Source organism: Drosophila teissieri, chromosome 3R (genome assembly GCF_016746235.2).
Source record: "Drosophila teissieri strain GT53w chromosome 3R, Prin_Dtei_1.1, whole genome shotgun sequence".
NCBI classification, from domain to species: Eukaryota; Metazoa; Arthropoda; class Insecta; order Diptera; family Drosophilidae; genus Drosophila; species Drosophila teissieri.
Genome location: NC_053032.1, coordinates 19,916,595 through 20,032,186, shown reverse-complemented (window position 1 = coordinate 20,032,186; position 115,592 = coordinate 19,916,595). Strand labels below are relative to the sequence as shown.

Here is a 115,592-nt window from a genome sequence, read left to right as displayed (position 1 = left end):
GGAGGGGAGACAGCGAGGACATCGCTCCGTCGTCGCCGGCAAGGACAAATATTTAATAGCTGCTCGTAAAGGTTGCCCCTGGCTGGATGCAACATTATGGCCAGCATATTTTTACAATATTCAATTTAATTTTGTCAATGTGAAATCGAGCAGCCGAGGCAACAGCGCAGCAGGTGAAATAGACTGGGATCTCCGCTTTTTTCCCCAGATGGGATTTTGTTTACTTTGTATGCGGATCAGCGATAGGGATTTGAATGCATCTCGGTGCGGATTGCCTGGAGGATAGAAATAGCCGGATGGTGGGGTCAGTGATTGGATGGATTTCGGCCAGGAGATGGTGAAAATCTTGCTGGCTTTCATTCTTCACCATTTATTCCACTTCCGGAAATCAGCTTCAGCTTTGATGAAGTAAATTGAAGAATGCCATTAAAATTGGCCATACCCCTAATCATTTGATACATAATGTTTCATCAAGATGTCTTACTCTTTGTGGCGCACTTGTTTTAGGTGCAGACAAAACAATAACGACGGCTGAAATAATAAGCACATCTTGTGCTACATAATGAGAGCAATAGAGTGCAAGCCGGAGCAATAATAAATATGGAATATGGCACAATAAACAAGCGCATAAACAAGCCGGATCGGACCAATCAGATGGGTAATTGAAGGAGGTCATGTATGAGCCTCCTGCCGGCCAACTTCAGTCCCCCGCTGATAAATAAAACATGGATGCGGATATGTGAGCAGGAGCAGGATGTCTCACCCCCACCACAGTCAAAAACAACAATGAATGAAACAACAAAAAAGCATTGCGCCCGAGGACATGTGGCCATGCCGGAATACTCGGATACGGGAATACAAGGATACTTGGATACAGGGATACTTGGATACTTGGGTTTGCTGGTCTGAGCCGGGCACATGTTGGCCATGTTCACCAATTATACGGGTTATTATTTTGCCTGCATCCAGTACCCAGTACCAGGACGAGGGTGGAACATTTTTCGGGCCCGGAGCTAAAGATTTTCAATTTTTGCTAATCTCAAATGAATATACAAGACCGTGGCCGGCGGCGGCGAGTGGCAAGCCAAGCGATTGTTGGCCCGAATCGTACAAGATTTGTGGAAGGACACACAGACACACACATGGCCCAGTACATTCGTACGTTCCGGCATTCCAATAATTTCAATATTCCGGCAGTCGAACACATCCATGGACAGTTGCCGTAAAATGACAAAACAATTTATGCCACATGCATGGCGAAAATCGAATTTAATTAGAAAATTGTTGTGGCCAAGCTTGGCGAGGACTGCAGTTGAAGGCGAGCAGGATATGCACGTATCACAGGATGTGTTGCGGTATTGGCCGCACATACACATTTCCAATTTATACACACCCCTCGCACACCTCGCACCCAAATTGTAGACCCCCCCCTCTGATCGAATCGGAAAAATGAAAAATATAAAATATCTTCAATTTATTTTGACAACAAGGACGAGGAGAAATAAAACAAAAATATTGCAGTAAAATGAAATTAGAGCGACGCATCAAAGGCATATGCCAAAAAATATATATAATTTTAATGGATTTAGTGGCCAAAGAAAAATGTCAAAAATGCAATGAAACTATTTCGAATATCGAGCATATATCCGCACAACAAAAAAAATTGCCCACCGAAAAAACTATTTCTGTGTTGTCACGTACACGTGGGGAGCTCGAAAAGATTTTCAACCCAAACAATTTTCCTACGTGACCATGCCGAAGAATGGCTCTATCTTTGCTTCGGTGTGTGTGAGTGTGTGTGTGTGTGTGAGAAGGACGTGCTGTGCGCCTGTGTGTTGGTTTGTTGCAATGAGTGGTCAGCATCGCGCTCAATTGCACGAAATGAAAAAGCCACAAATTGAAAGGAAATAATGCAGAGCGATTAGCGAAAAGTAATCATAAGCAGCGCTGTGAGAAATACGTTCCTGAATTTACAATTCTCCCCCTCAGGCGAGTTGGCCAAAAGGAGTGGGATATGCTGGTTGGCAAAATAATTGCCAGCACGATCTTAATTTCAGCTTCCTGTTTAACGTGGGTGCATGTTTTTGAGATGTGTGTATAAAACACGCAGTTGTACTGAATTAGGTTTTAGTTTCCAATACTACATATGTAGTAATACAAGGTAAAAGTCCTTAGAAATCTGCCATAACCTTTCTCTAAATGCTCAACGCTTTGGCATTAATCTAAATCAAGGCTTAGCCCCATATTTATAGTTGAAAAGGCATAAACCCAGGGCGGAGCAGTAAAACGCAGCAAAAATAAGTCATGTCAGCTGGGCATCCCACTGCAGATGAACCCCTTCGCTGGGGGGGGAGTGGGGGTGGGCAATGCCAGTTTGTTAATATTGCTAAGCTCTCACGGCAGCGGAAATTGCTTTGTGCCTTTCACTCCAAATGCTGCAATAAACATCGAAAGCCGTCCGAATGCCAAACGGAGTCGAGCGAGCCAGCCAGAAGCCATGGTTATATGGTGGCTGTCAGCTCTTGGCTCCCAGCTCACGGCCACCAGGACTCCCAGTTCTGTCCAGTTGGCGTCGCCGAAGGACCCAGGAGGGTCAGGGAGCAGCAAGGACCAAACAGGAGTGGCCGCACGCTGAGCCACTGACTTTGGGCCAGAACAATGGGAAACAACACGGCGGAAGCGCACAATAAATTGCTTATTTATGGCTCAGCTTTTGGCCATAAGAAACACGCTGTTTTTATTGTTTTTAATCAACTCGAAAAGATTTGGCAAAGCTTATAAAATAGACGCAGTGCACACGGCGATGGATGAGCTTCCGGTACTAGTTGCTGTTGTTGTGCTGATTTTTTTCCCTTTCGGAACAGGAAATAATTTTAGTATTCCTCCTTTTGGAGCCCCCCCCTCAAACCCTTTGTATTGGCCACTAATGCCTGGTCCTTGTCGTCGTGTATTTAAATTTATGACTGTTTTAAAGTTGCGAGGACAGCTGGAAGCCTCGCAGGCTCTGCCCTTGCTTTGCGTTCCCTTTGCCAACTTTGTGGCTTTGTTAGTCCTGCAAACTGTGTCTACAACAAAAACATCTGAGGTACGCGCGTCAAAGGCAGCCATTGTCCTGCGGTGCTGGCATGTGTGCGTGAGAGTTTGTTTACACATTTATGCATTTTATTCAGTTAGTTATTTATCTGCGGAGCCTGGGACAAAGTTGTGCCGCACTCGGCAAACAAAGGGGCGCCCAGCTAGATGGGCGTGGCCGCAGGACCTGCTAGCTAATCGCCTTTTTGTAGGATGCACCTCCGCTCCGCCCATTGCAAAGTGCTAGGTGCACTGGAAAAAAATGATATACATTTTGGTTATACAAAAAGATATTAATTGGTATCAAAAATCATCAAAAGAGTGTTTTTTTTTTGGTTTCTATGCATTAGATGGTGTATTATCCTGTGGAACATATTTAAAATTTAAAAATATGCAATTATTTGATATTTTCTTTCCTGTGTAACTAGTTTTGCTGGCGAGAGCAACCTCACAAATGATTAATTAAAGCACCGCAGGGCGCCTTCTTTTCCCTCAGCCTGTCAGCCATGCAAATGGCAGCCGAAATGAAGTGACTGCAGCAGACACGGATAGCAAAAAGGGGTGGACCAGGAAGAGGCGTATTTATTTACTTTGCATTGCGGAGTGCAAACAATTTACGAAATAATTTAACGCTTAATAAAAGGGCAAATCTAATAAACCTTTGAGCTTCTAGGAGCAGCAGCAGCCACTTGAGTTACCCAAAAGTGTGCGCACAGCGATGTAATTGCATTTTGCTTGGCTTCCGCAATTGTTTTGGCTGCAAATGTTGGTTAATTTAACTTTCGTGAATTATGCATCCTTGGTGTGCATTGTTCTTGGCCCATGCCTGTTGGTGGCTGCAAAATTTCATTTCTGGCCAACCGGAGAGCAATACAATAGTGCATTGGCCGTGACTAATTTAGTGCTAATTTTGCACGCATTATGCGCAATTAGATTATTAATGGAAACATTTGTTCGACAATTATCAGCAAGCACGCGAAAATTTTAATTAAAATGCTTCACATTTTTTTTCACCCTCCCCGGAAATTACATTTTGGTGCATTGATTAGCTCATTAGGTTGCTGATTAAAATCGCTGCCAATAAAACAAACGAAATGATTTTAATTACCCAGCGATAAGTGATATTAAAAATTGAAAAGCGCCATAAAATGCGGCCAGCAGCCACACGTTTTAATTAAATAGCTCGTTTTCATCACGAAAAAGAAGGCCATTAAAATCACAAAAGAAACTTTCGGCAGTGCCATTAATCGCGCCAACACGGTAAGGGCGTCAGATGGCCATTATCAAAAGTCGGCCCACTCATTAGCAGCCAGAAAAATACACATTCGAACTTCGAAGGTCCTGCGAGCTGTTGCACTGCTCAGTAAGCATCTGTGTGTGTGTGTGGATGCAGCAAATTCCGGCACACAGGTGACCGGCAGCTGCCAGCAGTTACATAAGATTCGCTTAATTAAACAGACAAACCGTGGGCCAAGAGCGCCAGCTGCATTAACAGCCCGCGGCGGAAGCAAATCCATTCCAGAACTGGCATCTCTAAAAGTAGGAGACGAAAGCGTTGCCTACTTTGGGGCGCCACCAGTTCATGTGCAGAATGGTCACAAGGAGACTACGAATTACTCTTACTTTTGAGTACTGCACTTTGATAAATATTTGGTAATGTTTATAATACGAGTATTAACTACGGTAGTTTTATTCAAGTTGGTATATTTATTAATTTATAGAACAGAAAGGGTATATGACTTACTTTTGTTTACTGCACTTTGATAAATATTTGGTAATGATTATAATACGAGTATTGACTACGGAAGCTTTCTTCAAATTGTTATATTTATTAATTTATAGAAAAGAGAGAGTATATGCCATAGCGCAGTGCATAGAAATCACGGCCCACACTGAGTGTCCACTTTCGGGCAGCTTCAACAATGCGAAAATCCTGTGCTGTTCTTTTCCCGCTGCAACTGTACGTTTTTGTCTAATGGTTTCCGGTGCACGCACACTGCCGCACTCGCACACGCACACACATTCATGCCCATTCACACGCATTCACGCACGAATGCTCAGCGCCGCGAATCTTTGTTTTCTGCAACAACTGCGCGCACATCCGTTTTAGTTTCTGGTCCGCACTCCTTTTTGTATCTGTATCTGTAGCTGTATCTGTATGTGGATCGGTGTATCTGTGCACTTGCCGCGATTTTTGCTTTCGCCCCTGGCTTTTTCTGTGGCTGTTGCTGGCCTTCGTGCCGCTGACGGCCTTTCACAATTTCCCAAAAACTTATCCGCGCTGGCGTCGCAGTTTTTCTTGCACCATCGCATTGTTCGGAGAAGCACACATAATGGACAGCCAGCGAGACGTGGCTGCACTTGCAACTAAGAGCCTTTGCACGCTTTTCCCAGCGCCCGCAGCTCATTGGGCTTTGAGCTGCCTTTGTTTTCCGATTTTCCCGCTTTTCCGCTCCCAAAGTGGCAGCACTCGCTTTTGCTTTGCCAGCTCCATGTAGTTCTACAGTTGACCGATGTCATGGGAAATGCGTGTGTTTGGGTGAACAAGTGCCTCTTTTTTTTGTTGACAGCCATTTGGTTTGCCGAGTAAACTTTTGTCTCTCGCCGGGCATTCGAAATTGTCACAACTTCGTTTTCGAAAAAAACTACATTTCAAATGAATGCTTTATTTCAAAGCTAGCACATTTTTTCAAAATATTTAGTACATTTGAACTATTTCAAGTAGTCGGTTATTGATTGCAGATGCACTGAAGCGACAGCTGTAATTTATTAATAATTATTTGTAAATTAATTGAGCAAAATATAAGTTTTTTGAACAAAGTTCAAATTTATAGCCTTTTGAAGACTTAAAGGGAATCTTTCACAGAACTTCGAGCAACACACCAGTTCATTCAACTGCGCCATTTAATCAATTTTATTGCCAGGAAAAAAAGGACTCATCCAGCCCTGGGTAACTCACTTTTCAGTTTTTTTTTTGTATTTTTGCTATTATTACATTTGCTTTTGTTGTTTAAAAATGCAAATTTATACATAACCCAGGCAGGGCAAGTGGTGCCCCGTAGACATTTGCTTGATTTATGCGCCAGCTGATGACGCTTCAATGGAGCAGCAAGCGAGTCCATAATCAATTAGCAAGTGCCACGGGTTTGGGAGACCGCTGAATGTCCTGGTAACTGGTCCTGGTTCCTGGTTCCTGGATTGCTGTTTCCCTTGCGGTCAGGATGATGATGATGTGACGAGAATGAGTATGACTCGCACTCTGGCCTTTTGTCTTTGAAGCGAGTCACCGGCGCAGACACATTAACTATAAATCCACGTTAATTTAGCTCGGGCAGATTTGTATCCACGGATTGGGCCATAAAGAGCCACCTCACGCCCGCTCAGCTGGCACGTGCAGTTGCATAAGTTTATCAAATGCGGCCAAAAGCAGTCGGCAAGTCGCTGGGTGCAAAGGGCGTCGAGTGCTCAACGCTAGAGATAAACTGCGCACGGGGCACAAATAATGTCTGGAGATGAAATTAAGCCGCAAAAGTAAATCACGCAGCGCGATGCGCACGAAATGTAAATAAGCCATGGCAGTGGAGATTTTCGGCTGAGTGTACTGGAAATAAAACTAAGCACACAATAAATAGCTTAGTTATATTTATAAGCGTAGGTAGCTTTGAAATAACCACAAAAAGAGAAAGCTTCATGATTTGAAACATTTAAATCTTTTTAATTCCTATTTCTAAATCAACTTGTAATTTTTTTCTCAGTGCCAGCTGACGCCTCTGACGTTGCTGATGGGCCGTGCTCAATAATTTAGAGGAGCTGCAAAACCACCAGCGGCCCACCTTGCAGGGTGTTTGGGTATCTGGGTATCTGGGTGCTTGGGCCTGTTTTGGGAGACCGCCGCCTCTGAAATATTTATGAGCCCGGCAACAGACACAACACCAACAGCAACACCAACACCACCAATAGGGAAAAACAACAACGGTGGCAGGACTGAGTGGCTCCGGAACTTTAGTGATTATTACTGACGTGGTTACGTGACTGTTTTGGAAAGTGTCGAAAATGCGGCACGCGGGACTTTCCCCTGGCCAGCTGCACACATTATTAACAAGTTTTGTGTCTCGACTCTGATTTCTGCTGCCTGGCCGTTCGTTTTAAGAAACGGGAGTCATAAAAATAAATCCACTGGCAAAATATTTATGAACCCGCGAACCGCTTGCCGCTTGCCGGTTGTCCAAAATTTAATGCGAAATTGCTGTAAAGTGCCATCAGCGCTATCAGCGCGGCATTTAACACTAATTCATAATAAGATGTCGTTGACAGTTAACCCTGGTTTGCGACCAGGCCGAGCTGACAATGAAAATTGTGCGCGTTATCCTGTCCTCGTCCTTGCCGCTGTCTTCTGGCGCTGTCCTGCCGAAAAAGTGATGAAGGCAGCTGCTCGCCTAAAAGTTTGTAACCCGGCAGCAGCAGAGGCCCCAGAATTTTTCTATATTTTTTTTATGGCTCCTCTCACCTCTTTGTGTGCTGCGGTTCGTTTTGGCTTTCAGTTTTCAGTTTTTCGGTTTTCGGTTTTCGGTTATGTCCTTTGGCTTTTTGTCGCGTCCCTGGACGTTTGTTTTATGCTGTCTGTCTATGTCTATGTGCTGCCGCCTCATTTTAAGAGTCCTTGGGGCTGTGGCTTGTGCTGCGGAAAGCTGTCATAAGCAGATAAGCTGCCGCAATAAGCCTGAGCCGGGATATATTTGCTCTGATTTACGAGACTCGCTTTTGCATATGGTAATCACACGGGTAACCAGAAGCAGTCACAAATGGAATGGAGGGAAAGTCGTTCAATGAACCTTCAAATGTGGTGAAAGTGGAGTCACTTTTGCGTGGTATCCTACTACTGTTTGTCTTGCTGAATGGTATCCTTTTTGATGCTCTGTGAAGGGAAAATCATTTTCTCTCCTTACTAGAAAAGCCAAGTTTTATAACATTATATTCCTTCATATGCGTTTTAAAGTATGATTATGATTTTATTTAATAAACTTCTTCCTTTTCATTCCATGAAAGCAAGTTACTCTACACATTGTAGCTAAAATGAAACGCACAATGGAATGTTCGTATGAAGCCATCTCATTGTCCAATTGTTACACCATATTTACCACAACTTTGCGACTCAGATCGGCAGTCCTAATGCACCGACAATGTTACAGATCCACCATTATCTTTTCATTTCTCGCTTGACTTTTGGCCATTGCCGCTGAAACTGTGAAAAGCTGCGAAAAGCGACTAAGCCAAGAGTCTGCCGGTTTCCTTGGCATTGTCCTCGCAGTTGATGTTGCCGTTTTTGTTGTTCCTGTCAGCGTTAGCGCAAAAATTAAATTTAGATTTAATAGCCTGCAACGCGGGGTGAGGGGCTGCAAGGGGAGGTGGGGGGGATGCCAGGACCCGTCGGGTTGTGTTCGCATTTTGGAGCGGTGTTTGGAGCTGCACTCGATGCGCCAAAAGGTGGAGCCAAGCATGAAATTTAATCAACAAAGTGCAGCAAGTTTTTATTATTTTTTACTCGCTTTTTGTTTTAGCTTTTGTTTTGTTTTTAGTGCCCCGTGCGCTGCGAAATTGTGTTTGCCGCTGATGTTGCCTTTTTGTGTGGCGCTGTTGCGACCTTAAATATATGTGTCGCCGACGTGCTTTGTTCTAATACGGGTTTTGTTTAAGCATATTGTGCATATCCCGACTGCGCTGGCAGCCAATTTATTTATTAAAGTCCCGCCCGATTCCGCACCGACACTTCTGGTTGCCGTGGCGCCGCGGCATTCGAGCATTCGAGCACATTTCACATTTCACCATCTCCATTTACATTTGCCGGAAAGTGGAATGGGTGGAGAAGAACCTGATTCCGGAATCCTGATCCCTGCTCCTTGCTGCCAATTAAATTGGATTAAAAATTCCATTTTCGCGCGCCATATGGGTGCGAATGTTTGCGCCAATCGCCATTGAATAACCCGAAGCTCTTCGACGAGCGCGGTCTAATCAAAAAAAAAAAAGGGTAACTGCATGGCATTTTCGCGTCCATAAACAAATCCTGCGAAACGGGGTTGCCTCCAAGGAGCACGCGCTTGCCAGCTGCGGGCTTTCGGATCTGGCAAGCAGAAAAATGACTGACGACGCCCAGGATGCTGGCAACTATTTCCAGGAGCCCACAAGCTCCTGCAGTCCTGGCAGGACGACTCGAGGGTCGGTGTGTCGGTGTGTGCAGCGCCGAGTTTTGTTGGTTTTTAATTAACTTTTGGCTGCAGGATACAACATATTGTGGAAATTAACGTTCACACATACCCTTGCCCGCAAACACAAACATGTGCATGTGCCAGTGTGCCAGTGTGTGTGCGAGTGTGTGTGTGTGTGTGTTACTTGCCTTGACACGCCCAAGCGCCCACAAATGGCTAAAAGTCATTTATACACACGCACTGTACACATAAAAAAATCAAGTCACTGGCATTAATTGTGCTCAGTTTTTAATAAATCAATCAAAAAAAATGGTTACATTATTTACGCATAGAACAGCGTTTGTTAGTTAAAATATATGTTGTGATTATTGAATATAATTAAATTCCATAATTGATGTTCGTTGTAGAAAAAGTAGTTGAAAATAATGAAGTCCCTTTGATTGATTAAGTTTCATTCCATGGTAATTTTTTGTAAAATATTGTCATGAGATTTTCATATCTATTAACAATATTATATTAATTAATTAAGGAATTAATTACATCATAGAATCAGATTGTTATTTTTTAGAATATCCATATAAAATGCATCGTCCTGTTTGCCATATTTTTCAAAAGTGTAGGTATATGTGTACTACAAGTAAAGTTGGAAGTGAGTTTTGTTATTTTGGCCAGTTTTTGCCTAAGAAAAACAAAAGTATAAATTGAGTTTTGTGCACTGCAGTTCATGGTTCATTGGGCGAGTCAAGTGATTGGAAATCAAAACTATTAACCCATGGCATGTGAAGGTTCCGCAGTAAATCGAATTCAATTACCATGGACGATGGCTGGGAAAACAAATGTCATTACCTCGAAATTAATTGCAAATTCCTACAGTTACACATGCTGGCAATCAAAAGTTTTAAATTATTTTCGCCGCACAAATATGTCAAAGTTTTCTTCAATTTTTTCGTACATTCTCCTTTTTTTTGTTTTGTTTTTTTTTTGTTTTTGTTGTTTGCTGGCAATGGCAGTTGCTGTGCGTTGTTGGCTGTTAACTTTTGATGTTTTAATACACTGCAATTAGGGAGTCCGAGCCGTGGCAGTGAACAAATTGTAACAGAAACTGCAATAATTTTTAACAACATGCAATGTTGCAACGCGCTGCTACAAAAGCGCCAAAGGGCGGCGATGATGAACGGCGGCCGGTTCACGGGGCGTATGAGCAATGGCCGGGCATTAAGGCGCGTCCATGGGGCGTGTACGCGTCCTTCGGCTGGACAGAGAATGAAGAGAAGAAAAACAACCGCAGAGTGCCACAAATTTCGCACTGATTTCCTGCGGTCTTTGCTGACGGAAATGTTTTAGTTTTTCAAATTGTTTTCACTCGCTGACCGCGTTGCATTTGCTTCTCTGCATGATTCTTCTCATGTTTGCGTTATTTTGGCCATTTTGTTAATTTTCTTCTATTTTTTATTTGCCACAACAAAATATTTTTATTAGTTATTGTTATTGTTTCGCCGGCCCTTGTTTGCCATTTACTTTTTGTGTTGCTGCTGTTATGCTCGCGAGTTTCATGTTTGTATTATAGTTGCCGTCGTTGTGCAACAAAAGTTAATTAATTGAGTTTTACAAACTTTTGGCTATAACATAAATTTAAATTGTACAACATAGTCGGAGCTCTGATTTCGCACGGGTATGCGTGACTTGGCAATCGCCAAGGGCTTGCCACATCTGTGCAGGGTATTAACAACGACGACTTCATTTTGGTGTCCTGCCATCTGGCGAATTTATGCCCTGCGTTTATAAAATTGCAATTTCCGTACTCAAACTGTAGTGCAACTGCAGTCATTTACAGGATACTTGATGGGCGCTCATTCTCATTTGCGCAAAAGTTTTTGGGGGCCAAGGAGTTATCGCACTTGCGGTGGATATTTTATGAGGCGTTTGGCTCTTATAAGCACTTGACCACAGCACCGACAGAAAGCTGAGCAAATACGCAAACAAATTTGCGTTAACCGCATAATCATTGCGTCTTTCTGTGGCACTTGTGACATTGCTCATACGCCCCATCTGCCCGTCACCGGAAATCCTTATTTATAGCTTTCAATAAGTCGCCGCAGGCATGTCGCAGGCAAAGAATGGGGTTTGCTCGAAATGCAAAAACCATTAAAGGCATTACGCGGCTGCCATTTTTTTTCTCAGCCCCGCCAACAGCCGACTCCTTTCAATATTTCGCTGTTGTTTTTATTTACTAGGCTGCTCTATGATTTTTTTTCGTCCCTTTGCGCTTGCGGCAAATTAAAAACGATAAATTTGCACCGCGCATACGAGTGCATCTCCCCGAGCTGCGACTTCCGGCTGCCATAGACAAATCCACGCGCATCAAGATCCGGCATACGGATCCCGAGGTCCTGCACTGAGAAAAAACTACAGTCTTTTCAGATGCTACCAAGCATTATGTGAATTCAAATTGTATTCAAAGAGTGCTTTTCTGTGTTTACTTGAAGACGAACAATTACCATAAATGGTCAAACATAATGAAAGAAATTCCTGGCTTAAATAAAACTTTTTTATAGACCTTATCCTATAAACTCGCCAATTAGCATTATGCTGGTAATATTAGGGTTAAGTTTTTACGAGTGTGAGCCTGGCATGTGAGGTTGGCTGGAGGTTTCACAAACAAATGGCCAAATAAAAGCGAAGCCCCAGCGGCGGAAATTGCTTTGCATTGTCATGGCTGTCGGTGTTACACGGCCTCGAGTTTCGAGTTTCGAGGTCCTGCTCCTGTTTTCGGGGTCCTGGAAAGCCTGCGCGACAAATTTTTAAGTCATGACTGCACAATAACAATAAAACAAACGATGGCCGCCGCCGGACAAAGTATTCTTAAGCCCGCCGTTCGTTCGTTCGTTCGTTCGACCAAAATGGTTAGTGGTCAGCGAATGCGGGACATAAATTCGCGCGACTTTTGGGCCGACAAGTGCCACATAAATTCTAAATGCATCCGCCCGGGCCCAAGGAATTTCCGGGAAGTTCGAGGCCTTGCTCTGCGGAATTCCAATCGTACAAATACGACTGGCAAATTATTTTTGGGAGCGACTTCAGCCCGGCAAATTACACATCTTTATCCAATTTATATTCATATTTCCTTAATTGCCCGATTGCGGCTGGCAATAGATTTTTATGCCGGCCATAAGCAAGGCTTATCGCCCTGAGAGACCGAAAGTCGAGGCGTACGAGTATTTCCGCCGTTTGCATTGCCATTTCCATGTATTGTATTTGTAATTCCCTTATTGCATGGCACTGTGCAAATATTGATATATAAAAACATGGCTCATGGCATAGATTTAGCTAAAACCCCGGCCAGGCCGCAAAAAACCGAAGCCAAATGCGTTGCCAACATGGCAATAACAACATGAACAGTGGGCCGCAAAACAAAAAAAAACCAAAAAAAAAAAAGACATCAGGCCAAACAAGGCAATTACAAAGTGCCAAAATGGCACAAGCCATAACAGTCTAAGCTCGCTCCCCTCCCCGTCAACCCAACCCCAACCCCAAACCCAAAAACAAATAGCCAAAGCCATTTCAATGTATTTAGCCTGGGTCGGTCCACATATGCATACCCATACCCATACTCATACCCATCGCCATCGACATCGACCCATGGCCCATGAACCCAGGGAGCCATGGAAGCTGCTGCTGCGGCTTTTGCAACTGACTCTGGCAAACTGTCATCAATTTGGCGACTCGCCGTCGCTGCAACTGTGTGCGTGTGTGCAGAGAAAAAAAATATTTAAAAATCCATTTATGAAAGATGTAGCTGAAAGATAACTGAATATATTTCTTGTTACAATCAGGATATAAACAAATAGGAATCTATCTTAATAACAGGATTCCGCTTGCATAGTGATGCACTTCATTTCAGTCAAAACTATAAACTTATTATACATTTTACTTAGTTTTCCGCTTTAATTGTTATAACTATTGTTAAGTGAGCCGTGCTGATTTGGCTGATTTTCGCAGTGTGTTGGCCAATGGCCATATTGACAATATGTATTGAAACTCACTCAAGCTATTAATGCTGAAAGCTTTTACGGCCACTTCAGGCAGTCGGGCAGCCAGTGGCAACCATGGATCGCCCAAGGGGCATGAAGGGGGGCGTTGATCAGGGATGCCACCACCCCCCACCCCCCCCGAGGACGACCACAGGCAGGCACCAGCTGGTGTCAAACTCAAAAGTGGTTTGTTCTCCTCTTTTTCTCGGCTACTTTTTCTATTATTTTGTCCAGCACACTCGACTGCTCGACTAGAAAAAAAACATTAGCCAAAATATAAACATGAACTTTACATTTGAAATATGAGCGTGTCGTGCATTTTGCGAGTGAGTGCTGGCTGTGAGATGTCGACAATCGCTTGAATTTTAAAGGACAATTTGTCCAGCCGTGTTTAAGTCAGCACAGGACGAGAGGACAGGACACGGCGGACTGGCGGAGATAAGGCACGCAGCGAAAGGAACTGTCTACACAGGACGCACAGCTGGCGAAGTAAGCGGAAAAACTGCGTTTAGCGGCAGACACGAGATTATGGGTCGACAGTCGGGAATGGTAAGGGAGTGGGTGCGGGGTAGGGTGCTGGGGGGGGAGGGGCTTTTGCAATTGCAAAGTTAACGTGTCAATGGCAACCATTGAGGCGTTTCCACCCCGCTCCGCCCTACAACCAAACAGTTCCAGATCCCAGATCCCCACTTCAGCGCAGATAAAGGCACGAAAAGAAAGGCGGCAGCAGCGTCTGGGAAAACTTCTTGAGAAAGTTTCACTTTAACTTGAACAATTGACTTTTTTCGCCAGGACCTTCGTGGGTGTGGGTGTGTGTGGAGTGTTGTTCCTGGACCCACGCCCGAAACACTTGACTTGCGGCCAAAGACAACCGGTTGCTCCAACATCCCCGGAAAACTCCTTTCCACTTTGGCACGCTGAAAAAAAAGCACACACACTTACTTCGCTTACTTGCTGACTGCAAACGATTCAATAACAAGGAAATAGAATTCTACTTAGCAGCTAGCAGGATTTTGTTGCAGTGCACACATCTCAGCCATCTATCTACTCTTTTGCTGCCCCGACAATTGGAACGTGGCTGAATCTTGGTATTGAAATGTTTGCAGCCAAGTTATTGTTATTGTTATGCGAATTGCTGCCACCGATGGTGGTTTTTTGGTAGTGGGTTAGGGCCATGGTGGTGCTGCTGGCAGTTCGACGTCTTTGCCACTGAAGTGAAGCGATTGTTGCCCCGTGCTCATGAAACTGTAAGCGAAAAGTTTGCTTTACTTTTGTGTCACGCTCTGTTGCTTCCCGCGCCCCCAAGAACGAGAACGAGAACGAGAACTCAAATTGAAAATGTTCTCATAATTTCTGGCCGTAAAAGATTTCAATCGTGAATCGCAAAACTTTGGGGCCGCCAATTCGAGTTTACTTTTTACTGATTTCTCAATTGATTTTAATACACACTTACACAGCGGCGTAAAAAGTTGTTGAAATCCTGTGTCGATTCAATCGTGCAACTAATTGAAATTTTTGCTAATGAAATTGTTTGGCAAAATGCGTATTAATTCCTGGTTTATTCATTTCAAGCGCCTCTTTCATTTGCATAACGTAAGCAAAGTCGTAAATGGCCAAAGCAAATTCTGACATTTCCACTTAATCTACCGGAATCATGTCGGTCATGCGGTCAGAAGAGGTGACAGCGCAAAAACAAAGGCGAGACCCTAATAAAGTCGTGTCGCCGGCAGTCAAGCTGTGATTTCAATCCAAATCTGGGTAGCCCAAACCCAAGCTTATCACACTTAGAGAACAAAATTGTTCTGCGTGTGCCGAATCTCACTGCAAAACCGGCTAATGAAGAGCCCTCAAAGTGCGTGGCATGGCAGTGTCACGGCATTTGGCGCTAAACTCCTGGAAAATGCTCTGATTAGCCACCATTTGGGTTGGCACTCCAAGTTGGCTGACAATGTGTGCAGGCGTGCGACATTCTGGCCCAAAACAGCCAACTGCCAACAGCCAACAGCCAACAGCCGACTGCCAACCGCTGATGAGCTCGGCTTTCGAACAATAACACAGTGAGATTTTCGGGGATTTATGATGTTTTCCGTCTGTCGAGCCTTTTGTTTCCCCGCACTTTATCCTGTCTTGCGATTTGTTTGCCCACAGACGTTGTTGTTGTTTCTTTTGGCATGCAGACAATCAAACGACCGCCGTTACTCATACGCCATGCTGTCCGCTCGTTAGCCGGTTACTCCGATTGCCTACTGCCTACTGCCAATTGCCATTGCCATTGTTGTTGCACAGGTCCCGACCACCCGCCCGCCTGTAACAATATTTATTCATGTTAATTAAATTGTGTGAATATCACAATTTTCCATATGACTGCGCACATTTATTGTCTTTCAATTTGCGGCTGTGGTTTCAGTTGCGCTCTAAGCGTTGCCGTTCGAATACCTCGTTATTATGTGGGAATTGGTGGTTCGGAATAAGGGAATAAAGGAACTTGTAATCATAAAATGAATAATAAATATGGATAACAAAGAAGTTTAAGAATATAGAGCGAAATAATTCGATATTCATTTGCATTAGGATTGAGGTTTTGTAACTGCAGATACTTTACAGGGTAATAAAGGGCTTCCCCTTTTGATAGTTAACACTTGCTCGGTTTTGATTTGGCTTACCCATGAGCACGGGCTTTCATTAGAGCTGGTTCCGCCCGGACAGGGACAGGGACAGGGACTCCGGCCGTAGTCGCCGCCGTAACCGTATGATTTCCCTCGCCCGACTTTTATTACTGTAATCCGGCGAGCGGCGAACCTGCAACGCATGCAGAAATAAGCAATAATAATCTGTGTTCAATTTCCACTCGCCTTGGCCGCAAATTGCACGCAAGTGACGACTGCGGACCGGAAACGAAGTGGAATTCTCGAACTGGAGACTGGAGACCCGTCGCCACCACGTTTCCGCAGCTGACAAAATAATTTGAAAGCAATTTCGAGCCCCGGAGGAAGCCAAAAAAAGGAAAGAAAAATATCCAAAAAAATTGTCAAATTCGCACTTTGCCGGCAAGTGAATTTTTTTGTTGGGGCGCACTGCAATAATATTTCAATATGTAATTTGGCAAATTCAAATTTTTGGCCAGCAACTGCAACTGCAGAAGTCTCTGGCCCTCCGACAGCGATAATTTCCCACAAGAATGCAGCATTAACACGAGACACAGATGGCCAAAGGGCCAGCCAAGGAGTGGATTAGATCGGAGTGCTCAGGGAGGAGATCTGGATGGGGATGGGGATTGGGTTTGGGATTGGGATTGGGATTGGAAAGGGTTATTCCGGGCAATATAGCCGGGCTCGTACTGTGTGTGTTTGTCATATTTGCATGCGCAACTAAAAAGGTTTCTGGCTGCTGGCAAATTGATCCCAGCTCACTGGCTTATGAAGGACACGGCCAGTACTATTGTCTGGCTTGCCTTCGAAGGATGCGAATGCGGATGCGGATACGGTTGCGGATGCGAATGCGAGTGCGGAGTGGGGCTGTGCGGATAATAAACGTTGCCGGAGCAAAAGAAGCTGAAGCTGTAGAGCAGCCAGGCGAGCAACGCAAAAAGCCAACTCTCAAAGGACCTGTGACAGGATAATGCATGCTTGCATTTTAGATGACAATAATGCATTTTTGTTTTAAGGGTAATTTTGCAGAATGTTTTGCTGGCGGCATCCCATCGCTGTGGGATTTCATTATGCGCAAAAATATAAAGAAGTTTTGTTTATTCTCTGCGATTTGCAAATGTCTCTTCAACTTTCGGTTAAGTACCGCCATCAAACGGTGGGCCCAACTCGTCCTTGCACGACAATTTAAAAATGTATTAAACTCGGCGAGAGTGAAGAGTACTTGAAACTTTTGGAGCCAATTAAATCTGTGAACATCGTCTTTACGCCGCTTACATATTTTATGGCCCAATAATTTTTCAATTAGAGCCAAAAACATCTTGTCTCCTCCTCAAAGCCATAAACGAAGTATTGGGGACCCAAATCAACAGACATTTCTGAGTTGCTGCTTTTAAGTATCTGCAAATTATGCTTTTCAAAGGGTAACAAAAATCAGTCTATGAGATCCCCACTTCATAAATCCTAAAGAATATTAATCTATAAACTTCAAAGTCATTATTCTAAACATTTATAGATCTACGGACAATATTATTAATAATTTTGGTAGTTAGTTATCAATTGGTAATTTTAAAAACTAAGTTAGCATTGGATAATATATTCTAGACTGCTAAGTTCCCAAAAACATCTCGCCCTTTAAGAGCTCATGAAATATTCAAGACCAACTTGCGGTCGTACGTCATGCCGGCAGACTTTAGTTAAAGCCACTTTAAAGCCTTCCACTTGGCAGTTAATCGATTGGCGTTAGGTCTGTGTTGTGCTTCTGTGGGGGATTAAGTGAAAAAGTCTATAAAAATACGCCGGAGTGGGCCGTGTCTGTTGTGCGTTTCCGCCGGACACGGTGACGGTGCTCGGTGCTCGGCAGCTGCCGTGTCTGGGAGGCTAATCCTCGACAGAAGCACGTCCTCGTGCTCAACGGAAATCGCCGTTCAAAAATTACGGGGGTTGGCCCGCTCACATGCCGCCAAATGTGGCACGGCGGCAGCAGCTTTGTTTACTTTTCATTTCCTTCAAGCAGATGCCACATGCTCCTCATTCCGGTCGTTCGATGGGTAAATAAACGCCGAACTCTGGGATTTCCTCATCTCTGGGGGTCGCATTTTTTCGTCACTGGCGGACTAATTTGCAAGACAATTAGAAGGTCTCTGGGTCCGAAGCAGACGACGGTCGCTAATGAAAGCGCGCGATAAGAAAACTTAACAAATGTCAAATGGCCAAAAGGAGCCAAAGGAGCGATGGAGATTGCAAGTCGGAGGTTTAAGCGCCGCCGGGCCACGCTGTCTGCGCTGAAAAGTAAAGTAAATGTTTACTTGGGAAATCTGAAATTTGCATAATTTGCCAAAGAAGCAGGCAGCAGGGAGCAGGAGACTGTCTGCCACCGATAAAGTCGCAGTAATATTCATGGCTTTCTCGCCGGGATGGATGACAAAGTTTTTTGGGGGCCAACGATGCCAACGTTCGATAGCGTCACATGTGCCCCTCTGACCAGTGGGAGATAGTGTCCGGAATGTGTCAAACTGGACGCCGGTTTGACCATCGGGCTGCCAGGATGTCGTCGATGTCGGCGATGTCGGCGATGCCGGCTAGCAGGTGTCAGGTGCGCTGCCGAGTCCTGTCAGCTGATGCCTCCTCGTGCCAGGCTCAACAGGATGCCACGTGCTCACACTCCCTGCATTTTGTTGCTGGCTTGTATCGCCGTTCTGCAGCCGAGAGCGAGCCGAGGAAAATTGCGATACAAGGAGCAGGCACTTTCGCTCTCGGTGAGCGACGCTTCGTGACTTGTATCGCATTTTCGCCGCCAGCCTGTTGTTGTATTGCATCCCGTCCGCAAAACAACTCGTAAACAAAGCGCAGAGGCGTCGTTTTACCTGGGGGTTTTCACCGGAAATGATCGCTTTCTAACATTTCGAACATTTACTCGCCAATTTTCCGCCATTTTGTCTTGTCTGAGGAAAACTAAAGCTCGAGAGCGACTATATACTCTTGTTCAATGGCGCCTCCCCTTTGGATACATAAGCCTTTGTGACTTTTACATGACCAGCGTTCAGACTCCGCCTCTGTGTCGTACATGCACTGCCACTGGACTGCGGGTGCATTGGTATTGGTGAGAATCCTTGCAGCATGCGGAGAGTTGAGAGAGCTGACGAAAACGTGGTGCTGCTCCTCGGTGGTGGATGCAGCCGAAGGACTTCGACGAATTCGAGAAGTGCGCTACAGTTAGTAAAATATGAAACTTGGTAATAAGTTATAAACTTAAAAAAATAGTGATTGGTGAAACATAAAATCCCTTAATTGCTGAAGATTCCAAATAAGTTTTTGTTTTAACTTCAAAGGGGCATGTAAAAACCAATGAAAAATCATTTTTAAACTACTTTATATTATTTTAATAGCATCTCGACTACTTAAGCTAGCAGAAAATCCTGCTTAAAGTTCTCGTTTTAAGCTCTAAATAATTAATGAAATCCCAGAGTGTGTCCATATGACAAAGTGCAGCTCATCAGGCAACTTAACCGTCTGCCACTCAGGACGCAAAACTCGGGCGCGCTGAAGAGCCATCATAACAGAGATACTCGTGAGCCACTTGGCCAGGAGCAAGGCAGCAGGACGAAGGAGCTGACGCTGAGCCGGCCTCGTTCCGCAGATGGCCATGCTCGCACCTTTGCGTCCTGGTGGTGGATGTCCTTGCTCTCTCTCTCTCTCTCTCTCACTCTCTGCTGCAATCTAGCTCTCTCTATGAATATGTGCAAATTAGCATATCAAATGCCATAAATGGCGCTAAGGCAGATAGCCGAGTGTTAGTGGCTGTGTGTGTGTGTGTGAGCCACTCTCCATTGTTACCCATACGCCGCGTTGCACGAGCGAATGAGCGCACGAAGGGCGGTGCAAAAAGGACGAGGGGTGGGTGCACCTGCAACACTGTGTGTGTGTGTGCGTGTGATTTAGTTGCATGCGATAATGTCAACCACAGAGCAGAGCCGTTCGCCTTTATTCCGTTGCTTGGGTTGGCTCGCCTTGCGTGCACTGTATTGGTGGCACACGTGTGTCTGTGTCTGTGTGTGTGTGTATGTGTGATGGGTCGCCTTCTTCTTCTTTATTTTTTTTGGTGGTGGTGCAGCGCTGCCACTTGAAAGGCAACTGAAACTGCTGGACGCCGACTTTGGCTACTTGGCGACTGGGCTCTTCAGTGTCAATTCGTCGACACGAGGCGCTGCTTTTCGCTCAGAACTAATCGTTAATGTCCTGGAAAGGATATCCTTCCTGACATCCCGGTTTTCTCGACTGCCACGTGCTCGTCCGCCTCTCCGTTTTTCCCCATACTCGTCCTGATTAGTTTTCCTGCTCCCCCTGCGAGTCGCGAGTTTTGTTGTGCGGAAGTATACAAAAATTCGATACAAGCCATCGAAAAGTGGGCCATTCGGGCGGAGTCCTGCCAGGACCTGCACTAGTGTGAGTGAGCACCGCACTTCGGCGGGAGAGATAGAGAGAGTGTGAGTAGAAGGACCTCTGCAGGCCGCTCTCTTTGTTGTGCTACGTGTTTTGGCCTACGTGTTCTGACCTTGCTTACAATTTTTTTTTGGAGTAGCCGCCAAGGAAAACAGCGGCTTAAATGAGTGCGCATGTGTACAAGAAAACAGATCCTTAAGTCAAATAAATATCTTTAGTCATTCTGAGGTGCGGAACATTCTGTTTCTTTACTTCTGTAAAATTAGTAATAGTTAAAATTTTTTTTTAATTTTTCCTTATACAAGGGAATATATTGTGAAGTTCCAGAAAATGCTTTATAATTAAAAACATGGTTTTTTTAATTTTTCCTTTTACAAGAGAATTCTTTGTGAAGTTCCAGAAAATTTGAAACGAAATGTATTAAAAAGGGATTATTCTAAAAATCCCTCTTTACTGAAATGTATTTTAATTACTCCAACGTTAACCTCACTATTTCCAAATTCTAATGTTAGTTCAATGGAATTTGAAAAGAATTTCAAATTTTCCATGCCATTCTAATGCATTTATAATCAGCCAAGGATTACACATTTAAATACCAGATTTAAATCACAACCCTTCCCTCAAAAGCCCTCGCACATAATTTATGTAAAAACTTTATAATCCAAGAGAGGTTTTTTGTTGCAATGGCGCTTCATTAATTTATGAATATCAAATTGCATTTTGACATTTGCCAACAAAAACTATTTAAAACTTGTCCCGCTCTGTGCCTGGCGCACAATGGCCTGGGTCCCTGTCCCAGGACCTTTTTCAGGACCCCCATCCTGGCCATTTCTTCGCTTCCCTCCCCTCCCCGCCATTGGCGATTCGGTTTGATTGAAGCGCCCGCATGTACAGAACATTTTAAATATTTACAAAGATATTTCAAAAAACGCTTTTGGCATGTTTTGTTTTTGTACCCAGTTCTCTTTATAATTGTTGTTGCTGTTCTGCTGCTTGTTGTTGGTCTGTTTGCGTGTGTGTGTGTTTGTGTGTGTGTGTGTCCAGAGGTCCTCGGAGTTTCCCCCCGCTCGGTTGGTCGAGTGTTTTGCTCACTTTTCGGTCCTGGGAAAAAAGGAAAACCGAACTCCAAACGTGGCATGAGGGCGGCTCTTGAGTTGGTGTGTGTCGTGTGCGGTGGTGTGTGTGTGAATGTGTGTTTGTGGGCGGGGCACTTGAGGGCGCGTGTGTCCTTTTAGGAAAGTGTCAAAAACCGTTGGTCAAAAAAGCGTATGGCAATTATTCAACACAATTGAATATGAAGTGTGGCGATGGCAAGGGCGGGCAGAAAAAAGTTGCAGCGCTGGGCAAATAATGAAAAATACACCCACATCAGTGTTTTTCGGCTGTCTGCACTCGGGCACACACCCAACCACCCAACCACCCACCCACCCACTCACACATTTGCACCCTTTTCATGTCCTGCTGCTCCTGCCGCCGCTGCTGTTGCTGTTGTTGTTGCGCAGTTGCTGCCGCATGGCAATTTTTCGGTGATAAAATATTTAAATTTAATTAAGGCCACCGACGAGCAGCACGATTGCCGGGGCCAGCGGCCAAAAGGGAAGATGAAGTGGTGCCGGTCCTGGCCGGACCTTTGACCCTGCATTCCCGTTCCCAGGAATCGAGGAGTGGGGGGCTCTGAACTTGGGGGTCCAGGTCCTTTTTGCGCCTTTTGCATTTGCGTATGGTGCGTTTTGCAGGCTTACGGCTCTGCTGCCCGGCAAGAAATTCATTAAAAATTTTTGCTTTGATGCTACCAAATTCTTTTTGTAAGTTTCTTTGTACTTTCAGCTTTGTATATCTCACGGACAACGCACAGGGCCACAAAACATACTTTCAAAGGACTCCGGCGGTCGGTCTGTGTCCTTGCCAGTGATTATGCGACCGGACTAAACCCCTTTCGGTTGTTTTTGTAATTAAGCTCCGAGAGCCACAATAGTTGCATATGCACGCGCATCTCCCCAGTTACTCGTATTGTGCACACAAATTGAACACGATTACAGCTGAGAATTGTTGGCCAAAATGCAAACTTTCCATATGCTGGCAACTTAGTCGCCGGCAAGAAAAGTCCGAAAGTTGCTGTCTTGCTTGTCTAAGCACTGAAACTAAACTATTCCAGCACTGCCACCAAACTTTTGATCTTGAGTTGTGCAAATATTTTTCATTATGCGGGCCAAGTATTTATGGAATTATGGAAATTTGTTCTCAAGATATTTGCTTTCGTTTCCCGCAAAACGGGAAGTTAAAACCTGTCAGATTCAAAAGCGGATTTTGGGAAATAATCTTGGTCGTTTTGAAGGCGGTTTGTTGTTATTTATTTTGAATAAATATATATGAATATTTGAAAAGATTTTAAGCACGATTACTGCTGTGATTTACGAATTCGAACCCCTGTTTTAGATCCTTATAAACTGCTTCGAAACTGTTCACATCATTGATTGATTGCCCAGCCTCCGGAATGATCCCAGTATGCATTTCAGATCTGCAATCTTAGGAGTCCTCTGTCAAGTACCCCTATTGACTCCTGATTGATACTGCACGTATGTTGTAAAATGGGGATTTATGGCCAGCAGCCAGTCTGACAATTAACCATGGCCAATGGCCAATGGCCAACTGGCTGAGGCGAATGCACAGGTCCCAGCTCAGAAATTTTTGGCCACAGGCAGTTGCTACAATGGCTGGACACGTGCACCTGTTTTGTCACATCTAATATTCCATTGTTTGGTCTGTGGCAAGGACTCGTTGCTGGCCAAAATGCGTTTTGGAACATTCCAAGAAGCGAAGCCAACGGAGTCAACAATGCTCTATGGACAGAGCCATGCAAATTGGCCAGGAAAAGGGAATGGAATGGAATGAGAGCTGGCCAGAAGGAAAAGATGGGAAAAGGGCACAGGCCCGGCCAATTTTTCTTGCATTTGCCTTCGAGTTTTTCGGTTTTTGCCGTGTTATTGTTACCCCTGCCCGTCCTGTTTGTCCAAGTTGCCATTTCAAGCGTGTTGCAATGAAAAGCAAACTTTCCATCGCACACGCACAGTTCGGGGTTAGGCATTCGGTCTCCTGTTTTCGGTCTCTGGGCTGTTGGGCTGCTGGACTCAACAGGCGAACACGGGGCGTATACGAAATTAAAATGCACTCAGCTGAAAAATTGGTTTTCTCGTTCTTGACAAACTTTGAGTGATTTCTGAAAGCCTCCAACGGCTGCCAGCCCATTGAGGGCGAATCGGTAGACGAGGCGCCGAAACCCCGCCCACAAAAAGATACTTTTGGAAAAGCCAGCGCCTCCTTACCTTGTTGTTTCGAAAGATGTTTTAATAAGGCGTACATTTTAATCAAGCGTGCCGAAAATAACTCATAAATTATGAAAAGCCAAAGTAAGCAGTTGCCGAGGAAAACGCAAAAGGAATGATAACAAGCAGGCCGAAAATTGCTCGACTCATTAAAAATATATATGATTTGGTATTTAAAGCCCTCTTCTGAACTTCCAAACTTCGCTGGCTGTTGGCCACTAAATGGCTGATTGATAATTTAATTGTTAGAAAGTACGCCTTAGTTTTTGTTTTGTTAAAATATCTTATGGTCCTTCAATGTAGTCTCTAATTTTGGTTTTAAATTTTCAGCTAAATATATTTGGTATTTAAAGCCCTCTTCTGAACCTCTAAACTTCGCTGGCTGTTTGCCACTAAATGGCTGATTGTTAATTTAATTGTTTAAAAGTTTTCATTGGTTTTTTTGTTAAAATATCTAATGGCTCTTAAGTGTAGTCTTTAATTTCGATTTTACATTTTCAGCTAAAAATACAGCCAAAATAGCGAACCTGTCGACCGGAGTACCGACCAGTCCCGCCGCGGGACTGGGATTGGTGGGCATCCTGCCCTGCTCCCTCCATTGGCAGCCGCCGGGCAAGGCGTCCAAGCTGCTGAGCTACTCCACCGGTGCGCGGGCCACCAGTCAGCCCTATGCGATGCCCGCCTCCGGGAACAGCGGCTGCTGCAGCCAGGACTGCCGTGGATACCAACAGGACTACGAGCACTTGCCCGTGCCGCGATTGCTGCATCAACAGCCGCCGCCACCGCTCAATCGAAATGCGCAGCAGAAGCAGGAGCAGCAACAGGGCAGCTGCAGCACCACCTTGCAGCAGACAACAACAACTACAACCAACTGTTTGTACGGCAGCTGTCTGATGCCAGCAACTGCAACAACGAGCAGCTACACAGAGAAGCCGCTGCTGACTATGCAACATTGTCATTCGCATTGCAACATGCAACAGTGCAACAACACCGGCGGCGGCAACAAGGCACCTGCACTTTACAATAACATACCTGCCCAGTCGATGATCTTTGTGCCCTTGATGTTGCCCATGCAACAGCAACATCCCCAGCAGCAGCAGCAACAGCATCATTTGCATGTGCAACCTCCTTTGCCGCCGCCGGAGGATTGCAAGCCTTTGTTGCAGGCCAAGTGCGTGCCACCGCCGCCACAGCCACCGCCTATGCTCACCCACTTCCAATCGCTGTTGCAACCACCACCACTACCACCTTCACCGATGATGCCTCCACAACGCTTTGCGTGCCCCCCGCCCAGCAGGACTCCGGCCACGCCCCCCCTGCCGGCCACCTACAGAGTTCAGAGCCTCAAGTCCGCGGCTGCAGCGGCTGTCAGTGCTTACCAGCGGGTAAGTGCAACTTTAAAATATCTTAATACTAAATTTACTTGTTACGGTTAATTATTCATGCAATACTCAAATATTTTACACATTAATAAGAAAGGTTTCCAATTGACAACTCACAAGATTGACCCCAAGATTGGTGAAAAAGCCTGTGAGGTGTCCGACATTTAAACAAAGTGGCTGGCTGTAAAGGTAGAATATTTATAGTACATCAGCGGCACTTAGTCAATGGATGCAAATCCTCCTGGGCTACTAAAATGTTGCAATTTGCGAAGCACAACACAGGCAGGGACAATGCCACGTATACTTAATATTTATGGGTGTGCTGCTGCTGCTGCTGCTGCCAAACTTCAATTTACATAAACATAAAAGACAAGCAACATCGGAGGAGCTTCATTTAACCCCTTTCTCCGTAGAATCTGCATGCATGTTGCTGCTGCAGATTTAGCGCAGCGACAGGACACAAAAAATCAAAGCTACAAGGGGGGGGGAAAGGGGGTGCAAATGCAAATCGCAACGAGCGGAAGTGAAAGCGCAGATATGGAAAGGAATATAGGGGGGTTAAGGCGGACTTACGGCGAGCACGAAAAACTAATGCATAACCTAGTAAGATCATCAACACGAAATTTTACAGCAAACTCATGTCCAAGGATGCGGAAATAAACTAGTTGTTTTTGTTACCAGGTTCGCTACCTCTGCCACTTCCTCGCCACCTTGCCCCTTCTTTAAGTTCCCCCCACCCCCCGCCTCAGTGTTGTCCTGCGCTCAATGACTTTTGCATTTAATATGAGTAAGGAAGCGCAGGACAACAAGAGAAACAGGCAGCAGATAAATACACAATAAAAACTTCGAGTGACTTTATGCATTGTATTATATAAGATATACAATTATGTATACGAATTTGTAAAACTAACTTTCAATATGTTCTTTTATCAATGGTCTGCCTGTCACTTAAGTTTATCTGTTGCTATACATTTTTTCTCTCTGTGCAGCGGTGGGCTAAAAGCTGAGCTGGACTTGAGCATTGGGCTTCGGCCCTTTACGGCGGGCTGAGTCCTGGCCAGCGACATGCAAAACGTGCTGTTTAAATTACGTTCCTGCCGGCAGATTTCTGATTTCGGATTTCGGATTTCGGATTTCAGGTGGGGCCGCCGCCTGCAAGGACAAGCGCAGATAGTGTCTGCTGTCCGTCCACTCGGCTCCTGAGCTTCTCACAGCTCCAGAGCTCCTGCCCTTCCAATTCTTGGCCGTGTCCGACGATTCGTTTATTTGATAGCCTTGCTGTTGATGCTCCTGCATAGCGGATAAGTTTGTCCTGATTAAGAATCTGCAACAGAAATAAAAGGAAAAGCGCGGCGTCAAAGGTTCGCTGGTGGTCACCTGGCCATGTCCTTTTATACCATTGAAAAATGCATCGATTCGCTGCGAGCAGTTTGCTATTCAAATGCTGCTTCGAGTGAAATTTATTTTACAGGCGAATTAAACATGAGAAAAATGCACATCATAGTCCTGCATCCTTAATGCTGTTCATTCACATGTGCTTAAGTAGTTTTATTTAGAAGCAGCACACTTGCACACTCGCACACTGAGTACTCTGGACTCTATCTGCACATTTGAATGTTAAATCTTTTATGAAATGCCATTTTTTTCGACAGTCCGTCCGTTTGTCTGTCTGTCCGCTTGCCCATATCTAATACATCCAGAAAATGCTCATGTGAGAGTGCTTTTCTATATCTATGTGTCCGTCGGTTTGTTGTGGTCTTTCTGCAACTTAACAATACCTTTTGCTCACATTTTCCAGCTTTTCCCCCGCCTTCCATCCGCCGGCACACGCTTTCGTTTGTTTTTGCATTTCCTTCCCCTGCTGCTGGAAAACTGGGCGCGCTATCATGCACAAAGAAAGCATTTTATGTGCTGCCTTTAATGTTTGCACTAGCCCACTGTTATAATGTACTCGCACCCAGACTTGTATGGCTGCATATAGTACATGTGCGACTGCATGGAAGACCATAAATGGGCACTTGAAAAAACATCTATCCACTCCTCAAAAAGAAGGTGTAATTTATATCGCAAAGAAACTTAGCTTTTGTTAATATTCCTTCTTATTAACATGAAACCTGAAACCTATAAAAGTGTATATGAAGATTATATCATATAACTATGTTTTTTGTGCACTTCACCCGCAATAATTTTGGTTTCCCTGCATTAGAAAGTTTTCCAGGATCTGTGGTGCATTCAGAATCACTTGAAGCCTGGGAATCGTCTGCTTGTCCTCCATCCCCGCCCACTTGACCCCGCCTCCCCCCCTGGCATTTTGTTGGAAAAACAGTTGGTTTCCATCTAATAATTGTTCTACTCATATTCCATATGCACTTGCGGAGTATTTCAAAGCGGATTTGGTTGTCGGGTTTTACTTGTCTTTATTTTCCTTTTCTTTCTTTTTTTTCCTGTGCTGATTTGCTATGCTGTGAGCTATTCCATGTTGTTTATTTGGGCTGCAGAAATTTCTTAGTTAATTCAGCTAGCTGGAAATGTTAGGGGGGAAGTGTTGCTAAGTACTTATATCATAAATAGAAAGGCGGCCCAAAAAACAATTAATGCTAAATGAATGGTAATGAAGCAGAGAGTTTTTATCGTGGCGGGCTAGTGCGCAATTTGCTAAGAGGATTTGGGTAAGCCCACAATTATGCTCCGGATATTAGGCTGCGGTTGTTCCTCCTTTCACAACTCCAGTAAATTAAGTAGTATATGTATATAACGCTTTAATCCATTGTATGGTGTGCCATGTACACTTTAAGAAGCCAGTGGTAAAAAAGTGTTAATTGAGAAAGAGTCACAGCTTCATGCATTTGGATATTCCCCCACAAGAGTGCAGTATTGCAAAAAAGCAAAGGATATGATGTAGAGGGGCACTCCAAAAAGGGAATCCTTCAGCCAACAGGCAGGAACAGAAGCTGCACCAGGAGCAGGAGCAGGAGCAGTGGTGACTTAATGGCCTCGAAGGGTCGCGAGTGATGCGTAAGTGAATCCATATTTCATATGCCGCGTTAACGGGCCAGCAAAAAGCAGACACACAAAGTGAGGAACATATTTCGAGGAGTGCCAGAGAGAGAGAATGCGTTCACTTTATTGGAAGAAATCCAAGGAAAAAGTTGAAGATACCAACCAACGAGGCTGTCATTATTTTGCTCTCAGCAGTGGCAAAATGAAACTGAAACAAAACGAAATAAAAGCACCGGAATAAGGCCAGCGGAGGAAAGACAGGCAGTGTCCTTCTGGCTGTTGCTTAAGTATAAGAAATTTGATAGCTGCGCCAAAGGATGCGATATCAAAGGCTTGCCTTGTGGCCAACGAGTGACAAACGGCGAAGGAAAGTCGAAGGAAACAGTTGACAGCCAAACAGCCAAACAGGCAAACTGGCAAATTGGACAAGCGCTAGACAGGACGAAAAGAAAGGACCCTGCGGAAACCCACAAAAAACGCACCCAAAAGCGCAAATCCGAATCAGAACTTGGCCTTAAGGCCAGTTGTAGTTTCAACTCGCTGCCATACAGCCGAGTTGCGGCATTAACAGAATGTGGTGACTTTCTCGCCTTTCACAGAGCCTGTAAATGCGCTCCATTGCTCTCCAGAGGATGTGGCATCCACAAGGAATGGGAACTCTATGCCGATCTCACCATGAGAATCTTGGCTCCACTGTTAATTCAATCTGCTGGCTGACTGGCCGCGAGATGGCGCCCCAAAGTGCCAGCCACTGCTGTTGCGTGGCCCGAATCTCACCGCATTTGATTGTGTGGGTGTCCGCCGCCTCGTCCTTCGTCCTTGGTCCTTCGTCCTTTCTCTTGTGCGCGCCTGTGTGTGCGAGTGTGTCGCGCACTGGCTTGCCAGAAGGCGATTAACCCATTATGAGCAGGGAACTAAAACCATAAATAAAACAAAAACTATAGTTTTCAATGCAAATTATAAGGCTTATACTTTTTATTTGAAAACAAAAAGGGAGGAATAAAAATCACTTCATATAGATGGAATAATAAATAAAGCCAACCGAATTCTGTCGGAAAAAATGCCGTTTGTGATTCAACGCATTGAAAAAGTCGCATGAAAGCTGAAAAATCGGTGAAAAGCTGAATGGCTGTGGCCAAAAAAGGAAAATGGGTTAATCATCGCGAAGCAGATAAAAAGGACGCGGGCGTCAGGAGCAGCATCTGCCTTCTTGTTGTTGCTGCTGCCACTTGAAAGCTTTTACCACAATGCTTGTGTATCAGTGCGTGTGTCCGTGTATCCCTTTGTGTGTGTTTGTGTGTGTCTGTGAGTGTGCTCATCAAGTGCTTCTTTGTTTCTCGCTGTGTGCGCGAGGGCGCCAAATTTCAAAAGCAGCCGTGCAAAAGCTTTTTTCGCTGCCAAACGGTTTATTTTGCACGACACTCGACATGGCACGCATCCTTTGAAAGTGTAAACGCCGTCAGCAGCTTCACTTTCAATGGCAGCCCATGCGGCGTATACTTGATACTTACTGGCTGCTACAGTTGAGACTCGCGCTCTCAAACACCGTCTCTTAAACCCTGTCCAGTCCTAATTTAATTTAGCGTAAATTCAGTTTTTCCCTCAGCCACTTCGGCTTTTTGTTTTGCTGCCTTGCTGTTGTGTGGCTCGAAAAGGTCAAACCGCCAGGAACAGGGCGAATTAAATGCAATTGACAGTTGCAATTTCCAGCTGGCTGTCAGGCCAAATCCCAGAGAAACTGCATTCGAAACAAGGGAGTGGTGCGGCGCTAAGTCCAAACTCGCAGTAACACAATAAAATGCAACCTCAACTGACACAAAGAAAATGTTTTACCAAATGTGAGCCAAGAAGTCACTCGTGCAGCGACGTGGGCGGGTTCAGGTCCAAGGGGGCGTGCCTGAAAACACACAAAAAATAAAAAAAAAACGAATAGACATCACGTAAGCGGAAAAACCAATGCCAGGCCAAGCCAAACCGCCGCGGCTGTCAAATTAGAGGCATTGAGGCAGGCACCTCGGAAACTTTGTAGGAATTTCCCATCAACTGGTCGTACATAGCTTTTCTTTCCAAATCCCACCTATGTATGTGTTGACATTTACGTTGGACAAATGAGGTGATAGCCAGAGCATTTTCCACATGAGACATGCATAACTCGCATTGCAAGTGAGAAAATCACTGAAATGTATTCACAGCTTATTGAATCAATCATTTTGGTTAGCTAAGCAATTTGCACCAAAGGCGTTGATTCAACTGCTGAAATGCAGCATAGTCCATGACCACTGTGATTCCACTGCTGGCACTGGCTCACATGTAATCATAATTGAAATACCCCGGCATTGTTCAAATTAAAGTTTTTGGCCAGCACTCGGCTGGAATCGTAATTTAGTAGTCGACAGAAACAATAATGACCGTCGAAGTTGTTATCGCAAATTTGCCTGCAGTAATGAATAGGCTGGCATGTCCTTACACCGATCGAAACGATGTCCTTAATCAGGATTGAGCAATCTCAATTGTACTTTATTTCTCCTGGGGGAAAACGAACATTTCAGGTCACTTGAATTTAAGAAATTATGACCGAGTATTTTGTTGCCAAACGGTAAAACTAATATTTGTTTTGACGCTCGTGAAGTGATTAATTGTTGAAATATTAACAATATTTTCAAATCCATTAGATATCATACACATTATTATCTTGCAGAATTCAGCTCAGCTTGATATATTTTTGTTTCCAGTGCATGGAAAGTGAAACAACTATCGATATCTGTCTCAGCTCAGTGTTTGTAAAATGCTTTCCGAACTTCTGGCCAAGCTTAGAATAAAATTTATTTAATGGCAAATATTTGCCGGGAAATTACCTGAGTTGAAATGCATGCGAGCGTAGGTAAATTAGAATGCAGACACAGGCTGGGACCTTAAATTTCGCCTAATGACTGAATGCATGTGAGTTGTTTGTTTCATTTCGATGCATTTTGTTGGTCAATTAATTTGCATGTCGTTGGTGGCCGTAACTAAGGATAACAGGGCACTGAAAATGTTCAAGCGAACACGTCGACCACTCCCAGGTGGTATTTCTTCATTAAATTAGTGTATGTGTGGTGACTTTGACAAAACGGCTGTCTGTCTGTCTTTCAGTTAACTCATACCCTGCCTTTTTTCTGTTTTTACCTCTCGGAGTATCCTTGCAGATGGTTCGTTTGGGTTGGAAGTCCAGGAATGTGGACAGGACGATGGCCTTGTTTTGTTTGTCTTTTGCAACGTGTTCGGGCATCTTTATTTTCAATAACAAATAAAAATGCCCAAGTAGAACGTAAAATAAATTGCAGCCACGAGCCTGTTTGCCGTTTGCCGTTTGCTGTTTGGGGCCTCAGTTTTGCAGACTGTCCTGGATTCCAGTCCATTATGTGTTTCCTCGCATTTCCTTTGCTTTTCGGCATTTAATTGGCCGTATAATTGATTGGAGTTGTTGCTGCCGCTGTTTGTTGTTGTGCCCACTTCCCGGCATTCGCATTCGATCCCCTCATCTAACTCATTATTTGTGTGTGTGCGAACTGTGTGTGTGTGTGTGTGCGGTGTGTTTGCAGCAAAACATTTCAAAATACCAGCCCAAGTGGCAAAAGTTTTCTTTGGCCAACTATTGAATTGGCCCGTGGCACGAGCCTTTGATAGACTTCACAGCCCCTTGCCCCATTTTGCTGACTGGGCTTACTGCCTCTATAAATTTGTATTGTGTGCCGGCTTGTTCTTGTTCTTGTTCTCTGCGGTGCGTAATTAATTATATTTGCTTCAGCCTCAAAATGTCAGTCGGTCTCTAATTATTATTATGCCAATAGGGGGAGAATGGCCATTGGCCCCCCAAAAGCGATGCCAAGTCTGCATATCTTTTTCGGCCCGGCTCTCACAGGTTGTTTGACATTAATTGATTTATTTGCCTTTTACATAAATTAGGCGCTGAATATCTGGACTCGTTGGCAGGGGTGAGTGCTGCTCAATGGGATCCGATTTCACTCGGCTTAAGCATTAAAGTATTATTTAATAAAACAACACATAATTGGGAAATATATCTAGTAATATATGTATAAGGTATAATATCAAATTAAAATGATGGAATTTAGAGTTGCAATTTTTTAGCAGGTATAAGTAGAGTATTAGTTGAATATTAATTAGATAGGCAATCAGCATTGTAAGCCCACCTAATAAGGAAACACACTGTAAAGCAGAATGTGGCCAACACAATTGTTGTATCAAACTTTTGGCATTATGCCAGTTAGCTTCGTGTAGCTGCCGTTTTGGAGCAGACCAAAGTCCGTCGCTTTTTGGCGTTCGATGAGCTGGAAAACGCGATCGTGGCTGGTGGAAAAAGGGGGAAAACTTTTTTGACAGCGCAACATGCAAAAACAAATTACCAAACAGTCAAACTGTCAATTACGGGGCAATTAGTTGGCTTCGATTAAATGGCAGTCGCCGTTGTAGCTGTAGTTGTAGTTGTAGTTGCTGTCGTCGCTTAAGCCGTTTTGGCCCCGTTTACAATGGCAGCACGTCGTCCGCACTACCAACTTGGTAACTCCCCCAGCTGGGAAGCAGTGTGCAAATATTTGTGGCTGAAAATTAATGTCCGACAAGCCAGCGGCATGGACAGGACAACTTTCTGTGATAATTGGCCCACTGCACTGGGCCCGCTTAAGTGGCCAACCAGTTGGCCAGCAGTTTGATTTATTCCCGCTCCCTGGGCTGAGACACTGGGCACTCTGGGCACTCGGGCACTCGATAGCCAGGTGCACGGATCGGATGCATCCCCGGTGGCCACTCAAACGGCAAATACACAACATTTACAACTGCGCCGGCCAAGGATGCGGCCAGTTGCACAATGCACTTTCGGGCCTGGCAACTGATAAGAAGATAAATGAGTCCGTTCGGTCGCCAGGAGTTAAGTCCTGCACTCAGAGAAGGATATGCCGTGACTTATCGAATTTCGCAAGCAATAAACTTTTTGAAGGTCCTGCTAAATGTGAAGGATGTGAGAAGGACTTGGCTTGCATTAATGAGTCGTTTCATTACTTTCCATGGAAAATTATGATTGTTGCAAGATGTACCCACAAAACCCTAAACGCATTGTCTTTTACAGCTAACGAATTTATTTATTAAATTTTCTAAATTTGAATGCCAGTCCATTGTGAATTTAATTACGAGCCTAATGAGGTATGACATTCCACATTTGTACCATTGATTCTTATATTTTGATGAAAAATCAGATTATTTCCTTAATTATTAGCTAAAATAATAACCTTTTTGCTCAGCAGATAAATAATATATTTGTTAAATTACAAACTAAAGTTTTGCTGAGAGTGCAGGGCAAATAAATTCATTCAGTTGGCAATAAGAAATGGCATTTGAAAGTTTTATGATCGCATAAAACAGCGGAGGGCTGTCGCCCCTTTAAGCAGGACATTCCTGCTGCAGCACAGGATATGCAAAGTGGAGCCGAGACGGTGTCCTTCCAAAAAGCTGCCACTCCTCTATCTTTGTTTGTTGGCTCAGACTGCCGTAGGCTGGCTGGCATATGCGAACTGCAAATTATGAGCGATAGCATGGCCCCTGCGACTGAACGGAGTCTTGGGCTATATGGCTATATGGCTATATACCCCGATACGGCTTTGGATCTGGCTAGTCTGCCGTGCGACGGCACATTTGGCATTTGGCTCATACGACGTGTGGTCGCAATATGCATTGTTGCGTGTCCTTCCGGAAACAGCTGTCAGTACACTGGAATATGCAACTATTTTGCGACTGAACTATATATAGTATATTATATTCCTTATATGAATTTCTGTTTAAAAAAGTTACTGTTAGTGATTGAGATCCATTTAATGGTAGCAAATAATTGGTTAACCAACTCGGTTAACATTTTTTCTCTGTACTATGTACTATGAAAGTGCATGCTGCGAGTATCTACGGCACTGCACTCTTGCCGATTGATGCCTTTGGCATGCTTTTGTGTTTGGCTCCAGCTGCAGTTTCATCTGCATCCTCAGTTCCATCCTCATTCTCATCCCCATCCGCATCCTTATCCCCATCCCCATCCGCATCTCCAGCTCTTGCCAATGCCGCAGCCTGAGTGATGTGGGGCCTAATTTATGGCCCGGTTTGCCTGCTGGCCCGTTCTGCATACCGAAATGGCAAACGGCCACTGTCAAAGCAGGAAAGCAACAGAAACTGCAGCGGCGAGTGCAGAAAATTGCATGGCATTAGATCGACGATTGCCCCCGCAACTGGGCTCCTATAAATTGCATTTCATACCTCGGCGCGCTCCTAATTATGCAACCCAACTCGATCCAATCCAATCCGATCCGTTCCGTTCCGTTCCGCTGCGGTTCCCGGAGAGCCAGCTGTTGGCCTCATAAATATGCATTACAGCATATACTTTCACCTGTCGCTGGACGCGACATCAATCAACGTCCATTAGGCCGAAGAAGTGCAGCAGGAAGCGGAAGTGTGGCACACATACACACGTACACATGTACACACGTACGCAGGTGCCACTTAAAGACACGCATAGGGGAAATCAAAACAGGAAAAAGGGGATGTTTTGTTGGTAGTACTCACTTACCAAAGAAGAAAACAATTAAAAGAATTTATACCTTTATATTAGAGATTTAAAACAGTTTATAATCAATCAAAACAGGAAAGCGAGGAAGTTTTGTTGGTAGTACTTACAAAATACAAAACAATTAACATAAATGTATTCCTTTATTTTAGAGATATGAAACTGTTGATAATGAGTATATCAATTCATAGATGGAAAAATTTAAGTTATTTCTATTAAATATCCTTCGATTTTAAAGCCTCTTCAGCTCATTTTCATATACTTTCGCTGAAATCAAACGTAGCATATTTAACTTGTCTGCTGGTCATCAACTAACAAACAATCTGGCTCCGTTTCCTTGTCAACTGAGTCTCTGCTTCCAGCCTCCGAGTGAAAAGCGCTCACACACACACACACACGCACATATCGTCGTCCTGTCAGCGGCAACAACAAATGATAAAATGTTTGCGTCCAGCCAGCGACTTTCTCTTACTTTCATCTCCATACGGAGAATGAGGGTGTGGAAAGCGAAATAATTTAATTTCGCCTGCCATGTTCGCCGCAGGCCGTCGCCCGCTGAATTTGTTTTATTAAAAACTGTGCACTATACTGGCTGGCAAATGAAAGAAATGAAATCAAATACTCAAAAATGAGCAAATAAGGCGAAGCGAAGGCGAAACGAAGGCGGTGACAACGCAACGCAATGGAAAACCAAAAAATACAGCAACAGAAGCAAAAATGTACAATGTACAAAATATGTACACCCGATGGGGCTGGGCAATGTTGTAATTTCTTGGGGTAAGTCGCGAAACGCTTTGTTTTGCAGATTTCCTTTGACGGTTTGACGGTTATTTAATTTGCTCTTCCCCCCCAAAGAAATTGGGCCACGAAATCTACGTAATCCCCAGTGCCAGTGCCAGTGCCAGTGCCATGACAAAATGTTAATGCTAATGCTATAAATGCTCGGCCATCATTTGTCTTCATTCATCTTTGCCAATTGTCCAACCATCCGAGTTTCGAACGCCACTCGAAATCATTAATTTCAAATATTATCCCCGACTGGCGAAAACCCCACCGCAGTGAATGGTAAATTGTAATGCGAGCGGCATATTCATAAATATACAATAACTTCGGTGCCATTTAGCGGCAAATAATTTGCAAGAGCCACGCCCACATTTTGCTACACAGGGAAAAAAAACCTGGCTAGCTGTGGAATAGAACCAAGCACTTTGAATTATATAAATTCTTTCAGAGAAATGAGTTCTTTAAACTAAATGTATGAAATAGATGTTATTATGCATAGCTTACTAGCAATCAATGAAAGCAATATGTATGCTTAGTAATTCTGTACTTTTTCTTATAGTGCCTGGTCCTTTTTTCATATTTATCGTCGCCTCTGCCAGTTCTTTATTAAGCAAACTAATCATGACCCTTTGTGGCCGACACGTGGCTGATAAAAGCGGACCCGGGGACAGCAAATAATGTGCGCTCTGATGGTCGGAATGGGCCCAGGATGCCCAGGACTATGGGATCCTTGGCAACAGCTTCTACATTCTGCCTCGGCATTCCCATAACGCCGAGCATATTCAAGGTTCGCCCAGGCAAATCCTTTAAGTGTCATTCGGTGGCCCTTGAATTCGGTTGCAACGTTTGCTCTAGTTTTTCCTCTCGCTTTTTTCTCTCTTTTTCCCAGCATTTTTGGCCGAGTTGTTTGCACACTTTTTATGCGTTTGGATTTGCACATTTGGACACTAGTTAATTATGTTCTTAGTCCCTTTTATGTCACAATTTTCATTTGGCAACATCAAATAAACTAAATGTCCGGCAGGGGCACGGCCGGAAAATGCCGCCTGTTTTTGGGGTGGGGAAAACTGTCTACCGCAATTGTCGTGGCAAGGTAAACAAATATGCGTGTATGGCTGGCTGGCTAACTACATTGCCCATTGGCTGCAGTCCTGATCCCGGGGTTCCTGGGGTTCCTCGTATTCCTCGGGTGCCAAGTGGGGTGGTTTGGGATGGCTTTGGGGTGGAACAAATGTGCCTATTTGTAGCTGGTGTGGGGTCCTTTGGTGCGGTCGTCTGCTATAAAATTCTGTGCGGAATGGACATTCGGACTTTTAATATGCTCGAGTAATGTCTGCATTAACAGAATTCATTTGCAGGACATGGCCAGCAGCCAGGACAACCCCATCCATGTGTGCTTGTGTGTGTGCTTGTGTATGCGTGTGTGTGCCTCTGTGTGTGTGTGCGTCCGCATGTTGTGTTGGTGTGGAGAAAACAAATTTATGTCGTGCTACTTGCTGAAATTGGATTTCTGGCCGCTGCTCCCCTTGGTTGTTATTGTTGTCGTCACATCGTTGCTTTTTAGTCACCGAAATGAGAGGGAAAACCCAAGGAGAAATACCAAAAACTTAACCCACAGGAGGACAATGGTTGGGGGGGTGGTGAAGTTTGTTTTCATTCCTGGTTTTAGTACGTGTAATCCTTTTTCATGATTTGCACGCCACTTCAGAGGACATTTGTCGGCCTTGGCATTAGTCTCAGGTTAGTCGTTTGTCCTCAGCACAGCACAGCACAGCTCTCTCTCTCTCTCACAGTCGTAATCAAGTTGAATGCCTCAATTAGGTTGCTGTCTCCAACTCGAAATTGGAATGACCTGGCACGTGTTTTTATTTTCATTTTCATCTTTATCTATTTATTGTCTAATTTTAATGGTCCATCGCTTCGCTCTCCGTTGCAGAATGGCAAATTGCCCAGGAACCTGCCCGCCCTGCGTGCCATGGAAATGGCGTTGCGTACCAACTCCTTTGCCACGCCCCCGCCTCCTCACCACCCACCCCTCCCTCACGCAGCCAGGAGCGAAGGAGGCGGCCAGGACATGGAGGACTCTGACGAGGAAATGGAGTACATGCCGCCGCTGCACAGTGAGTACAGTTGCACTGCCACAAACTTAAAACAAAAATTTTATGATTTGCTAAAATAAGTATGATTATAATATGGTACTATATAAATCCTTTTTTTCCTGATATTTGTTATCATTGACTGGATATCTCATAAGAAATTTGACACTTATATTGACATAAAAGATAAAACCTGAAAGCCAGCCATGTCTCAATCATTTTTCGCGGTGTAAGAGCACCTTTCCCCGTCCAGTGGCAAATTCAATTAAAAATTTTTGAAACTGCTCCACCTGCACGTGCGTGACGAGCTTCTGACGTCCGGCAATGATGGTCGGGAGCAGCCGCACCTGGCCATCCTGGCTATCCCGGCTATCCAGCCATCCAGGCATCCAGCCATCCAACCATTCATTCGTCCTTTGGTCCAGTGGTTCAGTGGTCCAGTGGCTCAGTGGTTCAGTGCTCCGTTGTCGTTGGAGGCACTGTCAGGCGTTTCAATTTACTTTTATGTCTCGCAGCCTTATCGCGGCGCAAATTGAAATGAAATCTTGACACAATCAGCATGCCCCTGCCACCGGCAGCTCGGATTCCCACATACAATTAAGTTAAACGCTGACCATCAATTATGGGACGGGCAGCTAAGGCAGCTGGGTGCCGGTGTGTCCCGCAATGGGCAAAAGTTTGCTGCCCAAATATATATCTCTGTATATTTATCCCAGGGTGGTAAATAGACAAGCAGCACAGGAACAACACCCAGGGGAAGGCCAAGTCAGAGCGACAAAAAATTGTCAACTTATGAGAAAGTCGCTGCCCTTTTGCGCCCCACTTTCCGGTATGTTCCGCTATGGATAATATCAAAAACTTTGCTCGGCAAACAAAAGCCTCGGCTGCCTTAGCACTGGCAAATGGTCTCGAAATCTCCTCCAAACTCGCCTGTTTATTTATATTAATATTTTTATCATTTTATGACGACTCTACCAATGTGAAAGACGCCATCCTGACCACCTTGAGCCGGGATTGTGGCCGAAACTTTTGTGCAACTTAAACTCACTTTATTTGCTCGTTGTGCTGAGCAACCGTATTAATCCGCTGCCAGAGCTCCATTTACATTTCATTTGTGCGGCACGCCCGTAAATATGATAGAATAATGAATATATAAATCAAACGAAACTTTTTCTCCGTTACGCCTTGTGTAGTTAGTTGGTGTTTAGTATTTTGTGTAATAAATCAATAGTGGCATTTTTGTGTGCAAGATTATTCGGTTTTGGAGCGGGCTAAAGTTAACTCTTTTCTTTGATGGGATGAAAAAAGGATTAATGTGTATTTTGGGTATAAGAGTAAAATATTACAATTACCTAGGGATTTCATTCAGAAAGCATGCAAATGGCTTAATCTACTTGTAAGCACTTTTCATACTGTTCTAGTCACGAATCCGTAGCTAAAGTTTAACCTACTATTAGAACCGTATACATATAGTTAAACAAATGCATTATATTTACATCGCGATCAAATTAAGAGGGCTCAAATTCAAGGGGAAATTAACATCAGCTGGCTTTCGTCTTCTCCTATTTTTGCCTCCTTTAAAAAGCCCGCGGCAGCAGCTGTAAGTGCTTCGCTTTGCAGCTGTTCTAATTTTTAGTGTAAATAACCCCGGTAGCAGCAACAGCAACAGCAGCAGCCTTGTTTTTGTCCCCTGCTTGAGTTTTCCCAGCCACCCACCCCATCGCCGTCGCCATCCGCCCACCCATTTTCCACTTTCCACGCTTTCCCTCTTCGGCACACTTGTCAATATGAAAATGTTGCCGCTGCTGCTGGGCCGCTGATGTTGCCGGTGGCGCTGCCGTTGCTGTTGCCGTTGCTGCTGCATTTTTTCGCTCACCTGAATGTTTGTTCAGTCAGAAAGTTTTGATTTATTTACGGCGCAAGTTTTACATTTTACACGACACTCGCCTCCAATTACACGCCGCTGCCACTGGCACAGCCAGCAACCCTTCCAGCTGAACTCATTTGCACCTCAGCCACCCTCGGCTGCAGCCCTAAAAAAAGTGAAAAAGTACTAAATAAAAGAGTAAAACTCAAATGCTTTCCTTCAGATTTTAATCGCTCACGTGAGTCCTGCGAGTGTGTGTATGTGTGTGCGGGTGTGTGTGCGAGTGTGAGCGCGCAGTTGCTGTTTGTGTTCTTACATATTTAGTCGCAGGATAATATGTCGCCAAGCTGCTATCGCTGTTGCTGTTGCTGTATTAGTTTCTGATTTTCCTGCTCATGTTGCCGCTGCCGCTAACTTTCCATCATTGTCGTCACGGCGAACTCGGTCATTTGCATATTGCAGCAGCTAGGGTTCCAGTCAGACCTGAAACAGGTCTATGCTAATCAAGCATTCACTGGCATATATATAATAAAATAAATTATACTTGATATTGTATCATATAAAAGTTGATTCCTCAAATTGTATTTAAATAAAGTGTAATCAATTTATTTATTTACTACAATATAAAGGTTATTTATACCACTTAAGTTATGCGTGCGACAAGTTCCTTACTTTTTGGTCGCTTTCCCCTAGCTTAACCCCTTCTTTCACGGGGGTTTTTCGCTGGTGTTGCATGCAACGCAGGCGATATCTGTTACACCATCGACGTCATTTCGTCCTCGTTTGTGCTTGTGTGTTTGTGCCTGGCCCATGAATATGCAACGCAGAGTTTCCTCGTTGCAAGATTGGAATGGGTATCTGTATCCGTTTCCGCTTTGCGGGAAATCGATCAAGGGCCGCTTTGAGATACCCAAAGGTAGATTGTCACTTTGGAGGCTAAACTCGAAACTACAGGACAACATACTTAAATCGAACCAAGGCTGTATAGCTATAGTCTGATAAAATATTTATTATTTTTAGTATCTATAAGTTAACTACTACTGCCCGCTTAATATAGAAATACAGGACTTTCCGTTTGCCTTATGAACTTAAGAAGTTCTCCCGTATTCATGGTCCTAAGTGACCTTGAAGTAGGTGGCAAGGAATATTTCTGCGGCAGACTCTTTGCCTTTCGCCTGGCCAAAAACCAGAGCCATTTGCTACTTAGACTACTAGATCTTGGCCACTTTTCCCTCCACATGGCCGCAAAAGGCCGCCCAGAGTTTTGGGCCCAGCGTCTTTGGAGGTCTGCGTCTAATACGCTCTCGGCGAGGAGTAACAGTTGCTAAAATGTTTTCCATTGTTTTCACGCTCAACAAAAGGCAGACAATTAGTTTTCTTAAACGACAAATCAAGTAGAAATTAAGTGGTGGCGGGCAAGGGCAAAAGCAAAAGCAAAAGCAGCCGCAACGAGCTGAGTGCTGCGGGTGGTTGGGTGATGGGTGGTGGGTGGTGGGTGGTTTAGTGGGTGGTTCAGTGGGTGGTTTGCCGGGTGGCTGGAGAGTGATAACAAAACAAAAGTGGATTATTGGCTCTCGAGCGCATAAACAATGGCATGTGGGCCTGTGTGTTTCTGGCCCTTTGTTTGTTTGCCCAGTGTAAAGCGTTTAAGAACACTCCACTCACGACTGTGCGGCTTTTGCATAATGACTAAAAAGGCGCTAATGTAATCGGCACTCGAAACGGCTGTTAGAACTACTAGACCTTATTAAGAAATATGATAAGGCGGATTAACAGCGTGGCTACGTATAACACACATGCATGCCATAATATACAGGAAAAGTAGGGAAATTTTCCAGAGAGTTAGCACCGAGAAAGTTGTGGAAAACCTTTAGTGAATGCAGCAACCTTTTCGAGATTCCACATGCGCATGCCTGGGAGTACGATTTTCCCAACAGGACTTCGGCCGCCGCTCGGCAGTTTTCCTTTTGGCCAGCACGAATGGGAAACCTTCGGCAAGGATGAAAGATTTTCGGAGCGGCAGCGACGCCGGCAGAATAACGGTAAACGACCGGAGCGGTACGATGTGTTGACTATTTGTGAGGCGGACGAAGGCGCTTCGCTTTCAGTTTGAATTGTGTCCTCGTTAAGAAAGGATATTCGTTACATTGTTGTTAAGTTGTTATTATAATTTCACAAACAAACCAACCAACCAACCAACCAAAAGCAAACCGAAAGCCAACTGCTCGCTAAAGAGAATTCAAAATAAAAACCGAAAAGTAAGAAAAAGCGAGAAAAAAGGAAAATCCCAGCAATCGACGAAGTGATACAAACGAAAGCCGAACAAATGAAAAACTAACTAAGAATTCAACTAAATATAAATCTGCAAAAATAAATATTAAAGCTTGGAACATAAAAGAAAATATTTATAAATTAGTTATATGTTTATTTAGTTACTGGTTTTTCAGTTTTATTTTACACACTGAGTGCTGGCTGTTTTAGTGTTTGAAAAAGATATTCGATTTGGTGTTACTGGTTTTTCAAAAGACTTTTGTTGCATAAACTTTCCAAGTGTTTCGAACTGCAAGAAGTGTGAATCGAAATTTATTAAGTGCGATTTAGAGTAAGGATTTTTTTTATAGCGTTTCAAATTTTGTTAGACTTTGGATAGGATTTTTCTAGAAAATCGATGCAAGTTGTGAATTTTTGAAAACGCCTAACCCGTTTCGAGTTCCTTGGCTCCGTTGTCAACCAGGCGAGCATCGATTTTGGCCATATTTACATAGCCAGGCAGAACGCTTTTTGCGTGCATGTATTTTTGTTGTGCCTGTTGTGTTTTTGGCCATATCCACATTATGTACAACTACAGGCGTCTGGCACTTCGGCTTGTGGGCCACATAAACCGACAACGAGCAGCCAATAAATGCTGCCTGCCGACTGGGTTTCTATATAAAAAGGACACTGCAGCTGTGTGTGATTCATACTCTCATTCTCCGGCAAACACACTCGCACACACACACACACAGAAAAAAAGAGGGAATGCTGAGTGCCGTATGTATTTTGTATTTTTGGTGTGGCCCTTGCACTCGTCCTGGTTTTTTCTTCGTTTTATCCTTGCGGCCGCGAGTGCTTCCGTGTGTCCTGGGCCCCCCAAATAAACATAAAAATATAAGTTTATATTTATATTTATACATAGCATTTGTCCGTCCGTTCGTCCGTCCGCCTGTCCTCGTCGTGCGCGAGATATAAAAACCGGAAGCGTCTGATCCTGACACTTGCCAACACTTGGGGCGTACAGGGTGTCAGGACTCGCTTTGTTTGGGCTGCTGGGAATGCCATCTTTCGGGGTCCTGTCGTAAAAGCCCGGCACGGCTCCTTGTGCGTGTTTTTTGGCACTTGTATTCCGCTGCTTTTATTATTATTGTTATAATTTTTTTTCCTTTTTTTTTTGGCCTGGAAGCTGACTGAGCTGCTGGCTGAGCTGTCTGTTTCTGCGTTTCTGCTTTTGGCACTTAGACATTGCGTTACGCGCATAACTTTTTATTTTTTGTTGGCTCATGTTTCGCTTTGAATGCGTATGCCGCAGCACACAAATCGTAAAATATTAAATTTAATTTTTCAAATGATGTGTGAATGGCTTAGTCTTGATATATATGCTAATGGCTGTGCGCGGTGCCAATAAAAACGAGGAAAGTCGTCAGTTTTATTTACTTTTCTTATGGTTCGAAGGACTTTGATCACACTAGCAGCCAGGCGTAGTTAATTATCCTTGTTTGTTCGTTTGTACTCATGATTTACGGCTTGCGGAATAATTTCCATTTTTCGTTTCGCAAATATTTCGTCAAGCTAAAGAATTGTGTGCTTTAATATTTCCATAGAAAATTATAACCAAGGGAATCCACTTGCCTTGAGTGCTGGGGATTCTGCCTGGAAACATAATTCAAAAAACCAAATGAACTTTTCGAAAACAAAATTCATTGGTCTGTGATAAGTGAAGGTCTAGCGAAGAGGAAATTTTTTATAAAAACTAAAACCAACCACAAACAACACGAAGCGGAACAAACGTCAAGGAAAACCACAAAAACGGCAGCATTTCCCAAATTAGCAAAATTGTAGAAATTATTTAATGCATCAAATCGTTTGATCAAACAACAAGCAGCAGCATCGCCAGCAGCAGCAGCAACAACAACGGTGCGGTTTCACACAAAAAAGGCGGCCATTAAAATAAAAACAAAAAAAAACCCGAACCTAGCCAAATTATAACACAATTTATTTATATCATCAACTGCAAGGCGCCAGGCACTTCATTAAGCATTAAAGCGAGCTGCGTGTAACCGCAGAACGTGCAAATTTCGCACCGCAAAAGTACCAGCACCACTGAGCACCAGCCGGAAAATGTTGGCCATGCCCACGCTGATGATGCCAGCCACCGCCCAGATGACGCTCAGCGCCGCCCACGGAAAACCCTACGAGACAAAGCTGCTGGCCATCCACCAGACGCACCTCCAGCAGCAGCAGCAGCAGCAGCAACAGGCCTCCGCCCCCCCGCAGCAGCAGCAGCAGGTGCAGCAGTCGCAGCAGCAGCCACCCAACGGCAAGCAGCAGTCGCAGCAGATGACCATTGTCACCACCCAGCAGCAGCAGCAGCATCCCCAGTCGCAGTCGCCGCATCAGCAGCAGCAGTCGCATCAGCAGCAGCAGTCGCAACAGCAGGCCGCCGCAGCAGCCGCCGCTGCAGCCGCAGCAGCCCACCATCAGCAGCAGCAGGCGGTGGCAGCCGCTGTCTGTGCCGCCCAGCAGCAGGCAGTGGTGGTGCAACAGCAGCAGCAGCAGCAGTACCAGATCCACTCGCAGCAGCAGTCGCCGCAGCAGCAGCAGGTGCTCTGCATCTCGCCCAAGCAGGGTAAGCTTAAGAATCTACTGATGAGTTACTATATAAGGACTTTCGAATGGCCATCATTATGTTCCAAGGCTTGATGGCCACATTAATATTCGAGTTTTCCTTTGCGTAATTGTCATAATCGATATGTTGATGGGCGAGCTAATAAATTCGTAACCCAAACTGGGTAGCTCCCTTGACGATTCGCTGATGGATGAGCGTTACCCATTGAGGTGTGGGCTCGGCCCATTTGTTTACGAGTCCTCCAACACTTTGGGCACTTATCGATTGGCTTTTATTGCCTGCCTACGCCTATGGCTATACTCCAGTCCCAGTCGCAGTCCCAGTCGCAGACCCAGTTCCAGTTCGGAGTCGCAGGTCCATACAAATTTCACGAGTTTTACGAGCAGCTTGAGCAGCAGTTCAAGTAATGCTTTTTATGGTCTCGTCGTAAAAGTCGGCCAAGCCTCTAATAGCTGTCTAATGATATTTGGCCCCCACAACGTTGGCCGCGTGCTTGTCAAAGTTTACGTTTTCACTTTGCCTCTAAACATATAAAGAATATAGAATAGAATAGCCCACACACATCAGCTATCACCTATCAGTATCACAATTATAGAAGCAAAGGTGTCGCCTGCCTTTGTTGCCCTGCTAAATCAAATAGAAATCAATTTGAAATTATTGACAATTTCCACACTGGCATTGGCTCAGTCAATCGACTCGACTCGTTTCGACTCGTTTCGATTCGATTCGATTTTGATTTGGACTCCCTGATTCTTCGATTTTGTCATAGTTGGCATTCTGACTAAACGAAAGGCAAACACACTCGTGGCAAAAGCAAACAGACGGCGTGGGTGGCAATGTAAATACCAGGAATGGGCACCAGGATGGGCACCAGGATGGTTACCAGGAATGGGGCGTGGCACTTGTCTGTCTGCTGCTGCTCTTGTTTTGTTTTGTTTCTTCGCTTTTTTGTGTGCGACCCACGGTCGGAGTGAAAAGTGCAAGACAAGACGAGCCAGTGAAGTGCGGCGGACAACGCGGCGTATTCGTAACATTTAAACGCACGTCCACACTTGACCAGCTTTTCCTAGACAGGGAATTGAAAATCGAACTGGAGAACCGTGGAGCTGTAGTAGAACTGTGGAAGGAAAGAAAAGTTTCTTTCGCAAGTTTGCTGGCGTTGCTTTGCGGCAAATTTGTTTTTAAATTTGCCGAGTGTCTGCCGAAATTTTCAATTGAATCCGTTTGTAGAAGATGCAGAAACAAATTGCCAAAAGCGAACGACACAAGAATGTGCAACTCGAAAGTTGTAAGCAAACAGACAAAGGCAGCCGTTGCATTTGGCTTATAAAGTGGCTACACTTTTTGTCCGAGTGTCGCAACCGGCAAATGTCGTCCTTTGTTAAGGACGCTAAGGACGTTGACTGATGCGTTGGCACAGCTGCCAAGTAGCCTGGCCATTGTTGTGCTCCCAGTTCTCCTTTTTTCTCCTTTTTTTTTTGTATTTTTCCTTTTGGCTCGGGTGGTCCAACTTTAAACAGGTGATCGATTTTTCACTTTGTCGCTGTGGCGCTTTACGCGCTGGGCGAGCGAAAATTTAATAAAATGTGGCGGGTCGGAATTTAATCCGCTTGCAGGCGGCTTGCGACACCTATCGTATATTAAATATGGCATATTTAAATTATGAAATAAAGTGAAATAAAATTGAGCGCGCCGAGCTGTGCAGATTATGGCTGAATTTGAAGCCCATTTAGCTGCACTGTAGCTGCGCTGCCATAATGCAAATTATTTATATTATTTTATCTACCAATTTTTTTGTTTCCTAGCTCTCGCTCTTCAACGATTTGCATATTCATGTTTCTGGCTGCAGCGATAGTTTTTGCACTCTGCTCGAATGTAATTGAATAAATAAGCATATTAAATGTTTACCGACAGACAACATACATTTTTTATAATTACAGCTTAAACTGGGTGGCCCTTTTTGCCGGGCAAAACCCTGAATATATTGGAAAACACTATAAATTCCGTTGGAGTGGCCATTAAGAGCCCCATAATTGGACTGATGAATTCAGAGACGTAGTTCGGCATAACAATTGGCGAGTGGGAAAAGCTGCCTTAAAAGTGGAGTATAAATTCAGTTCGGCGTCTGCTGCTGAGTTAATGCATTTTCCGCTTCCATTGGCACTCACAAAGACCGATTCGTGTGCGAGTGTCGAATGTCGAATGTCCTTTGGCTGCACCTGCTGCTAACGCTGCTCCCTAATGATAATGATAATGATGATGATGATGATTACGATTATTATTGGCAGGCAGTGCATTGCATGCCGAGTGCATTTTGTCAACCTGCTCAGTGCTCAGTACTCAGTGCTCACTGCTCGCTAACTCATCGCCCATTATCGTCATTATTGTGGCCGTTAAGTACGTTTGCCGCCATTATCATTCCACCATGTCCTGCCGTGTCCTTGCTCCCTTGCAGTTATTATTATGCTTTAAATATGCCAGCTGCGTGCTACTCCTAGCAATAGCTTGGGCATTTTTTCTGCCACAACGCCGTTGCAGCTGCTCAATGGTTTTTAAAATTGAAAACTATATATCAATTGTGCCTAGGCCAAGGGGATAGTTTGTCGTCTGGTCCGGAGGCATTGGCATCGCCATCGCCATCGCCATCTCGTCCTTTGTCTGGCTGCCTTTTTTTTGCCACCCAGCTTCAGCGAGCTGCTCTGCTTTCTCCTTATGGGCTTTCATTTATTTGCTATTAACCTGTCATTGTTCATTTTTATTATTGTGTGGTTTTTATGCTCGCTTTTTGCGCTTTGTCCTCGCCATTGGTTGTTGTTGCAATCGTGTCTCGCGGCATTTTCTTGCACGTGTATGTGTGTGCAATAAATTGTTATTATCGCCGAGTTGCAGCATGTCGTCGTGGTCCTTTTGGAAGGACTTCGCCTTGTCCTCCGCAGACCATGCCGAAAGATTTATAACTTTTATTATTATTGAAGCTTATTTGCCGCTTTATCTGCTGCGCCCCCCACTTTGGCTCACAGCTCAGCCATAGTTTACGACTGGAAAATCAATCATACGCCATGTTTGCCATGTTTGACGCCCAGCCAAGTCAGCCGACCATCACCTGCCAGCTTGCCGAAGGAAATGGAGTCCCCAGTGAGACCCCTTTTGTTTTTTGTTTTTTGCTTTCCCCGGGTTGTCAACGTCGTTTTGTATTAATTTTTCACCGCCACCCGACACTCATTGATGTTGGCTGTCATTAATGTCTTTGCCCTGCCGTCCATTCGCTGTCCACTTTGGCAGCGACTTTGTCTGGCTGCCAGCAAGGTGCTGGAATGCAGCAAAGAACACCCAATACCCAAGGGATGCACTCGCAGAAATTGCACTTCACTTCACGATGATCGATTCGAGTGAATGAAAAGTTGGTCAGATGGTTTGCTGCAGCTGAAAAGCTAGCACATTCATTTAATTAGTTTTGACTTTTTATGTTAGAAAATGGTGATGCATATAGTATAGCACTTCTCCACGTGTGACAGGATATAGACTACAACATATGGCATCCCATATATGCTGCATTTCTTTACAGGCACCCTCTTAATTCAGTGGGCGGTGCCAGTGGGCAATGGATTAGTATGCCAAGTGACGTCCAGCGGCTGATGCCTTGTTATTAAGTGGACGCTGCAGTTCCACTGCCACTTGGTAGCTGCTGCTGGCTGGACAGAGGGAAAACTTTTTACAAACGTCACTCCTGTCCAGAGCTGGCTGGCATTCCGCCTGATTTTCCGCCCGTTTTCCTCGTCCTTTCTTGGGCTCCTTTGCTTTTGTTTTCTTGCTAAATGCCAGCAAACAACAAAAGCAGCATAAGGCAGTTTGGACAGCCGGGATGAGCATACAACTACGTAGCTAATACTTTAGCAGCCGGATTAGGTTCAATTGGAGCGGGCAGCGGGATGACGAGGAGAAGGGCGTAAAAAAAGAGACATCCAGGCTGGGAAAAAAATCTCAAGCCCACACAAACACACACACACCAACACACACACCAACACTCACATGCAACAAGGACTGAAAGAGAAAAGGAGGAAGGAATAAAAACTGTTGTAGCAGGCATTAAAGTTTAAACGTTGGTAAATTCCTACAGCTTCCGCTTTGTTGGACTTCATGACAGTCACAGCGGGGACAATGGACCGCTTGACTGGACAACGCCAGGTGGAGGGTGTTTGGGGGGAGGGGGGTGTGACAGAGGAGGTCCTGCGGTCTGGTCAGGTGCGTTGTGTGCGTGATGGGTGCAAATTAAAGGACGATTACAAATATCGATCAAGTAGCCTTTGAAGGCGAGCCAAGGCAGTAAGTCGAAAAGCGTGTAACATCTCCGTCTTCTCTTGTGTGCTGAGAATGATTAAAAGCTTTACGTTCTTTAGGGATATCCCTATAAAGGGATAACATATAAAAGTGATTAAAAATGTATAATATAATACAGAATATCTTGATTCCTGTTGTTATGAAGCTTAGGTTTCTGACTGGAACATACATAAGTAGGTTTCTACTGCTTTCGATATTCACTTTATTATATTTCATTCCGATATCCAAACTTTTTAAAGTCCCCCGCACAATATCCCAGTATATAGCTTGCAGTTGAGTCTGCCAAAAAGCACACAAAACGTGAATACTTTCCCCAGGAGCGGCGTTGCAGATAAAAATGTTTGGCGGGCCATCATAACACGCACATGCACCAATACAAACACCAATACAAATACAAATACAAATACATATGGTGGCAGCATTGTGCTTGTTATCCTGCGGGCACAGCATCCACATGCGGATCCCAGTGCTCGTAATTTCGCAATCGTCAATCATGATCAATGTTTTATACACAGCATTTTAAATGTCAGTCAGACTCACATGCAAAATGTCTGCTGCTCTTCCTGTTGGAAAAATCGATGCCGTTCAGCCGTTCCGTCTGGCAGCGGCTTTAAAGTCCGCTTTTGGGCTTGGGCTTGGGTTTGGGAAGTGGGTTTGGGGCTGAGGTCAGCCGGGGGTCAGCTGGGCAGCCATTTTGCCGTACGGGTGGCTGGGCGCCTTTGCCTTTGTCTTTGGCGCCTGTTTGGAGGCTGTGGCAGCAGCCACAGCAACTGGACGCAGCAACAGAAACAGGCCATGTCCGTGGCACCGGGCACAATGCAGCCGGCAGTCAACGCATTTGACAATGTCAGCCGGGTGGCCATGGTTACCATTCAGTGTTGGCTTAAGGGGGCTTCCCTTGGGTATCCACACAGAGATTAGTGGTGTTGCTGCAGATGGAGGTGAAAGTTCAATGGGCGTTTGGGGAATAGGAATATGCATTTCCCCATTTTTTCTCTTCTTCTAGTTACCACAATTTAGAAACTTAAATTCATTTTGTTTAAGCTTTCTCGTGGCAACTTAGCCAGCACGTTTGTGACCCCCTTTGAAAACAAGCCCCCCATCACACTACACCCCTGTTTGCCTTCGGCTGCTGCTTGTGTTGTTGGCCATGCGATGGTGCTATCTTGGTCATTCTCCGGCCATGACCATCGTCAACAGGATCCTCCTCGAATGACTAACAGCAGCTGCGGTGCCTGCCGCCAACTGAGGCAGAGGCAGAAGCAGCAGCAGCAGCAGCGACCGCACAAAAAGCCACAAAGCCACATCCGTCTGTGCGCCGCTTGGGTCACTCGCTGCTCCTGGCTCCTGGCTCCTGGGTCGTGGCATGGCCTTTTGTTCTGCAGCTGCCGCGTGACCAGCCAAACAAGCAGCACCACCCCAGAACCACCCCAGAACCACCCTAGCACCACCACCAGCACCACCCACAGCTCCTCCATGCTCCCCTGACTTTGTGGCAACCGCGACACTTCCCCGTTCGCTGATTTGTATATTTCGTGGCAGCATAATTTATTGATTGAGTGTTTGGCCAGTCCACAGCCACCACCACCCTGTGCCCTCACAATCACCAAAACCACACACCACCCAACCACCCAGCCACCCATGACCCTGCACCACCTTGCACAGCCACCCACTTTCAATTCCGACTTTCAATTGTCATTGCGAATATTTCAGCTCGTTCTTTTTGCAGCGTTTTGTTTCGCTGGCCCTGTCGGTTTGATTTTGTCAGCTACGCTTTGTTGCGCTTTTCGCCAGCTCCGTCTGTCCCGCTTTTCCCGCTTTTCCTGATTTTCCACGCTTTTCCCCATCTTCATTCCCGTTAACTGTGTTTTTGCATCCAAACTAACACCGACCGCCGATCCACCGACTTCGCTGAAAATTTAAATTGGTTTGTTTTGTACTGCGGCGGCTTCTGCTGCACTGGCAGAAAAGGGCCAACACTTTAGCATTAATATAATCATAAGCATGTTGCATTTCATATTTATAACTGTCCGAATATTTATTGGTACATAGCTTCGTTTCTTGGAAACATGATGCATTCTGATGTATGGTTTTAATTATAAATTGCACATATTTGATGTTAAGGGAATACATTTAGTTCGTTTAATGGCATTTGCATAATTGACACAAAAGGACACTTTTCCCAGTGTCGCACTGCCAGTGTTCCCAGCAGCGCTGCCATAAAATTGCAAATTGCAATTCGCTGGCAGGTCTTGGTCTTTTTCCACTTTCCCAACCCTTCCCCCTCCACCCGGACTTTTCCGCCCGCCTTTCCCCTCACTCAAGATGTCTGGCAGACATCAGCGTCATGTTGCGCATCGTTGACAAAGTTACGAGAAACTGTGGTAAATTTTATTTGAATTTCCAATGCATCTGCTGCCGCTTTCCTGCTTTTCCCTGCTTTTCCCCAAAGCAGCAGCTGCTCGTTGCGGTTGGCAAGCGTTGATGAATGGAATGCAGTTAGCACCCGAAAAGCATGAAGCTTTCTTTTGATTATACTCCTTCGTCCCCATCACTGTTCTGTATTTTAGCCACCAATTAATCATGGCCCTGGGCAATCACTTTCTGCTTCATTAATGATCGCAGCCAGCCGCAAAAGATAAGCCCTGGCAGAGCAATTTTTAATCATAATGGGATCTCGGATCCGGGGATCTCATCCCCCACCCCACCCAGTGGCATGTCAAACTTGTTGAGGCCGCCTCGAGGAGCCAGCCCGCATCATTGGTGGAATTGGTGGAATCGGAGGCACAGGGCCAAGACAAAGACAACATGTCAAACAAGATGGGCTGAGGCACGCTTTAATGATAACAATAAAACAGCTCACACAACGCATCAATGTCACACATGCGGAGCGGGAAGTGCGGCAAGGCACCAGCACAACTTTCAACTTTTACAGCAGGGCAACAAAAATAAAAGTATGAGGGTGTTGCTTTTTTTGAAAAATTGCCAGAGCAGCAGCAGCAGCAGGAGCAGGAGCAGCTTCTGCGTTAAATCAAAAAATTATATAGTCATATAACCAACACATGGCCCGGAACAGGAGCAACATGCTCGGCACTCAGTAGGTGCGGGCCCACTGCGAGTGATAAAGGCGGCGATAAGGATGGCAAGGAAAAGCCACGGCTGGCAAAAATTAATTTATAATAGGCATCCTTAACGAGATGACAAGCCCGCCGAATGAGATAATGGCATCAAAGGGCGTGGCTCGTCGGGATTTGTGTGGGCATGTTTGGCAAATAACGAAATTACTTAACGCTGGAAAATAGGATGGCGCTCGTAAGCTGTTGCTAATAAATATTTCAAAATGTCTGTGTGCAAAATGGCAAAATGTGATTTCCAGGCAGTGCAAGAGTGAGAGAGAGGCGAACTTTCCTATTAAACGGGCAATTAATTATGCAAGTCGAGACGCGGGCAAGTGACGTTGGTCGAAAGGTTGGTCAGTGAACCCAGGAGCGCCTAATTTGGGTTTTATACCTGTCTCGTCTGACGCTATCTGCCCCGCATATCCTGTCATTAACTGTCGCTCATCGGCATTAGCCCGCTGGAGCTGCACAAACGCCATGAATCCTTGAATCCCTGAATCCTTGAATCCAAACTGATGGCTGATACGGGGCGCGCGCAATAAAGTGTATTTTATGGGCAAATTATGTTTATTAGTGTGTCAAAATGTCAACCTTATGCGCGACAAAACACATATTAAAAAGCACATATAAAAATGAAATATGAAGCCTCAGACACACAGGGTCATAAAAGTATGGCTTTTTCGGCAGCCCATTTCACAGAGTAAGGTAATTTCGGAGCCCCAGCTTAAAGAAAGGACCGCAAGCCACACACAACAAAGTGGCGGTCAAAGGGCAGCAAAGGCCGAAGGTCGAAAAAGGACGAGATGCAGGACGAGATGCAGGACGAGTTGCAGGACGAGTTGCAGGACGAGACTGCAGGACGAGATGCAGGACGAGTTGCAGGACGAGACTGCAGGCATTGTAGTGCGGCCTTGTGCGTTGTCTACATTGTGGCAGCAGATATAATTCGATTTGCAAGCTATTCCCAACCCGCACACGAGCACACGATTCGAATATGAAAATGAAAATCATCGTAAAATTTCTTGAAGTGAAAAACCTTGAGCGATCACTGAAAGCAAAGTGCAGCAACGTTAAGAAATTACTAGCGAAGCTAACTCAAGCACTTATATATTTTAATAAAGTTTCAACAATATTGGTAGAAGTGTGCTTCGGCTTTAATATTGCTATGATAATCGGGGAACTTTAATTTTTCCAAGTGTAAGCCAACGAACGGGGCAGCAACAAACAAATTACAACAATGGGCGTGCAACATTGTTGCATCAGAGAACGCGTCGCGATGCATGCCAAAAGTAATGCACAATGACAAACGCTCGTCCCAAACCACCACCATTACCACCACTATCACCGCTGCCACCACTACCACCACCACCACCACTGGCACCGTGGCACCACCGAATCCGGCTAAAAACCCCGGGGGCGAGTGCCACAAAGACTGGGCCAGCATATAAAAATAGTGGCTGGCAAGATGGAGGAGGAGCGAGTGCCTTTGCCTTTGCCTTTTGCGATTGCAGCCCACGCAGGATGGCCAACGCGCATGACGCGCTCCTCCAACCGCCGCAAACTCACTGGCTGTTCCGCTGACCCACCGCCCCACCAGAAGCCACCAGAAGCCACCAGGAACCACCGAGCACCACCCACTCCACCCAGCCGCCCACCAGCGGAAGCTGACGAAATGTTGCCGATGAGCATTGCTAACGATGTGGGCAAGAACAACACAACGCCTACGAGGACGAAGCGATGACGATGACGAGGACATAGCCAGGACGAAAGCAGGACGAAAGCAGGACGAAAGCAGGACGAAAGCAGGACGAAAGCAGGACGAAGTCGGCAGCAACAAAATTGCAGCTAGCCACTTTCTTCCTGGGCGGGAATTGCATTATCTGCGCGCGTGTGTGTGTCTGTGTGTGTGCCTGTGTTGCTGTGTTTGTTGCATTTTTATTTGCCGTCCATGTCTGTGTCTGTGTCTTTGTGTCTTTGTTGCTGTTTTCTATTTTCTATTTTCCAGCTTCGGCTGCCTTCATTTGCCGCCCACTTTTTGTTTTTGGCCCGCTCGTTGCTCGTCGTCGGCGGTTGGGCGTAAAACTTTTAAATTAGAAATTTTTGTTAGTTGCAGAAATCGAGGGTTGGGGAAGGGCAAAAGTGAAGTGTTGGGACGCCAGCACTCAATAGTTTTTTACACTTTGTTAGTCGGTTAGTTTTTGTTGCGCAGTTCTTGTTGTTCTTTTTATTTTGTATTTTTTTTTGTTGCCTTGTGTTTCTAGTTGTGCGCTGCATTGTGGTTTCCATTGGCACTCGACAGTTGCTATTAATTTTTAATTTTTTCTTTCGGCTTTGCGCTCCTATTTTTCACCCCCCCCCTGTAAGGTCAAAGTTTTAATGCAATTTCGGCGAGAGTGTTGAATAAGAAACAGCCTAAATGATTTGAAAACAATCCAAGGCTTATGGGTATATGATGATTTTAAAGGGAGAGATTGCGGATTTTATTTCGGATTTTATTTCGGATTTTATTCCTTTCTATTACCTCTTTTCTGCTCACAATAAAACCCATTAACATTGTGCGCCCACAAAAGTAGGCAATACTTTTCGTGGGCTTCCTTTGTGCGCCACCGCCGTCAACTTGTTATTGCCTATTTGGCCAGGTCTGGAGTTTAACAAAAGATGAGGTGATTGAAATTGCGCTTCACAAAGGAGAAAAAGCAAGAAAGCCAGAGATAATTTCAGCAATAGGCGTCACCTAATGGCATTCCGCAAATTGTTTGTTGAATTCACAGGCAAGGGCAAACGCCTGTCAAAACGACTGAGATTCAGGACTTACTTCCTCTCTCTCCCCCTCGTCCTGCAGGAATGGCATAAAAAAAAGGTTGTCATGCTGCCAAGAAGCGGCGAAGACGATGACAAAAAACAACAACTTAATACCCAGCTGATGCCTATTAAGCACAGCATTTGTGGCACCACCAACACCGAACACCCACCATTCACGAGCCACCACCCAATGCCACCCACTGTGCAGCGCTGCGTGTGTCTTGCCCTGATTTTGTGGCTGTGATATTTTCATTTGCTTGATTTGTTTTGGCATAATTCTGCCGTCTTTCCGACTTTTTTCCTTTTGGCCGGGCTATTGGTAAATTATTGGGAATCTCGTTGTGGTTGCGGAACTCGCATCGTTTGGGCATTGGCAAACCGCAAATCAGCAGTTTTCTGTTTTTCTGTTTTTTTTTTCTGTTGGCCTCCCCCATTTTTCCCCTCAGCCTCGCATATTAAGCATTCGCCATGGTGGCCCGGGCGCCACTAATTTGGGCATGCCAAGTGACGATGCACACGTAGCAGCAATAATTTCGGCTAATTGCTCTCTGAACAGCAATTTAAATGCGAAATGAATTCAGTGTGTCACTGTGTGTGTGCCACACGCCCACAAAAGAGGGCCCGAAAATAGTTTCATTTGAAGCTACTGCTGCAGTTGTAATAATATTACGCATACGCTGTGTGTGCGCCCACTGCAGGCTGCATATTAAAAACGAGTTTTGCCCTTCTGCCGTTTTTGGCCAGACTTGACCAGACTAGACCGACCACGACGAGCCAGTGGAATGCGGAATATGGATATCTCGTCTCGTCATACATACATGTCGAGTATGACTTTCATTGCAATTCATATCTGAGCGCAGACATCGCTCGGAAAATGGTAGAAATTAAATTCGCCTCTCGACTGACAAATGTCCCCCGAGTGGGCAAAACCAGAAAAGTACTTGACGATACGTAAAAGTCAAGTCAAATTGCAGGCAACTCCCTGCCCCTTTTCCATAAGTCAGCTTGTAATGTTGTTAAGCATCCAAAGATACTGTCAGTGTAGTGGCCACAGAATGCAAAGGGGAGCAGGGAGGGGGGGGAATGTCCTGTGGGGCACGACTCTGCTGGCTGTATCTGCAGCATTGTATCTTTAGTGCTGCCGCCGGAGTCGGCAACTTCAACTTGGTCCGGGTTTTTGCTGCTCCTGCTGGTCGTCGGTTTGGCTTGGTTTGACTGGGTTTGCCTGGGTTTCACTGGGTTGGGTTTGCCTTGGTTTGGGTGGCTGAAGAGCAGCTGATGTTGATGATGATACACACTCAAGTGCGCTTTGGGTACAGCAGTTGAGTAAATACACAAACAGGACTCACACACACACGTGGGCAAGGGAGAGGACTCACCCACACTCACACACACACGGGTACACACGGGCACACGCGTCGTATGCGCAATATGGCGACGTCTAAGTTGACTTTGGCGCTGTTGCCGCTTTTACTTATTTATGCCAATTTTTGGGCTGCTCGCACACGCAGCGTGCGATGTGCCTGCCGGATTGTGGCTCGTTTGTTATTGTTGATTTTCAGCTGGCTTTGCCTCTATTTAAGCATTTAAAGCAAGATGCTACGTGAGCTGAATGCCGTGCTTTGAACACCCCCAACCACCTACACTGCGAAAAGTCTGCACTAATTTGGGCATTAAGCAGTTAAAGAGATCACGTAAGATAGAAAGAAAAGCAAAGGCTGATACTTACTTAGTACATAAATAGCCCAGAAAAGTTAAATTTCACATTCAATACAGATTATTTATTTATAATTTGTTCGATTCGAAAGCTGTCTAACTTGTTCATTGTAAAATCCTCACCGCTGCGTTACAGTAATCCCCCTTATTAGCCAACTCCCAGCAACTGGGATATGTTTAAATTCCACCCCTTAACCCGCTGACATCCCCAGGGACATTAAAGACCTCTAAACCAAACCAAACGAAACCGAATGCGAATGCGAATCCAGTCAACCAACGAACCAAGCAGCCGGCACAAATTTAACCAACTGAAGCCACTTGGGAATCGCTCTGACATCGCTCGCGCATTGGTTTTATTTCATTAGTTCTGCGCCAATTTAAATATTTAACGAACATTGCGAGTTGATAGCATTTGCCGGCAGCTTTAAATTGACAAAAGCGAAACAGAGCGAGATCGAAAAAAGAAGTGGGCAAATGAACGCGACTGTGGCATAGATTAAATTTCCGCTCTTATGAATGCGCGTAGCTAATAGAAACGGTGGTGCAGCCGGGGTGGTGCTGGCTAGTTGGGTGGTTTGGATGCTGGTTGGGTGGGTGGTTGGGTGGCTGGTTGGTTTGCAGGCTGCGACAGCATGGTAGCTGCATATATTTTGAGTTAGGTCCCTGCTGATGCCGCACATCCGTGGTCTCCGGTCCCCGCTCGTCGTTCGTCAGTTTCAAATGTCCGAAAAAAGAAATCCAATTTGCCCGGCGCTGCTTCGCGTTGCCAATGCCCCATGGACATGCGTTAATAAAAAAAAAAAGAAAAGAGAGAAAAAAAAAGATGGAAAACGTCGGGCCAAAACAACACAGGCTGGAAAAAAAACGGGCCAACTGGCGACGACTGCCGGCTGGCCATCCAAACCGAAATCCAAAACTGGGGGCCACGGCCATGGGAACGTGTAGAAAATAAAAATTTCTATTTAAATGGCAAAAATCAACAAATGCAACGCAAAACAATCTAAAACACAAATCGAAATTAAATGACCGCACTTGCACACAAAAGCGGGCTTCACAGAAAGCGGCCAAGCACACAGGCACACACCAACACACAATCACACACACAGAGGTACATGTGCACAGTGAAAAAAGTGGGGGAACATGGCAAAAACAAGCCACTCGTGGCCAACACAAAAAAGAGCGAGAGTTTCGGAAAAAATGGAAAGCAAGTGACTGAAATAAAGTGCAGCAGCTGCGCAGCTTTCTACAAATAAAAAAAGGTAACAAGGTTTGCAAGAGGGAGCAGGGAGAGGGGTAGGGAAAGGGGAAGGGGGGGTGTCGGTCAGCTTGCCGGCCGCTTTTCCATGTATGTGTTAGCCAAATGCTAGACGCGGGTTGTGCAATTTCAACATTTCATTCAGCGACGATTTTTGAGTTTCCCGCTCGTCGTCTTGTGCGTTGCATATATTGTTTTTTACCATGGTAAATGCCTCAGCGGAGTTGGGATTTTAGTCAGAATTTAAGATATTATTAAATGAATCTGTGTACCTTTTTAATGAAATTCAAGTTCATGGCTATTATACATTAATTTACTTATAAGGCCACCCCTTGAAATGATCTTATTCGGCACCCATTTGAACGCCTTTCTGTGTCTTTTGGGCCAGATTAATTAACTGCAAACGTGCGAGACTAAATGAAGTCACTTGCCCGGCTTTTCCATAAAAAGGAGCCACATACACTTTACAATTAACACTCCAACGCCCAGCGAACCCCATTCTATTCCAGTCTAAACCATACATATGTACAAGTCATGTTGGGGAGTTGGGTAAAAGGGGAAAAAAAGGAGTATCACTGCCACTATTACGATACTATAGCCACGACAGCGATTCGGGCCAACGGACTAACGAGTGACACTACGAAATAGAGGGAAATGCCCCGTAAGTGTGGATATATCAACACCTACTGTTTACTCGCATATACAAGCCGCCCACAGCGCAAACAAAAATTGGAACTGGCCAAGTGTAATGAAAGCGGAAAAGGGACGAAAGACCGGTAACGGCGGAAAATAAAAACGGTAACCGCAATTTGACCCAGGTTTTTACTTGCTTTACATTTTCGTGGCGCCCGACAAATATGCAGATTGGCACACGGGGGGTGGGGGGGGGGGGGGGGATCCCCTCTCCTTGCCGCACCTGCGACGCGTTTACCTCTAACATGTGCTACCAACGACGACAGATACATTTTCCGGGTGCTGGGCGCTGGTTTGGTTTGTGTTTCCAACCCCCACAGCCCAACCCGTTCCACCCCCTTTGACAAACGCTTACAGCAGCGTTAAATGTTCACCGGGGGTTGCGGGGCATGGCAATAGACTACATCATGTTGTGCGTCTGTGTGCGTGGGTTATAACTAACTAACCCGGACCCAAATGCAAACACATGGGCTTCGAAGCAGCACGGATAGAAAATTATTTCGAATATTTATCAAAACAGTAGATGGAATTTTGAAATCAATGATATCAAACATAGATGATTTGGGTAATTATATCTCGTTGAAGTTGGCTCATTATGGTGGAATTAAAAGAGAAATTACTCGTTGAAACTGGCTCATTAATAGAGAAATGATGTATCAATACTTTTAAAGTAATATTAATCATGCTTACCTCCTGATTTTCTTACAATACTTCTTAAAATCTAAACAGATAAGCTGTTAACCTTTAGCTGTTCAGCAAGTGGCCACATTTCCTGCCAGTGTACCGCCTTTAAGCCAAGTTTGTTTTGTTTCGGCCAGCGCTGCTTTTGTTGTTTCTAGGCCGGAACACACGCAATTTCCATTTCGCAGTGGCTCTGCGTGTAGAGATTGCCAAGCTAAAAGGCAACATGTTCTTGGCACTCGGCACTCAGGAATCAGGACTCAGGACTTTGGACCTCGGACTTTGGACTCCGGACTCAACCTTGCTGCATTTCTTGGCCTGTCCTGCCTTTTTTCGATTCCCGGCTACGCAAATTCGTTGTCGTCTATGGGTTTTCCGAGTGCTACTGCTGCTGCGTTGTGTCAAACCCCATGAAGTTGGAAAATCGAAAAATACCCGCTGTAGGCAGAGTAGGCTACTGGCATTTAAATGCGAATTTTGCACGCGATCTGCAAACGGAATGTGGGAGCCTGCCACATTTAAATCAAATTATTGACATTTGCTTAAAGGCCGGGCGCTTGAGTCGCATACAAATGATTTAAGTTTCGGTCGGCACTTAAACTCAAGCACTCCGCACAGTCAGCACTAAAAAGGACTTGAGTTGGAGGTCCTCTGATAAGAGAGTCGGCAATTGCTGGGGTTGCTGATGATTCCGGTGGTTGGGTGGTTGACTAGAGTGTGTTGAGTGGGGTGGCACTGGGTTTTTGTGGCCCCGGGGGCAGCAACCCTTTTGCCGCATTTGCGTTTGCCTTTGCTTCTGTCATGTTTTGTTTTTAATAGTTACTGAATCTCATTAGAATTTAGATGAGTCTTAATGAGTCATTGTTTTACACGTTAGACGAGCGCAGAAGACGCCAACGCCGCCGCCGCCGGTGGCAACACAAACAACAATACGGCGGCAGTGCACTGCTCCCAAAAGTTGGCAAAGCCAGTCACGAAAACATGAAAAGGTGGCGAATTTCCGCGCAAATTTCACTCAGGACCCACGCGAAAACACAGACACAAAGACACAGGAAAAGCGAGTCACAACACAATGAAATTTTCATTTGATCTGCGCGACGCGACAACTTGATGAGGCAGCACCACCCAAGCTACCCACTCTCTTTTTTCCAAAGCAATGATGTTGCTACCTGAATTATGCAGAGAAAGAAATTTAGCTTATATTTTTATACTGTATTCCCTTTATCTAAGACATAAGTTATGCAACTTTGTTAGAAAAGCTCGTTTCGTTACTGAATGAATCTGCCAATATCATTCATTCATGTAACTCGTTTATTTTCTCTGTGCACTTACACAATACACCAGCGACTGGGACTCATTTAAGTGGCAACTTAAATGCCACGCACACTTGCGGAAATGATGCTGACTCCGAGAGCTCGGTTATCAAAGATTCGTGGCGAGAATGGGCACAAAATGGTGGCAAAGGATTGCGGCCTGGCAGCTTGTGGTAATCAGCATTAAAAATCAGCATTATCATCGGCAAGGCGGCAACGGCGTCTAATGGCGTCAAAAGAGAGAGACAGCGGGCTGGAAGTTCGCAATCCTTAAAGTGACTGGCGTTTCATTAGCGAGTCAAGTTGATTGGCTTTCGAGTTGGGAGCTCTCTGTTGCCAGTTTGCTGCACAAACAGGCGCTTGCAGCTGCAACGTCGCTGCAAGGACGTAATCAAGATGAAATTAAAGCGCAAAGTTTGCTTTAAGTCGACTCGTGCAGTGGCCGGCGCTAATTAGATTTTTTAGTTCCACTTAGCAGTTGGCCGGGGCCCACTGCCTGCTTTCCTGCGTTCTTTGCTCGCCATTTCATGCAAATGAATGAAATTAAAAGCACATTATACTTTATAATGCGCCCTGATTTGCCCCCCAAGCAAATTTCATTTAAAGATTTGCCGAGCCACCCCATACAATATATGGATGTATACTTGGCAGAACTTGGGCAGCCCCAAGATAACCGCAGTGCCAAATTGTGGGCATAAGTGACTCTCGAGAGCACATAAATGCGGCAGGGAGCGGCCGAGCCCATTGATTGGGTTTTAGGGGACGGCCTTGATCAAAGTCATAAGTCAGCGGCATACAAATCTCCATGTAAATATCTTTTCACAGTTGAGTTGTCCTTTTCGGACATCCCGGGATGGCACAGCACGTCTAAGCAACTGGATTATTAACATTTCAATATAATTTGTGGGCCTGCCTTCATATTCACAGGACGAAGGATGCGAATGGGAATGGCGATGGGAATGGGGAAGGGCAGCCCTAACTTTTCCTGCTGACGTCTGGGAAAATTAACGCGCCTCAGGACTTTGATCCTTTTTTTATATATGTACGTATACATGACAGAGGGAGCCCGCTGCGTGTTTGGGCCCCGTATTTGCTTACATATTCATCAATTTTTGGGTTAAGTTGTGGGCGGGTATCCAGGGTATCCGGGTATGCGGGCATCCGGGCTGGGTTCATATGTATCTGAATGTAAATGTGAATGTGAATGGATGCTGGGGCGGCCAGCACGTTTTGCGGTTGTTGGCGTCAAATTGTTTTGCTTGTTTGGGGCTTTCACTGTCACAGCGGGATGATATCAGTGCGCAGTCGGTCAGCTGGTGGTTTTTTGACCGCCGGCTAAACGCTTTTAGCTTTAATGCACTGCCCACTTAGTTTGGGGCCAGTTCATAATTGCCATTACGCATACGCCGCGTGGTCGCTTACAAAGTGAATTGCGAAATGAGATTGCCGGGCCGGTCAATAAAACATTAGGGGCCCACGGATCGATGCGACTGGGACACATACATCTCGGCAAGACAAGGCCGTGGGCAGCAACTCCTCGCTCCCTGGGGGCTGATCAACCAGCCATCCAGTCAGCCATCCAGCAAGGCAGCCCACCACATCCTGGTTGAGGCCGGAATCGTGTCCTCGATGGGGTTGCGTGTAATTAAGCGCTGCAGCTTATGTAAGACAAACAGGAAATAAGGTTTAGCACAAACGCATAAATAACAACGGCAAATCAGTAAAGCAAGGCAGCGGCAGCAGGCAGTGGGTAACATAAATAAAGGCATACAAACAATGAAAGCGGATAACATAAAATTTACAACAACTAAAGCCAACAAAACAGGAGCAGCCGAAGCAGGCGAGTCAAGTAAGAGTGGATAGTTATGCACTGGGAGAAATAAATATAAGAAATATGCACCAAATCATATATATATCATATATAGACTTTCTTCGAAACTTTACATATACATCGGCTTTCTGGGCAAAGAAGTTAAGCGTATTGAAGCTAATGAAACTGCGTAAGAGATTTTTATCAGTGTTCCAATGCCGCACACACACACATGGACGCTGGTATACGCCCCGAGTAGCTTCCGTCTTTAATCAAATGGCAAAAGGGAGGTGTGGCAGGAGGCACTGCTGACACACTTAGTCCAAAGGCGACTCCGATGTTAACGCTCTCGCCCAGAAAGTCAGGCAGGTTGATGGGTGAAGTGAGGCAGGGCAGTCAGGAGGAGAGGAGGCCAGGAGGGCAGGAGGCCAGGTGAACGGAAAGGGACAGGTGCGTCCTCGGCAAATATACAAAACACTTGTAACTGCCGTGCAGCTAGCAAGGATTTATGATTAATTTATGGGCACGTGTGTGAAAGACAACGGCAAAGACAACGACAACGACAACGACAACGGCAACGACAGTGGGCGACTGTAACGATGGCAAAAACTTAATTAACTCATTACATACGCACCGTTTTAATCAGCAAACGAGTGGAGCAAAGAAATGAAAAGCTGCCATCGCGCTTGACATGCTGACACCGAAGGCGGCTGACAGCTTGGGGGGCGTGGCAGATGGGGGCCAGAAGAACTGCCAATCGAGCCCCGTGGCTCAGTGCAAATTTAAAGCGGCCCTTTGACTGCAATTAGTGGCTGCCACGTTTGTCTGTCGCACACACATGCACACATAGCACACACAGCACACACAGCACACGGCGAACGTATCTCACGGATACGGGCGAGTGCCACGTTACGGGGCAAGTTGCGTGCCAGTGTTTTTGCGCCTTTTTGGCCAACCAGGCGAAAGCATTTCACCTTTGAGCCAGCCGTGTGCAAAGGGCCGGAACGATTGATTTACAATAACCCCAACTACTTCAGCCGAGTCAAGCCGCCTCAATGTACTAAGCCGCCACTGCGATTACAATGGGCTCATTAACGGTGGCGTATACGCAATTCGCAATTAAATAAAAAGTGGCCACGCACACACAAACGCAAGCACTGCGCGGAAAAGCTGTATGATTTTATGGCTTCTAGAAACAACTCATTCAGCATTAAGAGTTACTTTAACATCAACTACCATTGATCTTGGTAATTTCTCTCAGTGCTACCCCCGTTGCTATATGTGTACACGTGAACACGCAGAGATTTACTCGTTTGGCTTGTGTTTTTAAAAGGCCAACAGGCCGCAGTCAGAACGAATCAACTTATTCAGTGCCCGCCCAGCACCCAGTACCCAGTATATGCCGCGCCTTAACGTTTTCACCATCAGTTCCGCTGGCTCTGGGAAATTCCTTTTAATATTTATTTAACACAAAAGCTTTCCGCATTTCGCATTTTGCCTGCGCTGCGGCCGCGTCGACGACGTTGCCGTTAATTTTTCGCTTTGCTTTTCATTTTCGCAAAATTACCGGAAATGTTAATTTCTGCACGTGCAGCAGACAAGGCCGTTGGGTGGTGGGCGGTGGGCGGTGGGCGATGGGTGGGTCTGGGCCACGCCCAGCGGCGTTGTCAGCCTCGAATGTTGTCGTCGTCGCAGTAGCAGTAGCAGTCGTCAGTGGGCCCCAGCTGAATAGTGCTAATTATTTAGGGTAAGAATTCACAGTGTGTGTGTGTGTTCTTGTGTTTGTACAAATGGGAAGGGGCGTTGTTGGGCTGACCCCCGAAAAAACAGCCAGCGTTGCAGCGTTGGCCCTTAACCCATTACCACCCCACGTGCGTCGCCTTGCGCCAAGTCTTGGCTGCCAGTTGCGGAGCTGAGCGCTGAGCTGGGCTCAACCGAACTACTGAGCTGACACAAGAGCGCACGAAGGACAACGGCAACGAGCACCACCAGGACTCGCTAAGCCACCCAGAGTAGTGAACCCACTCTGCCTTTGGATGTGCCATTCGCCTACTTTCCTTCGCATTCGCGACTTTTTTCTGTGCCAAAGAGACAAAGCACACAAAAATAATAATAAATGATTGCGATTCGTGCTGGTGTGCGTGTGTTTGCTTTGCATGTGAGCTTCTTATTGTATAAGCGTACACTCTAAACTATCTGGTTCTACATTTGATAGCAAATATAATAAATATACACAGATATGAGTTATTTAATATAGTTTGGCATATTTATTCCTTGAATTAATCCATGCAGTTTTCTTTGAAATAAATATAATCTATAAGAGATCGTAAAAAGTTGTTCAATGCTCAAAGTTTCTTGTCTGCTAGATCCTTAAGCTCTCATAGTGTTTTGCGGTGCAGTGAAAGGTGGTTGGCTGGCGGATGGGTGGTTGTTGGGTGGGGTGGTGGCACCACCCACTGCACTTGTGTTTGTGCAGCCTGCATGACAGCGCATGGCTTTGAGTTTGTGCATGTGTACACGATGTTTGGCCTGCTGATGGGGCCAGAAGATTCGAGCGTGGAAAGTTTACTTAGATGAATGGGTTAATTAGTATTAATGGGTACGTTCTTCGGTGGGGAGGGGGGCTAGTGGGCGTGGCAGCATAAGAGCTACACAGTGGGCAAAAAGTTTTGCGCGACGCATCTGAAAAACTAATACAGCGTGGGTGGCCGTGGCAACTCGGCAACTTTTGTCATCACTTTCGCCCAGCCATTTGAACCCATCAATCTGCGCGGCTCCTTTGTGATTTCAATTAACTTATCTCTGCTTATGCAGCATAAAATTATACATGAGAAAGTTCTGCTTCTTAGAGATTTTTTTGCGTATGAATATGCATTAAAGTGAAGCGTCAGCGTTGGCAATAAATTGCGAAATAAAAGCGCATGACTTGAGTTTCCCTTTTGATTTGCGTTTTTATCTGGTGCATATTTTGTGCGATTCATGATGCGCCAGCGGCATCAACCCTTTTCCAAAAAGTCCCAGTGAAAATCTGTGAAAATCTGCGTAAAAAACCCGATACTCAACTTGACACACACTCCCACTCTCTTTTTTTGCAGAACAATTCCACATCTTTGTCGGCGACTTGAGCTCAGAAATTGAAACTCAGCAATTGCGCGAAGCATTCACACCATTCGGCGAAATCTCGTAAGTATTAAAATGCAAATTTTCCATTTGCCAGTTAACTTGGAATTGCCTTTTTCCCATTTTCCCAATTCTGCAGCTTTTATTTCGCCTTTTCCCCCTTTTTTCCCCTTTTTTTTCTGCGACAATTTCCCTGTCACACATTCTCTGATTATTGGCAGGCGCGTGTGGAGGCGGCTCACAATTCGCAACTCGCAAGTCGCTACTCCATAAAAAATTCATAACTGAATGGGAAAAAAAATGAATTTATGCAAATGCCACTTTGGCCGAACTCTTTTTCGCTGTCTGTAAGTGTCGCCTCGCAGAGCTGAGATGAGAGATGGGGAGTGAGGCAAAAAGTCGGGGCATTCAAATATTTAAGTTGCTATTTTTCGGCATGAAAAGGCAAAGTCACTAGCCACCCACAACCACTTACCACCCAGAAACCAACGACCCACCTCCTCTCCCGTGGCAACGACAGCATCAAAAACTTGGCTTAATTAACTTCTGTTTAATCGCAAAGTTTCGAGTCAAAATGTTAGTCCGTCTCCTGGGAGGACCTGCTCCTCCTCCTCCACCTCCTCTTCCACCCACAAAGGAGGCCCTGCGGCGGCTTATCAAAAATTACGCCAAAGTATTTGATTTTCGGATTTGCCGCTTGTTTGAACCGCGAAGCGAAGGACTCCGTCTATCAGCAATCTGCTCTGCTCATCCACCAGCCGATGGCCAATTTGAATTTTAATAATTACAAAATCATTCTAATGACTCTGGCCTTGATTGGGTTAAAGGGTTCTCTGACTCGCTAACGAGCTGGTCATGTCTTTCATCAAATGCTCTCGACACTTTCGTGTAGCATCAGTTAAATATGATATTTAGGGAAGGTGTCTAAAAGTAGGCCATAATATAATTCGAATTTCCGAGTAAGTCCGCTTTAAATAGAACAAACACAGCACATTTACCAGCTAACCTCAGTCGGGAATAGAAAAGCGATACCACTCCAATCACCACGCCTGTTGACAACCGTATCGATGGCTACGCATTTCAGTGCCATTGAACAATCGTTTGGCACCTTTGTGATAGCTATCGCTGACATCATTATCGTCGATACTCCCCCCGAAAACTCAACCCACATCGCCAGCTGATTATCTGCGCAGGATGTTGGAGGTTCCGAGAGGAGGATGGGAGAAGGGAGAGGAGCTGGGTTGGTATGGGACCGGCTTAAAGAACTTTATTTCTTATGGCTTATACTTGGGACCCGGACCCGGAGCCGGAGTCGATCTGCTAGCCAACATGTCAAAACGCTTAACGCACAAAGTCGCCGGGATTCGGTCGTGCGGCTCCCAAGGATCAAGATGTCCCCTCTCCGGCTGTCAAAACTTTTATGCGTGCCTGGCGTTGTTTGCCCTTTTTTTTGGCTTTGTTTTTCTGGGTTTTTTCTTTTTTTTTGGTTTGCGGAGCATTGTTGCCCGGCTTGGTGTTGCCTGGTTTTGGCATTATATTCTTTTTTTTCTTCTTTTTTTTTGGTCGGAGGTCCCAGCGCATTTTGTTTCGTTTTGTTAAATGCGCGGCGCGTGTGAATATTTAATAAGACCTGGCAACAAGCCCCCAGAAGCCGAAGCCCACAGCCCACAGCCAAGAGCCCAAAACAAAAGTCAAAGCCTGGCCAAAATGCCCGACGGGTTCGTTCGCTAGCTGAGCGTTTTACTTATAATAATCATAAAAAAAGTTGCCGGCCAGCGTCGCCAACTTTGCCGCCGCTGTGGTTTATGCTTCATAAATGAAAAGTAAACTGCCGGACCGGGGGTAATTGCCAAAGTTTCCTGGCAGCCCGCTTTAGTGCGGTGTCGAGGCCCCAATTGTCCAAATGAGAAGTCGTACAGCCGCTGGGGGAAATCAATTTGGGGCCCCCCCCTCGCCAAGTCGGAAGTTGGCCAATTGGCACAAGTGGCACCGGGTCACTACTGTAAGTGACCAAAACGAGCAGGTCCTTTTATCCCGCCACTGTAATGAGCGCAGTTCGATTTCGCAAAAGGGAAGCCTAAAGATTGGGGGAGCAAATCACGCTTCGGAAGGCAGAAATTCATCAAAAACTTTATCGTTATCTTAAAGCCCAGCGATGAGATGACCGTGCGTACTGGCTTCTTGGCAGCTCAAATCCAAAAGCTGCCCTTCGCAAACTGCAAGATAAATAAAAAGTTTCCAGCATGAGGTCAGATTTCTAATTTCCGAATTACAAGGAGCCACGCCCACTCCGACGCCAACGCCCACGCCCACGCCTGAGACGGCAAACACAGACTGAATATATTTGTATTTTGTACTCGAACGGAAATATTTGAACACGTCGGCCAGCCGGAGACACAGGCGGAGTCCTCGAGAGATGTCTTTATTAGGAATTTGCATAAATTTTAAAGTTTGCCATCACTTCCGTTCGACTCGAAAGCAGAGACAGGCTCCCCATGCACAGAAATATATATTTAAGACTTAGTGAACTCTGTTTTGGCACTTTAATGTTTACACTTCGTGTTATTTTCCCCCATTTTTTTCTTTGCAGCGACTGTCGCGTGGTGCGCGATCCACAAACCTTGAAGTCGAAGGGCTATGGCTTTGTGTCCTTCATCAAGAAATCGGTAAGAGCCGCCAGTGGCATTAGCATATTTAAGTGCATATTTATGCAGTCGTGCGCAGGCTCTTTATTTTGAATTCGACAATGCACGCGGACAAAAAAAAATATCAAAATATTACAAAAAAGAAATCTCATGTTGATTTTATATTATTTATAAAAACATGACTACTTATTTTCTGATTAAGCGATAATTTACCTACTATTTAGCATACATTTCTGAGCTTATATATACACTGAGCTTATATTACTTTGAAAAAATCGCATTTATTTGCGTGAGATTTCTCACCGTGTCCTCCTTGCTACGAATCTGCTTCTGACCGTGTCTCTGTCTTCATTATCGCCCCGCAGGAAGCCGAAAGCGCCATTACGGCCATGAATGGCCAGTGGCTTGGCTCCCGCTCCATTCGCACGAATTGGGCCACACGGAAACCGCCGGCGAGTAAAGGTAAGGAAATCATGAGTGTCACTCCACTCGGCAGGCCAACAAAGTTTCCGGTGTGCGTACACCCCGGACTTTCGACTACGGACTACGGACTTGGGACCCCGGACTCGAACTCGAACTCGAACCGAAACTCCGGCTCTCGAACTGAGAGCCAGACGACGCGTCGTTCTTATTACAGGAAATTATGGCAATGAATGCCAAAGGTAGGGCGACACAGGCACAATGCCAGGGCCAAATGTGATGCTGGGAAATGGCTGGGAAAATCGAGGGACGGCATTCAGGAAAACCGCTCGCTATTTATAAACGTCGCACCAAATTTTCTGCCAGATTATGTTTTCTTAATATTTTTGTCCCTGCTGAACCGCACGCGTTTAATTTCCGTAATGGCCTGTACCCAATTTGGTTTTAACTTTTTCAATTAGTCGACCCCGAAATAAGTATAGAAGCTACTAAGCAAGACAAAAAAAAAAAAAACCCCATTCAATTAGGCCCGGCAAATCAATTTTCATTTGGGCCCAGCGACACGCCCCCCAATTTATGGCCACGGATCGTTGTCAACCGCACAGGACTTGCCAGGACCTTAACCGTAACTATATATCCTTAGGCCGGGGCGTAATCATTATTAACAGCGGACAAACATGCGCGGGGTTGCCCCCCCTCCCTCGTTTCGACTTTCATAAATCAAAACTTAACGCATATTTGCATGTTTTAACATAATTTTTATTTGTTAGACATACATACGCCGTGAGTGGCGGCGAGTCGGAGGGAATCAGATAAATAAATTTTGCCAACACGAAACTATTATCATAAAAGACCTCCCACACACAAGGCAAACAGGGTTACACAACGAGAATTTCGGGGGAAAATAGTTGGAGTCAAGGTGGAATTTATCGTGCAGAGGCCCGAAAACTGTTGAAGGGTTCGGAAAATGTGAAGGAAGAGAAAAAGAGAACGGGCGGGACTTTCCCGAATATAATATTTTCCCTTTGCATTTATATTGTTGTCATAAAAAACGCCTATGAAAGCTTAAGCGTATTTTTATTGGTCTCATTGTTTATTTGACTCTGTCACGGTTTTGTCTGCCGCTCTCTATCTTTGTATCTGCTGCTCCTTGGGGGTGAAGTGGAGTAGAGCTAAATTACCGAGCGGTTGTTGGGTAGTTCCTGTAATACAAGTTATTATTAGCAATTTGACAGCGAAATAATTTTGATTTTTTGATCGCCTCGATGGGCTGAGTCGGCAGCAGAAGTGAGGAGCATACGCGATACACTTTTTTATGTTCCTTCTCACATATGCAAGGGTTGAAAGGAAAAAATGTTATATGGGTATAGGTTTTATGGTGCGCCTAGCGACTGCTGGCGAAACTTTACGATTTGTAGCACTCAACTCATTTCGCATTTGGCATTCGCATTACTCCATGTTTTACGCAGCCACTTTGCCCGATTCTTTTGGCAATCCCATCCAGTTGGCCCGGCATTTTTATGTTTTAAGCAGGCTGCACATTTCACGTCCGTCCGTTTGTCCGTCCGTTCGCGTTTAGTGGGCCACTCATGTGTCTGCCCCATTGTTGCTAAAGATTTACGATCCGGCGCAATTGCGCATTTTACAGTTGTGACAATTTTGGCGACGCTTTGCAATTTCGTCCTGGCTAAGAGTATTTCCCAAGCCCTTCCCCTTTCTCCCCTCTTCCACCCACACCGAGTTTACAACAAACGCATTTGCCGCGAACCTTTTTTATGGCCCTGCCCTGAGAAAAGAAAAAAAGGGAAAGTTGCCGCAAAGTTTTTACCTTTGTCAAACAAGACCCAAGACTCTATTCCGCTGCAAGCCCATAAATAAGGGCCGAAATACCTGCAAGCTCATTATGGTAATAACTTAATTAACCAGAAACAATATGCCGACGACAAAAGACGACTGCGCTGCCGTATGACAAATTTCTTTGCCGAAACTATTTGGCTTTTGACCCGGCTGTGTGGGCGGGGGGTGGTGGTAGTTTATTGGCCAACTGGCAGGGAAATATTTGCAAAAGTTGGAGTTACGTGAACTCGTTACCGGCAGTCGCCAGTTGACGCAATAAATCAACATTTTATGCAGAGTTGCGCACAATTAAGTAAAAGTTTAAATGCCTCAATGCGTTCGGGCAGCAGACCTAAATATAAGTATATTTGGTTAAAGTAGCAGAAGTAGCAGTAATACTTGCTATGAATTGTTGCAAATATCGATTAGGTATTTCTTTTCGTGGCAGCCAAAGTGCGTTCCAATTAGCATACAGCCACGCCCATGCCAGACGCCCCTTGGCAGCACCCTGCAAAAAAAAAATAAAAACGAGAATTTCCATGCATATTAATTACTTTTGAATGTGCTCAAGTGCTTGCCACGTCCTCCAGGCTCGTGTTGTTTTTGCCGCGTGTAAAAATGTGAATTATTTATGTTAATGATTCGGTGATTATTTCATGATTTAGTTTTACATGCCTATAATTGCTCATTAAAATTTCAAATAGCCGGCAGCAGAAATGGCAGCACCTGCCGGCTCGCCGTTGGCACTCGCATTTTGGCTATTTTGGTCCCATAATGGCCATTGCACTGACCAGACTCCAATTATTTGTGTCTGCCCCACGACGCCCACGGATTGAAAATGCGAAATTGGGAAATGGGGAAATGGGGAAATTGGGCAATGGGGGAAATGTGGGAAATGGGAATGCACATGGACTGTCGCAGACAAAAATGTGCGATAATTATGGCCATGCTGGGGCTGAAAGTGCTTTAATTTGCTGCTGACATGAAACTTGGCCAAGTTAACTCAGCGCCAAGGCACCGGTCACGTAGGGCGTGTATGCGAGTATGCGAGGCTCGTTGGTTGAAGTTTTTCAAAATTTAATTACACCCATTTAAAAGCGTAAAAAAGAAATTAGAGAAAACAAAAAGTGCAAATAATACGGGCCGAAATGCAGGCGCACACACACACACAGCCAAGTGCAAATTAGTGAAACATGACGCTCCAAAGTAGGCAGTGTTTCTTATGCGAGGGCACTGAGAACAATTGGTAATCAATTGTTAAACGCATAGTAAAATGTTGCTTATTCAAAGCTTAAATAACATAGTGCGCTAAAAAATCGCAATAAATATTTATAGTAAAATGTTAAAATAGCTACAAATGTTAAATTAGCTAAAATAGTCAATCACATAGAGAAATGTTTCTTATTCAAAGCATAAATAACATAATGCGCTAGACAATCTCCATAAATATTTAAAATAAAATGTTAAAATAGCTACACAGACAACGGGTAATTTCTTCCAGTGCTCTTGCTCTGATTTGCGTGTGTGTGCGTGGCCAAAGCGCATACGTTTTCGAAAGTATTTGCGAGCTTGTTAGTTTTCCGTGTTTTTCGGCTGCACCCTCGCCTTGTAGCTGTGATTGTTCTTGTAGCTGTTGTTGTTCGGTGGCGTGTGTGTGCAGCAATCCTGTTGCATGTCATTGAGCCATATTTTTGTGTTTTCTTCGGCATGTTCGCTGCGCAGTCGAAGGCAACACAAAAAACCAGTCACACACACAAATCCAGACATCCTGCAATGGCATTTTGAGTGGTCGAAATGGAGGGAGCTGGCCAGCAGTTGCCTGCCATTAACAGACCATGTTAAGTAGGCCTGGACCCCGAAGGTCCTTGCAACACAGCTCCGTGTCCAAATGCCAACCCTTCGATCTGTGCAAGTGTCATTAGGGCTATAGTCGCTATATAGTCACAATAGAATGCGTGGAAATCGCAGCGAAAAACTAAACAAAGACATAAACACGCAAGGCAGGCATTATTTTTAAAAGTGCAAATTTAGTTTTAACCTCAAAGGAAGTAATTAGTGTAGCTTTTGCATACAAATACGTGCATTCATGGCGCATACGGAACAACAATCAGGGCAACGACAACGACAACGACAACGACAACGACAATGTGGGGTTGTTTCAGACCATTACTATACATGTGTATATATGTATGTATATGGTGGCAGGGCGTACAGTGAGTGCAAAAAGCATGGCGACAATAAAACGGCATACGAAAAATGTATATCCACAAAATACGTATAATAAAAAATGCAATAACAACCGCAACAATTTTAAATATGCACCGGCAACAACAAGAAGGCAACGATAAATGGTGTTGCAGCACCGCCCCCTTCAGCCCACACTCACACATACACTAACACACACTCACTCACTCACACACACGCATTCAGCGAGTGGAGCACATGCATATAGGAACCGCACACACACAAGCATATTGACTAAGTGCATGCGGTTATTTTAATTACCAAAACGTTGCCGAGGCTGCTCGTTCGTTGCGTTGCTGCCGTTGTTGCGGGTAAATCCGTTAATTAATTTGCATATTAATCATGCAGCTGGCGAATAAAAAACCGACTCGTACCGAAAAAAAACAGCCTTCCATAAATTGTCGTTCGAGGTGGCAGCATTAAATCCATATCCATCATACGCAACACACGCCGAGTAACACTTGCAACGCCATTTCTCCCATTTCCCCGCAGAGAACATCAAGCCGTTGACCTTCGACGAGGTCTACAATCAGAGCAGTCCCTCCAATTGCACCGTTTACGTGGGCGGCGTCAACAGCGCCCTCACCGCCCTCAGCGAGGAGGTCCTGCAGAAGACCTTTGCCCCCTACGGCGCGATACAGGAGATCCGCGTCTTCAAGGACAAGGGATACGCTTTTGTGCGGTAAGCCAAGCCTTCTTAAATATGTAGTTAAAAACCAAGAAATGTCCTCTTTGAAGTGTTTCATCATTATCATGCTTATGCTTCATTCTATTATGTTGCAATATCTTATTAATTTCTCGCATTTCTTCAACAGCTTCTCCACCAAGGAGGCGGCCACCCACGCCATCGTGGGCGTGCACAACACAGAGATCAACGCGCAGCCGGTGAAGTGTTCGTGGGGCAAGGAGAGCGGCGACCCCAACAATGCGCAGCCCACCGCCCCCCAGGCGCTGAACAGTGCCGCCGCCGCTGCCGCCGGTTTCCCGTACGGTGTGGGCGCGGCCGCCGCCGCCGCCGCCTACGGACAGCAGCTGGCCGCCACGGGCTGCTGGTACTCGCCCACGCCCACCTATCCGGCCTCCTCGGCCACGGCCGCAGCGGTGACCCCGGCGGCGGCCAGTGCAGCCGCCGTGCAGAACCAGTTCCTGCAGGGCATCCAGGGCTATCACTTTGGCCAGTACGGCGGCTATCAGCAGGGATACATGGGGTGAGTGTGAGTCCAAGTGGCAGTTGGAGATTCGGATTGGGATTGGGATTAGGGGCGCAATGATGGGTGGCATCCATTGTCATATGGATTTGCGCGCAATAATTTTATTGGCCCGTAATGTTCCATGTAGAGAAACAAATAACCTGATATGATACGAAATAAATTTGAAAACTCGCATAAATTCAGGTTTATAGTGGCCATTGAAACTAATCGCGTGGTTAACAGGCCATCTTTCATTCCAAATAATTTGCTCAGCCAGAGATTTATCTGTGAAAGTACGCATATTTTCTCTGCGTGCGCGGATGCAAATCCAAAAGCTGCCCGTTCCAACTGTGTACTTTGTGCAATGATTGAACCGCCACCAGGGATCGGGCAAAAACAACAACAACAACAATAACAAGAACAGTAAGAGCCACGGAGACGACACCAACAACGACAACATGACGGATGGGTGAATTCATTTGCTAATTGCGAAAGTTTTTCATTTGCACCCTCCTCGGTCTGCGGCCGTATGAAATACATTTCCGCGCTCGCGTCCGTCGGGCTGTCAACATAACGTGCTATTTGCATCGCAGTCGCGTAAATTTTGTTTCCCCCCCTCCCCCAACTTGCCACCCTTTTTGGTGGCGAATCCCTTTGCCATCCGGCGACTATGCTACCCGTGATAATTGTGGCGCACACCACGCTCCGGGGACTTTAACCAGCGGATCAGCAAATGCAGCAGCTCTGCACTGGCAGAAAACGATGTAGAACTTCATGGATAAAGAAATTTAATTAACTTTAAGCTTTCGCTAAGAACTCTCTATCTCTATAAGCGCTACAACTTATTTCTCTGTGTGTACTCATGTTTGCCAACTACCGACTCTCGTTGCAGCATGGGAGTGCAGATTCCGGCCACCTGGCAAGGCGTCACCCAGGCGCAGATCTCACCTGCCCAGCAGCTGGCAACGGGCGTGGCCGGCACCGCCATTCCGCAGGCCGCCGGCGTGGTGGCCTATCCGATACAGCAGTTCCAAGTGAGCCCCCAGGTAGGTGCCTCCCACTCAGCTACAGATACAGATACAGATACAGATACAGATACACGAAACAGATACACTTAGATACACTCGTTGCCCGCCCGACACATTGAAACATTTTTCGTGCATCTCTACTACGTTTGTTGAAAGTTCTGAATGTGTTTTCGGATGCCATTGTAGTTCGCTCGGTTCGATTCCATACGATTCGACTCGATTCGATTCGATTCGAATGAATTCGATGCGATTCGATGGGATTCGTTCGGTTCGTTAGGGTGTGCGATGGGTTGTTTGCTCGGCAGCTGTGTGTGCACTCGAAATGCGTACATATTTCTGGCTGCTATCAAAATACACCATCGCCATTCGAATGCCTTTGCCTGCTAATGTTATTCTTTTGCATTTGAATATCGAGTGTGGACAGAGACAATTGTAATCTGTCAATATGCATGCATGCTTTTGATGAAACAACATTATACCGAATATAGGAGGGGGTGTAAAACAATTGAACACAAAGTATATTGAATATTAGAATAAACATTTGGATAATAAATATTGGAGCCGTTTCTAGTGAAATATGTATAGTACTGTATTTTGCATGCATTGCTTAGTAATCCATTGCCATAAACCATTTGTGGCACTAGTGCTATCTATTTTACGTTTAATATATATATTTGCCAATTAGCCTGTACGCTTTATTTGTTTATCTCGTGAGCTCAAATATTTCAAACAATTTCCTACGATTAATTATGCATCCGAAATTTGTGTGTTGTATTGAGAAATAAGCCACGTTTTTGCATTACAATTACTTTTATTCCGTCTACTACTTTTTTCCAATTCTTACTAACACCCATATTATTTTTTAAGGTTTATCCTCTACTCTTGCAGGCACAGTAAACGCCAAAAGCCAAAAAAACCGAAAATCCAAGCAAAATTTTTAAGTACAGCCGCAATTTTCTGAACAGAAACAAAACCAAACTGAGCTGTAAATAAAATGCGAAGCGCAGAACACACAAATTACAAAACAATTGATGGCATCTTGAAGTTTGGCGATTTTAGAGAGCTGCACCCCAGAAACAAAACAAAAAGCAAGCGCGAATGCAAAATCCGAAATCCGAAATCCCACACCCACATAAATATATATCTTTATATATATATAAAACTAGAGCATAATTATCTGTCAACGCCCGTTGAAAAAGCTTCGGCGGCAGCAAACAATTATTATGTATTTGCAAACAAAAAAAAAACCAAAAAAAGAAAATGAAAAGAAAGCGAGCATATTTTTAACCCTAGTTGCTTACACCACCACACACACACAAACACACCTCGAGCCACATATTTAATGCTTTATGTAATTGTGTTGGAGCACGGCGCGTATGAAAAAAAAAAAAACAATTATTAATTTAATAAGGCAGCGGGAGGATTACAATTTGGTCGAAGGAAAACATGAATCGAGTGGGTTGTTGCAGCCTAAATCAAACATAGTCGCAGCATTAAATTAAAATAAACATAATTAAAAATGCGTTAAAATTAATTACGCGCACACAGGCAGGCCGTCACACGTATTCAAGCAAATATGTATGTGTGTGCGTGTATGCAAACAATCCTTAACCCCTCATCAGCCCTCCTCCTCCCACAGCAGGACTCGCATCATTTTGCATTGCCTACTTTTGTGCGCAGTTTGGTTTTAGCTTAGCACAGACACACACTTGTACACTACCTTCACCGGGCGAGTGAAAGTCGTTTCTCGTTCATCCAGCTCTTGAAATTAAAATGGTAAAAAAGAAAGGAAATTAGATGGAGAGCAACTTTCACTCAGCCGCACACACTTAGCACTAGTGCCTATAAACTATGATAGATGATATCGCTTAGAAATAACTGCCAGTTATCGGGCCAAGTGCAGTTGATTGGCCAACTAGCTCGTCATGTCCTGCTATCATTTCCTATATAGAATGCAACTGAAAGTTCACGCGCTCACACCGATTTGTGATCGATCAGCAATCGAAAGACAGGTTCCTACACACGCACACTCTCACACGGTCTCACCAGCACTCGCAGTTCGAAGTATCTGAATATCTGAATATATAAAATAATCATAAAAAAGTACAGGAACGTCCAGCCCAGCCAGCCCAGACCAGTCCAGTCCATAAATTGCTTAAAAGTTCACAACCTACATATAATTCATTATGACTTTTCGCTTCACTTTCAACAAGCGCTTCAGGAGAGCCATGTACAAAGCAGCCGCAAAAATGTTTCAAACTCCCTCCAAAACAACTTACTCTTCAAAAAACACGCCAGTACTAATCCATGTTTGTACATGTTACGTTTATGGTTTTATTTCAGTTGCCAGATGAGGAGTGGCTAGCTGCAAATTTGTTGTGTTAGTTCTCTGTTGTTTAGGCCAAACGAAAGCGATAAGGAAACCCAAAGCAAACCAAGTCAAATCAAATCAACTCAAATCAAACCAAACCAAACCAAACCAAACTAAACCAAACCGAAACCAAAACCGAACCGATAACCAAACAGAATATCCAAGTAGCTAAAAATATGTATGTGGTATGAGTACGAGTAAAATATATAGAGAAAGACAGAGAGATAGAGAGAGAGAGAGAGCAGAACTCCCGTAAACAAGTAAAATATATTGAAAACAATCAAAGTATGCCATCGAATGATATTAATTGATATTAGCTAATCGAGCATAGCCGTAATAAAGTAGATATTATCGCCTAATCATATAAGCCAATAAACACACTTGCAGCCCAAAAACCGAGACAGTTGCGCAGGACATAGGACAAGATATCCCAAAGGCAAGCATTAATCAACTTATAGACAACACGACACACTCACACCAAGCTATAGGGATCGAGAATACATAGCATAACATGAATGTGAAGCATAAAAATAGTCATATGGTAAATACAACTAAAAGTGTAGAGTATATTACGAGTAATGTAAAGTGGTAAAGTCTAGACTTAGCGTTGGTTGATAAGTACATAGAGTATACAGCATATGCATTAAACAAACATGCTTATATAACATATATATATATATACATATATATATATATACAAGCCGTATAGAAAACACTCACACAGAAACATGCATACACTCACACGGTGTGTTTACATATAGAGAAGAAAAACTAGATGCGAGCAACGTATGGTAAATGATATTTATTGTTTATTGTGTTGTGTGCGTCGGATGATAAATCACAAATAGATGTTCAAAATGAAAACCAATTAAAACGATGACAACAAGAACAACAGGCAGAAGTCCCAAGTACTAGGAATAGCAATACGCATACGTAACGTAATCGCCATCGCAATCGCATTCGCATCGTATCGCCATACGTGTCGGACAATTAAGCTGCAAAGGACGAAAGGACGAGGCTTGATTTGCATTTGACACGCCCCAATCCCCAGTGCATTGCAGCGTGGAATTTGTTATGTCATTTTTTAGTGGAATTTTTGCATCAAACGCGGCGAAGCATTTAGTTACACACACGGGTGTGGCCCTAGCACCATTAAATGTCTATCGATAATACCCACACACACACACGGATACAAATACGAAATACGGATGTGTATTCGTTGGATGCGCTCACTCAGTACGAATCGAAGGGTCGGGGATTTTAGCCAAGGATCTGAGGATCAGCAGGACACACACAGTCCCATGGGGCAATCGTACTGTATATTTAAATGTTTTTAGCACTAGAATCTAGAGAAACTACGAGGCGCATGGCAGGCGACTTAGATGTAGATGTGATTTTAAAGTGGGCGGGATTGGGCCGGATTGATAATGCAGGCAGAGTGAAGCTGACAAATGCATTTTTTGTTGTTATTTTATTTTCTAGAATTTTGTTAAGTATAACGAAAATGCGAGAACCGAAAAAATTTGAAATGTTGTTGACCAAACGAAAAATAAAATAATCTTAAAAACAGTTTTGCAGAAAACCAAAAATTTGGCTAGGAAAACAAAGAAATTAAAAAACATTTATAAGTGAACAAGTTTATAGTTAAGAGAAAAAAAAAATACAAAAAAAATATTATCGGTTTGTTTGTTAATGTTTGCGCTACATATCAGTAAAGAGTTAAAATGGGTAGTTGGCACGTAGAAATAGTGAAGAGTTGGAAACTAAATAAGAATTAACTGTGGATGGTAAAGAGCATAAAACAAGCTGACAAAGACGACGAACTAAATAATATACAAATATAAAAGATAAAAGAAAAGCATTAAAATATATGAATAACAGCTGTAACTGTATGTATTTATGTTGTGTAACTATAAACTGTGCTAAGTCATTTATATACGTCTATATATATATATATATGAACATATACAAAGTATTTATACACATGGCAGCCCACGTCACATATATACAGCAGAGAGGTACTAGTCCTGGCAGAAGGATTTGCCCATCCCAAAACGCAGAAACCGAAGACAGAAACAGAAACAAAAACAAAAGCCAGAGCACTACAAGGATACTGTGTAGTGTGTAGTGCACTATAATGCCGGATGATGATGATGATTATTATTATTATTCATCGACTCAGGTTCTGTTCCGATCATAGTCCGTTTCCACCATTAGTCAAGCGTAATTCAATTCCGAGTCCCTCGCTTTGAGTTACTAATTCGGTTTGGGTTCAAAGCCAACTACACACTGAAACGATTGCAGTTATTAACCATAAACTACAATTACCAATTAGTCAATTCGAAGTGTAATTAACTGGAGTGCTGAAACAGGAGCAGTTAGCGAAATTTACCACACACGCAACGCGAAAAGCAACAGCATGCGATGCAAATGGAGGCACATAGCATAAATTAAACTAAACGGGGGGAGAACAAATTTTAACGAGATCCAATTGCAGCAAGGCGAAACCGAAAATCAATCAAATAAAAGTATTATCTAAGCTACAAACAATTATATATATTTACATGCTGGCAGACCCTTCAACGTGAATGGCACTGCATACTATAGTATCCCAGTTCTGAGTATGTGTGTGTGTGTTTTCGTAAGTTTAATCACACACCAGCAAGGATATGGCAGGAGAATAGGATTTGCAGATGCAAATACAAGGCGGAAATATTATAGTAAACGTACTAGCCACGATAGCCGTTGGAACCAAATCAAATTCAGCATCTACTGAGCAGGCAGGCAAACAGGATATTTTTGTGCAATAAACCAGGCGGAATGAATGAAGGGCATGTTATGCAATTAAAATTACACTAAGATTGTAAACAAATCAAATGCAAATGTAGAAAAAATCAAACGATGAGCAAACAACCAAAAGCTGCTAACAAAACAAACATCAAAAGGAAAACAAAAGCTAAAACCAAAAAAGTTTTGAAAGCCATTCGACACAAGGACAGAACACACTCACAGATACAGATACAGCTACAGATACAGATACAAACTCAAACATAGATATCGATATTATACGAACAATATATATATATATATACATATATATATACAGACGTAAAATATGATAAGTAAATAGCAAATAACTAAAGTAAACAAAGTATAGATATCGACTGCAGTATTGCAAATATTTTGTAGAAATTTAAGCATGTTTGAGTGTGTTTTAGGACAAGGAAAACACAAAGGCGTAGGGCAAACAGGATGAAAAAATCGAAAACATTGTAGCGGAATAAAAGGGCCGAAAACATAAGCAAACAACCAAAACAACCAAACCAAACAAAACATGAACAAGAACAAGAACAAAGCCGAAAATTGAAAACCTAATGCATAAGCTAAGTATTAAATATACACTAAAACAGAAATATATATACATACAATTTAAATACGGCATCACCAGTCACACAGACATACACACATAACAACAACGGCATTTGCATAAGAAAACACACACAAGTGAAACAACGTAACGAATATTAAAAGAGTTAATCAAATTAAGCATAACAAGAAATTCAAAAGAAAAATATTTATAGTTGAAAACAAAACAAACAAATAAAAAACAAAAACCCGGGCGATTTGGTTGCGTATTTGTATACCAACGCGCCAAAGAAACCCGAATAACCCGGCAGCAAAATGCAAGCAAAATATTTTACAACAATGTCAGCGAAGCGTGGAGGTCACCACCTCATCGAGATGGTCTCGCAGCAGAGGTGACCCCGACCGGTTGGGGGAAGGTTTTAGAGCTAGACGCTGGATGGCCGTAAGAGGCGAAATGCATAGAGAAATTATACTTAGGTGACAGCAAACAAGAGATAAAAAAAAAAAAAACACAAAATAAACACAGAAACAAGAGTGTAATAACAGGCGAGATGGAAAACAAAGAACAACTGCAACATAGAAATGATGAAAATAAGTAAATATACCGAATAAACAACAAAAATTATATTATGTATACATAAATATATTGAAAGAAAACAAATAAAAACGAACAAAAAAATTTTGTAAAAATAAAACCTCTGGCCTGTGTTCTTATTTCTTAGATTTCAGCAAAGATTTCATATTGAGTTTATTATTAAATTTATAGTTTCAATAGTATTTGGAATATAAATGCTGGAAAGCATATTCTGACTGATTTAAAGCCCACGTTTGAGTTATCGGTTTGCAGAGCACTTTGTACTGCCATAAAATTCAGTCGAAATGATTTTGCATTATGTTGTTATTCTGCCTTATGATCTCTGCATATGGCAGTTTCCCCGGCTGGTTGCTCATTTCCCCCGAGGCTGTTGGCCATCGCTATCTGCTGTTGTTTTCCATCTTCCCTGCTTTTCTGCCCCGTTGAGGAGCGCTGCTTTTCCATTTACACAGGTGACATGAAGAAGACGTTCTGCTACTTATGCGTATGCCTCACAGGTGAGTTCGTTAAAAACATTTATGTCCCGGATGGGGCACACACACACCACACACACACACACACACAGAGAGAGATCCGTGGCAGCTGCTTCGCAGTTGGGCCGCCAAGGATGGATTGGCATAACAAAGGCAAAGGACAACACGTGCAACAATAACAAATCAAAAATTTACAAAAACAGAACAACGACAAAATGCTGAAGGGAGAATGTGGAAAGCTGCGGAAAGGGATGGCGGAAAATGCAAAGCGGAGAAAAATGTTTAAAACATATTTTTGCGCCAATTCTTTTTGTTGTTTGCTCTTCCTTTTATTTTTTTTTTGGGGCGTCGCGACTGCTGGCTCTTGTTTCACATTTTTGCCGCAGGTTAAAACCAGCAGACTCACACTCACGCACACGGGCCCCCATTTATATTTATTGCGTGCGTGTGAGTGTGTCTATTATCACAAAGATTTCACACACACACACACACACAGAGACAAGGACGATGGAGATGCTGCATTTTTAAGCAACATATGCGTTACTTTCACTTTCGCCCGACTTGCGTGTGTGTGCGTGTGAGCTCGCAGAAAGTAATGGCGCTATGTTTGATTTGCATTGCAAATCGGCGTAATTTTGCAAAATGTCTTCCTATAAGAGAAACAATATGTTTTATTTACTTACATTTGACTTTGATTTCACTGTGTCATCCGCCACCCTCGTCCTGTATTCCTTTCGCAGGCGTGCAAATGTTGGCCCAAGTTGCCTTTGCCTAAAAAAATACATGAGCATAAAAAGTGAAATCCAAGCCATTGCTTATTTCAACTTGGCCCAGGATATAGATGGTGGCGAAGGGGAAAATAGATTGTTTGACTAGGAAATGCTGTGTACATACGGATAAGTAAATTTCGCTGGCAAAGTTTTTCCATGGATATATTTAGACTCGTACGAAAAATAGCAGCTGTATTTCATAAGGGCTTGGCTTATTTGCCGACTTGAATTAGGAAATAATATTGTTTAAATTCTGGCAAATTGCGGCTAACCGTGGAAAGATGAGAACGTAGGCAGCATCAATAAACAGAAACAATAATCGTATATATATCATAGCTGGATTTTCAAGCATAGAAATCTATACAAGCATAAAGCTAGCTCATATTATGAATATGAGGTTGCAAGCTCGGTTTCGAAATGCCACAGCTTAGCCTTCCTCGCCTCTCGAAGGCATGTTTAGTTAATAATTCCCATGGCTGAAAGCCTGTCGCCTCCACTAAGACGACACGGCAGCAAGAAGCATTTTCTGCATAACAGGATATTTGCAGAATATAAAGAATGTATCAGCAGCAGCTGCAGTCGGTTGGCAGGACGACGGGGGAGGGGGGAAGGGCTCAACAGGACGTACAGCTGTGCGACGGAAACCGGAAATGCGCAAATAGCAGGGCACTGAGGATTTTTACGCTCAGCACGATTCCGCACGGCATTGGGGCTGTGGCCGCATGCAGAGCTCAATGCCAGCTGAGTGGCTCCATCTACATCTCCATCTCTATCTCCGTCTCCGTCTGCTTGGCATATATCCCTATATCCTCGTGCCAGCAGATTAGACACTCAACAGGACGAACGGGAGCGTAGCAACAATGCAGCTGGCAGGCGACAATGCCACTTGACATCAGATATGCATTTGTGTTTTGTCTCCGCTCAGATGTCGTGCCACATCCTGCCCCCCAAAGTGTGCCAGCCTCTTAATTGGGTCACTCGCCAAACGGTTGTGCTGCGCCGAAGAGTGTGCAAAAGTTTGCCAATGCACGAAATGATTAACATATACAGAGCCCTGTAATTTATGGCCAAGAAGTTTTTTCTTTTGTTGGCATATTACCGGACGGTTATGACTGCTAACTGATACAGATGCCACCCCAAGGAAAACGAAAACACGTGCCCTCCTCTGCGGCCAGCGGGGGCAACCACGACATACCACGGGCCATAATGAAGCAAACAGTTTTCGCACAGGAAGCAGGTCCTGCCCACCAATGTCCTGCAACGGCACAAAGTAGCCGAATATCCTCGGCTCATAACACAAAACAGAACAGAGCAGCACAGAACAGAACAAATGTCCTCTGCTGATAAAGCCTCATAATAAATGTCGACCTTTCGTTTTTCCATTTATATTATCAACTCAAGGGGAACGACGAAACGAGGACTTTTCGGACAGCCACAAGGATAAAAAGCGGCAGAGCCTTGTTGTTGCCCCCCTTCTTCCTCTCTGTCTGGCCGCAGTGGGAAAGGGGGCGTGGTCTCATTGTGGCTGCTACCTGCCACATATATAGTACATACATATATACTTAGTATATTAAAATTTATAACAAACAATGCGACCTGCAGAAAATAAACAAACAGACCAGCTAAACTTCGGTCACAAACTTTTGCATACCCTAATAATGAAATGATTAACTGGCATTTGCCGTAGATAGCTTGTTTTAAATAATTTTATAATTATATAATTAATTTATAAATTTTAAAAAATATCTCGGTATCAATATGTTAAGCTGGTGATATTTAGTAACAAATAATTTGTATAAGAGAATTGGAAGAACGGCGTGCACTCGTCCATTTTTCAGAGCTGCTCTTTTTATCGACCCTGGGCAAATCAAAGCCCCTCAACCCGAAGGACACACGCAGAGGGAACGGCGGTGCAATTTATGTTATTTCCCCATTTGCCGCCATATCAGATGAGCTAATAAAAAATATTATAATTACATATATATATGTATATATCTGACGGCGGTGACCGTCGCACGGTGAATGGTCCGCAGCGCCTTGGGTCCTGCGCAGCTGGAGCGAAGTAAGCCATAAGGACAATTTAGACTTTGAAGTGCCATTGCCATGCGAACTTATTTTAATTAGACGCGCGCACATAAATGCTTAACGCCCTCGCCGCAGAGCAGTTTCACCACATAAAAACAGCTGCCCATCCCCCCGAGGGGTGAAAGGTGGACGAAGGACGAAGGTGGAGAAGGTGGACGAAGGTGGAAAGGTGTGCGGCAAGTGCCGTGTCGTGTAACTCACATTAACCGATGCCATGCAATGCTGCCATAATAAGAGGCGAGCGCAAGTTTAATTAGTGCACCCAGTGAGGCCAGCGAAAAGCGGAAAGCGGAAGCCTGTGGCCACCGTTGCGTATGAGCAATGTGTGTTCGTGTGATAAAACGGTACGGCCGCATCAAGGTCCCCGTGTCTGTGGGCACTTTTATTGCTGTCATCCATCTGAGGAGTAAAACTCTTATGGCCATAAAACTCAACTCTAGAACGCACGGCGCAAAAACAAAGCCAAGCCTAACCGAAAACAGGTAACCGAAAAAAAGAGAAAAAACACACACAAAAACCAGAGCGGAGCCACCGCAAAAAAATGCCAGAGTGCTGAACTAATAATGGCACCTGTCAAAATTCGTTAGCCCCAAGCGGGACAGAGGGGGCTGGAAACTGGGGGGTGGGGGTTGAGGTATCCCCAATGATGCCTCATAGAGTTTGGTGGCGGGGAAGGGGGGGAACAACTTTGGTCCGAATGACGAAACTCAAGCGACATTCATAGTGATTTGGTTTGGCAGTTTTGTGTCATTTGTTAGATCAACCGATGGCACACATGACTGAAACTGTACACAGGAAGAAACCAGTGATGGGTTTAGATATTTAACATAATGAGAGTCTTAGAAAAATATAGCTATATTCTAATGTTAAAAGCATTGAGTTTAACAAGCTCTGCGTTTTATTGTTTAAATATGGTAATAGCAACGATTCGTTATCTATATCTCTTTTGATATCTTTTTCATTTAACTATTATTTATTGTTGTGTATGTTTTCTGTGTTATGCAGATTGGTGCGCAGTTTCAAGGAATTTTTTCACTGTGCACCGTGCCAAATCCTGACCTGCTGATGATGCCGTGGCGAGGGCCTCAAGTCGCTCACTCGGATAGCTCCTGCTGATATGGCTTGAAGGACGCAGATGAATGGGGAAAAAACGGGGATCATATAGCAGAAGCATCAGCAGCAGCAGCATCAGCGACAGCAGCACTAGCGAAGACAATGAAATTTATCACCCGACCGCAAAGCCACAAAACTACGGATGCAACAACAAACACGTGACATCTAATAAAGGCCACGAGATGAAGAAGGGGGTTTTCGGTGGGGAGAAGGGGCAGGCAACACCATTGTGCACCTATGAATGCGAAGTGTAAGACTGCGCTTTAGTTATGCATTTTATGAGGGACCTTGCAGCAATTTGATGGCCCTTGGTGGCCGTGTTCACCGCCTCCCCGTTGGGATTATGGTCGTAATGCGTGGCATAAAAACCAGCCAGTAATGGTGATGATCATCGGACCTTTTCGGTTTCTCGAAAAAGTTTAATCGCCCTCAACGGCAGTCGGCAGCTCCCGGTGACCGTGCTGCATCAGTTTACGTTGATGTCGCTGTTGTCCGACAAAGCCGCAAACACTTCATGAAACTCAACAACATGCAGCTGGAAGGGAACGGCAGCAACAGCGGCAGTGCTGCAGCAGCAGGCGTCGCAGGAGGAGCTCCTGGTGCTGGACACGACATGTGTGGCATGTGCCACACGCATGCGTTGCATGCCAATGCTGCCTGCCATATAAACAGAATAAGAAACTGCATAGAATTTGCCAAGGCAAAGGGAAAAGTGGAGCAGGACAGTGGGGAAGCGGCTGCACTGGGAGAAAATAGCAAGCCTTTAATTAGGAATTTTTTAATTCCTTTTATTTATGTCTATATTAAGCGTATCTCCTTCAGAATCTATATATAAATCGAGCATATAAATCATTTCATTTGGGCCTAATTATTTTTGCAGTGTACGAAAGCCAAGCGGCAGCTGGCCAAAGTCGAAGGAAGTTGGTTGGCTGCCATGTCAACGGCTAAATGACACTGGCACTGGGAATGGAAATAGGAATAGGAATAGGAATGGTCTAAGTATTGAAACTGAGTGTGCCACTGTGTGTGTGTGCTGGTGTGCGGTTGTGTGCCACTTCCGGTGACAATGTGCAACCGTGGCAAAAGGAATGAATACGACGACGTGCAAGTGAACGAGCCGGATGAATGGTCAGTGGCAATGCACAAAGGCCGGCGACTCGATTTGGGATTGCAACAGGAATAGGAATACGAGTGCGGACAGCAATAGGGATTGGGATTGGGATTGGGATTGGGCTCTGGCCGGGATTCGGAGCAAGAATGGGCCAGGGACTTGGTATACGGAGTCGCAATGTTTGCCGTTGCAGCCGAAACACTTGCAGTGCAGCCAATACCAAAAGTGGATGTGCATACGAGTATTCCCCAGCTTCTTTATGCGCCCAAAACTCATAGCTGTCCCTGCGATATGATTTATGACGCAGGGACATGTGTAATTTAAAGCTCATAAATTTATCGTTGAACTGTGAAAATAACTGTCAGCCGTTGTCCAAGTTGCTGCACTGCCAACTTTTAATCAAGCCATGTGCATTCCTAAAAAAAATCAGCATGTCAAAATAAAATCCACTATTTACCTATTTTTCCCCACAAGCATTTTATTTATAATATTACACCGTTCACAGATTACAATCTCCTCACTGCCAAGATTCCGTTTGTGTTTTTTTGGGGTGGAATAAAGTTTAGTGCTCCTAACTGCAGCGATAAATTCAATTAATTGCATTTTATTTCGATTATGCCCCAGTCGCAGGCCCAGTTTGCCACATAAATGTCAATTGCGGTCATTGAATACTTGAGTGGTGGTATCTGTATCTGCTCTTCACGCAGCTAATGTCTAATTTTTGCTCATTAATGCCATTCAACATTTTTATGCACTGTCATAAAATTCATTTTACGAGAGCCAGGCATTTCATATGTGTATGTTATATCCTTCGATGTTTGTTGTGCGCCTAATTAGATTAGTTAGTTGCGCATTCTTTTGGGGCAGAGATTCGGCTTGTCATAGAAGGATGATTCAGGTTTTGGGTTGTCTGCAGCTTGACTTTGGCTCGAATGGCAGGCCCTAATTGGTTTGGTTTTTCTGGGCTTTATTTGCCAAACTTTCTTCGTTTAATTGCTGCATTTTGCAAGCTGCATTTTGCCGAAACTTCTTTCGATAAATTCTGCATGCTTTGTTAATTAATTAAATGGCAACAGCAGAGGGCCGGTTGTTTGTGCTCGTCTAACGATGCAGGCAGTCTGTGATATCATTGTAAGCCAGTCGCATCCAAGGGAGCTGCTAGCTGATATCTGCAAGTTGAAATCAAACCCACACGTCAATCCACTCCACACCTATGCACTTGCCATGGAGGCAGGCATTTTTGCATTTGCAACTGCAGCAACCGAGATATTTCCACTCTCGAACTTTGTGCTGCTCGACAAGCAGTGGAACACACTGAGAAGAGAAATGTGCTAGAATGGCATGCGTATACTTGATTTTTATACGCACACTTAAGCAAATAACTACGGGCATTATTTCAAAATTCGAAAATTAAAAGCAAACAAAAGCGAAAGAGAAAGCAGAAAGCAGAGCTTTCGCAGATGGCCGTAAGAAAAATACACACACATGCACTTGGAGAAAGAAAAATGGAGAAAGGCGGGGCAGAGTTTTGATATAGAGTGATGCGAATTGTTTTCCTTGCGATTCTACCTTTATGCATTTATGAATATGTAAGCACAATCCTGTGTGTGTGTGAGTGTGTGTGTGTGTGAGTGCACTCGAGTGGCACAGGCACACACACTGATTAATAAAACGCATTTGGCTAAGAAGTTTTGCGCTCTGCCAAAAAGCATTCGCATTGCTCGGCCCCAAGACATTGCGTCATGCGAAAGGAGGCAACATGAAATATTTATGGATTAATGTTTTATTTAGCCCGCCCGGCCTGAGCATGAAACTGGGCCCAAAAAGTGCAAAAACACTAACCAAAAATTGTCTGGCCATGTGCGAAATTACGTATTTTCAAATGCAGGCGCAAATTTTCATTTTGACCCCCGGTGCTGGGGTGTGTGTGTGTGTGTGTTGTTGTGGCCAAGGATTTAATTTGGGTGATTTTTTTTTGGTTTTGTTTTGTTTTCTGGTAAACAGATTGTTGACTTGTTTACCATGTATTTACATGCGGATAACTATGCGGATTCGGATTCGAATTTGGCATGCAAGTGAACTTTGGCCAGTCGAAAACAATTTCAAATCAAAGTTAATCAATTACGAGCGCAGTCACAAAGTGTCATGAATTTAACATGACAGCAATGTCGAATTGTCTGCACGAAACACGCTCGTTCGCCTCCCCCTTTCCACTAAAATAAAAAAAATAACAAAAAAACAATCATACCAAAAGGCCCCTGGCCACGCCCACATGTTCCACAATTAGCGTGACAATTTGAAAACGACGAACCACCTTTGTCGAGCCGAGGAGCGTCAATCAATCCCATTTTTGTGACCAATATTTGCGGCTATTAAATTGCGTATACGCGACGTGGGCGTGCCAGTCTTGAACGCGGCACAAGGAACCCTTTTTATGGGCCGACGTCACTTACTCATTACGCAAACGGCGCCCCCCGAGAAATTCTATATCAGTTTTAGCGACTGTAAAACGTTTCGTAGCCGGGCTCGTAAAACAAATAAACTTCCTCGTTGACATTTCTTTACGACAATCAATTTATGACATTTATGATAGGCAAATGGCACGCGCTAATCAATGCGTCGTCAACTCCTCCATCGTCTTTGGCCTCTTGGTTTTTGGAAGGACGACAAACTTCCGTTACGCACTGTTTGCCAGGACAATGGGGCACTGGCACTCGTCGTTACGCTCGTTACACTGGCTAATAGTCATTTGCCACGATATGGAAAACGAGAGTCGTGTTGAAAAATTAAACGAGCAACGAGACAATTGCCAAACAAGTGGAAAAAAGTTTATGGACAATTTTACGAGCGACACAGCCCTCGGCCAAGGATCAGTCAACTTTTATTGGGTGAAGGCAGTAATCAATTTTCTGGAGACTGTGAAATGACACAACCATTAAATTCAAATACTATAGTTTATGAAATCATGTCTATTCACGTAGCAGCCATGGATGATTACCGCACGAGAATATGCCACCGAAATTAGTTCAGTTTTATTCAAAGTCCATTAAACTCGGCGAAACTTGTGAGTTTTATTGCTTGCCTCCAATCGGTATGCAAATTACTTGTTCAAATAGTTTATGGCTTCTTGAGGCCGATCAAGAGCTGGTGAAATGCCTCTCAAATCGGTAATAATATTTTAAATGGTAGCAATCCGTTTTTCTATATAAATTTAAGGTGCAAAGGCGGTTTCCCACTTTTATTTTTTTATATTCCCCCATGAGAGGTGCTGATTGTTTATTCTCTGCGTGAATCAGGAGAAATATGAGTCCCCTTAGCGAATCTAATAGCAACAATATCCATAAGCGGCGAGAGCACTGTTACACGCACTTCAACTGCAATTAAAGGAAGGAAAAGCGAGGAAATTCCGATGCATATACAGGATACAGTATACAGGATACAGGGGTGTATGTGTGTGCGTAGTCCATAAATAAATTAGAAAGTGGCAAAAGCGAAAAACGTTGAAATGTCAGCCAAGTCTCGAGCTCGTTTTCACACTGCCACGAATATGGGCGCGAATATGGAAAATGGGGCGAGGAAAAGCAACAACGATGCCGACGCACTGCGACATAATGGCGTCCACTTTGCGTTTTTATGCTTAATTTACTTAAAAGGACGGCCTGCAACTCGGAGCCAAAGTGCACTGATACATGGCAGCCCTGGATGGTTGGATGGCTTGGGGGCACATAGGAAATGGAGGAGGAAGCGTTCAGGACGACGCACCCCAAAACAGTTATGACTTAGGGGCACAGGATGGGGCGACTCTCGATCCGACCAGGACACGCACGCAATGCAATGGCAGGATAAGTACGAGTATATGGATGGGATGTGGGGGGCAACTGTCCGAGCCTTTGGATGGTGTATTTTACATTTCACGCACAATTTTCCATGGCACGCAATTTGCCGCTTATGGCAGCGTGGCAGCCAGGCAGCGGCGTTTTACTATTTTAAAACGTTCCCCCACTGCGAGCAAGTACAGTGGCCCCTCATCACACATGCACGGCGACACATGCAGGCGACAGCTTAGCGAGAGCGCTAAGCAAGCCCTCGTCATAGTCGCACATATTACATATTACATATTACATCACTCGCCAAGTGACTGAACCCAATCCAGTTCATCCCACTTGCCCTCTTCCTCAGCCATGTCACGTTGTTGTTAGCATTCCCAATGTGCGAGCTGCACTGTGCGAAAAACTATGCCAAATCAATCATTGCCTTATAGTCTATTTAAAGGGTTTTCTTTATTTAATATAAAAAACAAATAACTTCCTTGCTTATCTGTAGTTGGGTAGAAACAAGCTATATGATTTGTATATTTACATTTTAGTTATCAGCTTTTCGCTGTGGAAAAGCGTTTTGAAGAGCGGTTTGCTGCGAAGACTTGTGCGTGGCAAAATAGTTGAAATAGTTGATGCGCACTTTTCAGCGGTTTCGTATTGGGCTTGGCCTTTGAACCCCGCCCAAAGTCATTTCTTCTCTATGCAGGGGATGAGATGGCCCGTTGAATTGTTAATAACATTTTGGGACTCACGCATTTAAATGAGCCTCACGTACGCGGACGATTTGTCACAAAATAATTTTTACGACTTTGCGACTTCATTGCCAGTGACCAAGCCCCCTCCCTTTCAAAAGAGAAGCGCCCCCATTTTTTCGCCAGATAATTGTTGTCTTTTGGCCAACGAAGAGGAGGACGGCAAAGACGACGATGGCCAACAGCGAAAAACGTGGCATCATTCGATTGCCGCTAAAAGTGTCGCACACTTTTCTGCGCCACGGGCGGTGTCCTCAAGGTTGGCGGCGTGTCTTCCCCACTTAAACCCTTGGCGTCATTTCCCACGGCATTAGGTGGCAAGTGTAGATCATGATCATTATGCCCCCCGCACAGACAGCACATAGAAGGGGCAGGCACTCGCACTCGCACTCAGAAGTTGTTTGTGCCCAGCTTATGCCTGATTGCATTTACGCTGATGGCACGAGGAAGCTCAGCGCCTTGTCGCCAGTCTCAATAACAACTGCAAATGGAACGGGCCAACTTCGCCCCAGTCGAGTCAAATCAAGCGGACACGATTGGCGGCTGCCTCGACGGCTTTTTATGGTAGCTGCCGGCTTGGAGTTGGCTTGGAGCTGGCTTGGAACTGGCCTGGAACTGTGGTTGCCAAGCAGCCGGAGCCGCAAATGAAATTAAACGCATTGCCACCACCGCAGCTGTCGATGTCTTATCCGCGGGCGGGATACACAAGTACAGTGAACTCAAAATAAAATAATAAAACCTCTCAAAACGTCAGAGAAAACCTTGCTTTAAGATGTGCATTTTCTTTGAACTTGCCAAATGGAAGATAGATCAGATTCTTACTATATACTTGTGGACATCTTTCTAGCTTATTTGCCAGTTCTATTTATTATGCAAGCAGCTTGCACATTGCGAGTGCTCACTGTACCGCAATACACTGACAATGCCGAATTTAAATGACGTGCGAAACAAGAATTTAATTTTCTACTTGTGCTAGCAACATGAAAGCCTCCCGGAACTTGCAACCCAAAACCCAACCCCGAAACCCCCGAACCCCGGAACCCACAATGCCCCGCCAATGTCAGGCTGTTCCGCTCGCTATTCAATTTTTATTTGCTTCCCGTTCTGGTAGTTGGTTTTGGTTCTCAGCTGATTTTTTCTTTTTTTTCTCATTTTTTTTTGGTTTTTCCGGCCTGAGTCGGCTGCTAAAACTCGTCCTCGTCGATGTCGTCGGTTACTAACTCACATCGCCCAGACGTTTGGCAAAATGACAAATTTGCAGCGCATGTTGTTTCTCACAAGGGGCGACGATGGCATGAGGAATGCCGGGGGGTGGTGGTGCCGGGGGGTGGGATCCGGGGCGTAGGCCGTGGAGGGTAAGGACACCAGGACATCAGGACATCAGCCAATGGCGCGGCAGTGGGTTTTAGTTTCAGTTACCCTCCGTTTGTGTGCCAAAATGCGTTGCCTACTTTCGGGCCCGGCATAATGAAATTCCAACTTTTGACTTATTGACGACTACAGCGACGACGAGGACGAAAACGGAACAAGGACACCGCCTGCTCCGCTTGTTGTGGTTACCGCTGGCACAGCGTCACAGCGACGCTTGCGCCATGTCCTATCCCCAGCTACTATGGCAACATTCTTGCCAATCATGTCAAATCATTCAGCCGGCTCACACCAGGAGCGTAAGTGTGCGAAGTCTCTGACATCTACACCTGCGTATATCTTAAATAGCTGCTTATCGCTATCGTTTAAAGCTGATATTCTCTATATATGCAGAAGTAGTAGCTTTCAGAAGTGTCGCGCTCATCGAGCAGCGTGGAGATTTAATTACAAGCGGATTGGCGAGCAAAAGGCAAGAGCTTATTAGTTAGCATAATGCTATCATTTGCACAAAAGGCAACTGGAGCGCCAGTCGAGATGAAAATTCCATCGATACTTGTCAGATCCAACTGAACCGGGAACAAAAGTGGCAGCGAGGCAGCTGGGCGCTCGCCTTTCAAACGAAACTCAAAACTGAGTCTCCATGATCCAGTTGCATGTTAATTAAGTACATTTTTCCGGTGCGGACCGAAGGGCGGGTGGGGGGGTGGCCAACAACAAAGGGTTGACACAACAACAAGAGACCCGAGGCAGAACCATGCTGATAATTAAGGCCTGAAGAAGTCCCCTTTGTCTACGCCAAATTAGTTGCATTTACAAATAACTTTAAATTGGCCAGGGCCAAAAAGCGAACTCTGGCCATGTTCAACTCAGAATCAGATTCAGATTCGTTTCGTTTCCTTTACGCTTTTGGCTTAGTCGGTGTAAGCGGCTCGGCACTGCAGTAATAATAACTGGCTGTGCAACTAATTTGGTTGCGATTCCCCAATGTCCTGCCGGCCAGGACTCGACTTTTAATGAATGTGCGAGAGCGATAGAGTGAACGAACGATAGAGTGAGTGAGTAAGTGCGAGAGTATTGTGCATAGATTCGTGTTTCTCGTATCTGCAGGCGCAGGAAATTGCGCAATTTTCTAGATGTTTTCACCCAGAAATTTTTCCGAATTTTCCTCTTTTGCATCTCCTTTTTCGGCTCTTTTGTCTTGCAGTCCACGGGCAGCAGGACTCACGCCTCAGTGCGTCTCACCTCCGCCTCGCTTGGCATTCAATGAAAATTAATTTTAATTGACTTTCGCTGAGCGAGTGGGCGCTGGCGGATGGGGGGGGGGCGTGGGCAGCTGGCTCTGGGCCATGTCAATATTTACATGCCACGCATAAATTATCTACACATTTAGGCACACGCATTAGCCACCACAATGGCCAATTTCCGAGGCGAGCTGCCGACTGACCCGCTAGCCGGGCCAGGCCAGTGGAGTATATACGATATAGTTGGCCAGCTTATTAACAGGCCAACACGCACGCACATTCGAAGTAGCCAAAAAGCGCAGGCAATCAAAATTATCCCAACCACCACACCACCCACCTCGCCGGACCACGCCCACTATGCCGGGGCAGAGCCATCGAACTTTTACGCATTGTTTATGTTAACAAAATGTAAATAAATGAGCCGTACAAACGACAACGACGAAAGCGACAACAAAGGGCAATTAAATTGCGGGCCAAGCAGGACGATGTCGCAAAGTAGCTCGCAAAGGACAACAACAGGTGTGCAGGTTTACAGGGTTGGCTTGCCCCACAACAAAAGCAGCAATAACAACATAAAAACCTAAACGCACAAAACAGAAAAAAAAAACATAAACAAACTAAAGAGAAAACGAGCAGGAAAAAAACAAAACCAAATAAATCAAACCGAAGGCAGACAGGCGCGCTCACGCACTCCCCAAACCGCCAGCATAATCCGCAGGAATTTTGTGTGAGTAAGTAGTCCAGTAGTCCTGTGGCCCAGGACTCGCTTGACCGGCGGCGGTAGAGGCGGCAGGACATTGTGTATCGAACGTTTTATCGCTTATGCAGCCACTTGGTCGTCGCCATCACCATTGCCATCGCCATCGCCATTGCCGCTGTTTGCTCAAGTGGCTGGCGTGTTAATTGTCGGGGAATGTGCATAACACGGCGATAACAATGAACTCCTCGAGCTACTTTTCCACCCCGAACCACCCGCTGCGATTCCAGGCGATTCCAGGGGGTTCGAGGCTAACGTGCTCGGTGACAATTCAAAATTAACTGTCCAAGTGGCTGGAAAAGCAACGCATAATGAAACGGAGCGGCAAAGGCATAAATAAGGCCACAAAGCCGCTGGGAAAAGCGCGCCAGCGGAAGTGCGACTTTGCCACGCAGCGACCCCAAGGAAATTTCGCAATAAGTTTGATAATTATTATTGATAAAGCTGTTCTCTGACATAGCGGAATGCAGTTAGATATGCATTTTGTACACAATTAAACCACTTATAAAACTTATGTTAATATTATGCATAATAAGAAGTCTAGTATTTTGCTTAATAGGTTTTTGAAGTTAAGCTTGATGGCGTATATATTTTCTGTAATTTTCTGAAACATCGCCGTAAAGAAAATTCCCTCTAAAGCATTTTTTATGACTTATCTTAGCGACAGTCCACTAAATGCCCTGCGCCATTAAAGTCGCTTTCCGTTATTTTTATCGCTTTTAATTGCATTTATTTTCGTCCGTCGCTGCTTGGGCATTGTCTATTTTCCATTTAACTTCCGCCCGTTTTGCGGTTTGCTCATTTGTCGCCGTGTGTTTGCTCGTTTATTTTATTTAGCAATTTATTTCACACATTGCCATTTCCCTAGCGGTCGCTTCGTCTTGTGGTGGTTACTGTTTTTAATTTTTGGCCATTATGAGCGAGCGAGCGGCCGTAAGGAGATCGAGCAGCTATGCCCTCCGTATCCGGTATTCTGATGGTGGTACCAATTCCAGTTTCAGTCCCAGGCAGGCGGCAGGCAGTTCAAAATTATGGCCACACATATAAATTGTCAAGCGACCATTCATCTTGCAGAATAAATGTTGCAATTTGTTGGCTTTTGCTTGGTGCGGCTTGGTGCCCCAATGAAGATGGCCCCCACCAGATAGCCCAATCGCACGCCGAGCACAAAGTCCGCCTTTTGCCCCCAACTCACTACGCACAAAAGTATGCTACGTTTTTTATTCGGCTTGCCCATCCGTTGGAGTTTATGTGTCGCACCTTTGCTGACCGCGGGTCGTCGGGGCTGCGACCCCAAAACGAGGGCTGTAAATTCTATTGCTCTCTATGTGCCAGTGTGTGTGTGCGAGTGTGTATGTGTGTGTGTTTCGGGGCGACACAAATAACTCACAGTTTGCACTGGCCGCGGCGCTACAGTGGCGCCCGAGCAGGGACCTTTCATTAGACGGAAATGGAAGTGGAACTGAAACTGACTTTGGCCTGCCTCCGCTGACCATTTGCGGGCATATATTTGCGCACAATTAATTATTATAAATGTCGTGGTCGCCGGGAAGCACAAGCCGGAATTCGTAGAGTCAGCGGAGGAAGCAAGAGTCGGACTGCAGGCAAGCAAAATTGTTTATGAAAATTTATGATTACAATATTAGTATGTCGCAGTGAATCTTTTCTGACCCCCCGCCACCATCCCCATCTCCCCGTCCAATGGCCATGGCCTTTGTCTTTTAAATTATGGTTGCATGCATTTTATTTATTCGTTTGCCGGATTCCCTTCTGCAATTGCATTCCATGCAGCCCCCAGAAGCACTGGGAAAATTCTGCAAATACCCAATGGCAAATGGCAGGTGGTACACCTTTTGGTTGCCCCAACACATACAAATTCCTGTGTGTGCATGTGTGGCAAGCTGATTATGATTATCGCCTCTTTATCCCGTCACTGTTTGCCAGCAAAACACATGTGGCCCCAGGACGAGTGTTTGGTTTGGTATTGATACCCTGTTTACAATTGATTTCACACGACTTCATTCACGTTTATTCACAAGAAAAACTTTTTAATGCCTTCAAGTGCAAACAAGCGAGCGATGAAAGCACACAGACACCCCCAAACACACACAACCACAAACACACACACAGATACATATACGTATACTTATACAGTTGACAACAACAAAGGTCGCAACATTTTCCTTTTTTTATTCCGTTTTCCTTTCACCGATTGCGCCCGCTCTCTGATTTGTATTTGCTTAAATGATTTTTTATTTATTTACTTAACGATTTCTGATTTATTTATTCGTTTCCCTGTTGCGGCTCTGCTGTGGCAATTGGCGAGGTGTGGGATAACTTAATGGGTACTCGCTTGCTTGGGAGCTTTAAGAAATGAGGCTTCCTCTGAAATGCTAATTCCCCAGCAGCAGCAGCAGTAGCGGCAGTAGAAGCAGGAACATTATTTCCACATTTATCATCGCAGACATTTTTCTCTCGAACACTAATTTGGCCACCTCGACTTCGTCCTAGCCCCTCTGTCAAACTTCATGCAGCTAATTATGCGCTAAGTACACACCGCGTAACACACAGAATACAGAATACAGCAACAACACAAGTGCTGGGAATTTGGGGGAGGGGGGATAGTCGTAATTTATGGCCGCGATTGCAGCCAAAAATCCTTTGTCGAAAAGTTGCAAATACCTGGAACTTAATGTTGGACTTTGAACTGGCGCGTAACGTTGCAGCAGGCATCCACGAATTTGATAAATGTTGTGCGGAAGCTGGCGACCGACAAACCAACAGACAGGCACAGCCAGGACCTCCCATCCCAACCCATTCCATCCCATCCACCTTAACCCCAGGATGGCCAAGTGGGCAATGTCGATACGCGAATATGCGAGCCATCGCCGAACGGCGGCGGAATTTCGCCAGTGTTGCAGTTGCGGAATCTATGGGCCAGGATTTTGCCATCTCGGCCACTGGCATTGTGCGTGTGCTAATGCAGCAGATAAACACTGCCAAATGCCATGAAAATCTTCGGTTATTTGTCACAGCGGGTGGCCTCAGCATGTGTGTGAGTGTGCCTGTGTGGGTGGTAAATTAAAGACGCGCCTGCAGCGGGGAAATTGAATCATAATGAGCCTGGCATGCAGCTATCCAACCAGCCAGCAGTCGTTACTTGCTTTTGGGCTGCTTTTCACACGCTGCCAAAACGTTTCCGCTTCCGCCGGCAGTCTCAACAGCAACTTTGTGTGGACACACATATCCCTGTTTTTTTGAGGGACTGAAAACTTTTCACGCTCGCCCAGAAGCGTTGACATTTCGGAGACTGGCCAGCAGCAGAAATCTCGCGACTGGCGTAATGCAACTTTCGCCGGCAGTTCAGTCAGCAACCAACATCCTGCAGCCAGGACAAACAAGCCGGAAACAGGCGGCCACACCGCAGTTTCGCTCCGCAGCAGGAGCTTTACTATCGAGTATTATAAAACTACATAACTGATATAAGAAAATATTACGAATTTATTCTTCTTTCCGTGCTCAATTAATTTGGCATATAATTTGCAGACATTTTAATTGCTTAGCCGTGTTGCCACTTAATTTAATTTGAAGAAAAGAAAGTTTTGGATGCTCTTAAGACGTCACCTTTTGATTTTTTGAACGGAAAACCTTGCTAACGACTTATTAACCCTTTCGGATTTGAGCGAACCATCCCTTTTGCAACCTTTGCCCTCAATCAAAAGAAATGTATTTAATTACATTTAATTGACACTTTTTCCTTGACAGCTTCAAGGAGTATTAACTTCTTGCTTTGATATTCCAGTCGTTGCTGGGGCTGACACACATTTTTCGAGAATCACACTTTTGTGGGCCACTCCTCCACATTGCCATATTGCCACATTGCCACATTGCCGCATTGCCATATTGCCACATTATCTCGCGGTTGTCGTGGTGGCAAAGTTCGGAATTTGCCTGCAAAATATGCACTCGGCACGAACCTTTCTGCGATCCCAACTCGCTCAGACATTCGTGCTACTCGAACTCATTTGGCATTTTTTTTCTAATTACTTTAGGGATTAATTTGGAACAGCCAGCAAAGTGCACACACATACATGCGCACAGCGACACACACACACACACACACACACACACGGGCACTCACACTCGCGCAGATATTTACATGTATTACGTGCAACACGTTTCTTTACTTTTAATTTCAATTACTTTCATTACGCGAGGCAAATGCGTTCAAATGAAGCAAAACAGGCAAGGCAACAAAATATGAAAAAAGTGAAAATATAAATATTCCCCGGAATATTATAGGTACATATACACACTTTCGTACTTTTACACATGAGCGCAATAAAAATTGTACTAAGGGAAGAGTCGGGCGTAGAAAAAGTTAACTTATTAATTTTCATAAGAGTAATTTTGTGTATTTTATGTTTGATGTGTGCGTGTGCTTGTAAGTGTGAGCCTGCGATTCGGGCCAAGACAAACAAACAAAAATACAAACAAACAAAAATACAAAAATACGTACGAGGAGCAACCGCAGCAATAAATGATGCGTTGGTGTGGGTGAGCCGGGCGCCGTTAAACGGTTAAGGACATGCAAAAAGGGCGCGCTCTGATGAGTTGATGAAGTGTTCAACGCCTGGCTGGCTCCACGGGACACACAGCATGGGCGGCAGTGGGTTAAGGGGGCACCGTGTAGGGGTTAAAGGGGCTGTGAGGGGGGGGACAACCCGCGGCGCAAATAAAAAGTCAGGTTTTTAACTAAATGACTTTTTGTTGTTGTGCACACGCATTGCTACACACAAACGCACTCAGTGCGGCAACAACATGCATGTCGAGCCCTGTATCGTAATTATTTTGATGGCGGCCACCTTTTCTACCCACCAACATTCATACACAATTAGGGGTACAACGAAAAAGAAACACCTTGAGTATAAACCAAAAAGTTTAAACAATTTATGTTTGAGATAGACAGGAGATCTTAAAGTAAAACAATGTTTCATTGTGTATCTTCCTATTATTTAATCTAATATTTAGTCAAAAATCCTAGTTTCTTCACCGCAACTGTGTGTAGTGGCCTGAATGTGTGGCAGCGTTAAGTAAAATGGTCAGGACCTCACCTTTCCTTAGGTGACCCACTGCCCCCCTTCCCCCCGCCCACCGTTGGGGGTGTGAGTGTGTATTGCGGCTGTCTCGTTGATTATGCGCTGATAACAAATTATTCACTTGGGAGCACACTCCAGCCGACTTTGGCAAACACACACTCATACCCATACTCACACACACTCGAACTCAAACTCGCACTCGAGCCCACACACACACAGACACACACACACAACACACCTACGGGCACAGGAGACGCGTGGGTTTAGGCCAGGATTACATGAGACCATTGGCTTGGGAGGACTTTCTACCAGTATGTACTCACGCCTACCGCCCCCTTCCGGTCAGAACCCCCTGCTTCCCCCCGCTCCCCCCCCCCCCCCCTGGCGACCCCGCGTGCCGAAAATTAATGAAAAGCCACCAGCGACGCCGCTGACGTTGCCTATTTGTGTTTGCTCTTTGTATATTCGATTTTGCTTTTTGTTTTGGCTCCCGGTGACATTGTGATAACAATCAGCGACTTTTTAGTGGCATTAGGGCCGGCATTATGCATACGCAGCGTGGCCACTGAGAATGTGGCATACGAAGGACCTCGTTGAGTGCGTAACTGGGCAATACCCCGGCAGATTCGCTGATTACGCCACAATCAATATATCGACTGGTATGAAAATATAAATACTCGTATACCCGAGGCCAAGCAAACATGAATCGAAAGAGTTGACATGTAAAAGGCGGCCTAGCATAATGTTTTCAATGAAAGCAAAAGGCCACGAGGTCTTTAAATTAATTGCCACATTAAATATCAATTAACCAAAAGGCATTTCCTGGCCGAAAAATGGTTGTCCAGCAATGTGATATATAGTATATAGTTATAGAAGAATTCCACATATAAATAACATTAGGTTAACTGTAAATTGAAAGCAATTCAAGGAGCGCAGTTAAAATCGATTTCGGTATATACATACGTATGGAGTTTTTGCCAAACGACTGGAGTTTTCGATGGTGAAGCTATTGCCACCAGCACAGCACTTAAATCCGTTCGAGTTTGGCCAGGAAAAAGGTAGCGAGCGCTACAGTGGGCTGGCTCATAAAAATAACAATTCCGAAATCAAACGCTGGCGGAAATAGACAGCACAACTTCCGGGGCCGAGTGCCGCTGATGGGCCAATAAAAAGGACACAACTGGCCAAACGCCCCCAGGAGGCTGGAGGATGGCCCGATTACGCCCGCTCCTTGGCCCGCCCACTGTTGTTTTATTATGCGAAACAAGCGAAGGAACAAACAAGAGGAATGCCGGCAAATTCGTGTTTAAAAAATAACTACTACACAGGAACTGGGCGACAGGGGGTGGCAGGGGGCGTGGCAGCTGCGACAGCCGAAGAACGAGTCGCCATTTATCTTAATCTACCTTTTAACTTATCTCGTTGCCTGGTCTTGAACTTCTTACTTCTGCTTCCTTCTGCTTTCCTCGGCACTTTCTATCGAGAGCGGCCAGCCAACGTGGCTATCTTTGCTTTTGTTGCAACAAAAATCAATTAATTATTTATCACTTAAACTCTCCGCCACTTGTCATTATGTCATTGTTTACTCATTGCCCGCGGTGGCACCGAACGGTGCCACAAGGGGAAAACCAAGGGAAAGCTGAGAGAAAGCTGAGGGAAAACAAGCTCTGGCCTTCCTCGACTTTATCAATACGCGATTGAGATGGGCATGGAGCATTAGCTGACCCCATCGATGTTTGTGCGCTTAACTTCTTGCCGGCACTTTGTCTCAGCGGGCCTCTGTCGTGGCGGAATCTTTGCGAGCGCCGTCGTATCTCCGGCTACTTTATTTTACTTACTACTTATCCTGGCAGCTTTTTTCCATTCCCGAGTCTAGATTCGCCGGCAGTGTCGTCGCCTTGGCCTCCTGCAACAATCGAAATCCCCAATTGACAAAAAGAAAACCAATTTAGCAGACAACGACAACTGTTGTGGTTGTCCTCATCCTCCTTCTGCTCCTCCTCCTGCTGCTACTCCTTCTCCGGCAGAGTACTCATTCCCAGCTGTGATAAATTCATCAGGTGAATGCCGAGGCATGGCGCAAATATGCTGCTCCGCTGGCAGCTCCCCCTCCCCCCCTCCTCAATCTACGCCCCTGGTGCCCCTTGATGTGGCTGACTTCGGTTTGCTGCGGCTGGGCTGTCGCCGCATCAAACGACAATTGAATTTGCCATGTTGAAAACTTGGTCGGCCGACGCCACAATATCGACTCGAAGCCAACAAGGTTCCCGCTCTCACAGTGCAGGTGCACTGCAAGAAAAGGTAGCTACCTCTGTACCAAACCAAATGAAAAGAAGAGCATGGCTTGCCCATGCAAAAAGGCATCAAACACCAGTTACATTTTACAACCACATATATAAATAATTAATTTTGTATATTAATATATTTATAGGTATTTTTTCAGTGCCTGGACGAGCAGCGAAGCAGGAACTCCAGCCAGGACATGCAGCATTCCACATGCCTGGCCGCACATTCCTTGGCCAGTCGTTGTTATTTATTTAGTTTTGTTTGCCGTTGGCATGCCTTCAATTAATGTCAATTCGTTTTTAAGTAAGATATCGATAGCCGAAGTCCCGACCCTCCTTCAGATGGCTAACAACCGAACGCATCCAACGAAATGAGAACATATGGGCCGAGCAATTTGTCTATATTTGGTGGAAAGGGGGGGTCTTTACTAATATACCCAATATGCCAGGTGGAAGGAAGGCAGGAGTGGCCAGGAGTGGGCTGGTGATCAGGCTGTATCATGGAGACAGTTGATGTGTGGATATAAACTTAATGCTAATGTCTTGTCCTCGTCATCGTCGAGTCCCCGTCTAATGGAAGGGTAGCAAAAATATTTTCCATTATGTTTGAATGCAATAAATTACCTGTAGAAGCAGAGGCAAAAACCACACACACACTAGGCACGGGGAGTAAAAGGATACAGGATGTGGATGGGGTTTTGGGGCAGAGATGTACGCACATTAATTTACTTTTGTTGTCACTTTGCCAGTGGGCCACATTCGAAGTGCGCTGCCGGCATGGAAATAAAACAAATACAAATGACAAAGCCGAGACAGAGTCCTGGCTGAAAGATGGAGCAGGACACTCGCCAAAGGTGGCCCAAAGTGTGAATGAGAGACGAAGGACGCAGGACGCCGGACGAAGGACGATGGACGCCTGGCTCCTTGCTAGCCGGGATATGTAAATGTGTAGCAGCGCACACATTCACATTTTCGGGCCGAGTGTAATGGAATTGTATGACATTACTTTTAATTAAAAGCGCAAAACATTTTTGGCCAGCCAGCCAGTTGAGTGCCAGGCTTTCAGTGCCTGACGCTCGGTGAAAAGGCTTTTCCTCTCTCACTCTTATTTTGGCAGCTAGGTGTGAAGTGTTTTCCATTTGGGACGACGGCCAGTGGACATTGGACATTGGACAGTGGACAGTGGACACCGGACATCGAGCATTGGGCATTGGACATTTGGCATCAAGGGGTTAAGCCGAGCAGCCAGCACTCATTGTTAGACAGCTGCCAAGTCACAAAGAAGCTCAACACTCAGCACTCAACACTCAACACTGGGACAACGTATTTATCAATTGTATTAAATCTGAGAGCAGCAGCGGAAATTGCATGCAATTCAATTGCAATCAAGGAAAATGGTCAAGCCCTGGCACAGAAAATAGAACAAAGTCCTCGAACTCGTCCTTATCCACATCCTGGGCCAACGCAATTACAAGAGCAGCGCCCAGCGAGTGGATGGCAGATAAATCAGGAGTTTAGCGGATAAACCAGGTCGAGGATGTCGCATGTGTGTGCCCTATCTCATTTATGAATTGAACGAAATTACGTCCCATGTTGAAATAAAGTAAAAAGTTTCAGCAACAAGACATAAGTTCTTTTTTGTCAATAAGATACAAAGAACCTATTGAACTGAACTGCTCATACTTGAAAAGAGATTGACAACCTCAGCTACATTAAAAAATATTTAAACTTGAATATAAACTAAAATCTTTCACTCTTAAAAGGACCACAATTTTAGAATAATATTTATACATAAATCTATGATATTAAGCTATGATATAAACAAGTTCTACACAAACTTTCTTCAAGTGTAATTAAATGGCAAGATGGCTTTCTGCAGACTTTATCAAAGGTCCTGTGGCATTTCATACTTTTGCGAGTACATAAATTGCAAAGCCAAAGATCACATACTGAAATTGCAATAAGACAGGATTTCGGAGTCCTCAAAGCAGCAAAAGGATGTTAGAGGTCCGCCCTCCGATTCTGTGGTTTAAATAAAAACAATATCGAATGGCAGGCAGGCAGCAGGCAGCAAACCCATCCTATTCGCGTAAACGCACTTTATGAGGGCCGCGTAAAAACCCAAAATTGCAAATAATGCGAATCACGTGGCTCACTGTGACCCGAGGCACAAAAAAGCAGTGGGAAGTGTGTGTTTTTTGGGTGGGTCGGTTTGTTTTTTGGTTTTTTGGAGTACAATGAGTACTGAGAGAGCAGGGATCCTATCGCACAATCAACCATTACCGAACGCGATTCGAGTTGGGCACGAGAGCATTTCGATTCGCAGGCAAATCATAAAAACGAATGAGTAAAATCAAATGGAAAATCAATGAAGCCAGCCATCAATTGCGTTCCGGGTTATTTTTTTTTTTGTTTTTGGGCCGCGTCACCCGCGGTTTGCATAAATTCCGCTCCGTTCCGCCGGCGGGCCGAAAGGATACAGGATACAGGATACACAGGCATCCTGTGCCCGAAAATGCAGCCCTCGAAATATTATTTTTATTTCGAAACGTTTTCCAAACGCTTTTAATTGGGCTGCATGGGGCATCATCGCATCAGCTCCGGGTACCGGGCAAAATCAACAATGGCGGTGCCATAAAAGCGAGTGAGTGGTTGGGTGTGCAGAGGGGCGGGGGGTGCGGGAAAGTGGGTGGAAAAACATTTTCCCGGAGCGGGTGGTTGGGCGGGTGGGGGTAGTCGGTTGGTTTTGGCTCGCTTTCCATTCGACCGCTGAACCCAAAATAATTAAAAGTATTTGGCGTCTGTAAAGTAATTTTTAATTAAGTTGAAGTGCGCCAAAAGTGCGTGGGTGGGTCGGTATTTTTGGGGTGGACCAAAGCGGCTGCCGGTTTTTGCAGGTTGCTTATTACCGTGCATAAACATAAACAATTTTAGAAATTAAATGATAATTTCGGAATATTTACATAATTTTATGCATTATCTCGGCAGCTGGGGCGGTAAATATGGCAGCTTTTGTTCTCGTGTTGTTGTTTTGCTTTTCATTTTTGCCGGCTCTCATTTTCACGCCGCCCAAAACAGATCGATTTCGCTGGATTCGAAAATGAGTGCTCAGTTTTTGCTTTTTCAACCTCCAATTCTTGGCAAGTATTTTCATTGTTTTTGGCCGCTGTCGAGAACGCTGCCTTAATCTCAATCCAAGTGATGGCTATCGTCAGCCACCAAATTGATTCTAGTTTCATTTACGTTTCCTGCCTTTTTTCCAGCGACTCCTGCGATTTGATCGGATTGTACTGCCTTCACTGCAGTTGGCAGGACCTGCACATATATTTTTATGACGAGCCAGGGGGCGTGGCATTCTTGCCAGAAGATTGGATGCCGGCCAAGTGCAATGAAATTCTATTTGTGCCCCTTGAAGAGTGGATATTTCTTGTGCTGCTCTTTCAAGTTTTAATTAAGTGCAAATTAGAGGGGTGTTTCAATCTTTTTTTTTCTGCAGACTCAAGAAATTGCCAACTCTGCTCTGAATATCTGGGATATATACGTATATATCCTCTATGTAAGAGGTTAAACTATTTAAGAGCGTGTTCACATTAGGGCCCCGACTGCTGAAAACGCGAAAACTTAATTAGCAAACATTTTTAATGGCACCAGCAGTAGCAGTGGCAGTAGCAGTGGTAGTAGCAGCAGTAGTAGCTGAAAATTGTAATGTTCCCGGCAATTTGGTTATAAATTACAACTATTATTTTAATATTTTCACACATTTTTGTTCGCAGCTAAATGGTAAATGGCGAATGGTAAAAGGGAAAGCGAGTGTCTGGTTGTGAGCAGCATTATTTGCACCTCCATGGAATGAAACTCGCGAGCAGCCGGCAATTATTGAAATAAATTTACAAGCCTGAAACGAATTATGGCAAGGAAATGGAACCATTCCCGACCTCAGCCTCAGAGTGAGAGTTCGGCTAATGAGGGACTGAGTGGAAGGGAAAGGAAAGAAGGTTCGGGGTTGGAGGTTGGAGGACGAGGCGGTTGCCACCACATTGTTGGGAAACTTTGCATATGAATGATAATAAAAAGGGGCGACTTCGGGGTAGAGCACATTAATATGCTGCATAATTATGCGATAACCCTGCTGCGAGTGGAGGATCTGCTCCACTCTTTCGTCTCCCACGGAATATGGCAAAACATAACATAACGCTACACGGCGTTAACGCTAATGATGCCCCAGCAAAACGGGTTAACAGCAAAGCAGCAAAACAGCAAAGCAGCAAACAGGCAACAAAGGTGGGTGTGCGGGTGTGTGGGTGTGTGGTGCAGGTGTGCGTGTGGGTGTAAGTATTGGGTGTTACATGCTGCCAAGTACTCCCCAAAGTGCCCCTAAATGCAAGAAATGACAGTCATTTCATATTTGTTGTCCTCCAAGGGCCGCACACTCTCCGTTCCCGTCTGCGACCTGCTGGCTCAAAAGGATCTCGTGTCATAAAATTAAATACTTCACTGGAGAATTAAATGCAGTAAAAAGTGGGCGTGACCCCGCACAAAACACACCTTCCACGCCCTCCACGCAGGTATTAGTTGGGGGTTAACTAGGACACACAACAAGTCCTTGCAAATGCCAGGGGCGTTGCTCCGGCTGACAACTGTAAAATAAAGCTAATAATAAGTTAAAAGCTAAAAGTGCTTTCTGTATTACGATTATTACGGATTGTCCTGCTCTCCCCACTTCACTGACTGGAAACCAGATCCTTGCCCCTTTCTGTCCAGGATTTGCAACCAGGATTTGCTTTGGCCGGGCTACGAAATGTCAGTAATAAATACATAAACTGCAAGTGCCGAACAACAAGCGGCTGCCATTAGCCGGCAGATATCCTGGGAAATACCTTACCTTAGTTGCTCGTAAAGTATTGCAAAGAGCATTAGCCCAGTTCTGGTAGTGCTTTGAGCCAAATCACCTGCGTGATTTCCCTGTTCACACTGGAATCTCGGCTCGTCAGGTGCCAAAGGTCTTCAAATCGTCTGTCAAATGTTGAGAATTGATAAGGATGGTGGCAAGTTAAGAGCTCGTACTTATCCAGCTGACCATTATATCAAAGTATATTCCGTTTGCTATTTATGCAAGTGAAAGTGGACTTCCCTAATATAGGCCACCAAGATTTCATGCCCTCGCTAAGTTTGGCAATCTTAAGCCGATTGAATTTGGGCAGCAGCTTAGCCCGCCGACTAGCTATTCATTGAATGTTCGTGAGTTGCAGGCCCGAGGATAACACATCCATAGTGAGCCATTCAGGCATTTTGCCATCCATCCATCCATCAGTTCGTCCATCTGTCCGCGCGTCCAGTCATTTATCGCTTGAGCCGCCAATGCAACCGCATGGCCAATCCCAATCCCAATCCCAATCCCCATCCGAAACGCAATCCCATTGCCATTTGAATCGACTCGCATCGAATTGCATTTGGCCGGAAATTGCATGAGCCCGATTGCTATAATTAAAACTAACTAGCGTTGATTTAGCCAAGATGTTCCACTGAGGTCGGCGGTTTTGCCGGATCCGCTGGATGTCCCTGTCCCTCTCTCCGTCCCTGTCCCTGTGCCTTTCCTGTGCTGCCCGTGCCCGTGCTCCTTGTGATCCTGGCGCTGCTTGTCTTGTCTTGAGCAGGCGGCGATGCGGTTTTGTTAAAATTACATTTGCCAAAGTTTTATCGCAGCTGCGGCAGTGGCGAAGGCAGTGCCATGATATCAGCGCTGTAATTAATTGCGGCCGCTGCATTTCTGGGTGGCCATGGCAATTGTGGCGTGCAAATTAAAAGCCAGCAGGCAAAAGCGCTTGTTCTCCGAAAAAGTTGAGCAAAACAAACACTTTGAAACCGAAACAGAACAGAACAGAACCGAACCGAACAGCACAAAACAGAAAAACAAAACCCTGGAAAAATCGGGTGAAAACCACAAAATAAAAAGGCTGCCAAGCCAATGACAGCCAAGCGGGGGGATGGTGGGCGATGGCAAAGGGGAAAAGTGTTTGATCAGGGGGGCAAATAAACAGAAACAGAAACAAGGCCAAAGGAAATGGTCAAGGGAAGGGGGAACAGGCAGCGGGGAGCTGTAACCAGATCCAGACCCATCGATGGAAGACGAATAAAAATGGGGGTACGTATAATAATAAAAAAAGCGGGCAAACCGCGAAATATCCTGTTGGCAATTTACGCTTGGCACAAGCCAGCTTCGACACTGAGCAAAAATTAGTAAACCACACACACATGCTTTCTATACTTAAATCAGTTAAATCATGTGTCGTTTGTATGTTTCTCATAGCCCATTTTTTTGCCTTAGCTAATTCTGTAAAAGCGTTCAAAGCACTTAAAACAATTTGCACATGTTATGAGCCACATTTGTTTGCAGTGCATGGCCGCAGGCCTAGCGAAATGTCTTCGATTTCAAAGTGCTGCTCGCACTGCGGTGGCTGCAGCCACTAATGGTGGTGCGGTGTGGTGCTGAGTGGTGCGGTGGTGCGGCAGTGGGGCAGATGAAGTGTTGCCGCTGACAACAACAATGGGAGCAACAACAACTGGAACGCGCGAGGACAAAGCAGGCTAAAAGTGTCGCTGCAAATTGAGTGGGAAAGGCAACAAATCACATCAAAAACATATTTGAATATTTGCCGTCACTTAGCTTTCAGTTGGGGCAGCTGTGTTTGCAGCTGTGTGCGTGGAGTGTCTGTGGCGTGGGCGTGTGTCTCTCTATGTGTGTGTGTGTCTGTCTGTCTGTGTGTGTGTGTGCATCCGCGTGAGTATCTTTGTGCCGTGGTGTGAGTGTGCCTTGGGTCGTGTTGCTTGGTGTCGATGTCGCTGCCAGTGTTTGACTAAGCGCCACGGAGGCGCAGTCGATGAAACTGACACTCTTCCAGCATGCAAGTGGTGAAGAAGCTGCCAGCCTATGCACATGGAAAAATATTAGATAAATATATTCATAAAGCACAGTAACAGCCCACAATTACAACTTAAAACATTTATGAAATATGTCCGGTTCACATAAAAGCATTAAGGAATATTTATACTTACACTACATTTAATGTGCACTGTGATAGATTAACCTATCAATCAAACTTTTGATTTTCATTTTCTATTTGCCGTATCAAATAATTTCTCTCAGTGCACTTACGGCAAGTACTGCCTGATAAAGAGGTGAAATCCGTACAGTTTACTTTTGGCCGAGGCTGTCTCTCATTTTTCGGTAAGCAAAGCTTAACGGTTAGCTGACACTTTGCATACAGTGGGGGGCTTGGGCGTGAGTGGGTGGGTGGGTGGTGAAAGTGGCAGAGCCTATCCACCTGCCACCAAATAGGATTGTGTGTGTGTGTGTGTGCGTGCGAGTGCGATGTTTACATGTGTATTGTAAGTAAAATGCCTTGGGTAAAAGTGTACATTACGAAGTTTTAAATTACATACAAACATGGAAAGCACAGAGAGAGAAAGGATAAGGCGGCAGGTTGGGAGGTGAAGAGTGTAAGTGGCGGGGGAACCGCAAGGATATGCGGTAGACTCTGCGTCTCAGACTCAGACTCAGGCTCCTTCGCCCCTTTTTCACTCAGTGCACTTAAAACAAACTTGCCTAAGATCCTGATATAATGTTCTTCAAAAATGTAACTATTTTAAGTGACAAACTTTTAAGAAAACTATATATTCAAAGAATTGAAATGCTTAAAAATAAAAATGTGCTCAACTATCAGCCCCGTGCTTTAATTAGCACTTGTTTCTCTCAGTGCAGCGATGTACATACAAACAGGTTTGGTAATGGAATGAAATGGGTGGCATCGCTCGCAGGATGGGGAAGCGAGTCCTGTGGTGTATTGTATCAATGGCAACTCCGGGATTGGTGGCTGCACGTGTCAAAATTTGCGCAAAGGATATACAAAGTAACTCATGCTAATTTCGCCATTGTTGCTGGGTGATGAGGGGTGGCCAAAGTAAAAAAAACAGGGGAAAGGAGCAGGATATTCAACGCCATCGATTTGCGTTCACGCGTGTGTGTGTGTGTGTGTTTGTTTGTGTAGCTTTTATGCAAATCATAAAGTGGTGTGCGAGTCTGTTGTAAAGCGTAATGGTTAAGTGGAGTGGAATTGTAATTTCTACTTAAAAAAGTTGCCTATCTGGGAGTAGAGGGCGCCAGAGGTTGCCCATTAAAGAGACGCCTCCGGAACTGACTGGGTCGTCAATCAATATTAGCAAAAGCATCCAATGAAATTCCATTTCGATATTCCTTGTAGCTCTGTCATTACGGGATGTTATCAGCTCCAGGTCCAAAAACACAGCACCACAAAGGAATCGACCCTTTCACTCTGCCCAATCCTCAGTGGGTCAGAAATGGGCACCGGCTTAAGCTTTAATTTCAGCTAAGCAAGCACATTGACAACCGTAAATGGTACACACTTGCCAGCTGCCCTTACACTGAAACAATTTCCTCTAGTGCGAGCGGGAAAATACATTTCAGTGCCTGTGGAACCAAGTGTTCTTTAAATTTAATATCATTTGAGGCATGATCCCAATGTAAAATACCCTAAGCTTGTGGTAACTGCTATACGATTTATTGCTTGCATTGTTCGCAGTGTAGGCTTTGCATATTTGCATGTAAATACGTGAAGCCCTCACATTTGGTGATGCACATGCACATGCACACACACATTCGGCACTGCAATGCTCGGAGAAAATAGCAATTTCGGGTTTTATTTTATCTCATTTGGAAAGCTGACTTCCAGTTACGCCAGTGACAGCAAATATCAGCCAGGCAACTGCTAATTGACTGGCCTATGTCGAGACCTTTGACTTTCGAAGGTTGAAGGCTGCCAATCCCCTACCACCCCCCATAGCCACCCACTCGACCCTTGTCACCTGCCAGTGGGTAAATACCATTTGCAGTTTGCAGTTAGCCGTTAGCCGTTTGCCCAGGCCTACATAATTTGACCACACTTAAAGTGCACAACTATTTTTGTTAAATGCCAAATGACGCACACGTGCAGCTGATGCAACTGCAACTCAAGCAGCCCCACTGTCAACTAATTGCAAGTGGCAAGCGCTGATAATTGTGCCCGATTGCCGCTCATAATTATTGGGCGCCACATCAAGAGCCCTGCCCCCTAAATTCTCGTGCGTTGGCATTTGATGGCCTCTCGGGCTCCCAAGTGCTCGCAAGAATTTCCACTGGCAACAGCTGCTAACTGCTGGCAATTGCATCGCTATTTCCACCCCACTCCACCACCCCCAACCCCTCACTGACCTCGTTGGGCAATTCATTTCCATTATCATTATCAAAACTTTTGCGCTTTCCTCCGCTGCATGTGATGGGATTTTGTACCTCTCTTGTGTGGATTCGGCTATTTGCTAGTTGCTCGAGAATAAGCTTTTGCTTGAGTATGAAGTTTCTTTTAGGAAATGCGCAAGCTGTGGTAATGCACTTCGCAGCTAAAGTTCTGCTAAGAAAAACTATTGTTTGCATAAATAATACATGTTTGACTTCTATAAATTAACTAAGATAGCACGTGGCCGCCCTGCATTCGTGTGGCTTGGTTAGAGTAACTCTTGAAAGTCCGTAATAAGATTCTTGACAGGTACTTTGCAGTCGATTCTCCCAATGGAATCCCCTCATTTGTTTTCCGACTTCCCCTGCCATGTGGGTGTGATTTACGCGTCCTTGTGTGTGGCAGGATTGCGGGTATCTGCGAATGTCTTAGATGGCAGCATCATCATCAGGAGCAGCAGTAGCAGCAGCAGCAGCAGCAGCCGCCGCACTTCTTAAAAAAGCAATTACATTAAAAAGGATATGCTTGTGGCAGCCCTTTTTTCTGCTGGCTCGCTGGCTGGCTGGCTGGATGGCTGGCTGCTCACATTACGTATACGTAATCGCAATGCCCGCTTACGTGCCGCCGCCGCTGCAGGAGAAGCAGGACGATGTCTTGCGAGAAGGCGAGTGTGTCTCTTAAATGTTCATTAAATTGGATTTTTAGTGCGCATCGTAAAAAATTCAAAGCGTCCATTTAATTCGCTCGCCAACAGCGATAGCAACAAGAACAACAGAAGCTACCGAAAAACTTGGGCAGTTGGGCAGCTGGGCAGAAGGTGCCGCTTGGTCAGCACTTCAATTCCGTAGGGGTCATAAAAGCGCTACAGTCGCAGGTCGTGAGTGGAGCCGAGTGCTGGAGGACGTCGATTGAAATTGAAATATTTTGCAATCCTATTGATTTTTCGCTTAATGATGCACTGCATTTTAAATGGTCAATGCAGCAAGTGCAGGGCATTACGAAAAGCAGCTTCCCAGTTTCCCAGCTACCCAGTTTCCCAGCTACCGAGCTTCCTGGCTTTCCAACTGCAACTGCAACTGCCACTCCAGTCCATTCCATCCACTCCGTTGTCATTATGTGTGGGGAGGTTTGCCATTTTCTTATTTCTGCCCGCCTCGGCGAGTGTCGTGGAAAAAACCTTTTTACGGCAAATTGTGCTGCATTTTAAGCGGAAATGATGCGCATCCTGCGGCATCACATCCTGGCCACAAAATGGCCACACCCTCCCCCCGCCCCTTTGTTTTTCTTTCACCGAAAAATATTTGCATATTCATCTCAAAAACAAAACACCAACTTCCAGCCGGGAAAAGACAAACGGCAAACTACAAATGGCATAAAAAATAAAATAAACATTTGAAAGAAGAAAGCGGCAGCCGCAGCAGCAGGAAGGAGCAAAGTTTAATGGCCAACATGGCCATGACCAGAGTGCTGCACTGGAAATAAACATCTAAAGTCATTTGGCTGTCATATAATGTATATATGGCCATTCAGAAAAATCAGGCATAAGTCTCAAAATCGTATATTGCATTGGAAAATATACCTCAAAAAACATATTTTTACAGAAGGTGTGTTAGTTCCTGCTTGGTCAAATAAAGTCTCACAACTAGCACATTCCCATTACTTATTATACGACTATACCACGAACTCAGCAAAGCATAGCATTCCACATTTGTATAAAGCTGTAAACTTTTTATACTCTTTTTTTTTAAAAAAAAGGCCATCAAAAAACACTTAACTTAGTGGGATTTTTTAGCCGCAACTTGGACAAAATAAGTCGTTGAGTCGAAAAATATGCAGTTTTGCGCTGCTTATAAGCTAAACTAAAAACCCAAATCACCTTTTTAATGTTAAACAAAAGAAAATTTTTTTTCAAATTTTGACTTTTTTGTAAGGGGTACCATCATCAAATTTTGCAAAATTGACAAAAATTTTATTTTTTTCAGAATTGGTTGCCAGTGATGCCATTCGATTGGAAATTAATCCACGAGCATAAAAAGGTATGATATTACACATTTGGTTACTTTTATTCGTTGCTATAGCTAAAATTCTAAATATTTTATTGATGGAAATTAGAACAATGAAAACTACACTTTTTAATGCAGGATTTACATGTAACTTGAGCCATTTAGTCGCAGACTTAAGAAAGACTTAAGACTGTTTTGCGCAGCGGAGAACGTTTGAAAAGCAAATTTTAAATTTTTTTAAGCTAAAGCAAATCTCTTTTTTTGAGTGCTTGGTGCGTGGGCGCTGCAGCAGGTTGTCTGGGGGGCGTGGCAGCGAGCTAACTCCAGTCAATGAAAGTGGCCCATTAAGGGGCAGCCTCGACGTCCCAAAGGATCTGCGCCGCATTGGGAAAAGGGAAGAAAAAAGGAAATTCGAAATAATTGACACCAACAGCGCTGTCTGATCTGAAGGCATCAGCGGGATGAGGGGGGCATCAAAGGGGTTAGAGGGGTAAGGGGTCAGGGGTCAGGAGTTAGGGGTCGGGGTAATTCTGTTTTTTTCGGTGCACCGGCGCTGCGTCAGCGGACGATGCGATGTATTTTCTAATTGCCTTATCGCTTTCAGCGTTGACGGGCGCTCGAGCGCGAGGACTCAAAGTCCTTTGACGATGAGTGGACACTTTTTGGGTTTGGGTCAGTGCGAAAAAAATGGGGGGGTGAGGTGGTGGGAAGAAGCAGTGTTAATTGCAATTTGCCTTGCTATTCGTGTTTTTGGCGGACACTTTGAACAGTGTTTGCATTCCGAAATGGATTTTGGGCCAGCGTCTGCAGCAGAAATATTTCATAAGCGCCTGGCCAAAAGGATCAATTAATGTCAACCGCCACGCAAATCGGCAAATCGGCAAATCGACAACCGGACAAACTGTTTGCCATCGAATTTGCTGGATACACCGGGATGGCAGCTGCCCATTTGCCTAATTGCAGGCCTTCGAAACTGGAGGGAAAACAACAAGAAGTACCGGAGGTTAATTGAAAGCCAAGGCAGGAAGTACCATTATAAGTGTGGAACACTTTTTCAAATAAGAAAAGACGAGACTCACCTCGCATGCAAACTTTCGAGCACTTTGCCGGCTTGAAAGATGAGGCCAAACTTGCGGATATATCCTGCAGGATGTGCCGGGTGGCACTGGGGCGGCGGCGGGGGCCACTTGACAGAGGCAGGACAGCAAATTTATGGCATTGACCACAGAATGTGTTAGTGAGTCGAGTTCCCACATGTGAGTGCCACACTGATGCTGCTACTGCTGCTGCTGCTGCTGCAGCTGAAACTTCACTTTGTAAGTAACTTTTGGGCAAAGTCTAGCAAGTGCGCTACTAAATAAAAATGTATGGGCACCGGGAAGGGGAGGGGGGGGTGGTGGTCAGACACTTGACCACTTCCACACTTATGCAATTATGAAATTGCCATAGAAAGTGACACTTTTATTCGTCATCCTGCTGCCATTGTCCTGTGGGTGGGCTATCGCCGGGTTGGCAGGCTGAATAAGGAAAATTGCGCAACGAAAACTCTTAACAAAGTCATTTGGTCCAGATGCTGCCAGTTAAGTTAGTGAAACCCAGACACCCAACCTTCCGTTCGCTTTCGATTTTCCCCCTTTCCCCATTTCCCCATTTGGCCACCGACAAACATCGGTCGCTTTTCCGGGGCAAGGAGTTTCCCAAGCTGGCTGGGCGAAGCACATGTGGTTTAGGATGGTCAAGTGGCCTTCGAAGGGTTAAGCGAGCGGCTGGAATTTCGGCAAAGTGAGCTACTTAAGGACGAGTGGGTGGTGTTACTAGAACCACCCAGCCACCCACTTTGGCCACTTACTGTAATTGTCTCTGCCCCAGCGGGAAACTAAGGCGTCGCAAATTAAGTGCAGAAAACGATTACCCTACTGAAAGGACACTGGGAATAAAATAATCAAGTTGTGCATGTTCATCTCACATTATATATACAAAATAAATCGAAGGAACCCTATGATTATTATAGATATTATTGTAAATTATACGTTGTTTATGATGTTATGCTATACTGAGGCATTATTTCTCTCTGTGTACAGTTGAGTGAGCAACGGCGAGGCAGTTTCCAAGTGTCGCAGTTGTAACATCAGGGTCAAGGCGCAGCGTTTGATGAACTTGTGGGCAGAGTCCTTGGCAGGATGGGCGGTTCAGTTCGAGGAGGATTGAGGATGGTGACTCCATAACCATAACTTTGGCACAATATGCTGCGTAACTTCGCAGCTGAACTTCATCCAAAATTCGGTTGGACATTTACTTATCTAGTCGGACACGTGGCCAGCAATTGTCTGAAAAACTCCAGTAGCTAGTTCAGTTTTCCACTCTTTCTCAACAGGCGCTATAAATTTTCCGCTGTTCGCTTTCAATTCGTTGTTGTTCTGTTGCTGCTGCATTGTCAACGCTGGAATTTTCATTGCATTTTACTTGGTTTTTGGCAGTACAAAGTCGCCTGCCTCACTCCAGTAGATAACTATTCATTTGTTTGATTTCAGCAACATTTTCCAAGCTCCACTTATCAAGT

The 115,592-nt window shown here is 44.8% G+C and overlaps 1 protein-coding gene across 3 annotated transcripts; it reads left to right on the top strand.

The window, feature by feature from the left end:
• Positions 1-24,376: 24,376 nt before the first annotated feature.
• Positions 24,377-80,908, top strand: LOC122621258 (oligouridylate-binding protein 1A). 3 transcript variants are annotated; one of them, XM_043799068.1, is made up of 9 exons: positions 24,377-25,102; positions 37,420-37,603; positions 65,151-65,238; positions 67,766-67,841; positions 68,186-68,282; positions 72,813-73,002; positions 73,136-73,528; positions 74,403-74,556; positions 75,406-80,908. In XM_043799068.1, exons 1-9 carry the CDS (start codon positions 24,392-24,394, stop codon positions 75,433-75,435), a joined length of 1,923 nt encoding a protein of 640 aa, XP_043655003.1. In that variant the 5' UTR covers positions 24,377-24,391; the 3' UTR covers positions 75,436-80,908. The 3 variants fall into 3 exon arrangements, with proteins under 3 accessions (XP_043655003.1, XP_043655004.1, XP_043655006.1); XM_043799069.1 differs by lacking the exons at positions 24,377-25,102; positions 37,420-37,603 and adding exons at positions 41,579-41,704; positions 43,304-44,328 and having other exon boundaries at positions 76,882-80,908; XM_043799071.1 differs by lacking the exons at positions 24,377-25,102; positions 37,420-37,603 and adding exons at positions 41,579-41,704; positions 43,304-44,328.
• Positions 80,909-115,592: the final 34,684 nt, after the last annotated feature.

Bases quoted from the DNA above. Each gene is read 5' to 3' on its own strand.
- LOC122621258 (XM_043799068.1), top strand. From the start codon at position 24,392: ATGCCCGCCTCCGGGAACAGCGGCTGCTGCAGCCAGGACTGCCGTGGA. The intron at 67,842-68,185 runs GTAAGAGCCGCC...ATCGCCCCGCAG, and splicing joins TGTCCTTCATCAAGAAATCG to GAAGCCGAAAGCGCCATTAC. The intron at 74,557-75,405 runs GTAGGTGCCTCC...TTATTTTTTAAG, and splicing joins AGTTCCAAGTGAGCCCCCAG to GTTTATCCTCTACTCTTGCA.